Source organism: Coregonus lavaretus (assembly GCF_964263955.1).
Source record: "Coregonus lavaretus genome assembly, chromosome: 28".
In the NCBI taxonomy this organism is placed as follows: domain Eukaryota; kingdom Metazoa; phylum Chordata; class Actinopteri; order Salmoniformes; family Salmonidae; genus Coregonus; species Coregonus lavaretus.
In genome coordinates this window covers 21,672,364-21,798,250 of record NC_140015.1, presented here as the reverse complement: position 1 = coordinate 21,798,250, position 125,887 = coordinate 21,672,364, and the positions used below count along the sequence as shown (strand labels likewise).

At 43.6% G+C, this 125,887-nt stretch overlaps 1 protein-coding gene across 1 annotated transcript; it reads right to left on the bottom strand.

The window, feature by feature from the left end:
* Nucleotides 1-22,308: 22,308 nt before the first annotated feature.
* On the bottom strand, nt 22,309-114,483 carry LOC311104027 (alpha-1,6-mannosylglycoprotein 6-beta-N-acetylglucosaminyltransferase B-like; the record flags this gene model as incomplete). The annotated part of the gene is made up of 17 exons (XM_084145678.1): nt 22,309-22,535; nt 22,861-23,132; nt 32,701-32,775; nt 34,754-34,870; nt 35,067-35,213; nt 35,321-35,476; nt 41,466-41,596; nt 42,320-42,453; nt 52,228-52,359; nt 65,405-65,574; nt 71,776-71,973; nt 73,030-73,197; nt 73,526-73,599; nt 75,268-75,377; nt 77,868-78,015; nt 112,199-112,311; nt 114,416-114,483. The coding sequence occupies 17 exons, from the start codon at nt 114,481-114,483 to the stop codon at nt 22,337-22,339; spliced, it is 2,412 nt and encodes an 803-aa protein (XP_084001804.1). The 3' UTR covers nt 22,309-22,336.
* Nucleotides 114,484-125,887: the final 11,404 nt, after the last annotated feature.

Sequence of the window (125,887 nt, the reverse complement as noted above, 5' to 3'; positions counted from 1 at the left end):
CGCCCGGCGCCGGATCCGCCTCCGAGGCGGAATGCCCACCCGGCCCCTCCCCTGTTGGGTTTAGTTGGCGCGGTCGCAGTCCGCGCCTTTGGGGGGGGGGGGGGTACTGTCACGCCCTGGCTCTGGGGACTCTTTAATGTTGAGCCAGGGTGTGTAGTGTCTATGTTGTATTTTCTATGTTTCGTTCTAGTTCGTGTTTTCTATGTTGGCCAGGGTGGTTCCCAATCAGAGGCAGCTGATTCTCGTTGTCTCTGATTGGGAACCATACTTAGGCAGCCGGTTGGCACTAGTTAATGGTGGGATCTTGTTCCGTAAGGTTTGTTTTGGTGTATAACCTAGGACTTCACGTATCGTTTGGTTTGTTGTTTTGTTCGTGTGTGTTAAGTACGTTAATTAATAAAGATGTACGCTTACCACGCTGCGCCTTGGTCCGCATCTATCGACGACCGTGACACATTTATCATGCATAGGCACAAATCTGTGTATAAACATGTACATTTTAGTCATTTAGCAGACGCTCTTATCCAGAGCGACTTACAGTTTTAGTGAGTGCATACATTTTCATACTGGCCCCCCGTGGGAATCGAACCCACAACTCTGCCGTTGCAAATGCCATGCTATACCAACTGAGCTACACGGGCCATGCGTGGGATCATTTCAACGCAAAGTGTAAGATTGATCAATATGAATGTTTGCTGGAGAGTGTGCGTATATTTACGCACAGCCATGACCATGCGTACACACAGTGCCAATTGGTGGAATAAGGAACTACTTGTCAAGCGTAGAATGGGTCAAATATATGCTGAAAATGTGTGAAATTGTGAGAATAAATAAATAATTAAATTATTTTTCAATATCATTGTATTCCCATTGTGAATTCATGCAACATATCTTGACATGCTACAGTATATCATTTGACCACATCAGTGCATTTGTAACGATAAATCCATATAAAGTACAGTAATTTGTTAAATGACAAGTATGTGTGAAAGTGAAACCATTGTTGAAATACTATAAAAGACCGAGATAATGGAAAATGGAATGAGTTGAGGGCTCAAGGGAGGCCTGCTTGATGGAGAAGATGGCAGACAAGGAAAAAAGGAAGAAAGTGGAACATATTATGAATAAATATGGAGTGGGGGATTGCACAAGCCTTCTGAAATATCTGGTAAAGGAAAGTGAGTGAGGGTGAATTAATTGTAGTAGCAGGTGCAGTGATGACCGCCGAGAAGGAGCTGAGGTGGTGAGGAAGGTTGGCGTCAAGTGCATAAAGAGGGATACGTGCTCTAGTAGCTCAGAGATGGAACCTGACGAGAGTATGGAGGTAGTATACAGTGGGGGAAAAAAGTATTTAGTCAGCCACCAATTGTGCAAGTTCTCCCACTTAAAAAGATGAGAGAGGCCTGTAATTTTCATCATAGGTACACGTCAACTATGACAGACAAATTGAGAAAAAAATATCCAGAAAATCACATTGTAGGATTTTTAATGAATTTATTTGCAAATTATGGTGGAAAATAAGTATTTGGTCACCTACAAACAAGCAAGATTTCTGGCTCTCACAGACCTGTAACTTCTTCTTTAAGAGGCTCCTCTGTCCTCCACTCGTTACCTGTATTAATGGCACCTGTTTGAACTTGTTATCAGTATAAAAGACACCTGTCCACAACCTCAAACAGTCACACTCCAAACTCCACTATGGCCAAGACCAAAGAGCTGTCAAAGGACACCAGAAACACAATTGTAGACCTGCACCAGGCTGGGAAGACTGAATCTACAATAGGTAAGCAGCTTGGTTTGAAGAAATCAACTGTGGGAGCAATTATTAGGAAATGGAAGACATACAAGACCATTGATAATCTCCCTCGATCTGGGGCTCCACGCAAGATCTCACCCCGTGGGGTCAAAATGATCACAAGAACCACACGGGGGGACCTAGTGCATGACCTGCAGAGAGCTGGGACCAAAGTAACAAAGCCTACCATCAGTAACACACTACGCCGCCAGGGACTCAAATCCTGCAGTGCAAGACGTGTCCCCCTGCTTAAGCCAGTACATGTCCAGGCCCGTCTGAAGTTTGCTAGAGTGCATTTGGATGATCCAGAAGAGGATTGGGAGAATGTCATATGGTCAGATGAAACCAAAATAGAACACCATACCTACTGTGAAGCATGGGGGTGGAAACCTCATGCTTTGGGGCTGTTTTTCTGCAAAGGGACCAGGACGACTGATCCGTGTAAAGGAAAGAATGAATGGGACCATGTATCGTGAGATTTTGAGTGAAATCCTCCTTCCATCAGCAAGGGCATTGAAGATGAAACGTGGCTGGGTCTTTCAGCATGACAATGATCCCAAACACACCGCCCGGGCAACGAAGGAGTGGCTTCGTAAGAAGCATTTCAAGGTCCTGGAGTGGCCTAGCCAGTCTCCAGATCTCAACCCCATAGAAAATCTTTGGAGGGAGTTGAAAGTCCGTGTTGCCCAGCGACAGCCCCAAAACATCACTGCTCTAGAGGAGATCTGCATGGAGGAATGGGCCAAAATACCAGCAACAGTGTGTGAAAACCTTGTGAAGACTTACAGAAAACGTTTGACCTGTGCCATTGCCAACAAAGGGTATAACAAAGTATTGAGAAACTTTTGTTATTGACCAAATACATATTTTCCACCATAATTTGCAAATAAATTCATAAAAAATCCTACAACGTGATTTTCTGGATTTTTTTTTCTCATTTTGTCTGACATAGTTGACGTGTACCTATGATGAAAATTACAGGCCTCTCTCATCTTTTTAAGTGGGAGAACTTGCACAATTGGTGGCTGACTAAATACTTTTTTCCCCACTGTATGTGGTGAGGCCCGAGGATGAAAAGGAGGATTCTGGCCCAGTGGGAGTGAAATTTGTGGAAAGAATGTGTCCTTGCATTTTGGCAGATCCATATTGGGTGGAGAAGAGTTTGGGGACTGTTGAGTGGTGAGTGTAACTCGGGAGTGGACTAGTGATGATTTATTGTGTTTCTTCAGTCCAGAGGGAGCGGGCGGTCCGGATCACGCAATTAGGGACAAGAAATGTGTCTTACTTTGCTCTCAGGAGCCGGGCGCCATTGAAATGAGTAATATTGGGGTGGCATTAAGTGTTGAGGAGGATCAGTTGACATTGAAGATCCCCAGTGTCTGTGACACCCGCCTCTTGGTGCGATGTAGATCCGGTGGAGAGCGTGGGGAAACGGAGAAGACATTGTCTGTCCTGCTTAGTTTTGTTGTAGAGTCTTTGCCTGACAAGGTCAAGTTGGCAAGTGTAAGTTATCCCATGAGAGCTTTGTTCCAAAAATACTACAGTGTTTTAGGTGTCAAGTGTATGGGCATGTTGCAGCAGTATGTAGGAGGGAGATTCCTAGATATGAGAAGTGTGCAGGAGGGCATGAGACAGTATCGGTGGAGAAAGTTGTGTGTGTTAGCTGTGGAGGAGCCCACGGAGCTGGAGATTGGAGGTGCTTGGTGAGAGAAAGGCAGGTTGAGGTTGCCAGGGTTAGAGTAGTACAGAAAGTGTCATATGCCGAAGCAGTGAAGAGAGTGGTAGAGGAAGACGGGTACAGGGTGAGGGATACTTAGAGGATTCCTGTGAGTAGGCAGAGACCAAGCCAGAGTGATGGGAAGAATATGTGCTTCAGTAAGGTGGGCTTTTTAGCATTCATAGCCATGGTTGTCAATTGTACTGCAGAAATGTATCGGAAGTCACAGAAAATAGAGGTTGTAGTGGCAGTGGCAGAGAAGTACTTGGGATTGCGAGGATTTAATGCAGCACAGCTGCAGGGGGTGTTGAGTGGTAGTGTTCTGTCCTCTCAGACTGTTGGTCTGGAGTAGGATTAGATAGGGTTAAATAGTGGAATGGGGTGGTGTTTTTCTATGGAGGGCAAATTTTCCATTTCCCCAATTTTGTATTACCATATCAAGAATTCAATGTAGGTAGGCCGTGAATGGCCTCACACAGCAGTACAGTAGGTGGCGGTGTATGCACCTAAAAGTTGGATGCGATCTGCCAACCAAATCCTAAAGAAGGAATTGAATGAGAGACGGCTGATCTTGCTCTGTTTGAAGATTTGACACACGCTACATTTAGCAGAGAGCGCGTTTTTAGAGACAGGTGGGACTTTTTCTGCAGAAAGTACAGATTGGCTCAGCAAATATTGTTTCCAAAAAACAGTTATAGGATTTTTGCGAAGATTTAAGACCTACTTTAAAAAGGCAATCAATCATGCCATTCCGGTGCACATCCAAGTGCTATCCACCCTCGGGTTTTTGGCAATGGCACTTTTCAGTGGGAACTTGCCAATAGGCATCTCACAGCCCTTGATGAGCCAATGTTTTGGTTGAATCATCAGCAAAAGGAACAGTAACACATACAACTTCCATACACCGTCACACAACAGGTTGAAGTCAAGAGGGGTTTCTTTGCCATGATGCCATCAACGGGTTCCCAAATTCGAACAGAGCAATAGACGGCACCCACACCAAAAAAATGTATACCATCCCAAAACGATTTCAACTATGTGAACAGAAAAGGATTCCACTCTTTATGTGCAGGTGATAGGTTATGTGATGCGTAAAATACGCTGCTGAATGTGGTTGCAAGGTGGCCTGACTCGTTCTGCAGAACAGCAATGTAGGCCTATACGCCTACAGGAGAGAGCTGTTGAGGATGGATGGTTTATTGGTGAGTGTTGCCTTCTCATTTAAAGTATATTTGCCATAGCTAAAGCAACTCGAATTGTCCAAATGGCCCTCTTCGTAGCCATGTTTTTATTTTTACTGGTCAAGCCATAACTGCAGGGAGCCAATTAAAACATTTTGGTTGTACTCAATCTCTGACACTAGCACCTCCATTTCAGTCTTGGAAAAGTACAAAACAATTATAAGCTTTTTTTGGTTGCTCCATTGTATTTCATGGTACGGCGTTGTATATTCCGCACAGGCTTTAAAGGGATGGGTTTGACCATACGTTTAATTAGGGGCCTTTCGAAATGCAAACAGCCAAGGTCATGTACGACCACTGAGGCTGAGAACAATTGGTATTTATCAATAGTTATCGCCTACCAGTGTGCGTATGACGCATGTAGGATTGTTTCATAAATAACTTTATATGCGTACGATCATTCTAAATTCCATTCCTAAGTAGTATTTTAGAATAGTTTCTAGCAATATTGATACATGAGGCCCCTGGCCTGTTTGAATTTCATTGATGGCCTCAGAATATATTAATAGCAAATCCATAATTTTCTAATACAGAGATGGATTGGAATTCGTTAAACCCAAAAATAAAAAAATGGAAAATGGCACTTCCCTCTATCTCTTCTGGATCAATCATGATGATGATGAATGCGACAAGTCCTTCCACATTCAAATGAGAAAGATGGAACCTTCACAGGGCTGCCATACCATAGTACAGGAAGTCTGCCAAAAGACAAGAGAGAGAGATGAGCTCACTCCATGTCTGTCAGCTGGGCTTTCTCATATCACCAAGACATTAATACACTGGGCACCTGAGAGGAGTCAGAGAAGAATGGACCACTCTAATCTGCTCACCTACGTATCTACAGTAATGGAGAGCCTAGAGGATTTAGCCAAACTCACCATATTATTCCATTCAATATTTTAGTCTGCATAGTAACCCAGTGTCGTTGTAACACGCCGGACCACAGGTAGTCACAAAGAAACAGGCATTGACCATAAGTAGACAGGCTTTCAGATATAAGTGTTTATCAACGTATGAGAATGCTCCATGTTGGCAGGGTTAACGATGCGTCATGCCTCTGTGCTGGCTCTAATTGACAGGCCCTGACAAGCTGGGTGACAGCTGTTTCCGCTGCAGCTGAGGCAGCTAAGGCAGCCTTAACCAGCGCAAATGAGATCAATTAGGCCCGATCAAAGCAGGAGATTACAGCTGTTTGTGAGACGGGCCTGAGTCATGCCATCCTGATTAATTATTCAGCCTGCCTCTGCTCTGCCACCCAGGCACTAGCACAGACAGCCATCAGTCAGGCCCCCTACGTCAGCACAGACAGGGAATGGTTGAAGCATAACTATCAGAATTCAGGAGAATTCAAGACCCAGATGCAGACAGTTCGAATCACAAATGTTTATTAACAGAACAGGGGGCAGGCAGACGACAGGTCAAGGGCAGGCAGAGGTCGGTAATCCAGGTCAGTGTCAGACAGGTACAGAACGGCAGGCAGGCTCAGGGCAGACAGATTGGTCAAAACCGGAAAAACAGGGGCTAGGGAGAAACAGGAGTACTGGGAAAAACACGATGGTATGCTTGACAAGATGAACTGGCAACAGACAAACAGAAAACACAGGTATAAATGCACAGGGGATAATGGGGGAAAATGGGCGACACCTAGAGCGGGGTGGAGATAAGCACAAGACAGGTGAAACAGATCAGGGTGTGACAATAACATGAACTGTTTTGTTTGTTTTTCAAGTTATCTCACACTTATTGTACAGAGGCCCTTTGGGAATAGTTTTTTTTAAGCCGTTTTCAAAGTGGTGCAGGCCAAGGCTAGACTCTTATTAGAGAATAAAGTATCCTTATTTACAGACTTGCTGGTGTGGTTTTATAGATTGTAATGGTTGGTTATTTCTGGGACTTTGCTCGGCTTGCTTAACTGACAAAAGCAGATCAAAAACCATCCACTGGGAATAATTGTGTGATAACAAGCGGCAAAATTAAGTTTATTTTGGCAAAAAGGTGAATTGAATAGAGAGGAAGACAGAGAGAGAGAGAGAAAGAGGGGGGTTACAATGAGGAGAGAGACAATCCATAATCACAAGGTTCCTTAGTGAGATTGCTGCAGTCACTTCTAAAGCTTGGTCATCTCATTTGGAGAGATCAAAGGGGATCAGACACTATCAGAGGCTGGTGGAAGTGTCTCCATAATCAGAGCAGACGAATGGTGACTACTGATCATCTTTGCTGCGGCTTCACAGTCTACAGGAACACTCATTCTACTGAAGTTCTATCGAGTTCTGGATCAATCCACTACATGCTGAAACTCAAGGATAAATATATCCCGCGCATTTAATTAATAATTTATTAAGGTAAGAGAAGTGAGAAACCTTCCCCCACTCCTAGCTAGCTTCCTTTAACTGTCATAGTTCAGGGGCAGCAGGGAGACCGAAGAGGCCTTTTATGTGCTGAAACAGCATGTTTCACTCGCTCTCCTCTCTCTCTCTCTACCCTTTCTCTGAATTGGACCCACAGCAGTGCCCTGTTCCCTGTGGCTGCAGCATGTAAAGTGGGAGAGACTAGAGTTCTGTTCTGCTGCGTTGCTGTGTCTGAGGATGGCTCTGGGGATATGCCTACCAGCGTGTAGTGCAGCATATCCCTTCTCTCTCTCTCACTCCATCAATCCACAGCATGCTAAATAACTTATGAGAACAAGTGGGCTGGAAACAATCTGGCTCTGGAACTCACACAGGCTTTGATCTCCACCAAAACATTTACATCAAGGATCTAATTGCATTCTGTGAATCCCGTTTGAGGCTTCTATCCTTCATATCTTCTGGATTTGGATCATAAAAGATCACTCACCCTGTGCTGTTTTCCTTTGAATATGAACGTTTTATATTGCTTGAAATGGTTTCATGTGATCATTGTTGGGTATTTCTGACCGGTCAGTTCAAGAAAAAACCAGGTGTACTGCCAATGGATCAGTGGTGTTGAGACTGTGAATAAGTCCAGAGCAATAGCAAATACCCACTGGGCACAGATGTCAATTCAACGTCTATTCCACGTTGGTTCAACGTAATGTGATTGAAATTACGTGGAAACAACATTGATTCAACCAGTGTGTGCCCAGTGGGTAGGATTGTCTTCAGTTTACCTCTCTCCTGTTCTCTCCCTCACTTATTCACTCTACCTCTCTTCTTCCACTATTCTATTTTCCCCATCTAAGTGGTTATTTTTCTCTCCCTGTCTTTGAATCCCTCATTCTTGATTTCTGTCCCCAGTTATATGCTATTCTTTTCATTCAGCCTCACATGTCCCTCTTACTGTCTCTCTCCTGCGTTCCCTCATTCTTTCTCTGCTCATTTTCCCTTAGCTCTCTCCTTCTCATCTCCTTTCTCCGTCACTACAAGTGGGCTCAGACAGCTTGGCAGGCCACTCAGACACCAGGGTCATGTGAAGGGAATGTCTGGGGGATTAGAAACCTCTTCTCTATCTACATGTCTTCTCGCTCTCCCTTTCTCTCACTCTCTCCTCATCCCCTGCTCCACCTCTCCAGACAGCCAGCAGTCACCCTGCCTCTCACCTTTCCTAAAAGCCAGACCACAGATGCTCTTCAGTCCTTCAGCAGCACCTGATTTACCACTGAGAGTGGCTATACCGTCTGTGTGTCATGCTGCTAGATCCCAGTCTTTAAACTCTGTAATTGAGTGACCTTTGCAGCGACAGAGTGTCTGCCAGAACAGTGACAGGTGCAGCATGAATAGGCTGGTCCTGGATCTGCCAGTTGGCCTGAGCTGCACAGACTCACCTGCTGATGGGAATGTCCTCTGCCCTCAGCTCCTCTCCACTGTCGGTTAGGACACACCTTTACAGCTTGAGCCCTAGCTATTATTCCACACTACTTTGGATGGGTAGCATGTGTGCAGGATGGCATGCACCACTGAGCTTGCACGAGTGGATAGCATGTACCATAGTATGTGTCAGTGACCAGGCTAAGTGACATCAACCATAGATAACAACAGAAGAGAAGTGAAAGTGCATTTTGAGTGAGTGGGCTGGTATTTGAGGGCATTTTCCTGGAGAGCCCATTCCCTCAGCTCTGTGGAAGACTTAGCTGCCTCTCTGACTTTGGAAAATATTAATGTGTCAATATAATACATAGATCCCAGAGACAGGATATGACCCTGAGCAGGGAAGCAATTAAGTCAGCCAGGATGGAGACTGCATTAGCCAATGTGATTACCACCTTACATATGAAAATAACCCCCAGCCATAGAGGTGGACTGCCCGAGCGGCCGGCGGGGTGACTGACAGATTGCTAATGAGGTGATGACTCAGAGAGCCAGAGACACGGTCGGGTCCAAACCCAACCTTCCTCCCTTCGGACGCCTCTGGGCAGACTCAGCACCAGTGGCCCAGACCTGGATGATACTACCCAGCTAGCACATTTGGTTCCTTGGAAGTTGTGGGAAAGTACATTTTTGGTTTCATATTGGTTCTGGGAACAAAGCCATACGTTTCTGACCAGTAAAACTGAGAACGGAAGTGATCATTTCGGCTGTTCTGGGAAAGTTTATTTTCAGGTTGCTGGGAGGTCCTGATAACGGTTTACTCTGGTTTCTTTAAGTTTTATTAACGCTCTGAGAACGGAAATGATAGGTTATTTGGAGGTTTTTGAATAACTTTCTTAACTTTCAATAACACTTCTAGCTTATTTCGTTACGACACATGGACATTTATTTCCTTAGGCATTAATAATGCAAACATTTATTTTTTGTGACACGGCATCAGTGAAATTCAAACCTATAATCTTCTGTCCTCTATCCATGGAATTAGTCCACTGCACCACCAGGATGGAGCTAGAATGCCATAATTTTTTTTTTCATACAAAGCTGTTCATTTTAGTCTATTAAAACAGACTCTGTTTCAAAGGGAAACAAGCACTCATTAAGATCAGGTGTGTCCATTTAGAGGATGAGGCCAACCAACCTGAACACACTTAACAAGATAGAGGATAAAGAGAGTTTTGTTGATGCTGAGAATGGAATGTATATGTTTTTAAATAACATTCTTAGAACGTTCTCTGAACGTTACTAAAGTTTTCTTGTGGTTTTTATGGAAGGTTTTCTTAACATTCTCGGAACAATTTGAGAACATTACTTTAAGTAGAACCATGAGGAAACCGGTAGGAAACGTTATAATGTAGTACTGAAATTCCGTTGTTTCTTAACATTCTCTGAACTATTTGAAAACATTCCCAATGTCAAACCAGTTGGAGAATGTTTCTAGAACATTACCAAAATTGAAATTAAATGTAACCATGTTTGATCCAGGCTCTGTCGTAGCCGGCCGCGACCGGGAGACCCATGGGGCGGCGCACAATTGGCCCAGCGTCGTCCAGGGTAGGGGAGGGAATGGCTGGCAGGGAGGTAGCTCAGTTGGTAGAGCATGGCGTTTGCAACGCCAGGGTTGTGGGTTCGATTCCCACGGGGGGCCAGTATATATATTTTTTTATATAATAATAAAAAAAAAACATTATAATGTATGCACTCACTAACTGTAAGTCGCTCTGGATAAGAGCATCTGCTAAATTACTAAAATGTAAATGTAAATGAACCTTTAGGAAACTTTCTGTTAAAGTAATGAAATACCAAGAAAATAACATATTTTTGTCAAGTTCCTTAAATTTGCTGAGAATGTTCCAAAGCCAAGCAACTATCCTGCATCATTCCCAGAAAGTTGTGGGAAGGTTGTTTGCAAAATAACCATAGGACCACCAAGCTTTCACCAAGCTCTAAGAAACATATGGTTCTCAGAACGTTATATGCTAGCTGGGTATAGTCTAGAGCTGGTTCCCTCCTGTTTAGACTGCTCTCTCTCTACCTACCTGCCTGCCATGTGTCTTGCCTCTGGCCCAATTCAAATTGGACTAGCTTCCCTCAGAAAGAAAGGGCAGGCTTATCATGCATGCACAGCACTGTCTGTGTGTCTAAGGGAGGTGCAGGATGGTTTGAGTCAGGAAGTACAGACTTAGACAGGGAATTGTGTCTGCATGCCCTGGGTCCTGCACTTTTATACATGCTATAATTTTTTTTGGTGAGAATCACATTACTGTATACATTATGTACATTGTGTATACTAGAGGGTGGGTATGCATGAATATGCAATATCCTCATTTGCATATTTGGGTATTTTTCTACATACTGGCTCTTTTTTTTAAGGAGCTCTGCCCCCCAAAAATACCAAATTTTGTTTGTCAAGACTGGACCAAATCTGAATTAATCATATATTTCACAAGTTTGGACATCAAAGTACAGCACAGTAGAGCTTAGTAGAGTACAGCACAGCACAAAACAGGGTAGAGTTTAGTACAGTACAGTTCAGTACAGTAAAGTACATTATAGTGTACTCAACTCTAGTGTTCTCTACTGTGTGCTGTACTGAACTCTACTCTATTCTACTCTACTGAATTCTACTCTACTTTTCTTTACTGTGCTGAACTCTACTGTACTGAACTATACTCTACTTTACTGTACTGTCCAAGTTTGTGAACCCAACTGTGGTTTGTGACTACTATGATTTCCCATTGTAGCCAATTTAATTGCAGAAATTGTGTTACCGATTTGGTAACGGAATTTCGAGTTTGAAGTGGTTAATAGTTGATGAACAAAATTGATATCAGTACAAACACTATAACTAATTGATAGGTCTACCTTTACTTGTTACTTCTGTGAACTTTCATTATCCCCCCTCACGAGGGAGAGAAATTAGAAAAAATCTTAAAGATGTGGGTTTTTGGTAAAGGAATTTCAAGGGACTAGGCAATGTTACTTAAACATACAGAAGGCAGAAACATTTCTCCAATACTAAATATACGTGTTGTTATATTAGTTGGCAGGGGTATTTACGCAAACATTATTGTGTTTTGATGTATTTCTAATACCGTTTAAGACTTTTTCATGTAGACTCTTTTTCCATCTGTTTGACCAAAAATCAAAGCCTTTGCTTAGGATGGAAAACCACGTGAATCCAGCCTTCATGGTCGAATTGCTGCAAAGAAACCACTACTAAAGGACACCAATAAGAAGAAGAGACTTGCTTGGGCCAAGAAACACGAGCAATGGACATTAGACTTGTGGAAATCTGTCCTTTGGTCTGAAGAGTCCAAATTAGAGATTTTTGGTTCCAACCGCCGTGTCTTTGTAGACATACAGAGTAGGTGAACGGATGATCTCCGCATGTGTGGTTCCCACCGTGAAGCATGGAGGAGGAGGTGTGATGGTGTGGGGGTGCTTTGCCGGTGACACTGTCTGTGGTTTATTTAGAATTCAAGGCACACTTAACCAGCATGGCTACCACAGCATTCTGCAGCGATACGCCATCCCATCTGGTTTGCGCTTAGTGGGACTATCATTTGTTTTTCAACAGGACAATGACCCAACACACCTTCAGGCTGTGTAAGGGCTATTTGACCAAGAAGGAGAGTGATGGCGTGCTGCATCAGATGACCTGGCCTCCACTATCACCCGACCACAACCCAATTGAGATGGTTGGGATGAGTTGGACCGCAGAGTGAAGGAAAAGCAGCTAACAAGTGCTCAGCATATGTGGGAACTCCTTCAAGACTGTTGGAAAAGCATTCCAGGTGAAGCTGGTTGAGAGAATGCCAAGAGTGTGCAAAAGCTGTCCTCAAGGCAAAGGGTGGCTACTTTGAAGAATCTCAAATATGAAATATAGTTTTATTTGTTTAACAGTTTTTTTGGTTACTACATGATTCTATATGTGTTATTTCATAGTTTTGATGTCTTCACTATTATTCTATAATGTAGAAAATAGTACAAATAAAGAAAAACCCTTGAATGAGTAGGTGTGTCCAAACTTTTGATTGGTACTATAAATATATATATATATATATATATATATATATATATATATATATATATATATATATATATATATAATACATATAATATGCCATTTAGCAGACGCTTTTATCCAAAGCGACTTACAGTCATGCGTGCATACATTTTTTGTGTATGGGTGGTCCCGGGGATCGAACCCACTACCTTGGCGTTACAAGCGCCGTGCTCTACCAGCTGAGCTACAGAGGACCACATATATATATATATATATATAACGTCCCTTTTTCAGGACCTTGTCTTTCAAAGATAATTCGTAAAAATCAAAATAACTTCACAGATCTTCATTGTAAAGGGTTTAAACACTGTTTCCCATGCTTGTTCAATGAACCATAAAGAATTAATGAACATGCACCTGTGGAACGGTCGTTAAGACACTAACAGCTTACAGACGGTAGGCAATTAAGGTCACAGTTATGAAAACTTAGGACACTAAAGAGGCCTTTCTACTGACTCTGAAAAACACCAAAAGAAAGATGCCCAGGGTCCCTGCTCATCTGCGTGAACGTGCCTTAGGCATGCTGCAAGGAGGCATGAGGACTGCAGATGTGGTCAGGGCAATAAATTGCAATGTCCGCACTGTGAGACGCCTAAGACAGCGCTACAGGGAGACAGGACGGACAGCTGATCGTCCTCGCAGTGGCAGACCACGTGTTACAGGACCTGCACAGGATCGGTACATCCGAACATCACACCTGCGGGACAGGTACAGGATGGCGACAACAACTGCCCGAGTTACACCAGGAATGCACAATCCCTCCATCAGTGCTCAGACTGTCCGCAATAGGCTGAGAGAGGCTGGACTGAGGGCTTGTAGGCCTGTTGTAAGGCAGGTCCTCACCAGACATCACCGGCAACAACGTAGCCTATGGGCACACACCCACCGTCACTGGACCAGACAGGACTGGCAAAAAGTGCTCTTCACTGACGAGTCGCGGTTTTGTCTCACCAGGTGTGATGGTCGGATTCTTGTTTATCGTCGAAGGAATAAGCGTTGCACCGAGGCCTGTACTCTGGAGCGGGATCGATTTGGAGGTGGAGGGTCCGTCATGGTCTGGGGCGGTGTGTCACAGCATCATCGGACTGAGCTTGCTGTCATTGCAGGCAATCTCAATGCTGTGCATTACAGGAAAGACATCCTCCTCCCTCATGTGGTACCCTTCTTGCAGGCTCATCTTGACATGACCCTCCAGCATGACAATGCCACCAGCCATACTGCTCATTCTGTGCGTGATTTCCTGCAAGACAGGAATGTCAGTGTTCTGCCATGGCCAGCGAAGAGCCTGGATCTCAATCCCATTGAGCACGTCAAGGACCTGTTGGATCGGAGGGTGAGGGCTAGGGCCATTCCCCCCAGAAATGTCTGGGAACTTGCAGGTGCCTTGGTGGAAGAGTGGGGTAACATTTCACAGCAAGAACTGGCAAATCTGGTGCAGTCCATGAGGAGGAGATGCACTGCAGTATTTAATGCAGCTGGTGGCCACACCAGATACTGACTGTTACTTTTGATTTTGACCCCCCCCCCACCAACCTTTTTTCAGGGACACATTATTCCATTTCTGTTAGTCACATGTCTGTGGAACTTGTTCAGTTTATGTCTCAGTTGTTGAATCTTGTTATGTTCATACAAATATTTACACATGTTAAGTTTGCTGAAAATAAACACAGTTGACAGTGAGAGGACGTTTCTTTTTTTGCTGAGTTTATATATATATATATATATTTTACCAGTTAAGTTGACTGAGAAGACATTCTCATTTACAGCCACGACCTGCGGAATAGTTACAGGGGAGAGGAGGGGGGGTGAATGAGCCAATTGGAAGCTGGGGATGATTAGGTGGCCATGATGGTATGAGGGCCAGATTGGGAATTTAGCCAGGACACAGGGTTTAAGACCCCTATGAGAGAACACACACAGACACACATGCACGTGAGTCAGATTCATTTGAGAGAGCAATTGAGGAAGCCATTAAGGGTGTGTGTTGCGTTAATCAAAAGGGAAGGCTGCTGGTAGGGGACATGAGCAAGCAGCTTTAATCCCACTCTGTCACAGAAAGAAAAGCACCATAGAAACCAGAGAGAGGAGAGGAGGAAGACGAGAAATTAAGAGACTGGGAGGCCTGGCCAGCAGTTTAGATAGAGAAATGTGATTAATCCTAGCCTTTGTGACCTCTCTGTGGGGAAGGTGGCCTCCCTCGCTATGAATCATGCTGTTTCATGGCCACTGTATGGGCTAATTCATTGATGGAGAAAACACATTCACCTGGTTGACCGGTGGCTGTCCACTCTACTTTATAATGAGCTTACATGCTGTTCCCTACCTACAGTGCAGCCAGTACACTATGTTCTGTATCTCTTTTCATGTCTGTGTCTGTACTCTTTGTCACGACTTCCTCCGAGGCTGCCTCCTCTCGTTGTTCGGGCAGGCTTCGGCATTCGTCGTCACCGGCCTTCTAGCCACTGCCGCTCCTCATCTCATCATTCCATTTGTTTTGTCTTGTTTATTAAACACACCTGGTTTCTATCCCCTCATCAGTACCTGTATAACTGTTCCCTCTGTCCCCTTGTCTTTGTGTGTGATTGTTTATTGTGGAGGTTCGATTAGCTCAGTGGAGCTCTTTGTTATTTTGTATCGCCAGGTTATTTTCAACCGTGTGCTTTGTTGTTTCCAGTGCGCCTGTTTTTCCGCACTGAAGTGTTTGACGCATTGCTGCGTACTACTGTGTTCAGAATAAACCTTTTATTATGTGATTTGCTAAAGGCTAGAACTATTGTTTTTCAAGGACGGGACACGGACGCATACAAGAAGTCCCGCTACAACCTCTGTCAAGCCATCAAACTTCTGAGCTTCTGAGTTGACCTTTTTACAGTGGCTTGCGAAAGTATTCAGCCCCCTTGGCATTTTTCCTATTTTGTTGCCTTACAACCTGGAATTAAAATGGATTTTTGGGGGGTTTGTATTATTTGATTTACACAACATGCATACCAGTTTGAAGATGCAAAATATTTTTTATTGTGAAACAAACAAGAAATAAGACAAAAAAACTGAGAACTTGAGTGTGCATAACTATTCTTGGTCTTCATGGTGCCGCTTGCTTGGTGGTGCCCCTTTCTTAGTGGTGTTGCAGACTCTGGGGTCTTTCAGAACAGTTGTATATATACTGAGATCATGTGACACTTAGATTGCACACAGGTGGGCTTTATTTAACTAATTATGTGACTTCTGAAGGTAATTGGTTGCACCAGATCTTATTTAGGGGCTTCATAGCAAAGGGGGTGAATACATATGCACGCACCACAATGTTCCACTTTTCCGTTATTTATTTTTTAGCATTTAAAAAAAAAAGTTATTTTTTTCATTTCACTTCACCAATTTGGACTATTTTGTGTATGTTCATTACATGAAATCCAAATAAAAATCTATTTAAATTACAGGTTGTAATGCAACAAAATAGGAAAAATGCCAAGGGGGATGAATACTATTGCAAGGCACTGTATTTTATTCTATGCACACTCACATTCCAACAAACATACAAACACTCACTCTGGGTGTCACACATCATTTGCTCACACACACATAATATGCACATACATTTATACTGACTTTACACACGCCCACTCACATACAGTCATCATATATGCTGCTGCTACTCTGTTTTATCCTATATTCTGATGCCTAGTCACCTAGTGGAGCTGCCCTGGTCAACTGTAAGATCACAGAACGGGACCGTCAAGTGCTGAAGCGAGTAGCGCGTAAAAATCGCTTGTCCTTGGTTGCAACAATCACTACCGAGTTCCAAACTGCCTCTGGATTCAACGACAGCAAAATAACTGTTAGTCGGGAGCTTCATCCAATGGGTTTCCATGGCCGAGCAGCCGCACACAAGCCTAATATCACCATGCGCAATGCCAAGTGATGGATGGAGTGGTGTAAAGCTTGCCGCCATTGGACTCTGGAGCAGTGGAAACGTGTTCTCTGGAGTGATGAATCACGCTTCACCATCTGGCAGTCCGACGGACTAATCTGGGTTTGTGGATGCCAGGAGAATGCTACCTGCCCCAATGCATAGTGCCAACTGTAACGTTTGGTAGAGGACGAATAATGTTCTGGGGCTGTTTTTCATGATTCGGGCAAGGTCCCTTAGTTCCAGTGAACGGAAATCTTAACAATACAGCATACAATGACATTCTAGACGATTCAGTGCTTCCAACTTTGTGGCAACAGTTTGGGGAAAGCCCTTTCCTGTTTCAGTATGAAAATGTCCCCGTGCACAAAGCAAGGTCCATACAGAAATACTTTGTTGAGATTGGTGTGTGGAAGAACTTGACAGGCCTGCACAGAGCCCTGACCTCAACCCCATCAAACACCTTTGGGATGAATTGGAACGCCGACTGCGAGCCAGGCCTAATCGCCCAACATCAGTGCCCAACCTCACTAATGCTCTTTTGGCTGAATGGAAGCAAGTCCCCGCAGCAATGTTCCAACATCTAGTGGTAAGCCTTCCCAGCGGAGTGGAGGCTGTTATAACAGCAAAGGTTGGACCAACTCCATATTAATGCCCATTATTTTGAAATGAAATATTCAACGAGCAGGTGCCCACATTTTGGTCATGTAGTGTATCTACCTCTATCACTCCAGTATCCCTGCACATTGTAAATATGGTACTGGAACTGACACCGTATGTAGTATGCTTACTTACTTTTTGTGTTTTTCTTATTTATTTGTGTATCTTGTGTGTTTTTGTTCTACCTTGTTATTTTTTGTATTACATTGTTATTGATTACTGCATTGTTGGAGTTAGAGCTTGCAAGAAAGGCATTTCACTATACTTGTGCATGTGACATTAAAACTTGAAACACACAGCAAAAGGACAATACAGGAACAAAATAGAATCCTACTACTCGTCAGATGTGGCAAGGTTTGCAGACTATTACAGATTACAAAGGAAGACCCAGCCGTGAGTTGCCCAATGATGCCTCCCTCCCAGATGAGCTAAATGCCTTCTATGCTCGCTTTGAGGTAAACAACACGGGCCATGCATGAGGGCTCCCACTGTTCCGGGCAACTATGTGATCTAGCGCTCTATGGCTGTCACGCCCTGACTCTAGGGACTTGTATTTGTTGAGTCAGGGTGTGTATTTTCTGTGTTGGGTTTGTCTATGTATAGATTCTATGATGTGTAGATCTATGTTGGCTGGGGTGGTTCCCAATCAGAGGCAGCTGTAGTTCGTTGTCTCTGATTGGGGACCATACTTAGGCAGCCTTTTGGCACGAGTTAGTTGTGGGATCTTGTTCCGTGTGAGGTATGTTATTTGTCTACCTTGGACTTCACGTTTCATTTGTTGTTTTGTCGTGTGTTCAGTACGTAAATAAATATGGATGCATATCACGCTGCGCCTTGGTCCTTCTCGTTCATGAACGATCGTGACAATGGCTCAGTTGAGTAAGACTTTTTAAAGGGTTAACACTCGCAAGGCCACGGGACCAGACGCAATACCAGGGCATGTGCTCAGAGCATCCACGACCCCATCCACATTTATGAGGCTGTAGTGGAAGTTCCTTGGTGTTCACATATCTTAGGACTTAACATGGTCCACACACACCCGCACAGTCGTGAAGAGGGCACAACAGCGCCTCATCTCCCTCAGGAGGCTGAAAAGATTTGGCATGGGCCCTCAGATGCCCAAGAGGATTTACAGCTACACCTTCGAGAGCATCTTGACTGGCTGCATAACCACTTGGTATGTCAAATGCACACCTACCTCAACTACCACATATCCCTGCACATTGACATGTTATTGGTACTCCTTGTATATAGCGTCATTCTGTGTTTTATTTCTCATGTGTTTTTATTTTCTGCATCGTTGATGAAGAGCTTGTAAGCATTTCACTGTAAAGTCTACACCTGTTGTATTCAGCGCATGTGACAAATAAAATGTGATTTGATAAGACCTTTACAGTAAGCTGAAGGAGGGAGTTAGGTCAGTCAGAACTATTGTATGGCATTTAAATGACCCTTTCTACGTTTGGTTCTTGACCATGACAGTTGGACACTCTCCAGAAAACAACACACTTATAAAACCAAAGACCACCTCTTGAGAGTCAAAAGATGCTCCAACCTGTCTTGTTGGCTTTCTACAGTGTAATCCTCCAATCTCCTGACCAGCAGAGATGCACTGTAGCTTATGAGGTAATAATACAATATAGACCTCTCTGCTGCTTCAGTCCACTTTTTCACCTCACAAAGTCACAGTTAGACCGCTGCGCAACGCATGGTGGAGTCACTCCAGCTGGGGAATGTGTACTGGCTATTACCTGCAGGATTAGAGAAACATCTATGGTCTGCAATAGAGTTATGTCATTGGCAAAGGTAGTGTGAGGGGATGGGGTTTTTCTTTCAGTAAATGCCATGAGAGGACCTCAGATTAACATCTCAATCAAAAGGACAGTTGGGTGAAGGGAGAGCCTTCCCACTGGGCACAGATGTCAGTCCGTTCAACGTCTATTTTTTATTTACATTTGGTTGAGTTGTCAACTAACGTGAATTCAACGTGAAATCAACAAGAAATATCACCATGTCGTTGAATTTATGTAAAAAGTTGGGTAGAACAGGAAAAGCTCATTGCCTCCCTCGCTCCCTCACCCCGTTTCCATCTCTCTCCTCTCCTCCTCACCATCCGTCAGTTCTCACTCCTGTGCCTGTGCTTTTTGAAGCTCAAGCTAATGTTCAAGTTGAGTTCACAGACAGGAAAATGATGATTAGAATGGGCTTAAATGTGTCTCTCCATAAAACTCAGGTGACAATGGAGTATAAGCACCTTCATTAAGCTGGCAAATTCCAATCCTCTTCTTTCAACATATCTCATTAAAACTTCTCTTATCTTGGCTAAGAATGTTCAGTGTTTCTGGAGCAGCTTTGATGAGAATGTCTTTCACGTCACGTCAGCCATGTCATAGGCTAGTAAGGCTGAAAAAGTTAGCGGGCTAATTCTGACGCTATAAAATTCTGTCGTCATTAAATCCCATTTCACCTCACCTAAATCATATAACAGAAATATAATGTACAGTATGCCGCACCAATACTCGACAAAAGTTCAAATCCTATCTCTAAATTTAGCACTGTACTGTAGTTGTGATTCAAGGTAGTAGTAGATATATCTTCTCAACAAAACATCAAATGAAGAAAGAAAGACCTCATTCAAAAAAGTTTCTCATTGCAGATGGAAATGCACCCAGAATGCACATATCTCCCCATTCCATTAAGACAATTTACACTGTTGGACAGAATTATTCATTTTCATTTTTTGCTATCTGGAAGGACAGCCACCAACAACTTTGGTAGACATGACGTTGGCACAGTCCGTAAAAAGTTTGACATTCCTCTCAGGACTATGAATGGCCTGTCTCCCATAGGAACCCTGCATGGCAGACGTCTGTTTGAAGTTAGAGCTTGCAGGTTTGTCTGTAGACATCCTCTCTCTCTTTCTCTCTCTCTCTCTCTCTCTCTATTCAGGCCTGGAGGTAGGTTCATCTTTCTCATTTCTACCAACTCTATTTTCCCCCTGCAGAGTTTGCGAGGCTCTTTGTTACCTGCTGAGAGGAGTGGTACACAACCTGGCAATGGCATCTTAATCAGGACAACCACAGGAGGGAGAAGACCGTGGGAGGAGAAACAGGAGTTTGGAGCTAAAGCGTATTTAGTCATCAGCACAGATTGTCTGATGATGTGGCGGTTAATGTCATTCTCTGAAATGATAGAATCAGTCATGTGTTTCAGAGTGTCTTCCATGTGTTTTATGAAAAAAGAGAGATCTACTTGTCTATCCCAGTGGAAAAAACGTACAATTCACATCAGATGTAGAAATGTCTCCGGCACCGCAGTTTCCTTCACTAAATCCATATTGGTGCCTCTATATCAAAATCAATGTAAATGCATACGAGTACATTATTGGCAGCCTCAACAAGTGAATGATGACGTACATTTTACATCCAGGTCAGTGAATGAGAAATGCTGATGAGGGCAATCAGCCCTGTTGATTGAAAAGGGATAATTTAACTACAGTATATGGGCTTTCTCAACATCTACCTCCAGCACAATCTCCCTCAGAGACAGACTGGGGCATGGACTGGCTCCCCTCCAATCTCACTTTACTGGGTCTCATCATGGTATTGGGGTATGGCAGCTGTGGAGTATAAGTTTGTGTTTGACGGTTACTTCAGTAAACTGTGCCACTAGAGATCCTGGTTCGAATCCAGGCTCTGTCGCAGCCGGCCGCGACCGGGAGACTCATGGGCGGCGCACAATTGGCCCAGCGTCGTCCAGGGTAGGGGAGGGAATGGCCGGCAGGGATATAGCTCAGTTGATAGAGCATGGCTGTGGGTTGTGGGTTCGATTCCCACGGGGGGCCAGTATAAAAAAAAAAAAAAAAAATGTATTCACTAACTGTAAGTCGCTCTGGATAAGAGCGTCTGCTAAATGACGTAAAATGTAAAAAAATGTAAATCATGTCTACAAGACTGAACATCCTGAAGTCGGACAGACCAAGATAGCAAAGAACTGCAGAGCTGCTGGTTGTGGTGAGACAAGTGAGAGGTGGGATATATTGCACCTAGAGCCATGGATGAGCCAACACTACCCTCTGTCCCAACAGAACTCACTCCGAGATCTGCATCATCTAAATGCAGCCTTCCACCCACTCTGGCAACCTACTCACGAATTGTCTGTGGGTATTTAGGCACCACTCCATGAACTAAATGAGTTCAAGCCAACAGTGCCTGCAGAGAAATCACCAACTCTGAAAGAAGTAATTAGAATATTCTCTTCCATTTGGCTTTGTGAAATTGACCAAAAAAGATGGATGACAGCTTTAAACTCAATTGACTTTCTAAATCTACAGAATCATTCATGTCTCAAGAAGTAACCTGACTCGTAAACTTGTTTTAGAGTTGAAGAGTTGTACCAGAATGTTTTAATTGTATTTTTATTAATCAACACTTGTATGTACAAATATACTAATGTATGAGACATGGAAAATATTACATCTAGTAGTGCATCTACAGTACAAATATCCCAACTGCACTATGATCAAAGTATTTTACAGAACATTACATTCCATACAGTATCTGCATGTCACTTGAAGCAATGCAAATACTAGCAACTATAGCACTGCAATAAAATTATCAGGGATATCATTTTGAATCCCCTAATTTCTTTGTTCCTCATAACTCCATCCCCCTAACATTCCTGTTGTTGGACCCAATGTAGTCCATAAACACTATTGTAAACCTTTCACCCTATAGCAGCTACATCACTTTAGCAGGGTACAGTACAATCATGCATTTCCCTGAGATGCATTATCATGTCAGCCACATGTCTTGTTTGGTCAGAGCAGCAGGTAGGGAGTCTAATTTTTCTCACTTTAACATTATCCAGCTGTCCAGTTCCATTAAGAATTCCCACCTGTGCTTTAATGATACCAGCAGTGATCTATTGTACAGCTGCTCCTCTACCCCAATGCGACCGACCCTGCTGGTTCCTCTGTGTCGCTGCTTCCCAGCCCACAGTGACCTCCAGCAGGACCATCCTCCTCAGTGTCCCTCCCACCAATAGAAAGGGCCCCTGGGATGGCCAAGGCTGAGGGAGGAGTGGCGGATGGCAGGTCATCTTCCCCCAGGTCCTGGTCATAGTCATAAGCAGTCCCTGCACAGCGCCACCTGGCCCTTACGGTAGTCCCTGCAGGGACAGAGGCGGTGGTACTTGGCGTTGGCCCCGGCACAACTGAACAGCAGAGCGTCTTTCTGGAGGCCACACTCACTGCGCTCCACTGAGAAGGCTGGGAAGATGTGGTTCATCTCAGCCTCCACCCCCTCACACTGCACCTCCAGCCTGGGAGGAGACACCAGAGAGAAGTTCCTTTATATATCATTTTTCATATTAAGTTATGTGATTTACATTATAATCAATGTTTAACAAAGGCTTTATAAATGGTTATCAATGTCATTACCACCAAAACACATGGGGTAGTGCATTAGAATGAGAGAGGATCTTCAGAAGAATTGAAGATGCTCATATTCACTGTTTGTTTCCTTAGTGATCGTGCTGTATAACAGAATCTGCTAAATGGCTAAATGTTAAATTACAAGATGTAATGTTGTGTAACACAGATGGTGATGTGATCACATGGTGGTGGAGGGAGGCAGCAGCAGCTCACCCGCTGAAGGCCTCTTTGATGTTGATGAAGCGGTAGAAGGCGGGCTCACAGATCAGGCCTGCGCTCTGGCATGCCTCCACACATGACTGGCCCTCCAGGGAGGCCAGCAGCCGCAGGGCGCTGAGCGGAGGCCAGGAGGGGGGAGTGCTGATGTTGGAGGCCCAGGCCAGGACACTGGAGTTGGGCAGCAGGACGAAGGGGCTGGGGGGGCTGCCTGGCCAACTGTTGGAGGCATTCGCTGAGGGAAATTGAGCTTTGGGTGCACAGAATTCCTGCAGGTGTATAATACAATAGCATAACTACACAATCTGGCTATTCAGCATTACATTCATCAATCAATTCTACTGTAGCCTACATTCAGCACTGAAGCGGAAGGTAGCCTAGAGGTTAGAGCATTGAACCAGTAACCAAAAGGTTGCTGGTTCGAATACCCGAGCCAACAAGGTGAAAAATCTGTAGATGTGCCCTTGAGCAAGGCTTAACGCTAATTTGCTCCAGGGGCGTTGTACTAATATGGCTGACCCTGTAAAACAACACTTTTCACTGCACCTATCCGGTGTGTGACAATATATATATTTTTTAATTAATTCAGCTGTGAGCTATACATTCCTTTATTAGCTATACATTCAGATGGGTTCTGATTTAGACAGAATAACAAAAGCGGCATCACATTAGAGCTTATGACAGACACATTGCCTTCCAGTCTCCTGGAATAATATTAATATATATACACTACCAGTCAAAAGTTTGGACACACCTACGCATTCAAGGGTTTTACGTTATTTTTCCTATTTTCTACATTGTAGAATAATAGTGAAGACATCAAAACTATGATATAACACATATGGAATCATGTAGTAACCAAAAAAGTGTTAAACAAATCAAAATATATTTTATATTTGAGATTCTTCAAAGTAGCCACCCTTTGCCTTGATGACAACTTTGCACACTCTTGGCATTCTCTCAACCAACTTCACCTGGAATGCTTTTCCAACAGTCTTGAAGGAGTTCCCACATATGCTGAACACTTGTTGGCTGCTTTTCCTTCACTCTGCGGTCCAACTCATCCCAAACCATCTCAATTGGGTTGAGGTTGGGTGATTGTGGAGGCCAGGTCATCTGATGCAGCACTCCATCACTCTCCTTCTTTGTCAAATAGCCCTTACACAGCCTGGAGGTGTGTTGGGTCATTGTCCTGTTGAAAACAAATGATAGTCCCACTAAGCCCAAACCAGATGGGATGGCGTATAGCTACAGAATGATGTGGTAGCCATGCTGTTTAAGTGTGCCTTGAATTCTAAATAAATCACTGCCAGTGTCACCAGCAAAGCACCCCCACTCCTCCTCCATGCTTCACGGTGGGAACCACCCATGCGGAGATCATCCGTTCACCTACTCTGCGTCTCACAAAGACACGGCAGTTGGAACCAAAAATCTCAAATTTGGACTCATCAGACCAAAGGACAGATTTCCACCGGTCTAATGTCCATTGCTCGTGTTTCTTGGCCCAAGCAAGTCTCTTCTTCTTATTGGTGTCCTTTAGTAGTGGTTTCTTTGCTGCAATTCATCCATGAAGGCCTGATTCACGCACTCTCCTTTGAACAGTTGATGTTGAGATGTGTCTGTTACTTGAACTCTGTGAAGCATCAATCTGAGGTGCAGTTAACTCTAATGAACTTATCCTCTGCAGCAGAGGTAACTCTGGGTCTTCCTTTCCTGTGGCGTCCTCATGGGAGCCAGTTTCATCATAGCGCTTGATGGTTTTTGCAACTGCACTTGAAGAAACTTTCAAAGTTCTTGAAATGTTCCGGATTGACTGACCTTCATGTCGACCATGTCTTAAAGTAATGATGACTGTCGTTTCTCTTTGCTTATTTGAGCTGTTCTTGCCATAATATGGACTTGGTCTTTTACCAAATAGGGCTATCTTCTGTATACCACCCCTACCTTGTCACAACACAACTGATTGGCTCAAATGCATTAAGAAGGAATGAAATTCCGCAAATTAACTTTTAACAAGGCACACCTGTTAATTGAAATGGATTCCAGGTGACTACCTCATGAAGCTGGTTGAGAGAATGCCAATAGTGTGCAAAGCTGTCATCAAGGCAAAGGGTGGCTACTTTGAAGAATCTCGAATATAAAATATATTTTGATTTGTTTAACACTTTTTTGGTTACTACATGTTTCCAAATGTGTTATTTCATAGTTTTGATGTCTTCACTATTATTCTACAATGTAGAAAATAGTAAAAATAAAGAACAACCCTTGAATGCGTAGGTGTGTCCAAACGTTTGACTGGTACTGTATATACACATACAACATACCGGTATACATCATTTTAATTTTAATAGCAGGACACTGTAAAGTCCATTATCCTTCTGAAGAGTATGAATTAGGCTTGAAAAGGTTTGAATCTTAAGCAACCTGCCTACACATAGTTTGAAGTACAACATAGCTACTGTAGTAGGTCAAAGCTGTGTGCTGGAAAACCTTGGTAGAGCATGTGTGAAATAGGCATTGTGGTGCTCATATTTTTTCAGCTTCAGACTAATGCCTATTCTCAATTAAAACCTTGTTTTTTGTTTAAAAATTCCTAGGTTTTTACACGGAAGGTGATTTATGCAACATTATTATACAACATTATAATTAAGCAATAATGCCAGAGGGGGTGTGGTATATGGCCAATATACCATGGCTAAGGGCTGTTCAACATCCCGACCACTATTTGTATCAGTTTGAATCACTTTCAATGGGGGACTTTTATTCAGAAGGTGAACCGCAAATTCCACTCTTGTGGCTAATCTGTATTGTGGCTAGCTTCACACAGGTGTGCAGGGCAGAGTTAAAGAATATCCAACACATGGCAGAGTTGTTAGTTTGGCACTGTGAAGGAGTGTACTGGAATGTATTATGGATATTAAACTGATGAGTTTTTCTGATGCTAGCAAGCATGCATTTGCACCGCTTACATACTCTGTCAGAAATGCTACAAAAAGGTAGCACATCATTGGTTCTTAACGAACAGAAATGAGCATGTGAGAGCGATAAATTATACATTTAATAAAAACTGTTACACCTACAAATCTAGTCAATCCGGCATTTTAAAAATCCCATGGTCGCTTTATCGACGCTATAGTCTCGTTTTAATCCGACGTCTAGAATTTTAGCAAGGTAGGCGCAAGAAATACTCTTAAAAATCAATTGCTAACAACCTGTTAGAAAATCTGCTATGCGGTTTTCGGTAACGGCCGGACGGCTCATGACGAGAGGCGGAGAATGTGTTGTGTACCTCCAATCAAGTTGATTTGCGAATTTACATTGAGATTGGTGTCATATTGGCTTAGATATGATGGTAGGGAGATTTGAATTTAACACTGAACTATTCCTACTGACGAGCGATGGGGTGAGGTTGTGTTCCTCTAAGCTGGGAGGTAAGCTTGGCTTCTTCTTTATATGTGTTGAGTAAAGCTTAAACCATGCATTTAGATTGTAGGTAGGTATTGTAGTTAGGTATTGTTGGTAGTTTATCCAGGTAGTTATTGTAGGTAGTTATTGAAGGTAAGTATTGTAGTGTATTCGGCTGAGCCCGGTGAAGCACGAGGCTAGCTAGCTAACCCACTACCTGGACCATTAAAGCTAGCTAGCTAGCGGGTAGCAACACTGCAGCCACTGCTAGCTGGCCAACTATACTAGCTAGCAGTACTGTAACAACTAAATACATTTCAACGGAACGATTTGATTAGTGTAAAGTTAGCTAGCTACATAGTTGTCTTGGTATCAATGAAAAAGGTGTAGTATAGAGAAACTATCGAGGTTAGCTAGCCAGCTACATTTTCAAACAGTCAACACCGCAGCCACTGCTAGCTAGCCAACATTACCAGCTAGCAGTACTGTATCATTTTAGTCAATGAGAATTTTGTAACGTAAGCTTCACTTTCTGAACATTCGAGATGTGTAGTCCACTTGTGTAGCTAGCATGACTGACTTTGTGCTAGCTAGCCAACGTTTAATTACTTCTGCGTTATGAAAGGAACTAGACACGGACATGAATGATCCATTGGTAGTTTGTTGTAACCAAGTATTGGTGCTAAACTGTGTGTTATTGGATGCTAGCATGCTAGTTAGCTATGGCGTCATAGGATACGGTGCCCTGGGCGGTTTTCACAGAAGAATACTGTACCAAGTTAGCTAGCTGAATAAACTAAGTTAGTCTATTCCTGGAAACATTTAAACACTGTAGATTACAGCAATTATAATTTCTAAAGTGGAAGTTGGAAGAGTTGTATTTGAGTGTTTCAGTGAAAGGTTAGTGAGGGAGGCCTCGTTTCCCCAGATGTTTAGTTAATTTCATTCTGATCTCCTTTGCATTAGTGTAGCCTTTTCTGTAGCCTGTCAACTATGTGTCTGTCTATCCCTGTTCTCTCCTCTCCGTACAGGCCATACAAACGCCTCACACCGCGTGGCTGCTGCCTCTCTAACCTGGTGGTCCCTGCACGCACGACCCACGTGGAGTTCCAGGTCTCCGGCAGCCTCTGGAACTGCCGTTCTGCGGCCAACAAGGCAGAGTTAATCTCAGCCTATGCTACCCTCCAGTCCCTCGACTTCTTGGCGCTGACGGAAACATGGATTACCACAGAAAACACTGCTACTCCTACTGCTCTCTCCTCGTCTGACCGTGTGTTCTCGCATACCCCGAGAGCATCTGGTCAGCGGGGCGTTGGCACAGGAATCCTCATCTCTCCCAAGTGGACATTCTCTCTTTCTCCCCTGACCCATCTGTCTATCTCCTCATTTTAATTCCATGCTCACAGTCACTAGCCCATTCAAGCTTAACATCCTTATCATTTATCGCCCTCCAGGTTCCCTTGGAGAGTTCATCAATGAGCTTGACGCCTTGATAAGTTCCTTTCCTGAGGATGGCTCACCCCTCACAGTTCTGGGTGACTTTAACCTCCCTACGTCTACCTTTGACTCATTTCTCTCTGCCTCCTCCTTTCCACTCCTCTCCTCTTTTGACCTCACCCTCTCACCGTCTCCCCCTACACACAAGGCAGGCAATACGCTTGACCTCATCTTTACTAGATGCTGTTCTTCTACTAATCTCACTGCAACTCCCCTCCAAGTCTCCGACCACTACTTTGTATCCTTTTCTCTCTCGCTCTCCTCCAACACTACTCACTCTGCCCCTACTCAGATGGTAATGTGCCGTCGCGACCTTCGCTCTCTCTCTCCCGCTACTCTCTCCTCTTCCATCCTATCATCTCTTCCCTCTGCTCAATCCTTCTCCCTCCAATCTCCTGATTCTGCCTCCTCAACCCTCCTCTCCTCCCTTTCTGCATCTTTTGACTCTCTATGTCCCCTATCCTCCCGGCCGGCTCGGTCCTCCACTCCTGCTCCGTGGCTTGACGACTCATTGCGAGCTCACAGAACAGGGCTCCGGGCAGCCAAGCGGAAATGGAGGAAAACTAGACTCCCTGCCGACCTGTCATCTTTTCACTCCCTCCTCTCTACATTTTCTTCCTCTGTTTCTGCTGCTAAAGCCACTTTCTACCACTCTAAATTTCAAGCCTCTGCCTCTAACCCTAGGAAGCTCTTTGCCACCTTCTCCTCCCTGCTGAATCCTCCTCCTCCTCCCCCTCCCTCCTCCCTCTCTGTGGATGACTTCGTCAACCATTTTGAAAAGAAGGTTGACGACATCCGATCCTCATTTATTAAGTCAAATGACACCGCTGGTCCTGCTCACACTGCCCTACCCTATGCCTTGACTTATTTCTCCCCTCTCTCTCCAGATGAAATCTTGCGACTTGTGACGGCCGGCCGGCCGCCCAACAACCTGCCCGCTTGACCCTATCCCCTCCTCTCTTCTCCAGACCATTTCCGGAGACCTTCTCCCTTACCTCACCTCGCTCATCAACTCATCCTTGACCACTGGCTATGTCCCTTCCGTCTTCAAGAGAGCGAGAGTTGCACCCCTTCTCAAAAAACCTACACTCGATCCCTCCGATGTCAACAACTACAGACCAGTATCCCTTCTTTCTTTTCTATCCAAAACTCTTGAGCGTGCCGTCTTTAGCCAACTCTCTTGTTATCTCTCTCAGAATGTTCTTGATCCAAACCAGTCAGGTTTCAAGACTGGTCATTCAACTGAGACTGCTCTTCTCTGTGTCACGGAGGCTCTCCGCACTGCTAAAGCTAACTCTCTCTCCTCTGCTCATGTCTGGCAGACATATCAGTGTGGATGACGGATCACCACCTCAAGCTGAACCTCGGCAAGACGGAGCTGCTCTTCCTCCCGGGGAAGGACTGCCCGCTCCATGATCTCGCCATCACGGTTGACAGCTCCGTTGTGTCCTCCTCCCAGAGTGCAAAGAACCTTGGCGTGACCCTGGACAACACCCTGTCGTTCTCCGCTAACATCAAAGCGGTGACCCGATCCTGTAGGTTCATGCTCTATAACATTCGCAGAGTACGACCCTACCTTACACAAGAAGCGGCACAGTTCCTAATCCAGGCACTTGTCATCTCCCGTCTGGATTACTGCAACTCGCTGTAGGCTGGGCTCTCTGCCTGTGCCATTAAACCCCTACAACTCATCCAGAATGCTGCAGCCCGTCTGGTGTTCAACCTTCCCAAGTTCTCTCACGTCACCCCGCTCCTCCGCACACTCCACTGGCTTCCAGTTGAAGCCTGCATCTGCTACAAGACCATGATGCTAGCCTACGGAGCTGTGAGGGGAATGGCACCTCCGTACCTTCAGGCTCTGATCAGTCCCTACACCCAAACGAGGGCATTGCGTTCATCCACCTCTGGCCTGCTGGCCCCCCTACCTCTGCGGAAGCACAGTTCCCGCTCAGCCCAGTCAAAACTGTTCGCTGCTCTGGCACCCCAATGGTGGAACAAGCTCCCTCACGACGCCAGGACAGCGGAGTCACTGACCACCTTCCGGAGACACTTGAAACCCCACCTCTTTAAGGAATACCTGGGATAAGATAAAAGTAATCATTCTACCCTCCCCCACCCAAAAAAATTATATATTGTAAAGTGGTTGTCCCACTGGCTATAAGGTGAATGCACCAATTTGTAAGTCGCTCTGGATAAGAGCGTCTGCTAAATGACAAAAATGTAAATGTAAATGTAGTTATGCCACCAATATTCAAATGAGGTTTAGGCAGGAATCAAGCCTGGGAGAGCACCTCCCCCAGCCGGGCCTATTCATAAGGAACAGGTAATAATATTTCTGTGACATCTCACTCTGGCCCCCAGCCCTGTTTATTAAACAGGCTCCCAGCGCCGGCTGCAATAACCAGGCCTCCTCCACTCCCCTCCACCACACCACGGCCCCCCAGCCGTAAATAAATAATAATAAATAAATAAAAAACAGTGAGGCAGGGATCATGGGGGTCAGAGTGGGTTAGCGCTGCCTGTGGAGGAGGATAGAAGGGTTGTCTCTAATTGTAAGTCTGGGCTCGTACATGCCAGGCGGGCAGCCTCAGTGTCTGTCAGTCACAGCCCACTGAGCACACTACTCTGTGTGGACAGATGGGGGGGAATCAGGGCTTGGCATAGGCCACCCTATTTCCCCTCTTCTCCCACTGCCATGGCCTTAACCAGACTGGCAGACAGGCCCCTCTGTGCACCGCACAAATAATCTCAGCATGATGAATGTACTGGAGCATGACAATGTGTGTAATTGTGCAAAGAAATATTAAAAAACATTTAGTGTGTGTGTGGTTGTGTGCGTGTGCATGGACGTGTTTAACTATACCTGTGGGGACCAGAAGTCCCCACAATAGTAGTAAACAAACAAAAATTTGACCAACTGGGGACATTTTGTTAGTCCCCATGAGGTCAAATGCTATTTCTAGGGGGTTTAGGGTTAAGGTTATAATTAGTGTTAGGGTTAGAATTAGGTTTAGGGTTAGGAGCTATGGTTAGTTTTAGGGTTAAGGTTAGGGTAAGGGTTAGGGGTTAGGGAAAATAGGATTTTGAATGGACTGAATTGTGTGTCCCCACAAGGTTAGTTATACAAGAATGTGTGTGTGTGTGTGTGTGTGTGCATACCTGTATGTGTATTTATGCTTGTTTGTGTGTGTGTGTGTTTGTGTAAGTTAGCTCTTTTATACAGTGGGGGAAAAAAGTATTTAGTCAGCCACCAATTGTGCAAGTTCTCCCACTTAAAAAGATGAGAGAGGCCTGTAATTTTCATCATAGGTACACGTCAACTATGACAGACAAATTGAGAAAAAAATATCCAGAAAATCACATTGTAGGATTTTTAATGAATTTATTTGCAAATTATGGTGGAAAATAAGTATTTGGTCACCTACAAACAAGCAAGATTTCTGGCTCTCACAGACCTGTAACTTCTTCTTTAAGAGGCTCCTCTGTCCTCCACTCGTTACCTGTATTAATGGCACCTGTTTGAACTTGATATCAGTATAAAAGACACCTGTCCACAACCTCAAACAGTCACACTCCAAACTCCACTATGGCCAAGACCAAAGAGCTGTCAAAGGACACCAGAAACAAAATTGTAGACCTGCACCAGGCTGGGAAGACTGAATCTGCAATAGGTAAGCAGCTTGGTTTGAAGAAATCAACTGTGGGAGCAATTATTAGGAAATGGAAGACATACAAGACCACTGATAATCTCCCTCGATCTGGGGCTCCACGCAAGATCTCACCCCGTGGGGTCAAAATGATCACAAGAACGGTGAGCAAAAATCCCAGAACCACACGGGGGGACCTAGTGAATGACCTGCAGAGAGCTGGGACCAAAGTAACAAAGCCTACCATCAGTAACACACTACGCCGCCAGGGACTCAAATCCTGCAGTGCCAGACGTGTCCCCCTGCTTAAGCCAGTACATGTCCAGGCCCGTCTGAAGTTTGCTAGAGTGCATTTGGATGATCCAGAAGAGGATTGGGAGAATGTCATATGGTCAGATGAAACCAAAATATAACTTTTTGGTAAAAACTCAACTCGTCGTGTTTGGAGGACAAAGAATGCTGAGTTGCATCCAAAGAACACCATACCTACTGTGAAGCATGGGGGTGGAAACATCATGCTTTGGGGCTGTTTTTCTGCAAAGGGACCAGGACGACTGATCCGTGTAAAGGAAAGAATGAATGGGGCCATGTATCGTGAGATTTTGAGTGAAAACCTCCTTCCATCAGCAAGGGCATTGAAGATGAAACGTGGCTGGGTCTTTCAGCATGACAATGATCCCAAACACACCGCCCGGGCAACGAAGGAGTGGCTTCGTAAGAAGCATTTCAAGGTCCTGGAGTGGCCTAGCCAGTCTCCAGATCTCAACCCCATAGAAAATCTTTGGAGGGAGTTGAAAGTCTGTGTTGCCCAGCGACAGCCCCAAAACATCACTGCTCTAGAGGAGATCTGCATGGAGGAATGGGCCAAAATACCAGCAACAGTGTGTGAAAACCTTGTGAAGACTTACAGAAAACGTTTGACCTGTGTCATTGCCAACAAAGGGTATATAACAAAGTATTGAGAAACTTTTGTTATTGACCAAATACTTATTTTCCACCATCATTTGCAAATAAATTCATTAAAAATCCTACAATGTGATTTTCTGGATTTTTTTTTCTCATTTTGTCTGTCATAGTTGACGTGTACCTATGATGAAAATTACAGGCCTCTCTCATCTTTTTAAGTGGGAGAACTTGCACAATTGGTGGCTGACTAAATACTTTTTTCCCCCACTGTATGTACACAGTACAGTGTGACTTCATCTTGCCTGTGCATAAATAAATGTGGATGAGGTTGGCTGCACCATCTCCAGGGTAATGGAGGCCGGTGTATGCAACACAAACCCACCTGGTTCTGGATGTAAGCATGCAATCTCTCCAGCATCCCCTCACAGGTGTACTCATAGGGCAGATATGGCTCCACCTGCAGAAAGAATATCATACACTGTCACACACCATCGGCTTTAGACCTCCATCAACACCGCAGCTATAATAGAACTGCATCGTTTTAACGTTAATCAAAGCTGACATATTCATTAAGGTAATTGTGAATGGCTTCACCAGGCCCTGCTTCACATTACATTCAATGACCTCATACATCACAGGTTACAGCCTTTGACTTGATTTCATTATTCTGTTAACATCGACTACATCAATATGACAAACAGTGAATTAAGCTGACAATCGACCACAGGTTATGTACGAGCTGTTAAACCGAATGTCTGAATCTATTTAACAACTCACTGGAGGATGTGATGAGCATCCCACTTTTGACCTTCACCAGATCATGTGAAAACTTTCTCCAGAGCTGGCATATTTCATTGTGTTACAGGTTAGAACGTATGTTACATACACAACAGATGCTGTGACACTGCAGTGAAAACAGCACTGAGAAGGCACTTATTTTCACTGCAGCAGTAAACACACGTTAGTCATCAGTGTGATAGGATGAAGTCTGCAGGTCAATGCTTTCTATTTTGCTGTTATCCAAAGCCTTTTTGGGTTAGATTACATAAATAATTATGATATATGTTGGAGTGGGAAATGTTCAATCAGCGTGATGGTAGTCCCATTCCACATCGCCTAACCTAAGATGTCTGTGCCATTTGAAAGAGATCTCATTGTTTACCATCAGGCCTCTCCGAGGCACTTGGGCTTTTAAACTGATAAATGGTTCCTTTTAGCGTTCACTTCCTTTTAGCGCTCACTTATTCGTTTATTTCATCTGTTTAATGAAATGTATCTGGCACCTCATCAGCTACTCCAGAATGCAATTTGCCTTTTGGGCATCTTTATATAATGGAATGAAAAGGGAGAGGAAAAGAACTGCTCTCCATGGAGTCTGAATTGAATTCAGCTGTAGAATACATTTACATCTCTAAACCAACCGCATTTCCTGCATACTTACTCATCATATCTGACCAGTATACCTGACTACCTGATCACAATATCAGAGGGATTATTAGTGTTGTTCAACCACATTGGCTCAAAGAGGGGACATGTTTTTCTTCACCTTCAGTGTATACTGTTTAGTGTATCAACATAATGAAAAGTGCTTGTGTCCTGTGTTAATTAGTTGTTTTGTTTCCCTTTGGCCCCTCTCCTCCACTCCTAACCCACTGCATGCACATGTTCTACCGCAGCATTACAACCAATGGATACTCCATTTTGGTTCCCTCAGCAGCCAGTCTGGGCTATATTTAACCTGCCGGGTATGCTCTCACATTATTCAGAGCGTGGTGGGTGATCGATTGGCTGTACCTTTCATGTTGGCCTAGCGACAGATTGAGCACAGCATGATTGATTAATATCATCTTCAGTAGACAATGGGTAGTGCCTGGAGAAGGCAGTATGGGCCCTCTGGTAGACTGCTATACTAACCCAGGTGTCTGCTGCAGAGTGTACCTACTGAGCCACTCCATCTCTGAGGCAATTAGGACTAAAGGCCTTGGAAGGAGCCAGCTAAGCAGTTTGCAGTTACACTGGATCCTGTGATTAACAGCTCAATTAGCAATGTGAGCTACAGTACAGAGAAGTGGGTCACAACTGGAAATACAGTCTGTGGGAGAGGAGATTATATACCTCCACGGCACCATTAATCTCATCCGTAGGTAATGTTAATACTCAAGACTTTCTTTAAAATGAGATGCAGTGACGATAATACATCTGAAAGGTCATTTGTCTCTCTGAACAGCCATGCTTATCATCTCTGTGAAATCATGTGGTCCTCTGTAGCTCAGTTGGTAGAGCATGGCGCTTGTTACGCCAGGATAGTGGGTTTGATTCCCGGGACCACCCATACTTCAAATGTATGCACGCATGGCTGTAAGTCGCTTTGGATAAAAGTGTCTGCTTAATGGCATATATTATATTATCATCTCAAGTGAAATTAGCATACTAACCTTGGTCCTCATGATGTCACGTATGGCAGACTCAAACTCTTGGGAGTTGTTGAAATCCACCGTGATGACGTGTGGCCTGCCTATATACTGCTCAGCATAGGGATGCTGTGAGGAGACCTGATGGAGGAATTAACACAATACTGTATCAGTCAATACAGTCTCCATCCAGACAATACATGGACACAGCCACAGTCACAAGCAGAGAAACACACGAGTCAGGTTGAGGCGTGCCTTGCACTAATTCACTGACTAACATTCATTTCCTCCACAGTATGGAGACAGTCCACTGACACCACAGAGACAGCCCACTCACCTGTCTGGAAGTGGGCTTCCCTCTGAAGAACTCATGGTTGAGGGAACTGTGGGACGGCTTAAACTTGGGCTGCAGGAAGATGCAGCCGTTGGCTATGGCCTCTAAAGGGGCTGGCCCTTCGTATGGGAAGCCAAACCCAATGAAGAGCTTGTTTGAGAGAGGAAAAGAAAGAGAAAGATGAACCAAACTGCTGCTGTTTACTGGCAACTTGTATTTGAAGTATAGTATATCAAAGGTATTGAAACCCTCCATACCTTGGCCTTTCTGAGCAGCTGTTGCAGCTCTTGTTGGGGCAGCAGGCCGTGGTTTTTGACAAAAGCAGGCACCTCTGGAGGGCGCTGTGTCTCATAATAGACAGTCCCATGGATCTCCATGTAGCGGTGCAAAATGGCCAGGAACTTTTCCTTACCCTACGGGGCAATGGAACAAATGGTTAGGACAGACTGGGAACACAGTATAATCAATCTATCCACCCCAAATATGCAGTAACTAGTTTTTTAACCAATTCTGTATGAGTTGAAAGTCCTTCTAAAAAATAAAGCTATGTTCAGTGTGTTGGTTACAGGCATAACCAAGGTTACAGGCATAACCAAGACAGGGGCAAACATGTTATTCATAAGAGATTCCTCCATATGATCTGCGTCACCCTCCTGGGACTGAAGAGCAAGGAAGAATGTGCTCAACCTGTGAAGACTACAGTAGCATGGAGGTAATCTCTCAGAAGACACAACAATGGAACCATATAGCCAACTATATCTATCCAACACAACAATGGAACTCTTCCTAGTCAAGGTAAGCTTTTGGTTTGACTCATTTATTGCCACCGGGGCCGCCGGTGTAACTGCTTACTGACTGTACACTGTAACATTACTGCATGATTGTAGCGGGTTTACTAACATGTTAGTTCTATTAGCTATGCTGACTATGACGTTACTTTAGCAAATATGGTGACAACGATGTAGGCTGTGTGTAGCGGTTTGGCTTGGAAATGTTTTTTCGTCTGGTCACATACAGCTGATGTGTTGTGCATTGAAGTCCACAAGTGAGTGGAAGAGGTGAAAGGAGGAGAGCGCATATGCGAGAAGGAATACAACGTGGCTGCTATGAAAGTGAACTGTCAGTCCATGTGTCACTGTCTGTCACCTAAAATTTGTCTCTCGACCTGTGTGAACCTACGGCCATGACCGCCACTGGTGCATACAGACTGGCATAGCCAATTAGAGGGGTGATCTGATTTCCTTCACCAAGCAACAGCAGCACTAAATGACATGAGACTGTCTTATATGGGCAGAAAGGACTGAGAGTGTGAAGAGTAAGCATGGGTTTCACCTTGGCTACAGCAGCACACTGGTCACTGATCATAGAGATGTAATGGGTAAGCAGATGAGCTGACCTGCACTCATTATTACTAAACAATACAATCAGGCCACAGCAATCAGGCCACACTGAGAATGTACCTCTGGAATTTATACACAAATAAGGGATAAATAAATAAAAACATGTCTTTTTGAATTGCCCTAGAGGAGATGATTAGTCAACTTTGGTAATTATCCCATGAAAACCATAAGATTATTCATTCACATTGTTGCACCTCATTTTTTCATATTGGACCAGTTTGATTTTTCAGAAGAACAAACATAAGACGAAAGTAATATACCTTTTCTTGTTCTCTAGTTACAGTTGAAGTCGGAAGTTTACATACACTTAGGTTGGAGTCATTAAAACTCGTTTTTCAACCACTACACACATTTCTTGTTAAGAAACTATAGCTTTGGCAAGTCGGTTAGGACATCTACTTTGTGCATGACACAAGTAATTTTTCCAACAATTGTTTACAGACAGATTATTTCACTTATAATTCACTGTATCACAATTCCAGTGGGTCAGAAGTTTACATACACTAAGTTGACTGTGCCTTTAAACAGCTTGGAAAATTCCAGAAAATTATGTCATGGCTTTAGAAGCTTCTGATATGCTAATTGACATCATTTGAGTCAATTGGAGGTGTACCTGTGGATGTATTTCAAGGCCTGCCTTCAAACTCAGTGCCTCTTTGCTTGACATCATGGGAAAATCAAAATAAATCAGCCAAGACCTCAGAAAACAAATTGTAGACCTCCACAAGTCTGGTTCATCCTTGGGAGCAATTTCCAAACGCCTGAAGGTACCACGTTCATCTGTACAAACAACGGTACCCAAGTATAAACACCATGGGACCACGCAGCCGTCATACCACTCAGGAAGGAGATGCGTTCTGTGATATAGGACAGTGAAACGAGTCCTATATCGACATAACCTGAAAGGCCGCTCAGCAAGGAAGAAGCCACTGCTCCAAAACCGCCATAAAAAGCCAGACTACGGTTTGCAACTGCACATGGGGACAAAGATCATACTTTTTGGAGAAATGTCCTCTGGTCCGATGAAACAAAAATAGAACTGTTTGGCCATATTGACCATTGTTATGTTTGGAGGAAAAAGGGGAACACTTGCAAGCTGAAGAACACCATCCCAACCGTGAAGCACGGGGGTGGCAGCATCATGCTGTGGGGGTGCTTTGCTGCAGGAGGGACTGGTGCATTTCACAAAATAGATTGCATCATGAGGAAGGAAAATTATGTGGATATATTGAAGCAACATCTCAAGATATCAGTCAGGAAGTTAAAGCTTGGTCGCAAATGGGTCTTCCAAATGGGCAACGACCCCAAGCATACTTCCAAAGTTGTGGCAAAATGGCTTAAGGACAACAAAGTCAAGGTATTGGAGTGGCCATCACAAAGCCCTGACCTCAATCCTATAGAAGATTTGTGGGCAGAACTGAAAAAGCGTGTGTGAGCAAGGAAGCCTACAAACCTGACTCAGTTACACCAGCTCTGTCAGGAGGAATGGGCCAAAATTCACCCAACTTATTGTGGGAAGTTTGTGGAAGGCTACCTGAAACGTTTGACCCAAGTTAAACAATTTAAAGGCAATGCTACCAAATACTAATTGGGTGTATGTAAACTTCTGACCCACTGGGAAAGTGATTAAATAAATAAAAGCTGAAATAAATAATTCGCTCTACTATTATTCTGACATTTCACATTCTTAAAATAAAGTGGTGATCCTAACTGACCTAAGACAGGGAATTTTTAAGAGGATTAAATGTCATGAATTGTGAAAAACTGAGTTTAAATGTATTTGGCTAAGGTGTATGTAAACTTCCGACTATTTAAACAGCTCACAAAAACCTTTCCTGTTGAGAAATGAATTGTAATAACGTCATTAAAACTGTATGCGTTCCTCTCAAAGTTGTAATTTACATATACAGTGGGGAAAAAAAGTATTTAGTCAGCCACCAATTGTGCAAGTTCTCCCACTTAAAAAGATGAGAGAGGCCTGTAATTTTCATCATAGGTACACGTCAACTATGACAGACAAATTGAGAAAAAAATATCCAGAAAATCACATTGTAGTATTTTTAATGAATTTATTTGCAAATTATGGTGGAAAATAAGTATTTGGTCACCTACAAACAAGCAAGATTTCTGGCTCTCACAGACCTGTAACTTCTTCTTTAAGAGGCTCCTCTGTCCTCCACTCGTTACCTGTATTAATGACACCTGTTTGAACTTGTTATCAGTATAAAAGACACCTGTCCACAACCTCAAACAGTCACACTCCAAACTCCACTATGGCCAAGACCAAAGAGCTGTCAAAGGACACCAGAAACAAAATTGTAGACCTGCACCAGGCTGGGAAGACTGAATCTGCAATAGGTAAGCAGCTTGGTTTGAAGAAATCAACTGTGGGAGCAATTATTAGGAAATGGAAGACATACAAGACCACTGATAATCTCCCTCGATCTGGGGCTCCACGCAAGATCTCACCCCGTGGGGTCAAAATGATCACAAGAACGGTGAGCAAAAATCCCAGAACCACACAGGGGGACCTAGTGAATGACCTGCAGAGAGCTGGGACCAAAGTAACAAAGCCTACCATCAGTAACACACTACGCCGCCAGGGACTCAAATCCTGCAGTGCCAGACGTGTCCCCCTGCTTAAGCCAGTACATGTCCAGGCCCGTCTGAAGTTTGCTAGAGTGCATTTGGATGATCCAGAAGAGGATTGGGAGAATGTCATATGGTCAGATGAAACCAAAATATAACTTTTTGGTAAAAACTCAACTCGTCGTGTTTGGAGGACAAAGAATGCTGAGTTGCATCCAAAGAACACCATACCTACTGTGAAGCATGGGGGTGGAAACATCATGCTTTGGGGCTGTTTTTCTGCAAAGGGACCAGGACGACTGATCCGTGTAAAGGAAAGAATGAATGGGGCCATGTATCGTGAGATTTTGAGTGAAAACCTCCTTCCATCAGCAAGGGCATTGAAGATGAAACGTGGCTGGGTCTTTCAGCATGACAATGATCCCAAACACACCGCCCGGGCAACGAAGGAGTGGCTTCGTAAGAAGCATTTCAAGGTCCTGGAGTGGCCTAGCCAGTCTCCAGATCTCAACCCCATAGAAAATCTTTGGAGGGAGTTGAAAGTCCGTGTTGCCCAACGACAGCCCCAAAACCTCACTGCTCTAGAGGAGATCTGCATGGAGGAATGGGCCAAAATACCAGCAACAGTGTGTGAAAACCTTGTGAAGACTTACAGAAAACGTTTGACCTGTGTCATTGCCAACAAAGGGTATATAACAAAGTATTGAGAAACTTTTGTTATTGACCAAATACTTATTTTCCACCATAATTTGCAAATATATTCATAAAAAATCCTACAATGTGATTTTCTGGAATTTCTTTTCTCATTTTGTCTGTCATAGTTGACGTGTACCTATGATGAAAATTACAGGCCTCTCTCATCTTTTTAAGCGGGAGAACTTGCACAATTGGTGGCTGACTAAATACTTTTTTTCCCCACTGTAGAGTGGTGAGAATGTTGTGTTGTTTCAAATCTTCAGTGGCATACTAAGCCTAACATAGAACATTTGTACTGAACACAATATAAATAAACATGTATGAGCTTTCCCTCTGTAGACTAAGAACCCTTCCACCAACAGTTGTAAATAGAGCCACTGATGTCATTGCAGATACTCAATATAAAAGAGCAAACAAAGTAAAACTATAATTAGTAGAGAGCTGACATTCTGAGTACTGATTAAAGCTCCACCTTTTCCTAAACCTGTCATAGGGCAGCAGTTTATTGATCTGACAGGGAGATGACAGAAGATGTGCAGACAGACCAGGCTGAACGCATAACAATCCTCAGGCCTTTTTATGAAAACTCTTTATCTTTGTGGTAGATAAAGATGATTCACCTGATACATCTTTCTTTCCTCTGAAAAGCTAAAGCTGTTGACTCATTCTAAAATGATTTTAGTTAACTGTCTGGCACATTTAATGGAACATTAATGCATACATTGCGTATGAACAGTATCAATCTCTATAAAAGGAATCTACAGAGAAATCAAAAACCAGGGACAGTCCGTACCATGGCTCAAAGTAAAACAAAGTTTCAGATGGTGTTCAAAATGTCAATCATTGACCGGAAGTGCAGGTATACTTACTTGGAGCTGGAGGGGATCCATCAACATTTCATGAGATCAGAACAAGAGGAAACCATGTGGGAAGGAGAAAAGACAAGAGAGAGACAGTGAGTGGGAGAGATAAAATGATAGTCATTTTGTCTCCTTGTACACATCCAGCTGCAGTACAACACATAGCTGACAGGCACATGAACCTGAGAGCTGAGGATGATGCCAGAAGCAGTGAGGGGTAGTCCCAGTGTCGAGGGAGGCGCAGACACAGATGGCATTCACATGGCAATCTCTCACACTCATAAATGTTATACCTCGCATGCCGTACCTCAAACTGTTCAGAGTGAGGGGGAATTCAATAAGCGTAGAGAGTGAGAGAACAAATGCAGCCGATTCATGTGCACCTAACCACGGGGAGGCAGCCAGACACATCAATATGTGATGCCTTTTTCCTGTAGCTTGGAGGGAGAATTTACGCTAAACAAAAACAACTGCCACTTCAACAACCCTCACACGTCTCTGGGTGTACATACATATACCTAGTGGATTGAAGTGTCATGCTTGGCAGATGGGCGAGAATAACTTAGTTTCAGCTTGTCTCTGGGAGTCGGGTGCACTTCATTTATCACATCATGACAGAATACACTGCAGCATATAACACACTGCTGACTGTTGTGTAAATATGTTGAGACGTCATCTCAACTGGACTACACAGCTTAGTAGGGGAAAAGTCGTTTGTTTGTTGATATCATGTAGACAGGAGCAGGTGATATGCCCATTGGGGTGTCAGTCAAAGGCACTCTCAGCAATATAGTTTTCTTTGATTGAGTTGTGACATTAGTGCTGTAGAAATTGAACATTGATATCCATATGATCACCTTCCACATGCTGGCCTCTTTGCCGTACACCACTGCCATGCTGTCCACCTTGTTCCTCTGGATGCTCAGCCTCTCTGTGTCATTCAGCTCCTCAGCCACAAAACCCATGAAAGAGTTGTCTGGAGTGTGTGCTGTGAGGGACAAACATAGCAAAGTGTCAGGCTCAATAAGTCAAAGTCAAACACTAAACTAAATCTTGACATTCAGTTTCAAATGCAACTCAGAAGCATGTTTTGTAAGATGTAGGAATAAAGAGACATAGTGGTTAAAGGAATAGTTTTGACTAGCTGGGACCACATCACCTAAGAGAAGGACAGTGGTCACTCCATAAACCAGGAATCAAAACAAGGCCTGAGTATTTCCAGTACACATGAAAAATAAAAAAGCCATGGCTTGCGATTACAATGTGTATTTCCAAAACAGCAGGACTTCCACAGAAGCTATGCTCACTGAGTTAATTGGAAGAGCACACACACAGCTGAAGTCTCCTCTCCTTCCACTGATCCCAGCTGGATGTCTGAGCTCTGCGTGCGTGCTTGTGAGCGAGCGAGAGCGAATGGTGCTAAGTTCTAGTGTGTAGCTCTACGCATCTGTTTGGCCACAGCTGCTGCTACCCTCCCAGGGTCCTCCTCGTCTCTCTGGCCTGAGCTTCCACTGTGAGAGGCCAGAGGCCTACACGAGCGCCCCACAACATCTGTGCCCACACACACACTCCAAAAGCCAAACCTCCACCAAAAGCCCTATTACCATGTCCCACTTTCTTTCTTTCTGAGGTTGTTACCTGATAAACAAGTGCAACCCCATTCCCCTCACATCCAGTGTCAGAAGAGAGAATATGCTCAGAGTTCACTCACGGAACATGGTCATGTACTGCCTGCAGTTGAGGTTCCAGTAACCCCAGTTGGTCCTGTAGCCATGCAGGGTGGCGTAGTCCTCATGGTTGTAGGCCGGCTCTGTGCCAAATGTATCAATCACACGGATGTGGCACCTGAGAGACAGAGGAAAGAGATGGGAGAATGAATGGGTTCTGTATGTCAAAATACCGGAACATAGATAGACATTGCCTCCTGTTGTTGCGATGATAGAATATTTATCTGGTAAAAGCCCATGTCTAACAAGCAGTACTATGGGAACGAAGCCCACGAGACTTGGCCCGTAAAGCAGTCAGGGGTGATGGATGTCACCGTGCCTCTCCTCTCCCTCAGTGTGCTGGGCTCAGCCTGCCCTCCAGGTGAGGGGAAATGGACTTTAAATCACACGCTGCTTTAGACCACTGCTAGGCCACTTCACACCACAGGGGAGATAAATGGAGAGCACAGAGACTGGCTGGGCTAAGCTCTTACTCACAGCAATGTAACCACATCAAGACACCGCAAGGATACCTCCCTTCTTTGGTGGGTCTCTGATATGGCTGGGGCATAATGTGTGAGAGGCTGCATCCTAATAGTCTGAAGAGGTTTCCTTTCATTGTGTATGACCACTTACTGTACCTGACAGGATTGAATAGGAGAGAGCAATTTTGACAGGAGCACCACTAACATATATTACTTTGATTGTATCCTTTTAGTAGCAACGGTCATCGAAATTGTTAAAAGGTTTCAAAACAATTCTAATAAATGCAACAGCTGGACATTTACAGTGGGGGCTGCTGAGGGGAGGACGGCTCATAATAATGGCTGGAACGGAGCAAATGGAATGGCATCAAACACATGTGTTTGGTGTTGTTGATACCTTTCCACTAATTCCGCTCCAGCCATTACCACGTGCCCGTCCTCCCCAATTAAGGTGCCACCAACCTCCTGTGTTGGACAATGGATGAAGATACTCCAAACTTTTAACATTTTTATAATCCATCAGATATTGACTGGATTATAGCACATAAAACATTTTATGGACAAATAATGAATCGAGTTCAGGGATTTTGGTGGGAATTCAGGTATTCCATTTATTGTAAAATGTCACTTCTATATTTTCTTAGAATGCACTAAAATGTTGTGTTAAATAAAGAAACATCTACAGTACCAGTCAAAAGTTTGGACACACCTACTCATTCAAGGGTTTTCTTTATTTTTACTATTTTCTACATTGTAGAATAATAGTGAAGGCATCAAAACTATGAAATAACACATATGGAATCATGTAGTAACCATAAAAGTGACCCAACCTCAACCCAATTGAGATGGTTTGGGATGAGTTGGACCGCAGAGTGAAGGAAAAGCAGCCAACAAGTGCTCAGCATATGTGGGAACTCTTTCAAGACTGTGCCGAATGTGCCGAATTGGTCAATTGATACATTTTCATAACTATAGAGAACATACAAAACTGATATGGTAATACACAATGTAAGTTTACACACTCCCAGGAATGTCATACATGATGGATCATTAGCTTATATACTAACTTTTACACATCTAGATGGCCGGGCGGGGTGGGTGTGGAGCAAGAGACAGCAGGGGTTCAAACTGTAGAACCCAGTTCCTACATTTGAATATAAAAATTTATTTTATCAAACAAAACTATGCTACATTTTATCTCTGGGACCCTTAGGATGACAAATCAGAGCAAGATTACTGAATGTCAGTACATTATTTACCTTCAGAAGTGAATGTATCAAACCAGTTGCCGTGATAAATTTTTTGTTGTTGTGCACTCTCCTCAAACAATAGCATGGTATTTTGTCACTGTAATAGCTACTGTAAATTGGACAGTGCAGAAGATTAACAAGAATTTAAGCTTTCTGCCCATATAAGACATGTCTATTTCCTGGAAAGTTTGCTGTTACTTACAACAGTCATGCTAATCACATTAGCGCACGTTAGCTCAACCGTCCTATATACGGGATACCAATCCCGTAGAGGTTAAAAAAAGGTAGGGGCATGGATCAGAAAACCACCATTTGCCTTATGCAGCGTGACACATCTCCTTCGCATAGAGTTGATCAGGCAGTTGATTGTGGCCTGTGGAATGTTGTCCCACTCCTCTTCAACAGCTGGGGGAAGTTGCTGGATATTGGCGGGACCTGGAACACGCTGTCGTACACGTCGATCCAGAGCATCCCAAACATGCTCAATGGGTGACATGTTTGGTGAGTATGCAGGCCATGGAAGAACTGGGACATTTTCAGCTTCCAGGAAATGTGTACAGATCCTTGCGACATGAGGCTGTGAATGATCATGCTGAAACATGAGGTGATGGCGGCGGATGAATGGCACGACAATGGGCCTCAGGATCTCGTCACGGTATCTCTGTGCATTCAAATTGCCATCGATAAAATGCAATTGTGTTCATTGTCCATAGCTTATGCCTGCCCATAACATAACCCCACCGCCACCATGGGGCACTCTGTTCACAACGTTCACATCCGCAAACCGCTCGACCACACGACGCCATACACGTAGTCTACGGTTGTGAGGCCGGTTGGACGTACTGCTAAATTCTCTAAAATGACGTTGGAGGCGGCTTACAGTAGAGAAATTAACATGCTAAATATCTGGCAACAGCTCTGGTGGACATTCCTGCAGTCAGCATGCCTATTGCACGGTCCCTCAAAACTTGATATTTCATCAGCTTCTTGATATGCCATACCTGTCAGGTGGATGGATTATCTTTGTAAAGGATAATTGCCCTCTAACTGGGATTTAAACAAATTTGTGCAAAACATTTCAGAGAAATAAGTATGGGACCTTTTATTTCAGCTCATGAAACATGGGACCAACTCTTTACATGTCGTGTTTATATTTTTGTTCAGTGTATGAATACATTAACATAAAGGTGAGAAACAAGGTTGCAACCACCACCTCCATCTCCTCTAACTGAAGCTAATTGTAGAGATTTTTTTTCTATTGATAATGTCAAATTTACAGCCACACAGAAAGACTCATGTGAAGGTGAAATTACAGAGGAGGAACTTCTGGATGCAATTAAAGACTTTAAGTCTGGGAAAACTCCAGGGTTGGATGGCATACCAGTTGAGGTATACCAAACCTTTTTTGATATACTAAGAGGACCGTTATTAGCATGTTTTAACCATTATCTGACACTCAAGAAGAAGGTCTGATCTCGTTATTACTGAAACAGGATACAAGTGGAAAATATAAAGATCCAGTCCATTTACAAAATTGGAGGCCCCTTACACTTCAGTGTTGTGATGCAAAAATCCTAGCAAAATGTATAGCGCATAGAATTAAAAAGGTATTGTCGGATATTATTCATTCTAATCAGACAGGTTTTTTACATGGAAGATACATTGGAGATAATATAAGGCAAGTATTGGAAACAATAGAACACTATGGAAAATATGGGAAACCAGGCCTGCTATTCATAGCAGACTTCGAAAAGGCATTTGATAAAGTTCGCCTGGGGTTTATATATAAAAACCTTTATTTTTTGACAGAATGTTTAAAAAAGGTATAATCTTCGTAAATGATATCATCGGTAGGACTGGTGGAGTTATGTCACACATGCAGCTAACAAAAACATATGGAAATGTCTGCTCTACCCAAAATTACAACCAAATAATTGCAGCCTTACCGCAAAAGTGGAAGAGGAAAGTGGAAGGGGGAGAAAGTAAGGAACTTGTCTGTCGGCCTTGCATTAAAGAACATAATTGGTTAAGGAAAACTGTGATAAATAAAAAAGTATATCAGTTTCACTTAAGGACCAAAGGATTGACAGCCGTCCCATATAGATTGCAAAATAGTTGGGAAGAGATTTTTGACGTACCGATCCCATGGCATAGTGTTTATGAACTGACACGCAAAACGACACCGGATTCAAAAATTTGAATCTTTCAATTTAAATTATTATATAAAATTCTTGCTACCAATAGAATGTTATTTATATGGGGGATACAATCTTCCCAGCTCTGCTGATTTTGCTGTGAAGAGACAGAATCATTAGATCATTTGTTTTGGTTCTGTCCATTTGTAGCTTGTTTTTGGACACAGGTCCAGGAATGGCTAAAGGATTGCAATATTTACCTGGAGCTAACCTTGCAGATAGCATTACTGGGTTATCTGAAAAGTCATAGTCAATCGATCAATAATATAATAATACTTTTAGCAAAAATGTTTATTTTTAATTCACAATCTGTAGAAGCAATGAGAATAGAAAGGTTCAGAACTTTTGTAAAACATCACAGTACGGTTGAAATATATATGGCAAATAGAAATCCTATATGGATGGTGTTAAGAGATAGATGGGAGGTATTGAATAGAGTTGAAGGATGGGACTAATAACAAATAACAACAAATAATAACAAAGATAGCTAATAATGTAAGCATACTGTGTCCATTATAAGTATATAGGTTGTATGTTGGGAGCTTTTGGGAAAGAGCACAGTTAGAAAGATATGGCATATAGAAGCAAACCGGATGGACATCATGAAAATGATCGGAGAGGTTGAGAGTAGAAGAAGTTCAGGAGCAAAATAAAATAAAATATATATATATAATAGAATTATTGTAAAATTAACTGTGTCCATAAGGTGTAGATAGTGAGTATAGACCGGAAGTAGAGGCCTGGGCATTGTTGTTCACTAATTTACTCCAAGTAGGGAAAGGATGGCGGGGTTGAAAAGTAATAAAGGGGAGTATATATATAAAAAACATGGGGGATTGGAAGTGATGCAGACAATTACATTGATAGAAGATACAATCTATCTGCAATATTAAGCTGATCCACCCCCCCCCCCCCCCCCCCCCCAAAAAAAAAGAAAAAAAAAAAGGTTGCAACCACCAAACACTTGCTCTGTCTACCCTACCTGCACTCACCTGGGCTGTCTAGACTGCCTCATTAATTACTGTTGTTGTCACGTTCTCTTGCATAATTGTGTCAATAGCAGGATACCCTCGGATAAAAGGGTATCAACATGATTACACCTATCTAAACATACTTTACATTGTTTGCGAGATCAGACATAATATCACTATAATCCGAGTGTTCATTTTCGGAAATTGCTTTCATTTCAGCGCATCTAATTTGTAAACATTTCAACTGTATTAAATGATTACTTGTTTCAATTCCACCAAAAAAATGTACACCCATCCAGTGGCGGCTCCTGAAAAAATTCTCAGGAGGGGCAATTTTTCTGATGATTTAGGTGACCTACACACGTGCACGAGTCCGTGCACGCGATTCCAGATATCTTTACCTCTGAATAAACTGCCTTTATTATACCATATCCACCCTGTCCAAAGTCTCTACTTGGTCTCAGTTCTCCAGTAAACTTGTGATTATCAACAGTACACAACGGTAACAAACAATTGGGGGAACTCACGGGGCAGATAGTAACCACTTAAAAGGAAGCGATTCCCAAACCTTCCATAACAAAGCCATCACCTACAGAGAGATGAACTTGGAGAAGAGTCCCCTAAGTAAGCTTGTCCTGGGCCTCTGTTCACAAACACAAACAGACCCCACACAGCCCCAGGACAACAACAACAACAACAACACAATTAGACCCAACCAAATCATGAGAAAACAAAAAGAGAATTACTTGACACATTGGAAAGAACAAACAAAAAAACAGAGCAAACTAGAATGCTATTTGGCCCTAAACAGAGAGTACACAGTGGCAGAATACCTGACCACTGTGACTGACCCAAACTTAATGAAAGCTTTGACTATGTACAGACTCAGTGACCATAGCCTTGCTATTGAGAAAGGCCGCCGTAGGCAGACCTGGCTCTCAAGAGAAGACAGGCTATGTGCACACTGCCCACAAAATGAGGTGGAAACTGAGCTGCACTTCCTAACCTCCTGCCAAATGTATGACCATATTAGAGACACATATTTCCCTCAGATTACAGCGATCCACAAAGAATTCGAAAACAAACCCAATTTTGATAAACTCCCTTATCTACTGGGTGAAAAACCACAGTGTGCCATCACAGCTGCAAGATTTGTGACCTGTTGCCACAAGAAAAGGGCAACCAGTGAAGAACAAACACCATTGTAAATACAACCCATATTTATGTTTATTTATTTTCCCATTTGTACTTTAACTATTTGCACATTGTAACAACACTGTATATATACATAATATGACATTTGAAATGTCTTTATTCTTTTGAAACTTCTGAGTGTAATGTTTACTGTTAATATTTATTGTTTATTTCACTTTTGTTTACTATCTACTTCCCTTGCTTTGGCAATGTTAACACACGTTTCCCATGCCAATAAAGCCCTTAAATTGAATTGAATTGATAGTAAGGTCGCAATGACACAGAAAGCAGTTCAATGTCGGGGTACAGAGTCGCTCTCTTACCAGGATCGCGGTCCGCTCTGACCAGGGTGAAGGTGGCCGGCTCCACTTCTCTGTCCGGGACTCATCCAGCCAAGTCTCCCAGCTGTATTGGGATTCAGCTGCCAGCAGCGTTTTCATTATTTAGTCCGTTCGTAGCGGGTATGTACACGATCAACAAGATCAGTCCAAAACCAACCACTGGAAATCCATGGTTGGCAGAATGTTTGTAAACTAAGTCTACAAATTAAAAACATAAAATAACGCCGCACTGCAGGTCGCAACAGAGACGCTTCTAGCCGCCATTGTCTTAGTTACGTTCAACGTTACGTCACGTATGACGAAAGCGCGTAAGTGCAAGCCCACAGACACCCATAGAGAATGTATTGAAAGCTTTGAAATGTGAAAAAAATAGATTTTACATGACAGGCTATGAGAGACTTCTGGGCGATTTTCAACTTGACTGAAATCGCCCCAAAAACGGGCGGGGCCATTTGAAGCACGACTTTAGCCTGATTTGACATTTAGTGGCTGGCAGATCAGACGTGAACACTGATAACTGCTGTTGCCGTGATATAATTGATTAGAAAAAAAATCCCTTCCTTTTCCCGTTTGGCAGTGCGTCGCCCATATCGCCCTATTGAACAAGCCGTCCCTGCACCCATCAAAATAAAGTAATCTTTCTTCTCTTTCTTGGGATGTAAGTGTCAAGACGGTGCGTTCAATCCCAGACGAAGCTTTAGTGTTCTTATCGATTCAACTAAAAGCCAATGTATCCCATTGAGCCCATTTCAGCCATTACCGGGGTGTGTTTGACAGGTCTTTACAAACATTTCCGTTGTCGTAACGTTAACGGGAAGAAAAAAAAACAGGCACAAGCAAGAGTATGAAAGAGTCACAGAAAGCAATCAATCCAGCGAGATTTAAGTGACAAGTGGATTTTGCTCAAACACAGGAATTAGATGGCTGAAAAATACAGATCCTCAGGTGGGTGGGGCTACTTTTAGATTAGAAGAAAGGGAAGAAAAGAGGAAGGATGGGGAAAGGAAGCCATATGAGAATAGTGAGAGGGTGAGTCGAGCACGGAGCATTGTTTTATCTCCCCGCTTCATCAGCTCTGCATATCCAGACTGAAGGAATCGAGGGCTCTTATCAGATCTGGTTGATTTATCAATGTTCTGTATCTCTAAGCAGTCTGGGGGCCTGCAGAGGAAATTTAAGTATTAGCCTGCCAGACTGGGACAGTTGATATGCATCGGCTAATCAAGTGACCTTGTATTGACACTGATGGGAATCATTGGTGAATTATTTCAAAGGATGTACTGTCTGGGCCAGGACTGGGACAGAGGGTCTCATAAAATAGTCTTATAGGACCTCAAAGTAATCCCACAGTCAGATCTTTCCTGTGTCATCTATTCAAACATAATTCCATTGCTGCACGGATATCTGCCTGTAATGCAAATGATCCATGAGGCAAACACAATCATATTGGCATCTGGTCAGTCATCTTTATTAGGAGCTTCATTGTGTGATCGCAAACAATAGTGTGTGCACTACAAATATTGTGCTGTGTTTGCATGTCTATCACAGGAGGCTGCTGAGGGGAGAACGGCTCATAATAATGGCCGGAATAGAGCAAATGGAATGGCATCACACACCTGCAAACCATGTGTGATGTATTTGATACCATTCCACTAATTCCGCTCCAGTCATTACCACGAGCCCGTTCTCCCCAATTAAGGTGCCACCAACCTCCTGTGGTCTCTATAATAATATGAGTGTGTGCGCACGCGCGCGTTAAGGTTGGGCGGTATCCAGATTTGCATACCTTCATACTGTTCCTGTACCATACTGGGGTATACGGTATTACAGACAGTGCACACAAGGGCCGCTATTTCTTTCCAAACATACATTTGATCCAGGAGGGAATTGATTGTCTCTGCTGTAACCAAGAAGTTTGATCTTGCAGGCTAGCCACCTAGCTAGCAAGTTAGCAAACCAAATGCATAGCTGAAGCCCTGAGCTGGAGAAAATGTATTTGGCTCATCTTAGATAGTTAAAGGTAGACTGAATGAAATGATGTTGCCATGAGCAGCATCGCGGATATTGCGATGAGCGAGATGCACAACTTCGCTTTCACACAGTCACACACAGCGTCTGTGCATGTGCACAGGTTCGCTTCACACTTTTGTAACATGGTAGCCACGGGACAAAAACAGCAGAGAAGTTGAGACTCAAGCTTCAAAGCTCTTAGTTGTTGCGGAAATTGACCAGTATGCTGTTTACTTTCTGCATCTACGACATATCGCTGTCTATCTTTAACTTAGTAATAAGCAGTGGGGTAGCACGCCCGCCCCCCCCCCCCCCCCCCCCCGCCCGCCCCGAACTTTAGGGTGCCCCAAAACCCACACAAAATATATACGGTATACCACCCAAGTCTATTGCATGCACATGCACGTGTGCAGATATTTGAGTGCATGCATGTGTATAATGAGCTAAATGGAGGTTGTGGAACAGGAAATTGAATATGCAGCTAGGGACAAAACAGACTGGAACACGACTCCACAATATAATGTAATATAAAATAACAGATTTATCACACCCCAGACATATTATTTTCTCTCCAACTGAGAAATGGAAACATTATCATTTTCACTTTTACAATCCTATCACTTAAAATTGGCCTGCAATAACTAAGACCAATAATTATACTTTTTACTTGCTTAGTCGACACTTTGCGGGGCCTCGGGCAACTTCCTGTACATTGCAAAGTTCCAAATATATACAGAGAATTCAGGGGCTATAAGCGGTGCCATTTCTCCACTGTGCTACTTAGCATTTCTATCAGTCAATCTGGGACTCATTATTTACCCATTTGATCGCTGTGTGAGCTGCTCTCATGCAGATTCCCCCTGGAAGCGCTTTGGTGACTCACAGGGGACCAACCAGCTGACCAAATACCAGCCAATAAGGGCAGCAGGCCAATAAGCCAATGATTAACCAGCAATGCCAGTAACAAAGAAACACACAGACAGTTTAACTTACACATCATGGACAAGTTTGTTCCTCCTCCAGAAGGTAAGAGATAAAAGTCATATTTGGCCCTGATATGGTGCATAGTACATTCCATGCCTACATACACACAGTAAGCACATACCCACAAACACACGTACAGTTGCGGTCAAATATTTTGGCACCCTTGCACAATTCACAATTTCTTCTAAAATAAGTTGAAATTTTAAAATAAAAAAAACTGAAATTGCGATTTTTCTCTTCCCCCCCAAAAAATGGCCTGGACTAAATTATTAAAAATGTAAATTAATTTTGTTGGAGGCGAGTGATTCTCGTTTTTGTGTAATCTATCTCACCTGTGGTAAGTTGCAGGTGCCTACAGCATTCAGCCAGTTTTGAAAAGAGAAATCAGAACATTATGCTCCATTGCACTCCATTCTAAAGTGCAATGGTGCCAATATATTTAACCGCAACTGTATATAAACACACATATAAAACCCCACTGACTTGTGCTTCCTCAGAGAGAGACCCATGTGCTGCCTCATCTGCTGCAGGCCGTGGTAGTCTGTGTAGATGAGGTCAAAGGGCAGAGGTCCTGTCAGGGGGCAGCTTCCTCTTCCAGGGGGTACCCCAAGAAACCTGCACACACACGGCACACACAGAAGCACGGCTTAGATACAGCAAACACATCACAACACAACTTCATCACTGTACATACTGTATATCCACTGTCAATATGAGAGGAATGTATATTAATAATCGACACTGAGAATACCAACAGACTTCGAAAATAAATACTACACATTGTCCAGTTCCCTATAATGTAAGTAAGACTGTATATCCACACAATGAAGGGAACAAGACACATTCTAGAAATTACAGTAAAAAGCAGCTGAAATACTCTTGCTGTAAAAAGCAGCTGAAATACTATGTTGCTGTAAAAAGCAGCTGAAATACTATGTTGCTGTAAAAATCTGTCATGCCTAAAGTAAATCAATGGCCTCTTAAGGGGGGTAATTCTAATGCTCTGAAATGGCCTGGAAGTTTCCATAAATGTTGTGTGCCATCTCCCAAGTGGTGTGCGTGTGTGAGAGAGATGAGGAGCCCCAGCCATCAGAGCTCCCAGCTCTAGTCTATTCTCATCAACTAGATTTGTCTGGTGTAAGGGGAGTGATACCAGAAGTCTGATAGGTGGAGGTGCAGAAATGGGTCAGAGAATGTTCCTAATTCAGCCATTGCTTTGCCACTCGCTCTATGTGCAATTAGGGAAATGAAATAAAAGGTGTGTGTGTTGCCATGAGCAATAAAACAAGCAATGCATCTCAGCTCACCTCAAGAGGCCTAAGCTTTTTAGACTTTCCATGTTAAAAACTGTATTGTCCTGGAAGCAATCATTTGCTTGCCAAAATGCAAACATAAACACATTTGAGTCTATTTCCCTTTGTAAAACCTTCTCTACACCTGCCACCTTGCTCTGAAAACCACCTGCAGTCTTTGTAAAATGGCTAAAAAAAATTCTAAACAGAGGGTGGACCCTGCCTGTTATTCACATATTCTGATGTCTGTCATCACAATATTACCTGACTATCTCATATGAGTGACTCACTCTCAATAACCATTGATGTTGTTGATTATTAAGCCATATCAGTGACCCACTATCACCTCAGAGAGATAACAGATAGGCAGGCGGTATGTACAGGGATATCTAAACACTTGATTTACCATATCATTGCTGTCCGTAATGCATGGCTGAGTAGGGAGAGGCTTCAAAATGACACCCTGTGGAAGAGGTAGTGAGGCATTGGAATGAGAATGACAGCTATCTGCCTCCTATCCAGGCTTTTATCTCGCTGGCTGTCAGAAATGCACCCAGTTCTGCAGCGAACACTTACGCTAATGACCGTAACAACAAGAATTGTAGTCCAGGAAATTGGCCACTCGTTACAATCCTTTCCAGAAATAGCTGGGGAAAAACAATAATGACAGAGTCTTCGTGTTCTCTGACTGACTGTGAAACAGTCTAAGTTTTGCTATTCAGCTAAGGAGCTTCAAATCAAGCCCCACACTTACTGACATTAGTGCAGGATACAAGTTAAACATGTAAAGTGAGGTCTTGATTAATTCCTCCGGATTCCACTTTACAGAGTGGCTAGGTTTCTAATGTTGGAGTGTTCTTCATATGCAGTGAGATTGCGCTAGTCAGCAGCCAAAGTAATTGCTTCCCTTTGCTAGAGCCGAAGTTTCAGGAGGCTGTCAGAGACACAAAATGGCCCCTGCAATCAAACAGTTTTCAGCTGAATTATGTCTGCCTCTAAATTATAGGATTTTCTGTGATTGCGCAGCAGACAGGAATATTGTCAACACTTTGCATTTTTAAAGGGAGATGGACAGCCTCTGTGAGAGAGGAAATGTAATTGCAGGGGGAGACAGGGAGAGCAGAGGTAAAAACAAGGGTAGCTAAAAGATGAGATGTTATCCACTTCAAAATTCAATGTAACTTATTTTTATACTATCAAACTAGTTGAGTTTGTTGAATAGTTGAATTTGACCTAGATCTGGTCCATGCATCACAACATTTTTGTCAATAATGTTCAGTCTGTACACAAAATCTGTGGTTGATTTAGATACTTTTGTGTGTGGTCTTCTGGATGTGTTCGTGCTCAGAGCTGTTCTAGCGGGGCTTTGCTATTAACAGCAGAAAGGCTTAGACAGCTACTGTATAAACAGTGTGAATAAACAGACACAAACAGTCGACACACACAGACATACATTTACATTTTTTACATTTTTGTCATTTAGCAGACGCTCTTATCCAGAGCGACTTACAGTTAGTGAGTGCATACATTTTCATACTGGCCCCCCGTGGGAAACGAACCCACAACCCTGGCGTTGCAAGCGCCATGCTCTACCAACTGAGCTACAGGGGACACACACCTGCAAATAAAAGCTATCGATCTTGCTTTTGTTCGCTCAACTGATTTAGTCAGAATTACAAACTGGTGGAAACAGGCGCGGTAGAATGTTCCCCTGCAGTAGATTTGATAATGAGCAGAGAGTCTGTCAGCCATCACTGCTTTAGACTAGAGCTTCATCAGTCAATTGTATAAAGGCTTACAAAAACAAAAAGGGCTCTTCTCTCAAGAGTGGTTTCAATTCTCTTTGCCTGCACCTCACTCTCAATAATAGATAGCACTGGTCAAGACACTTTTTTATTTTTTTTATTTCACCTTTATTTAACCAGGTAAGCCAGTTGAGAACAAGTTCTCATTTACAACTGCGACCTGGCCAAGATAAAGCAAAGCAGTGCGATAAAAACAACAACAACACAGAGTTACATATGGAATAAACAAAACATACAGTCAATAACACAATAGAACATCTATATACAGTGTGTGCAAATGTAGTAAGTTATGGAGGTAAGGCAATAAATAGGCCATAGTGCAAAATAATTACAATTTAGTATTAACACTGGAGTGATAGATGTGCAGAAGATGTTGTGCAAATAGAGATACTGCGGTGCAAATGAGCAAAATAAATAACAATATGGGGATGTGGTAGTTGGGTGGGCTAATTACAGATGGGCTGTGTACAGGTGCAGTGATCAGTAAGCTGCTCTGACAACTGATGCTTAAAGTTAGTGAGGGAGATAAGAGTCTCCAGCTTCAGAGATTTTTGCAGTTCATTCCAGTCATTGGCAGCAGAGAACTGGAAGGAATGGCGGCCAAAGGAGGTGTTGGCTTTGGGGATGACCATTGTATGGATGTATGCCTGTGTGTGCATCCAAACAGCAACGAAACACAAGCCCTGTATACTTCACCTGACTGAAATTAATCTGATTTCAGTGTGGGCCTGCATAGTAACCCACAGACCTACAGTATAATCATACCCTGTGTCTGCCATTCAAATAACTCAACTTTGCCAGTTTACATTTTTGTCTGGTAGTGTCATGTTTTACTATTGGAAATGAACACGTCAGGCTTAATTTCAAGCATGACTGCTCCTAAATGGGGCGATTTGCCCCCACTGTGGTCTACTGTGGCAAACGTTCACTCCCAAAATGTCATTGGCATGCCTCAACCTTCTGTGAGTGTGTGCGTGTAGAGGAATTTGCTCTGTATTTTATTAAGGACAGATATACTGTAGGAACGTCAGCATGGTCAATCTAATACACTTCCACAAGGGAAGTGAAGGAGCTGCGAGACATTCTCTGACCTTGAAAAGTTAGAGAAGTAATTGAACCTCACCATGGCTCGAGCAGTGGCATACCTACCTTCCCTGGGGGCAGCAATAGATTGAACAATATACAGCTTTCTATTATGACATGTAGTGTTTCTGACAGCAACCCACCGTACTTCATACTGTGGCTTCACCTGTGTACAGTGCCTTGTGTCATGTAAAAATCTTCCCAGCGTGAAAAAGTTCCCAATCGTTCTGATTGTGTTCTGATTGTGACGTCATGTTGTAAAATTTCGTACAGCGTGAAAATGTTCCCAGTTTAAGAATTACATGCGCGTCTCTTTATGTGGATGGCTGAGCTTGTTCGGATGTCTCTCTCACACACCCATGACACCTTACAGCAGTTCAGATAGGTGGTTCAGATACAGTGGGGGAAAAAAGTATTTAGTCAGCCACCAATTGTGCAAGTTCTCCCACTTAAAAAGATGAGGGAGGCCTGTAATGTTCATCATAGGTACACGTCAACTATGACAGACAAATTGAGAATTTGTTTCTCCAGAAAATCACATTGTAGGATTTTTTATGAATTTATTTGCAAATTATGGTGGAAAATAAGTATTTGGTCACCTACAAACAAGCAAGATTTCTGGCTCTCACAGACCTGTAACTTCTTCTTTAAGAGGCTCCTCTGTCCTCCACTCGTTACCTGTATTAATGGCACCTGTTTGAACTTGTTATCAGTATAAAAGACACCTGTCCACAACCTCAAACAGTCACACTCCAAACTCCACTATGGCCAAGACCAAAGAGCTGTCAAAGGACACCAGAAACAAAATTGTAGACCTGCACCAGGCTGGGAAGACTGAATCTGCAATAGGTAAGAAGCTTGGTTTGAAGAAATCAACTGTGGGAGCAATTATTAGGAAATGGAAGACATACAAGACCACTGATAATCTCCTTCGATCTGGGGCTCCACGCAAGATCTCACCCCGTGGGGTCAAAATGATCACAAGAACGGTGAGCAAAAATCCCAGAACCACACGGGGGGACCTAGTGAATGACCTGCAGAGAGCTGGGACCAAAGTAACCAAGCCTACCATCAGTAACACACTACGCCGCCAGGGACTCAAATCCTGCAGTGCCAGACGTGTCCCCCTGCTTAAGCCAGTACATGTCCAGGCCCGTCTGAAGTTTGCTAGAGTGCATTTGGATGATCCAGAAGAGGATTGGGAGAATGTCATATGGTCAGATGAAACCAAAATATAACTTTTTGGTAAAAACTCAACTCGTTGTGTTTGGAGGACAAAGAATGCTGAGTTGCATCCAAAGAACACCATACCTACTGTGAAGCATGGGGGTGGAAACATCATGCTTTGGGGCTGTTTTTCTGCAAAGGGACCAGGACGACTGATCCGTGTAAAGGAAAGAATGAATGGGGCCATGTATCGTGAGATTTTGAGTGAAAACCTCCTTCCATCAGCAAGGGCATTGAAGATGAAATGTGGCTGGGTCTTTCAGCATGACAATGATCCCAAACACACCGCCCGGGCAACGAAGGAGTGGCTTCGAAAGAAGCATTTCAAGGTCCTGGAGTGGCCTAGCCAGTCTCCAGATCTCAACCCCATAGAAAATCTTTGGAGGGAGTTGAAAGTCTGTGTTGCCCAGCGACAGCCCCAAAACATCACTGCTCTAGAGGAGATCTGCATGGAGGAATGGGCCAAAATACCAGCAACAGTGTGTGAAAACCTTGTGAAGACTTACAGAAAACGTTTGACCTGTGTCATTGCCAACAAAGGGTATATAACAAAGTATGGAGAAACTTTAGTTATTGACCAAATACTTATTTTCCACCATAATTTGCAAATAATTCATAAAAAATCCTACACTGTGGTTTTCTGGATATTTTTTTCTCATTTTGTCTGTCATAGTTGACGTGTACCTATGATGAAAATTACAGGCCTCTCTCATCTTTTTAAGTGGGAGAACTTGCACAATTGGTGGCTGACTAAATACTTTTTTTCCCCACTGTAGGTGGTTTGAACTCATCTAATCCACTGAAAAGTGGCACATTTAATTGTATTAGTCACATGCTTCGTAAACAACAGGTGTAGACTAACAGTAAAATGCTTACTTATGGGCCCTTCCCAACAATGCAGAGAGAAAGAAAATAGATAAATAATAGAAAAGTAAAACACGTCATAATAAAAGTAATAATAAATTGAAAATAAAAAAACAATGAGTAACTGAGTCGATGTGCAGGGGTACGAGGTAATTGAGGTAGATATGTACATATAACTAGGAATAAGAGATAGCTAATAAACAGTAGCATCAGCATATGTGATGAGTCAAAAAAGTTCAATGCAGATAGTCCGGGTAGCAATTTGGTTAACTATTTAACTAACTATTTAGCGGTCTTATGGCTTGGGGGTAGAAGCTGATCAGGGTCCTGTTGGTTCCAGACTGCATCGGTACCGCTTGCAGTGCGGTAGCAGAGAGAACAGTCTATGACTTGGGTGGCTCGAGTCTTAGACAATTTTTAGGGCTTTCCACTGACACCGCCTGGTATAGAGGTCCTGGATGGCAGCTACCTTGGCCCCAGTGATGTACTGGCCTGTAAGCACTACCCTCTGTAGCGCCTTGTAGTTTGGGTGCCAAGAAGTTGCCATACCAAGCGGTGGTGCAGCCAGTCAAGATGCTCTCAATGGTGCAGCTGTATAACTTTTTGAGGATCTGAGGGCCCATGCCAAATCTTTTCAGCCTCCTGAGGGGGACGAGGCATTGCCGTGCCCTCGTCAAGACTGTGTTGGTGTGTGTGGACCATGATAGATCTTTAGCTACGTGGACACCGAGGAACTTGAAGCTCTCGACCTGCTCCACTACAAGCCCCGTTGATGTGAATGGGGGCGTACTCGGCCCTCCGTTTCCTATAGTCCACGACCAGCTCCTTTGTCTTGTTGACATTGAGGGAGACGTTGTTGTCATGGCACCACACTGCTAAGTCTCTGACCTCCTCCCTATAGGCTGTCTCATCGTCGTCGGTGATCAGGTCTAACACCGCTGTGTCGTCAAAAAACGTAATGATGGTGTTGGAGTTGTGCGCGGCCACGCAGTCGTGGGTGAACAGGGAGTACAGGAGGGGACTAAGCACGCATCCCTGAGTGGCCCCCGTGTTGAGGGTCAGCGTGGCGGATGTGTTATTGCCTACCCTCACCACCTGGGGAGGCCTGTCAGGAAGTCCAGGATCCAGTTGCAGAGGGAGGTGTTCAATCCCAGGGTCCTTAGTGATGAGCTTGGAGGGCACTATGGTGTTGAACGCTGAGCTGTAGTCAATTAACAGCCTTCTCACATTGGTGTTCCTCTTGTCCAGGTGGGAAAGGGCAGTGTGGAGTGCAATACAGATTGCGTCATCTGTGGAACTTTTGCGGCGGTATGCAAATTGGAGTAGGTCCAGGGTGTCTGGGATTATGGTGTTGATATGAGCCATGACCAGCCTTTCAAAGCATTTCATGGCTACAGATGTGAGTGCTACAGGGTCATGGTCATTTAGGTTACCTTGGCGTTCTTAGGCACAGGTATTGTGGTCTGCTTGAAACATGTAGGTATTACAGACTGGTTCAGGGAGTGGTTGAAAATGTCAGTGAAGACACTTGCTAGCTGGTCAGTGCATGCTCCGAGTACGCGTCCTGGTAATCCGTCTGTGAATGTTAACGGCCTTGTGAATGTTAACCTGTTTAAAGGTCTTACTCACATCGGCTACGCAGAGTGTGATCAAATCAAATTGTATTTGCCACATGCGCCGAATACAACAGGTGTAGACCTTACAGTGAAATGCTTACTTACAAGCCCTTAACCAACAATGCAGTTTTAAGAAAAATAAGTGTTAAGTAAAAAATTGATAAGTAAAAAATTAAAAATTAAATGATTTTAAGCAGGAATCAGGAGGATTGAGTTATGGTCAGATTAGCCAAATGGAGGGCGAGGGAGAGCTTTGTATGCGTTTCTGTGTGTGGAGTAAAGGTGATCTAGAGTTTTTATGCCTCTATTTGCACAGGTGACGTGCTGGTAGAAATTAGGTAAGAAGAATATCAGTTTTCCTGCGTTAAAATCACTGGCCACTAGGAGCGCCGCTTCTGGATGAGCATTTTCTTGTTTGCTTATAGCTCTATACAGCTCGTTAAGTGCGATATTAATGCCAGCATTGGTTTGTTGTGGTAAATAGACAGCTAAAAATATAGATAAACTATCTTGGTAAATAGTATGGTCTACAGCTTATCATGAGGTCTTCTTACTCAGGCGAGCAGAACCTTGAGACTTCCTTAATATTACAGATCGCGCACCAGCTGTTGTTAACAAAGAGACATGCACCTCCCCCTTGAGCTTACCCGACACTGCCGTTCTGTCCTGCCGATGCATAGAAAAACCAGCTAGATGTATATTATCCATGTCCTAGTTCAGCCACAACTCAGAGAAAGACAGTATATTACAGTTCTTCAGGTTCCGTTGATAGTATAGTCTCGAACGGAGCTCGTCCAGTTTGTTCTTCAGTGATTGTAGGATCACCAATAGAATGGAGGTACTGTATGTTTTAGAACGTATAAAACAATTATTTAAGGGATAGATCAGATAAAAGGTGCGGTGTGATAATGTGAGAACAAATGTATAATAATGACAAAGTGCAGTATGTGACTCCATGAGGCAGTATTGCACACAAATGCACTAAATCTGCTGTTCAGGGCTTTAATTGGATATATGCAAATCCCTGCAAACTTGGAGAGGAGAACAGGGTGATTACATTTGCAGTTATGGAGCTGAAAATGAGCAGCAGTTGAATAAAAAGCAACACATGCAGGCACGTGCACACGAGTCTGACGCACACACTAGAGGAAAGATATCTGGGGCTGACAGTCCTGCTGGGAGTTCGGCAGGAGAGGGAGAGAGTAGGTGAAGAAGGTGGAGAGGGAGGGAGCGAGAAGGAGCGGAAGAAGAGAGGAGGGGAGGATGAACTGGCACCCCATGAGAAAAGCACCAGCCACATGCACCAGGCCATCTTGGTGTATCCCACTGAGTGGACTGGCCACCTGCACCGTGCTGCCAGAGAACCTTAGACTTCTGCTCAGCAACAGTATATCTAACAGAGAGGCGGGAGTCAGACGTTAAGGAGAATTGGCCGTGGCAGATGCCGTGCCAAATTCACAGGAAGGAGGCCGGGGTGGGGACATGGGGTGCAAAGGGCTCAGTGTGGAAGAAAATAAACGGGCAGAGAGAGGGTAGTGCCAGCGTGGAGACCTGCTTGCCAGAGCGGAGCCTGGCATACTAATGAGCCAGTTGAGAGAGTGGGGTATAAGAGACTCAGATGGTGCCTTTGTCAATAACAAAAGCACAGCTTCCTCTTAAGGTGGAAAACCCACTTGTTATGCTATTTCCGCACTTTTATTCACTGATTGCTTATTGTTAGTGTTGAATATCGACCGCCCACTTTTTGGCTCTGTGCAGTCAGTCCTGTGAGTCAAAACCTCAATCTGGAGAAGATTGAGTGGAGCTAGCAGATTCCACTGCAGCTCTGTGGATGTGTAGGCTACTGGATCAATGAACTGTGTTTGGGCTCTCCTGCTCCATGTCTACTGCAGTATATATACAGTATATAATATAACGGGTGTTCATATTTGGTCCTATTTTTCAAAATATAGGGTGTGTCCAATTAAATGTCACAATGTTTAAGTGAAACAAATCACAGAGCAATTTTACAATGTACAATACAGCATATGGTAGAGGAATCTGGCAGCGATTGCAATATCTTGCATCCATATGTTGTTTACTGTAGCGATACAAACTGACTGAAAACTGACATGCAACACTGTCAGAAACGCGCCATATAGTTCTTTGGTCTCAATCTCATTTAGGCATCACGCTACAACTCTTGGATGAAGTTGAATCCCTCTCACTGCAGCTAAATCATGTCACATGATTCTATCATATTATCTTGCCGTGACCCAAATGCTTTGATCACTGCAAGCGATAAAAATCTGCTCTCAACTCTGATTCTGCTGCGCACTGCAACATATTGTAAACACACAGCAGTCTATTTTTAACAACGCTGCTTTAGTTTGGCTTCTCAAAGCAGAGAAACAAAAGCACATCATTGGAAAGGCTGGAGGGTGAGAGAGTGCTGTAGCACTTGCAGGCACACACACAGCAGCCCCCATTCTGGAAGCCTAATAAGCCTCAAAGGGTGATTTGATAGGGGTAAAACGAAAGGGAGAGTTATGTTTCTTAGTGCCTCCTTCCCATACACATAGTAGCTATGCTCTTATTGATGCTAGGAGAGGGGATGTTGTGGCCACAATCTCTGATTCCAGATCAGTTTGAACCCACTCGTCATTTATTGCACGGCTCTATCATGCTTCTGATTGGACTAGTGCTAAGGGTTCAAATTATGTATGTTCCTCATATTGTGGAATCACCCCCTCCCTCCCCCTCTCTCTGGTCTCGGAGGGTGGAGGACAGTCTGTGTGGGTGGAGACTGACAGACAGGGCTGCTGTAGCAGGGGGGTTCTCGGTATTCTCCTGGCCCTATCGTCACTACAGAGCCAGCCAGCCAGCTCTGTCAGGCTGTTATCACCTCCCTCTCTCCTCTCCACTCTCCCTCTCTCCTCCTCAGGTGTTGATAAGCCATGCTCTGGTGCTGGCTAATTACTCACGTCGCACTGGGAGGAACAGGGGGGAGATCCCCTAGAGGAAGTGACAGCTGTCTGCACTGCTCGGCTAACCGCCGCCGGGCACCTTTTAGCACATAACATGTGATGCTGTTCCAGACAAATATGATGTCACAACCACTGAGGCTCCCCCTTCAATTAACCTCACCCCCCTTGACAGAGAATGTAGCCTTATCACTTCCTCCCATCCCCACTCTCAGCCTAGTGACTCATCTGCCTGTCACGGCAACACAGCAGAGGAAGAGGGTAACCAATAATGGGATGTTTACATTTTTTACATTTTAGTCATTTAGCAGACGCTCTTATCCAGAGTTCATACATTTTCATACTTTTTTTTCGTACTGCAAAATAGAAAAACACACTGCACCATCCCCCACTACTACCACAACTTGACCAACCGAACAGAAAAGCGGGCTACCATTAATCATGAAAGTTTACAGATGAAACAGTCCTTGGAGACTGGGTGAATATTAGTCTTTTAAAGCTTTTTTTCTGTGCGAAGGAGGACTTAATGAATCTGGCTGCATGCAGAGGAGCTTCCTCCTCTCTGTCCAGAAATATCACTGAAAATATAAGAAAGCAGCTTAGTTAAGCATCTGCAGGCGATGGGAGCCAGAAGCTTATACCGAGAAAAAAGACTCCGGCTAAAGTAGCGAGTGGAACGGAGATGTCTGAATAAAAAAAAGAGAGCCAGAGGACTAGTCCATAGAGCTGGCAGGGGGAACAGAAGTGACAAATTAGAAACAATTACAACGACAAGCCAACTGCTTGGTTTCATCCAAACCACCAGGTACTGTCACTACTACTAATCTACATCTATCTTAGATTAGTAGTAGCTACAGTCCCTGGTGGTTTGGATGAAACCAAGCAACCCATGGTCTGCAAAACAACAATATCAACCATCGTCCTCTCATAACAGACCATGGGATATTAGGATGACACGTTTCCCAGGCTGAGTGGGGGAGATAGGAGGATGAAATCTAAATAGATACAACCCTGGGGGAATCTGTGGGAGCGCAACCCACATAACGATTTGTCAACTTAATAGTGAGTCGGAGTGGGAGTGTGAGAGAGGGAGGTAGAGATGGAGAGAAATGTCCTATTTTCCTATTCATTAATGGTCCTGGAAAGGGATTTATTGGACATTCAGCATCTCTTTTACTGGCCAATTTGAGAAGATAGGATCATAAGATAATAGTGGGAAATGTACTGTGTCTCTTTAATGTACTGCGTCTCTTTTCTCTCTGTGAGAAAAAGGGGAAAATGGTCTGTCTGATAAATCCAATAGGCTCCAATTTCAACCTTCCATTATATTTGCTCTAAGGCTGCACATTCCATTTCCTGACAAATAGAGAGCTGCATGGGCCTTATAGTAGGCCATCACATTCACATATCCCAAATATACCAATAAACAAACAAACGCACTAGAACACATGCACACTCAAACACGCACACACACTAGAACAAAGAGCATTTGAACCTTTGGAAACAGAGCCAACCTTGGCTTTAGCACAGCACCAATTCATTCCTGATTGACAATTACTGTCAGAGTCTCATGCGGTTTCATCAACATTCACAAGACACATTCCCTGTGGTGACTGAATGCAGTAATTCAATACTCCATGACACCAGTTAGTGAGGTAAATAATAGCGTGGGCAGTAGAGGCAGAATCCCATCCGCTCTCACTGATCTCTAGTCTACTCTTATCAAATACGCTTTTCTTCACAAGCTGCAATTTGAGATCACAGGGTAGCTCTAAGTCATGAGTGCAGCTCTAACTCTGATGCTCCCCCACAGTGAGGAATATGTGTTCAATAACAGAAGCAACATCATATGCTGCTGCCTGTCCAATTTCTCTCAGCCTCATGTCTGCACTGGCAGGAATCGACAATATCCGATATCACCAGTCGACTTAAACACTGCAATTTTGACCAGGCCACGTGAAGCTGGGAAAGGTAGGAGAGAGAATGGTAGAGGCAGGGACTGAGTCCTCCAAGACCTTTATGGCATTTACTCCCAGATTGATCCATCTGCTCTCTTAACTCCAGCAGTCACACCTGGCCGGTTTGAAAATCAATAGCGTTATCTTTTCAGATGGATAAATAAAGCCTTGGTTAGACCGGATGCTGCTCTGTGGCCCAGCCAGACACTGCTATCAGTATGGGGTCAGTGAGCTGGAAGAGGAACACATAACTGTTGTTTGTCTGTCTGGGGTCCGTGAGCTGGTAGAGGAACACATAAACACTGTCTGTCTGTCTGTCTGTCTGTCTGTCTGTCTGTCTGTCTGTCTGTCTGTCTGTCTGTCTGTCTGTCTGGAACTCCAGTCCATAGGGAGGCTCCAAATGTGACCAAACACACTGTGTGGGAATGAACCCTGAGATGGGCTGCTTTATACATAGCTACACATCACCTAAGAAAGGTAAGACCGTTTAAATAGAGAGGTTTGAGTGTTTATAAGGTATGTATGATAAGAGTGCCAGAGAAATAAGCTTATTTGTTCAGTTGTCAAATGTGTGTGCAAAAACAGCTTTGACTCTCAATGAATATATGTCACAGGTCTAGAGCATGCATGGTGATGAGGGGATTAAGAATTGACATAACAGTTAGAATGGCCACAGCACGGTTCTCCCTGGAGCTGTCCATGGTGCTGAAAAAGCCCTCTCTCATGCATGACTTTATATACTCTGAGCCAGAGGAAGAAGTTCCGAACCACTAGGCTCAGTCTGACCACTGTGATAGGTCCCATCCTTACATAAAGATATAGACATAGATAGAATATGACATCGTGACTCACCCCTGCAGCTCCTTGAGCGAGACAGAGATCTTGAGGTTGTGTCCCAGGACGTGCAGGGCTGTGAGGATGTCGGCCCACTGGACCATCTCCCCCAGGGGACCTCCCTTCAGGACCTTGGGGCTGAACACGTCCCCTGCCTCCTCTGTCAGGAAGCCCACGTGCACCAGGATCTGAGAGAAAACCAGAGGGTTGAGGGGTTAGAACCATAGGATTGAATAGTTTCCAGTCTCATCCTGATGAGCTCCCAACTAATATGACTGATCCATGGTTCTTCTCCATAGCTATCTCTATTAGCTTCATTCATGTCTGTACATCTCATATCATCCCAAACCATTGGTATCCCAAACCATTGGTATCCCAAACCATTGGTATCCCAAACCATTGGTATCCCAAACCATTGGAATCGAGATGAATGGAGATAATAGAGAGGAATTGCAACAAACTGAATATTTATGCTAAAAGGCAGGAAGAATAGTAATGCCATGACACATTCGTCCTCAAGCAAATCTCTGAATCTGGAATCTGAATAGTGATTGACCTACAGAAGATAATTAATATGCCTAATGGTACAAGACTGTTTTAATTGCTGATGGAAGAGGATGGGACTTCCAGCCTGTTAACTGTGTAATGAAATCAGACTGTGTGATTTCTCAACAGATGGCAGCCATTAATTCCTCCCCAATTACTTTTGCCTCACAGAACTTTCTTGTCTCACTTCTAAAGAGTAAAGTAGCTAACCACTCTGGGGTTCGTGCTCCAAACTAATTTTACCATTCTCACTAAAGGCGGAAGAAAAATAAGGACACAGTGAATGCAGCCAACACAGACCCATTGAATATTGCCGAATGCAGGGAAATTGCTAGAGGACAAGATGACTGCACAGTGCACACTCAATACAAAGAGGGAAATCGATGACAATCAATTGTGATTTATTGTTCTGCTTTTGTGAAGAGTGGATGCAACATACAGTGAGGGAAAAAAGTATTTGATCCCCTGCTGATTTTGTACGTTTTCCCACTGACAAAGATATGATCAGTCTATAATTTTAATGGTAGGTTTATTTGAACAGTGAGAGACAGAATAACAACAACAAAATCCAGAAAAAACGCATGTCAAAAATGTTATAAATTGATTTACATTTTAATGAGGGAAATAAGTATTTGACCACCTCTAAAAAACATGACTTAGTACTTGGAGGCAAAACCCTTCACAGAGATCAGACTTTTCTTGTAGTTGGCCACCAGGTTTGCACACATCTCAGGAGGGATTTTGTCCCACTCCTCTTTGCAGATCTTCTCCAAGTCATTAAGGTTTCGAGCCTGACGTTTGGCAACTCGAAACTTCAGCTCCCTCCACAGATTTTCTATGGGATTAACGTCTGGAGACTGGCTAGGCCACTCCACGACCTTAATGTGCTTCTTCTTGAGCCACTCCTTTGTTGCCTTGGCTGTGTGTTTTGGATCATTGTCATGCTGGAATACCCATCCATGACCCATTTTCAATGCCCTGGCTAAGGGAAGGAGGTTCTCACCCAAGATTTGACGGTACATGGCGCCATCCATCGTCCCTTTGATGCGGTGAAGTTGTCCTGTCCCCTTAGCAGAAAAACACCCCCAAAGCATAATGTTTCCACCTCCATGTTTGACAGTGGGGATGGTGTTCTTGGGGTCATAGGCAGCATTTCTCCTCCTCCAAACACGGCGAGTTGAGTTGATGCCAAAGAGCTCAATTTTGGTCTCATCTGACCACAACACTTTCACCCAGTTCTCCTCTGAATCATTCAGATGTTCATTGGCAAACTTCAGACGGGCATGTATATGTGCTTTCTTGAGCAGGGGGACCTTGCGGGCGCTGCAGAATTTCAGTCCTTCAGGGCGTAGTGTGTTACCAATTGTTTTCTTGGAGACTATGGTCCCAACTGCCTTGAGATCATTGACAAGATCCTCCGTGTAGTTCTGGGCTGATTCCTCACCGTTCTCATGATCATTGCAACTCCACGAGGTGAGATCTTGCATGGAGCCCCAGGCCGAGGGATTTGACAGTTATTTTGTGTTTCTTCCATTTGCGAATAATCGCACCAACTGTTGTCACCTTCTCACCAAGCTGCTTGGCGATGGTCTTGTAGCCCATTCCAGCCTTGTGTAGGTCTACAATCTTGTCCCTGACATCCTTGGAGAACTCTTTGGTCTTGGCCATGGTGGAGAGTTTGGAATCTGATTGATTGATTGCTTCTGTGGACAGGTGTCTTTTATACAGGTAACATACTGAGATTAGGAGCACTCCCTTTAAAAGTGTGCTCCTAATCTCAGCTCGTTACCTGTATAAAAGACACCTGGGAGCCAGAAATCTTTCTGATTGAGAGGGGGTCAAATACTTATTTCCCTCATTAAAATGCAAATCAATTTATACAAAAATGTACATGTGTTTTTCTGGATCTTTTTGTTGTTATTCTGTCTCTCACTGTTCAAATAAACCTACCATTAAAATTATAGACTGATCATTTCTTTGTCAGTGGGCAAACGTACAAAATCAGCAGGGGATCAAATACTTTTTTCCCTCACTGTATGTCATCACAAATGCCTTGCCATGACCAGGCAAAGTACCTCAATAGGCCCCCTACATCTATGACGCCAGTGAATCCTCATGTCACTGCAGTGGCAGGGTACTCATGCCAACCACACAATACTTGTCATATCACCATAACTACATGAAATAACAGACACTGCAGTACTTCCTTTTCAAATGACTACAAAAGGAATTGGATGTTTTAAAAGTTTTGTGTCTACAGCAATTTTTCCTTTATGAAAGTACAGTTCAGTGCAGTGTAGAGAGAAAAATCAAGGTTGCAGACAGAGAGGGGAGGAGAGAGACAGGTGGGGTAGACGGCTGCTGTCTAGTTCCACTCCTCCATGAAGTCTCCCTTCAATCAGTCTATTTCCATCAGCTGATTATCGCTCTCTCATCTGCGTTTTCACAGCAGCACAGCCATTCCTCCCCGTCTGTTTTCTAAACACTGTTCTGTTCTGTCTGACAGCCGCTGCAGCCAAGCCCAGAGGGGCCAGTTAATGGACAGTAACCATTACTGTCAAACACACCATTAAAAAGAACAAAGAGACTCTGCTTTTTGGAGGCTGATCAGCGAACAGGCTTGGGAAGGATGCTGTGTGTTGACAACGCTGGTGCTGGCTTATCCAAGCCAATTGTTCTCTAAAGAGAGACTGATGAAAAGAAGAATCCTATTTATATACATTCTGAAAGCATCTCTTGGCCAAAGACCAAACTCTGTTGGCCTGCTTTCCGAAAGCAAGGCAATACAAAACAAACACCTATCAACCACTGCGTCTCATGTTCACTCAGGCGTTTGAAGTTATGAGCCTCTTTTTAACTAGAGAAGGATTAAAGGAGTGGGGTTCGCACAAAGAGAATGCTCGGAGTGGTAAACTCAAAGAATACTGCAGTCAATCTATACCTTTTCCAGCCTTGGTTTTGTGAATAATTCAAGTTTTTAACATTGCGAGCACAAGTACAGTGAAATGCCTTTCTTGCAAGCTCCAAATCCAACAGTGCAGTAATCAATATCAATGTAGCACTAAAATAACATAAGTTAGAACAGAAACCCATGAGAAATAAAAATAAGAAGAACATGAGAAAGTATGAAGCTATATACAAGGTCAGTTCCATATTTACAATGTGCATGGATACTGGGGTGATACAGGTAGATATGTATAGGGATAAGGTGACTAGGCATCAGGATATATGATAGACAGAGTAGCAGCAGCGTAAATTATGAATGTATGTGAGTGTGTGTGCATGTTGTGTGTGTGTGTTGGAGTGTGCGTGAGTGTGTAGAGTCCTGTGAGTGTGCATATGTGTCAGTCTTGATGTACCGCAATGGTGCAGCTGTATAACTTTTTGAGGACTAGAGGGCCCATGCCAAACCTTTTCAACCTCCTCCCTTCTCTCAGCACATATCCAAGCTGCAGGCTAAGGTTAAATCTAGACTTTGTTTCCTCTATCGTAATCGCTCCTGTTTCACTCCAGCTGTCAAACTAACCCTGATTCAGATGACCATGCTACCCATGATAGATTACGGAGATGTAATTTATAGATCGGCAGATAAGAGTAGTCTTGAGCGGCAAGATGTTCTTTACCATTCGGCCATCAGATTTGCCACCAATGCTCCTTATAGGACACATCACTGCACTCTATACTCCTCTGTAAACTGGCCATCTCTGTATACCCGGCACAAGACCCCACTGGTTGATGCTTATTTATAAAACCCTCTTAGGCCTCACTCCCCCCTATCTGAGATACCTACTGCAACCCTCATCCTCCACATACAAAACCCGTTCTGCCAGTCACATTCTGTTAAAGGTCCCCAAAGCACACACATCCCTTCAGTTTGCTGCAGCTAGCGACTGGAACGAGCTGCAAAAAACAATCAAACGGGACAGTTTTATCTCCATCTCTACATTCAAAGACTCAATCATGGACACTCTTACTGACACTTGTGGCTGCTTCACGTGATGTATTGTTGTCTCTACCTTTTTGCCCTTTGTGCTGTTGTCTTTGCCTAACAATGTTTGTACCATGTTTGTGCTGCTACTATGTTGTGCTGCTGCAATGTTGTGTTGCTACGATGCTGTGTTGTCATGTTGTTGTCATGTTGTGTTGTCATGTTGTGTTGTTACCATGTTGTGTTGCTACCATGTTGTGTTGTCATGTGTTGCTGCCATGTTGTGTTGTTGTCTTAGGTCTCTCTTTATGTAATGTTGTGGTGTGTCTCTTGTCGTGATGTATGTTTTGTCCCTGCAGGAGGCCTTTTGGCTCTTGGTAGTTCATCATTGTAAATAAGACTTTGTTCTTAATTGACTTGCCTGGTTAAATAAAGATTAAATAAAAATATATAAATAAAAGGGGGAAGAGGCAATGTCGTGCCTTCTTCACGACTGTGTGTGTGAATGGACCATTTTAAGTCCTTAGTGATTTGGACACCGAGGAACTTGAAGCTCTCGACCCGCTCCACTGCAGACCCGTCGATGTGTTGATCAGCTCCTTGGTCTTACTGTCGTTGAGGGAGAGATTGTTGCCCCGGCACCACACTGCCAAGTCCAGGATCCAGTTGCAGAGGGAGGTGTTCAGTCACAGGATCCTAAGCTTGGTGACGAGCTTGGAGTGGACAATGGTGTTGAGCGCTGAGCTGTAGTCAATGAACAGCATTCTCACATAGGTATTCCTCTTATCTAGGTGGGTGAGGGCAGTGTGGAGTGCAATTGAGATTGAGTCGTCTTTGGATCTGTTGGGGCGGTATACAAATTGGGGTGGGTCTACAGCCTTTCAAAGCACTTCATGATTACAGATGTGAGTGCTACAGGGCGGTAGTAATTATGGCTTGAAGCCTTAGAGTTATTGGGAACAGGAGTGATGGTAGTGAATATGCCTGCCAGCTGATCTGCGCATGCTCTGAGAACGTGCCCTGGAATACCGTCTGGCCCCGCGGCCTTGAGAGTATTGACCTGATTAAAGACCTTACTCACATTGGCTTCAGAGAGCAAGATCACCAAGTCCTCTGGGTTGGTGGGGGCCCTCACGCACGAAACAGCGTTGTTATGGTCGAAGCGTGCATAAAATGCATTGATTTCATCTGGAAGAGAGGCATCGTTGGGCAGATCACGTCTTCCTTTGTAATCCGTAATGGACTGTAGCCCTGGGTGTCGGAGCCTGTGTTGTATTATTCCACCTTATTCCTATATTGTCCTTTTGATGTCTCTGCGGAGGTCATGGCAGGACTTCTTGTACTTCCTGTCCTCAGCCTTAGCCTCAGGGTTGTCTGCGATAGCTCTGTGTGCGGTAGCCCTGTCCTTTATCTTAGCGCTAACCTCAGTGTTAATCCAGGGCTTTTGATTGGGGAAGCAGCGACCCTTCACTGTGGGGACAACGTCGCCGATGCATTTCCTTATGAAGCCGGTGACGGAGGGGGTTAGCTCGTCAATGTTATGTTATTCACTTCACTGTGAAAGGAAAATCTGCTCTCCTGATAATGGCTGGTCTGTCTCCTCTTTACAAATCTACTTATCTCTGTCATTCACAGTAACACCACTCACAGCAAATGGGTCCGTAATTGCTAGTCGAGAAAAACGTCACCACCGTAATGTTCATGAAGGCTCTCTCTTTTGTCAGCCTTCCATCTTTTTGTCAGTTGGATCTCTGCCTATTTTTCGGAATCAAAATTAACAAACCAAAATGGGCACCTACCTGTACAGCATATGACTGGCCTGCACTGTCATGGGAAGCGATATGAGTGAACTGTCAGCCTTTTGATACATGGCAGAGACACAGAAACTCTCTCTCCACAGTCACCTCACACTCACCCTCTTCTGCTCCTTCCATTGACTCCGCAGACTGTCATCCAGCCTGCGTGCAGCCGAGGCCCACTGTGCAGCCAGCCTGCGTGCAGCCGAGGCCCACTGTGCAGCCAGCCTGCGCATCCTTCTCTTCATGAAGCTCCGAGACTCCTTCCCCGTACCCACCTGCTCCAGGAGGGCCCCGATGTCTGACCGGAACGCCAACTGGAGGAAAGGAAAAGGAACTTAGAAAAAAAAAATCTCCCCTTACTATGTTAATCACTTTGAGCACCTAGAAAAGCAATATATATAAATCCAATCCACTAAACACTTCAGAACCTCCCCAAGCCTGTACAAAACAGCCATGTTGAAACCACCAATATCCAGCAGCCCCACTTGGGAGTTGAGGGGAGATGGGTGTTATACGAGTACAGCTCTCCCTGTCATACCCATTCCCCCTGGAGGCAGGGCTCTCAGATAGTGTTGCCTGAGGGACTCCTGCCTCATGCTCATAAACAGGCTGCCTTCATTTCACTTCGCATGTTTCCCAGACCTTTTTAATCGCTGGATCACAGTGCAATCCGAGCAGCCAAGTGCTAATCAATGTTGTAAGTGAATAAGGGAGCACAGAGGACTTATAAATGGCACACATAGACACTGACACAAATCTCTCTCTCGCTCTCTCTCTCTCTCATTCACAAAGTGGGGACACACAATCCCTCTTTCCTTCTATACCCACTCTTTATATCGCTTATACACACATACAAAATCAATATGAGATGCATTACTTTCGCACTACAAGTTAATTATTGTTTGGAAAGCAACTTGTAGGTGCCTCTGTGAATGCAGAGGAACACCTAAGGGAAGTCACAGGATTAGTCAAGCTGGATCCAGGCAGGTAATTAGAATCCATGATTAAGCTGCACAGATCATTCAAATGAGCAGCCGACCCATTGGTGTGTAGTGTACAGCGCTCCGGGGAGCAGCGAGGGGGCTGTAACTAGAACACCTGGCCCTGGTGGACCCATAAATAACTGGAATGCTGCTCTCACAAGAAAAACAGCAACAGCCATGATTCAAGGCAGAGGGAGAATAGACTGTCTGTGAGTGACTGTATATCCACACTCCACTCCCAGGAGACTGTGTGGCAGTCGGATAGAGCTAGAGATTCTGTTGGGAATTTAGATGAAATACAAAGACTAGTATCATAGACACAAACTCTGTACACACACACACACACACTGTAACAGCCCTGTAAACAGCCCAACCCAGCTATCCCACCTGTCTCTTGGGGAAAGGTTTGTGCGTGGGTGTGGTGGTCTGGTTCCTCCAGGTCAGAGGGGGGCAGAACCACTCCACCTCACTCAGATAGATGAGGAAGGAGCAGTCGGAGCCATCCACCCCATAGAAGGCATAGCAGGGGTCTGAGGTCCAGCGGGCACGCATCCACTGAGGGGAAAGGTCAAGGCAGACTCAAGTAATAATAAATATATACAGTATCTCTATGGATCAAAGGAGGTCAAATGAGGTCAAATGTCAGTGTAGAAATGAATGTATTATAGCTAAGGAACCCATGAAATCTGACTTGGATTTGGTCAAGGTCCTTTCATTGATCCGAACACAGCACTAGACATGGATCCTTGTGAAACAAGGCAGGGTTGATTGAAGCTGATCATAAAGCTTGAGTTGCAGGGTAATAAACAGTCCAAGAGCAAAAGGACATAGGGACTGTGGGATCAGGAAAACAACTGTGAAATTGCATGACATGTAGACTTACATCCATCTTGCTGGGGCAGTCTGGGTAGCGAGGGTCTTTGGGCACCTCACACTGTACTGTCGCTCCATCCTTAACTGCAGGACAAAAACAAATGTATTAACAACAAACACCTCCCTATGGGCAGAATCCTTACTTAAGATACATGCTCATAACTCAATGGGAGATTTGCTATTCAGTCCTATGAGTATAGTATGGAGCAGTTGAGGCAGAAACCAGCCAAGCTTTTCAACCTAAAAGGGAGCACTGTCAAGGTTAAAACTGGGCAGATATCTTGGCTTTAGCACTAGTCTCTGAGGTTTCCAGTCCCTTTGTATTAGAGCAGAACTGTCCTGGCCATTGGGATAGAACAGAGCATTAGACAGCCTGCCGGGTTAGTTAACTCTCCTGGCCATGGGGATAGAACAGAGCATTAGACAGCCTGCCGGGTTAGTTAACTCTCCTGGCCATGGGGATAGAACAGAGCATTAGACAGCCTGCCGGGTTAGTTAACTCTCCTGGCCATGGGGATAGAACAGAGCATTAGACAACCTGCCGGGTTAGTTAACTCTCCTGGCCATTGGGATAGAACAGAGCATTAGACAGCCTGCCGGGTTAGTTAACTCTCCTGGCCATGGGGATAGAACAGAGCATTAGACAGCCTGCCGGGTTAGTTAACTCTCCTGGCCATTGGGATAGAACAGAGCATTAGACAGCCTGCCGGGTTAGTTAACTCTCCTGGCCATGGGGATAGAACAGAGCATTAGACAGCCTGCCGGGTTAGTTAACTCTCCTGGCCATGGGGATAGAACAGAACATTGGACACCCTGCCGGGTTAGTTAACAGCCACTTCTGAAAGCTTGGTTTCCCTTGCTGATCTCTGATGCATACTGAGAACAGTGGATAGACAAAACTGCGTGGGCTTGATTAATAAAATCCCCTCTCTCCCCCATGTTCCCTCTCTCCTCAGTCTCACTCCTTCGTTCCCTCTCTCCCCGGCCTCCCTCCCTCCTTCTCGTCAGCAGCCAGCTCCAATTAGCCTTATTAAAGAGAGCGGATGCTGTTCGTCTACCAGCGTGCCGCTAAGCCTGAGTGAGCACAATCACAGACAAAGGATTAGCAGCCATTCTGTTTGATTACCATTATAACTACAGCAGTCACAGTGTGGAGCGCTAACGCTAGCGGTGTCACATAATTAGCCAGGGGATTAGGTTCTGGTAGAAAATACAGTCTCTACAGAATAGGACATGTCTGCTTTACTCAATGACAAGGCAAATAATGACAATAGTCTATAAGTGGCATTCTAATGTGTCGGCTAGTAAAGTGAGTCTCGCTATGCATGTAAGTAGCCTACTGTATCTCTTGCTCAAACAGAACAGGAACACAATGAACTGAGCAGAATGTATTCTGTTTCATATCCGCGGCAAATAAAGTAATGGAGAGGGCAGCTAATACAACAAAGCTGACAGGCTCAGATCTTCTTAACTAGAGGGGAATTCATCAGCATGCATTGAACATCATGTAGCATTATTTATAATTATGCTGAGACAGGGAGATAGAGCCCTCGTGCAGCTTAGCTCTCACAAAGACATTAATGTAGACTCATAATTTGAACTACTGTCATAAATGCTGCCTGTCATGTTCAATAGCGTCTTAAAGTGTAACAAGTTCATGGCAGACATATACAATTACCTTTCAAATGTGAAGAGTGGTCAGATGTGTGTGTGTGAAAGGGGTGTGTATGCATGTGTGTGTGTCTCTTGTACCTCTGTTGGTGGCCAAGCTGCGCTGTAGGATCTGCTCCACCCTCACGGCCATGTCAGACATGTTCTGGGCGATGGCCTGGATCCTCTCCACCAGACCCACCGGCTGGATCCTGCCAACACGCACGCACGCGCGCACACACACGCACACACACACACACACACACACACACACACACACACGGGAATGACCATCAATAGGGCACATGTGAATGAAGTGTTAGGCATGTCTTCTATTTCTTCCTGATCATTTCTGCTATTTCTTTCCCCTGTGACAACCCACCGGGCACACACTGGTTGAATGAACGTTGTTTCCACGTCATTTCAATTAAAAGACGTGGGACCAACGTGGAATAGACGTTGAATTGATGTCTGTGCCCAGTAGGAATGCACATGCAATCTTTATCCTTTATCTCAATCCTTTAACTCCCCAGAAATATATACACAAAGAAACATAGAACGCTACTTCTTTCATCTAATTCCACCCTCCTACAGTATTTGCTTACTTTTCCCTCCCGACAGAGAAGAGCTTCAACAAGCAGAGGAAATGCCAATTGTATGGAACTTGGTTGGAGCGTGAAATAGAAAAGCTTTTAAACACTGACACAATTTATTTGTTGAGATGAAAATGTGACTCAGCACATTAAAGTAGGTCCCTGGGAGACTGAGAACAGAGCGCAATTAGGTTGTTAGTAAATGCCTTTTATGGCAGCTGACTGCCATGGCTTGTTGTTGCCATGTTAGTGGTGGCAAAACAATCAGAAAGAAAGAGAAAGTGAGAAAGAAAGAGGAAGATAGCTGTGAGTTCAGGGCTATCTCAAGCCCTAGCAGTGAAAACTGGAAGGTACCCAGGGAACTCCAAGCTGAAGCATTATGGCAGTGTGAACATTTTGAACTTGCCTTGGCTCCCTTCGAATAAAGACAGAAATCTCAGCCCTAGCTGATGGTACAACAAGGTCCAAAGAGGCACTGAGAGATTCCCAGCTGTCTTTATGGAGCCATGATGATTGTGTATAAAAGAACAGTGCTCCTGTGTGTGCTGTAGAGAACTGAGGACCAAATGTTCTCACAGTCATAGCCATGGGTAAGCAAGGCCTCAGAGACAGAGTTATCATCAGTCCTTTCAGCCTCTACTGGGTCTACAGCCCTGTAGTCTATTCCCAAGGCTGCTGTGACCTGGTCAGGAGAAGCTGAGGACCCTCCAATGGGATTGATGCTGGTCTTAAGGAGTACTACTGCACTATAGATGGACTCTGCAGAGCTGAAGACACTGTTTATCAGGGAGTATTAACCAGAGCCAGATCAATACCTGTGGTCTAACAGCCCTGTCATATCAATGAGACACCTACTGTACACAGTGTTCAACACTGAGCTTTTGCTTTTGTTCAAACTGTACAGCTTTATCTAACATATGCATTTAAATGAATGGTTGAGAGGGTTTTTTAAAGAAGAAATGGTCTAGACCAGTGCTTTTGGTATAAGTGTATGAGCATGTGTGTGGTATGTGTGTCTAAAATGCTGCATAACTTTGCATAAAATCCCCCTCCAATCTCACTTGATCATGTATTGCCCTGCGGGCAAGTGTTAGCCATCACTTCCTATTCCTTCCTATGAAGCAGCATGTCAGAACAGATGAGAGCCAGACAGAGACAGAGCTGTCTTCTAGACAGCCCCAGACTGCAGCACAGACAGATCAGAATAGGAAACATTCCTCTGGCCAGACAGATAATCCTGTCCTCCCTCTATAGAACACCACTACTACATTTACAATGGGTGTCTGGCCCTGGAGAACCATATACAGCATTAAAGAGAGAGAGATGGCTGATTACTTTTTAAAGTAAACAGAGGACTCTGAATGGCTCTGGGTTCTTTATTTCTATCTGTTAAACTGCACCTTGGCTGAATTCTGAGCAGGTCACCAAGCAGACCATTTTATTACCAGAGGTAAACTGCTGAAGCCTGGAGATGCTCCCCCTTTTTATCATCGCTTACAGTTAGGCTGACTTAAACAGCAATGAATGGCCTCTCTCCGGCAACATTTAGGAAGAAAATCTTGAACATTTCTACAGTACCTCCCAAAGAGGCCAATTAGATGCCTGTACATTACAGAATGTGAATAGTGAGAGTTATTTATGTTCTAACAATACTGTCTACTCTTGTGTTTAGAATCCATATCAAACATCCAAAACTCTGCATCCTGGCAGTTAGCTCAACTCTCAGGCATAGGTTGGGCCGGGATTACTTTCCTGGTGTGAGACAGTGAGTGTAGGAGCAGGGATGTTCAGAAGGGCCAGAGTGTCAGACACAGGCAAACCTCGGCAGGAGGGAGCCTCCCAACCCCCTGTGTTGCCATGGAGATGGAAGAGAAAACTCCGGGTTGTTAGCCTCTGCATGTCTGGCAGAGCAGCATCCCTGTCTGACTGTCCATGTCCACCCAATAACAGGGCAAATAGATATGAAAATGTTGAGACTAATGAGACAACTTCTAGTTTAAATATCCTCCAATTATTTGTTTATATGCACACAAATACATGCACATGCTGTACATGCATACACCATACATTATGTATTGGCAGGCCTGCTACCAAACCCCAGAACCATACTTGTCCAGTGCTGAGCTGAGCTCATCCAGCCTGTGGGAGTCTGTGGTGGTGTTGCTCAGTTTGGACAAAGTGTCCATCCTCTTCATGATGACCTCCAGCATATCACTGATCTTCCTCAGCACCCCGCGAGACTCTGGACCTCCCAGCACTGCCAACACACAGACACATACAGTAGGTCAGATTATAAGAGCACCAGGGCTAGGGTCAATTCAAATTGAAGGCTGTCAATTCAGGAAGTAAACTTAAATAACAGTTCAAAATGTGGAAAAACTGCATCTATTTTCAATGATTTCTCAAACTGAGGAGTATACACTACTTATTTCAAAAGTGTTTCAATTTTATTTTATTTTTTAACTTCCTGAATTGACTGCCTTCAATTCGAATTGACCCCAGCCCTGAAGAGCAAAATACAGTTCAATCGAGGACAGGCTTAACTGAATGACAACAGAGACAGAATACAATATGGAATTTGATTGAATAGTTTGGGGTAGGCCTCGTCTCTGAGGAATGCTCCTCAGAGCCAGATGCTGATGACAGGTTGCTCTATGCTGGGCAGCTGGCACCAAACCCCCCCACCCACTGGGAGAACAGGGATCAGATGAAGGGCCTTCAGTTGGTGGTGGTGGGGAAGTCATTGGAAGACTGTTGCTGCAAAACAGCAAGTGGGAGACGCAAGGTTTGAGTTGACATATAAATATTTCCCTAGATTCATGCCCATAGACCCTTTTCCGGTACACGACACACTGACTTCACGCACAGATGCGCGCGACTCTTGGCTGCAGTAAGAGAGCCATCACCATCTGCGCCTATTCAACATAGCCTAGATTTGTTTTTATTATAACTTTTGGGGGTTCTCATAACCTTACAATGATGTTTTGATTCTTGCTTGAACAGTCGCTAAGAATATATTTAACTATTTTGGATGCAGCAGTTGTTAGCAAGAATGCTAACGCTCGTTGACATTGGCTAGCTTTTGCTACAGCCTAAGAGCCATTTTACTGGTTAAAGTTGAAGTGTTTTCTAAGTATAATGCAGTTGACTTGTGATGACACAAACATTATATTAAATCAGGACATTCATACAAGCCTTAAAATCCAATTATAATCCAAAAGTAGTGTGAAATGCACTAATAAGCAACATGTAAATAGAGGCTATTTTTGCTGGAGTTCTATAAGAACCCCCGTGTTCTGCAACCAACTTGCACTCATCGCCCTCGTGCGGCAATGTTCGAAAGGGGTGTCACGCCCTGGCTCTGGGGACTCTTAAATGTTGAGCCAGGGTGTGTAGTGTCTATGTTTTGTTTTCTATGTGTTTCTTTCTAGATCGTTTATTTCTATGTTGACCGGGGTGGTTCCCAATCAGAGGCAGCTGTGGCTTGTTGTCTCTGATTGGGAACCATACTTAGGCAGCCTGTTTTACACTTGTTATTTGTGGGATCTTGTTCCGTGTAGGTTTGTGTTTATGACCGAGGACTTCACGTTTCGTTTTGTTGTTTTGTTATTGTTAATAGTACTCAATAAAAGATGTACACATTTCACGCTGCGCCTTGGTCCACTCATTACGACGATCGTGACAGAAGATCCCACCAATTAAGGACCAAGCAGCGTGTCCAGGAGCAAACGCCGGAGGTAACGCTAGTGGATGTCCTCCTCGGTTGGGGGAAGATCACCGAGGAGGAGGCCGTCCGCTACCGGAGGGCGATGAGGGAGGATGTCCAGGCAGGAGAGGAGAAGCGGCGCCAACCGGGCCGTCGTCGGACAGGCGAGAGGCAACCCCAATACATTTTTTGGGGGGGGCACACGGCATGGACGACGGGGCTGCTGGAGGCAGCTACAGGGCGAGTTTGTGGATTAGGAGGCCACCTGGTTTGGGGGGCTGGGGGCCAACTCCCCGTACTCAGGCTAGGCAGCGTGAGACTGGGCAGGTTCCGAGGTATGCGGAGCTGCGCACTGTGCCGCGAGTGGTCCGGCACAGTCCTGTACGTCCTGTGCTAGCACCACGCACGTGTCGTGCTAAGGTGGGATGCAGCCAGGACGGAGTGTGCCGGCTCAACGCTCGTGGCCTCCAGTACCCCTCCTCGGTCCCGGATATCCTGTGCCAGTGCCACGTGCTGTAGTGCCAGTACGAGTGCACAGCCCTGTACGTCCTGTGCTGATGCCTCACACAGAGTGTATAAAAATAGGCATTCAGCCAGGACGGGTTGTGTCAGCTCTTCACTCCAGACCTCCAGTCCGTCTCCACAGCCCGGTCCGGCCTGTTCCTGCTCCCCGCACCAAGCCTGTGGTGCGCGTCGCCAGCCCGGTCCGGCCCGTTCCTGCTCCCCGCACCAAGCCAGTGGTGCGCGTTGCCAGCCCGGTCCGGCCTGTTCCTGCTCCCCGCACCAAGCCAGTGGTGCGCGTCGCCAGCCCGGTCCGGCCTGTTCCTGCTCCCCGCACCAAGCCAGTGGTGCGTGTCGCCAGCCCGGTCCGGCCTGTTCCTGCTCCCCGCACCAAGCCAGTGGTGCACGTCGTCAGCCCGGTCCGGCCCGTTCCTGCTCCCCGCACCAAGCCTGTGGTGCGCGTCGCCAGCCCGGTCCGGCCTGTTCCTGCTCCCCGCACCAAGCCAATGGTGCGCGTCGCCAGTCCGGTCCGGCCCGTTCCTGCTCCCCGCACCAAGCCAGTGGTGCGCGTCGTCAGCCCGGTCCGGCCCGTTCCTTCTCCCCGCACCAAGCCAGTGGTGCGCGTCGCCAGCCCGGTCCGGCCTGTTCCTGCTCCCCGCACCAAGCCTGTGGTGCGCGTTGCCAGCCCGACCCGGCCTGTTCCTGCTCCCCGCACCAAGCCAGTGGTGCGCGTCGTCAGTCCGGCACAGCCCGTGCCTGTTCCACTGGTGCCTGGTCAGGTACCGGTCAGCTGCTCCACACCGGAGCCTAAGCAATCCGCTCCACCGATGTCCAGTCCAGCTCCAGCCAGCGGGACCAGACCAGGGGCGCTACGGGGGGGTAGCTAGAGAGTGGTGGTCACGCCCGGAGCCGGATCCGCCTCCGAGGCGGAATGCCCACCCGGCCCCTCCCCTGTTGGGTTTAGTTGGCGCGGTCGCAGTCCGCGCCTTTGGGGGGGGGGGTACTGTCACGCCCTGGCTCTGGGGACTCTTAAATGTTGAGCCAGGGTGTGTAGTGTCTATGTTTTGTTTTCTATGTGTTTCTTTCTAGATAGTTTATTTCTATGTTGGCCGGGGTGGTTCCCAATCAGAGGCAGCTGTGGCTTGTTGTCTCTGATTGGGAACCATACTTAGGCAGCCTGTTTTGCACTTGTTATTTGTGGGATCTTGTTCCGTGTAGGTTTGTGTTTATGACCGAGGACTTCACGTTTCGTTTTGTTGTTGTTAATAGTACTCAATAAAAGATGTACGCATTTCACGCTGCGCCTTGGTCCACTCATTACGACGATCGTGACAAGGGGTCTATTGGTTGAAAGAAAGTAAAGTAATTATTGCACGAGTGAGCCCATAGGTTAATTAGCAACTGTGGTGGAAATGCCTTAGTGTGCCATGCTCATGGGCTGAAGTTAATAGGTGAATGACATTCCGCACGCTTGCTAATAGTAAAGGCGGAGGAGAGACGTGACGCTATGCTGATGAGGTAACAGTATGACATTACCCTATAAATACCTGCTATGCTGACGAGGTAACATTGTAGAGACTACCATAGATACCTGCTATGCTGATGCAATAACATTATGGCACTACCTATAAATACCGGCTATACTGATGAGGTAATGTTATAGGCACTACCCTATAAATACCGGCTATGCTGAGGAGGAATCATTATAACCACTACCATATAAATACCTGCTATAATGATGAGTGAGATAGTGATGTGAATTATATGAGTGTACTAGATGAATGAAAAGTGACGATCCATTCAGACCAGCCTTACTGATTGAATGTTGGTAAACTACATTACTTTACACACACACACACACACACACACACACACACACACACACACACACAGAGAGAGAGAGACAGAGACCCAGAGAGAGACAGAGAAAGAGACAGAGCGAGAGAGAGAGAGATAAGTGATAGATAGTGATTGAGATCTGTTTTGTGGTTAACTGCTATTTTGACAAAGAGAACTGCCAGTTAAATCAGACATGTTGGAAGTACAAGCACCATTGCCTCTTTGATCCACACTGTCAGCATATCAGCACCATCCAGAATGAGTTACTCTAACTAAACAATCAATCCCTGGGCTAAGTACAACACAGAACCTGAGGGACAATCCTCCTGCTCCCCCCTCCCACGGTTGCATTTGAAATGCAATGCATTGCAGACAGATGTCCCATTAATATCCCAGCCAGGCCCTGTGGTATTTTCGGTGCACCTGGACAAAACACCACAACATCCAGGAGTTTCTCTTTTATTTATTTAACCTTTCTTTAACTAGGCAAGTCAGTTAAGAATACATTCTTATTAATGATGATGGCCTACCTAAAGGTAAAAGGCCTCCTGCGGGGACGGGGGCTGGGATTAAAAATAAAAATGCATCTTCATTTGACCTTCATTACTGAGACAGAGAACACAGGGCCAAACAGGAAGGGAACAAATTAGGCTGACAGTTTTGTTTTTCCTTCTCTCTCAGCTCCAATTACCCATGACCCAGGGAGAGCAGGGGAACCAGAATGATGCTGTTAGCCCTCACCTGGTCAATGAAAGAGCCCGTAGATATTAGACCAGGGTCAACTCAGTTCTCCAACGCACCACACTCACGTCACGGCCATGCTCTCTCTTATGTTTACCTAATTACTCTGCTTTAACTCCGTAATGTAGGTATTATTAACAAAAGAGCACATCCAAGTCAAACAGAATGTTGAATCAATATAAACCATCTCTGCAGTGAAATAAATGAGAATAGTACAGCTTCTGGTTAACAAGCTGTTAAAAAAAGAGAAGAGTGTTCCTCTTAGGTCATTGTACAAAAAGTCTAGATACAAAACTAAATAATAGCCTTATCCTTAGCTATGTCTGACAGACTGAGTCCTGGAGAACACTGACACTGACCGACAACAGCCCCAAAATGTTGTGATTGTGGTGTGAATGAAATACAGCTTAACCTTTTATGTGCTCATTCATCAAGCGTATTAGGCTCTTAAAAATGCATTGTGTGCAGACTCACTTGCTTTCACTGTCAGACTTCATTTGTCACCGTCTATGAGAAAGTCACCTTTGTCAGTAAAAACGAAACTGACCATAGATTAAACCACACAACAAAACAAACTCAAGAGCAAGTGCTTAATCAGGGGGAAAAAACCCTGATTAGAATGGAATTGATCTTCCTGCACTGGAGGTCCACTGTGTGTGTGTGTGTGTGTGTGTGTGTGTGTGTGTGTGTGTGTGTGTACATATACATACACGCTTTTGTCTAAAATGTTTTCCTTTCATCCTATCATGGTTACATCTTCCATGCCTGTCTATAGTGAATAAATAAAGAGGCTAGATAGGCTTCTCTACATTCACTAAGGCTGACAGCAGGAGCTGTTCATACATACATAGAATGCACATCCATTTAAATGAAATCCCCAGACTGGACCAGTTTGGCAACAACATGACTCAAAGGAGAGGAAGGGAGATCTGTATTGTACAGAAACACATCTCTTATTTTCCTGGTAATAACTGTTATAGAATGCTGAAAGATAGCATACGCCCGCCCTACAGTAATGCTAGTGATTGAAATAATTCAACAATAGCAAAAATGTCTCTACGTAGAAGTCATTACTAATTTTCAATATCAAGAGTAATTCTATTGAGGCATTTGTTCCACAGGGAAGCATGAGGCTTACAGAGACGGTGTCTCAACCAGAGTAGAGGCTATAAAGCAGGTGCCAAGTTCCAGGGAGGCTTTGCCTGCCGCATTGAGTCTAAACACTGCCCCTGGGCTTTGAGTGTAGGTGGAACTGGAACGTAGCTTCACAATAATGACGTTTCTCACACGTTTCGCCCATAAATCATCATTATCGAAACTAAACACCCCTCCCACACAGTACATTTTTGAATTATTTTATATATGTTGGCAATCTATTGTTCATCAGCCATCTCTATTTATTGCTACAGCGACTAGCCTATCTCCTGGAGGTGAACGGGCTAATGTGTTTTCACAGAGTCCTGCGCTGTTAGTGGTGTTTCAGCAGCCGGTTTGCCAATCGTATCTGGGTGCTAATGTGGGCCATTTCCATGTCATTCCTCATCTACTGGTTAAATAAGGGCCCATTTAACAAGAACTAATCTCCTTTAATGACTCCATTTTGGAAGTGCCACAACACAATCGATTTTATAAACAAATTCTAATTAGATAGCCATAATGTAGCAAGCTGAGAGCAAAGCACTGGCCGGCTAGTCTCATTTCACAGCCACTGTGCCTCCACCACTGGTTTGAAATAGCTGGTCACATACAGTGGGGAGAACAAGTATTTGATACACTGCCGATTTTGCAGGTTTTCCTACTTACAAAGCATGTAGAGGTCTGTAATTTTTATCATAGGTACACTTCAACTGTGAGAGACGGAATCTAAAACAAAAATCCAGAAAATCACATTGTATGATTTTTAAGTAATTAATTTGCATTTTATTGCATGACATAAGTATTTGATACATCAGAAAAGCAGAACTTAATATTTGGTACAGAAACCTTTGTTTGCAATTACAGAGATCATACGTTTCCTGTAGGTCTTGACCAGGTTTGCACACACTGCAGCAGGGATTTTGGCCCACTCCTCCATGCAGACCTTCTCCAGATCCTTCAGGTTTCGGGGCTGTCGCTGGGCAATACGGACTTTCAGCTCCCTCCAAAGATTTTCTATTGGGTTCAGGTCTGGAGACTGGCTAGGCCACTCCAGGACCTTGAGATGCTTCTTACGGAGACACTCCTTAGTTGCCCTGGCAAGCTCTATTTTTGTCTCATCAGACCACATTACCTTCTCCCATTCCTCCTCTGGATCATCCAGATGGTCATTGGCAAACTTCAGACGGGCCTGGACATGCGCTGGCTTGAGCAGGGGGACCTTGCGTGCGCTGCAGGATTTTAATCCATGACGGCGTAGTGTGTTACTAATGGTTTTCTTTGAGACTGTGGTTCCAGCTCTCTTCAGGTCATTGACCAGGTCCTGCCGTGTAGTTCTGGGCTGATCCCTCACCTTCCTCATGATCATTGATGCCCCACGAGGTGAGATCTTGCATGGAGCCCCAGACCGAGGCTGATTGACCGTCATCTTGAACTTCTTCCATTTTCTAATAATTGCGCCAACAGTTGTTGCCTTCTCACCAAGCTGCTTGCCTATTGTCCTGTAGCCCATCCCAGCCTTGTGCAGGTCTACAATTTTATCCCTGATGTCCTTACACAGCTCTCTGGTCTTGGCCATTGTGGAGAGGTTGGAGTCTGTTTGATTGAGTGTGTGGACAGTTGTCTTTTATACAGGTAACGAGTTCAAACAGGTGCAATTAATACAGGTAATGAGTGGAGAACAGGAGGGCTTCTTAAAGAAAAACTAACAGGTCTGTGAGAGCCGGAATTCTTACTGGTTGGTAGGTGATCAAATACTTATGTCATGCAATAAAATGCAAATTAATTACTTAAAAATCATACAATGTGATTTTCTGGATTTTTGTTTTAGATTCCGTCTCTCACAGTTGAAGTGTACCTATGATAAAAATTACAGACCTCTACATGCTTTGTAAGTAGGAAAACCTGCAAAATCAGCAGTGTATCAAATACTTATTCTCCCCACTGTAGATGGACAGCAAACAGACTTTCACTTTGTTTGTTTGTATAGCTCGGCTGTACTATGGGTTGTTAGAAACAGAATACTTGTAACATTAAAAAAAAGAATTAGCTTACATTCACCACTTTTTTCATAACACTGTGTTATGTTTCTTTCCAGCTGTTCATAGGAAAACAAATTAGATCAGTGTAGCACTTTTCCGAACAGCTTTGCATGAACAGTTACTAATTGTCTGCTCTCTCATTGACTTTTAGTAGGGACACATAAATGATTAACATTATAGGTCCTGAGAGTCTGGCGTCTGAACTACAACGGATTCCTGCAGCCCGTCATCAGAGCCTCTGAGGTGAGGACAGATAATAAGTTCAGGAACCAGAGGGGCTCCCAGTGGGCTAATAAGGCATGTATGAATCAATGGTGTGACGTGAGTATTGCCCTGGTTGGCAATATAATGTCATAGTACTAATCAAATTCCAACTTGGTTTATTGATCACTCCGGTAAAGATTCATTTAGCTGAGAGCTCTTACTGCCTGGAGACGGTTTGTTCTGAATCTGAGCCGCATGTAATTTAGATTGAAGTACAAGTGTTCAGATAGATGAAAGCCTTGCCAAAGGGCACTCCCACATAAGTTATTATTTTGCGTTTCATCCAGACCTTTTCCGAAAAGAACAAGTCCCTCTCTGCGAAGCACCGTAAGAGCATGTGTACTTGTTCTCTTTCTGAAAAAAATATTAACCTTAAGAGTTTAAATGTATTCCATTTTGAGTTTGCGTCCCAATATTAAACTTTATATACACTACCAGTCAAAAGTTTGGACACACCTACTCATTCATGGGTTTTTCTTTATTTTTACTATTTTTTACATTGTAGAATAATAGTGAAGACATCAAAACTATGAAATAACACATATGGAATCATGTAGTAACCAAGAAAGTGTTAAAGAAATCAAAATATATGCACACTCTTGGCATTCTCTCAAACAGCGTCATGAGGTAGTCACCTGGAATGCATTTCAATTAACAGGTGTTTTTTTATTTTTTTATTTCACCTTTATTTAACCAGGTAAGCCAGTTGAGAACAAGTTCTCATTTATAACTGCGACCTGGCCAAGATAAAGCAAAGCAGTGCGATAAAAACAACAACACAGAGTTACATATGGAGTAAACAAAACATAAAGCCAAAAATACAACAGAAAATATATATACAGTGTGTGCGAATGTAGTAAGTTATGGAGGTAAGGCAATAAATAGGCCATAGTGCAAAATAGTTACAATTTCGTATTAACACTGGAATGATAGATGTGCAAAAGATGATGTGCAAATAGAGATACTGGGGTGCAAATTAGCAAAATAAATAACAATATGGGGATGAGGTAGTTGGGTGGGCTAATTTCAGAATGGCTGTGTACAGGTGCAGTGATCGGTAAGCTGCTCTGACAACTGATGCTTAAAGTTAGTGAGGGAGATAAGAGTCTCCAGCTTCAGAGATTTTTGCAGTTCGTTCCAGTCATTGGCAGCAGAGAACTGGAAGGAATGGCGGCCAAAGGAGGTGTTGGCTTTGGGGATGACCAGTGAGATATACCTGCTGGAGTGCAGACTACGGATGGGTGTTGCTATGGTGACCAGTGAGCTAAGATAAGACAGGGATTTGCCTAGCAGTGATTTATAGATGACCTGGAGCCAGTGGGTTTGGCAACGAATATGTAGTGAGGGCCAGCCAACAAGAGCGTACAGGTCACAATGGTGGGTAGTATATGGGGCTTTGGTGACAAAACGGATGGCACTGTGATAGACTACATCCAATTTGCTGAGTAGAGTGTTGGAGGCTATTTTGTAAATGACATCGCCGAAGTCAAGGATCGGTAGGATAGTCAGTTTTACGAGGGCATGTTTGGCAGCATGAGTGAAGGAGGCTTTGTTGCGAAATAGGAAGCCGATTCTAGATCTAACTTTTGATTGGAGATGCTTAATGTGAGTCTGGAAGGAGAGTTTACAGTCTAACCAGACACCTATGTATTTGTAGTTGTCCACATATTCTAGGTCAGACCCGCCGAGAGTAGTGATTCTAGTCGGTTGGGCGGGAGCAAGCAGCGTTCGGTTGAAGAGCATGCATTTAGTTTTACTAGTGTTTAAGAGCAGTTGGAGGCTACGGAAGGAGTGTTGTATGGCGTTGAAGCTCGTTTGGAGGTTCGTTAACACAGTGTCCAATGAAGGGCAAGATGTATACAAAATGGTGTCGTCCGCATAGAGGTGGATCCGAGCGTCACCAGCAGCAAGAGCGACATCATTGATATACACAGAGAATAGAGTCGGGGTCCAGACTTGGGTGCAGAGCTGGTGGCCGGGGTAGTGGTAGCCAGGTGGAAAGCATGGCCAGCCGTAGCAAAATGCTTGTTGAAATTCTCGATTATTGTAGATTTATCGTTGGTGACAGTGTTTTGAGCCTCAGTGCAGTGGGCAGTTGGGAGGAGGTGCTCTTATTCTCCATGGACTTTACAGTGTCCCAAAACGTTTTGGAGTTAGTGCAACAGGATGCAAATTTCTGTTTGAAAAAGCTAGCCTTTGCTTTCCTAACTGATTGTGTATATTGGTTCCTGACTTCCCTGAAAAGTTGCATATCGCGGGGGCTGTTCGATGCTTATGCAGTACGCCACAGGATGTTTTTGTGCTGGTCAAGGGCAGTCAAGTCTGAGGAGAACCAGGGGCTATATCTGTTCTTAGTTCTGAATTTTTTGAATGGGGCATGCTTATTTAATATCTAGAGGAAAGCACTTTTAAAGAACAACCAGGCATCCTCTACTGACGGAATGAGGTCAATATCCATCCAGGATACCCGGGCCAGGTCAATTAGAAAGGCCTGCTCGCTAAAGTGTTTTAGGAAGCGTTTGACAGTGATGAGGGGTGGTCGTTTGACCGCGGACCCATTACGGACGCAGGCAATAAGGCAGTGATCGCTGAGATCCTGGTTGAAGACAGCGGAGGTGTATTTAGAGGGTAAATTTGTCAGGATGATATCTATGAGGGTGCCCATGTTTACAGATTTAGGGTTGTACCTGGTAGGTTCGTTGATAATTTGTGTGAGATTGAGGGCATCTAGTTTAGATTGTAGGTTGGCCAGGGTGTTAAGCATATCCCAGTTTAGGTCACCAAGCAGTACGAACTCTGAGGGTAGATGGGGGGGAATCAGTTCACATATGGTGTCCAGGGCACAGCTCGGGGTGAGGGGGTCTGTAGCAAGCGGCAACAGTGAGAGACTTATTTCTGGAAAGGTGGATTTTTAGACGTAGAAGCTCAAACTGTTTGGGCACAGACCTGGATAGTATGATAGAGGTCTGCAGGCTCTCTCTACAGTAGATTGCAACCCCACCCCCTTTGGCAGTTCTATCGAGACGGAAAATGTTGTAGTTGGGGATGGACATTTCTGAATTTTTGGTGGCCTTCCTAAGCCAGGATTCAGACACTGCTAGAACATCAGGGTTGGCAGAGTGTGCTAACACAGTGAATAACTCAAACTTAGGGAGGAGGCTTCTGATGTTAATGTGCAAGAAACCAAGGCTTTTACGGTTACAGAAGTCAACAAATGATAACGCCTGGGGATTAGGAGTGATACTGGGGGCTACAGGGCCTGGGTTAACCTACATCACCAGAGGAACAGAGGAGGAGTAGAATAAGGATACGGCTAAAGGCTTTAAGAACTGGTCTTCTAGTGCGTTGGGTACAGAGAATAAAAGGGACAGATTTCCGGGCATTGTAGAATAGATTCAGGGCATTATGTACAGACAAGGATATGGAAGGATATGAGTACAGTGGAGGTAAACCTAAGCGTTGGATAACGATGAAAGAGATAGCATCACTGGAGGCACCGATTGAGTCGGCTAAGACAACAGCTGGTAATGGTGACAAAGTTTGGGCTGAGGCTAAACATAAACAGGATGCGGTACCGTATAAAGGAACAGTCCAGCAGGCATCAGCTGTATAGCTGAGTTATCATAAGGTCCAGTGAAGAGCAATAGGAGAGTTCGGAGGTAGTTCGGGGGCTGCTACAGCACTGGCGAGCAAGAGGCACGGCTTGCGTGTGCTAGCGGTCCGGGGCTAGTAGATGGATCATTGTGGTCGACGTCGTAACGGGAAGCCTGTTGAAACCACATCAGACAATTTCATCGGCAGACCAGTCGTGTTGGATCGGCGGGGCTCCGTGTCAACACTAGGAGGTCCCATCCGGTTGACAGAGAGGTAGATAGCCGGGAGATGGGCCTGGCTCGAGGCTAGCTCAAGGCTAACTGATGCTTGCTAAGGGGCAATGGTAATTAGCCAACGACAACAGCCATTCGGTTGCAGCTAGCTAGTTGCGATGATCCGGCGCTAGGGTCCAGTGATTCCGGCAGAAAATCCGATATGCTCTGGGTCGATAGCACGCTGTGCAGACTGGCCGACAAATTGTCCAGGCTAGAGCTAGAGCTGGAAGTGCAGGCCACGGACAATGGTGAAGACGCTAACGGTGGCTAATAGCAAGTAGCTAGCTAGCTGGCTACCACAGCCATTCGGTTGCAGCTAGACTAGTTTCAGCTTAAGGTTCTTGATAAAAGTTATAAAGAAATAATAGAATCCTTTCCACGTTGGGTGAGGCGGGTTGCAGGAAAGTATATTTAGTTAAAGAATGAAAAGTAAAAAAGTAAAATTGAGAAATATATACAAAATAGACAAAAAACTAAAGAAACTGGCTATTTACACAAGGACACTACAGAAAACACGAACTCACTGCTACGCCATCTTGGTGTGCCTTCTTAAAAGTTAATTTGTGGAATTTCTTTCCTTCTTAATGCGTTTGAGCCAATTACATTTACATTTACGTCATTTAGCAGACGCTCTTATCCAGAGCGACTTACAAATTGGTGCATTCACCTTATAGCCAGTGGGATAACCACTTTACTTTTTTTTTTTTTTTTTTGAGGGGGGTGGGGTGGGGTAAGGGGGGGGTAGAAGGATTACTTTATCCTATCCCAGGTGTTCCTTAAAGAGGTGGGGTTTCAAATGTCTCCGGAAGGTGGTGAGTGACTCCGCTGTCCTGGCGTCGTGAGGGAGCCTGTTCCACCATTGGGGTGCCAGAGCAGCGAACAGTTTTGACTGGGCTGAGCGGGAACTGTGCTTCAGCAGAGGTAGGGGAGCCAGCACGCCAGAGGTGGATGAACGCAATGCCCTCGTTTGGGTGTAGGGACTGATCAGAGCCTGAAGATACAGAGGTACCGTTCCCCTCACAGCTCCGTAGGCAAGCACCATGGTCTTGTAGCAGATGCGAGCTTCAACTGGAAGCCAGTGTAGTGTGCGGAGGAGTGGGGTGACGTGAGAGAACTTGGGAAGGTTGAACACCAGACGGGCTGCGGCATTCTGGATGAGTTGTAGGGGTTTAATGGCACAGGCAGGGAGCCCAGCCAACAGCGAGTTTCAGTAATCCAGACGGGAGATGACAAGTGCCTGGATTAGGACCTGTGCCGCTTCCTGTGTAAGGCAGGGTCATACTCTCCGAATGTTGTAGAGCATGAACCTACAGGATCGGGTCACCGCCTTGATGTTAGCAGAGAACGACAGGGTGTTGTCCAGGGTCACGCCAAGGCTCTTCGCACTCTGGGAGGAGGACACAACGGAGTTGTCAACCGTGATGGCGAGATCATGGAACGGGCAGTCCTTCCCCGGGAGGAAGAGCAGCTCCATCTTGCCAAGGTTCAGCTTGAGGTGGTGATCCGTCATCCATACTGATATGTCTGCCAGACATGCAGAGATGCGATTCGCCACCTGGTTATCAGAAGGGGGAAAGGAGAAGATTAGTTGTGTGTCGTCTGCGTAGCAATGATAGGAGAGGCCATGTGAGGATATGACAGAGCCAAGTGACTTGGTGTATAGCGAGAATAGGAGAGGGCCTAGAACTGAGCCCTGGGGGACACCAGTGGTGAGAGCACGTGGTGCGGAGACAGATTCTCGCCACGCCACTTGGTAGGAGCGACCGGTCAGGTAGGACGCAATCCAAGAGTGAGCCGCGCCGGAGATGCCCAGCTCAGAGAGGGTGGAGAGGAGGATCTGATGGTTCACAGTATCAAAGGCAGCAGACAGGTCTAGAAGGACAAGAGCAGAGGAGAGAGAGTTAGCTTTAGCAGTGCGGAGAGCCTCCGTGACACAGAGAAGAGCAGTCTCAGTTGAATGACCAGTCTTGAAACCTGACTGGTTTGGATCAAGAAGGTCATTCTGAGAGAGATAGCAAGAGAGTTGGCTAAAGACGGCACGCTCAATAGTTTTGGAGAGAAAAGAAAGAAGGTATACTGGTCTGTAGTTGTTGACATCAGAGGGATTCGAGTGTTGGTTTTTTGGGAAGAGAGGAGGGGATAGGGTCAAGCGGGCAGGTTGTTGGGCGGCCGGCCGTCACAAGTCGCAAGATTTTATCTGGAGAGAGAGGGTAGAAAGAAGTCAAAGCATAGGGTAGGGCAGTGTGAGCAGGACCAGCAGTGTCATTTGACTTAACAAACGAGGATCGGATGTCGTCAACCTTCTTTTCAAAATGGTTGACGAAGTCATCCACAGAGAGGGAGGAGGGGGGGAGGTAGGAGGGGTATACAGAAGATAGCCCTATTTGGTAAAAGACCAAGTCCATATTATGGCAAGAACAGCTCAAATACGCAAAGAGAAACGACAGTCCATCATTACTTTAAGACATGAAGGTCTGTCAATCCGGAACATTTCAAGAATTTTGAACGTTTCTTCAAGTGCAGTCGCAAAAACCATCAAGCGCTGTGATGAAACTGGCTCTCATGAGGACCGCCACAGGAATGGAAGACCCAGAGTTACCTCTGCTGCAAAGGATGTGTTCATTAGAGTTACCAGCTTCAGAAATTGCAGCCCAAATAAATGCTTCACAGAGTTTAAGTGACAGACACATCTCAACATCAACTGTTCAGAGGAGACTGTGTGAATCAGGTCTTCATGGTCAAATTGCTGCAAAGAAACCACTACTAAAGGACACCAATATGAAGAGGAGACTTGCTTGGGTCAAGAAACACGAGCAATGGACATTAGACCGGTGTAAATTTGTCCTTTGGTCTGGAGTCCAAATTTGAGATTTTAGGTTCCAACCCCAGTGTCTTTGTGAGACGCGGTGTGGGTGAACGGATGATCTCCGCATGTGTATTTCCCACCGTAAAGCATGGAGGAGGAGGTGTTATGGTGTGGGGGTTCTTTGCTGGTGACACTGTCTGTGATTTATTTAGAATTCAAGTCACACTTAACCAGCATGGCTACCACAGTGGGACTATCATTTGTTTTTCAACAGGACAATGACCAAACACACCTCCAGGCTGTGTAAGGGTTATATTACCAAGAAAGAGAGTGATGGAATGCTGCATCAGATGACCTGGCCTCCACAATCACCCGAGCTCAACCCAATTGAGATGGTTTGGGATGAGTTGGACCACAGAGTGAAGGAAAAGCAGCCAACAAGTGTTTAGCATATGTGGGAACTCCTTCAAGACTGTTGGAAAAGCATTCCAGGTGAAGTTGGTTGAGAGAATGCCAAGAGTGTGCAAAGTTGTCATCAAGGCAAAGGGTGGCTACTTTGAAGAATCTCAAATATAAAATATAGTTTGATTTGTTGAACACCTTTTTAGTTACTACATGATTCCACTTGTGTTATTTCATAGTTTTGATGTCTTCACTATTATTCTACAATGTAGAAAATAGTAAAGAAATAAAGAAAAACCCTTGAATTAGTAGGTGTCCAAACTTTTGACTGGTACAGTACATCACAAAAGACTGAAATTTATCAAAACCGTAAAAAACGAAACAAAATGTTAATTATGAAATTATGAAAAATATTAATAATATTCCTCTCATGAGGCCACTAGAGGGCGATTTGGTCATTTGACTGCAGGAAACTACAAGTGTATGAAACATGCCTTGCGTCATTGAGAGCTAACATAACAATCGTGAGCAGTCATCCTCCAAGTTTTGGGTAGTAATGCTCATCAAAATGTTTGTGGCATGGATCCTGAAATCTAGTAAATTTAAACAATCTATCATGGAAAATTGGCAAAAGACAGAAAAACATGGACACCATTTTGGAGTCGAAAACAGTAAAGCATCATCCATGCCTGTTTGTGCATCCAGTATGCTGTAATCCAGGAAGGCTTCAGTTCAGGCACACAAACATGATATAGCTTAATGCTTGTGTTTGCCAAGCCATGCACGTAGCCTAATGTCAACCTCTGTGTTGCCTTTGATACTGTGGCTGTCTGTTCGCATCATTTCCTCAGCCTCCTGTGCTGTGTGTGGATTTGGGCTGACACTCTCCGGCAGCATCACAGAGGGATGGCTTTGCATTGTGTCCCATCACACTGCGCTAATCCTGCAGACACACGGGCTCCAACATCTAGATGATGTAATGGAACGGAGTCCAACATGTAGTTTCCATATGTTTCATGTGTTTGATACCGTTCCAATAATGCCATTCCAGTCTTTACAATGAGCCCGTCCTCCTATAGCTCCTCCCACCATCTTCAGAAAATTAGTTTTGATCAGTCATGGAAATAAAAGTGCTGAAGACATGTTGGCTCACTATTTAAAAAGAAGATGGAGAACAAGCTATAGGATGAAAAATACAGGTTTTGGCACTGGTACAGCCGACTCCCACTACCTATTGCTACGTACATTAGCAAAAAAAAGAGTCAAATACTAATATAATATCATCCAAAAATAATATTGCAATATGTAACTGTATCGACCCCCCACATCACTACTATAAGTGTGCTGTAGCGTCTCTTTGCCACTCAAACAAATGTAGTCACTCACTATGAAAAAATATATTCAATGTCTTGGCTATAACATGCACAGAAGACCCACACACCTGACCCTGCACATACCATACTGTAGTGAATTATTGGTGGTTTCCGCATATAACATTACATGTATGCTTTCATATCCCTATAGACAATAGCCTTCAGTTTTTCATGGGGCTTTGTAGAAGATTCTGTACAAATGAGAAATGTTGAGCCATGATTTTGGTGGGAGAGACAATTAGTTACAGCTCATCTATAAAGTCACAGGGGCCTATTTAATTTATCCACCAAGTCATAAAACTATTGATTGTGAAAAGTGAAGATGTGCAGTGTTTCATAAAAGGTTTAATTAGGCTGGTACATATAACTCGAGAGTACTGTGTGTGTGCGTGTGTGTGTTGGTTTCCTGGTTGAGGACCCTTGGGGTGTCAGTCCCTCCCCCATCTCCTCTCTCACCTGCTAGATTGGTAGATTCACACTCCCCCTAGCCCTGCTGCTCTCACTCCTCATATGGATATTCATTAATATGAAGACTGATTGAGATTGAGTTGCTCTAGTGTGCCCGGCACCCATGGTGGAGCTGACAGAACCCAAACCTATTAGAGCCGACAACCTCTGTCACTTATCCTCTCTCTCCTCATTGCACCTGACAGCCCAGAAAGAGGAAACTATCTGCACTAATTTATCTGTCTATGCTTCTCCACGGCTTCAATTAAAACCTGCATCTGCCTCTCCTCCTATTGTTGTAGAAACATTTTACTAGATAATTAACTCAAAAATATCTCTCAAGACATCAGAGCCTGTGAATTTAAGAATTTAGACTTTATTTAAAAACAAAGCCGAGCCTTTCTCCAAAGAGACAAAGACTGTCCCTTTTTCGCCAAGAGCTCAATTTTATAGCCACATGTACAAACATTCCTAACTTTTTTTTAGTTCGTACCACCCTCTCATTCGATCATTCTATTGGCTGCGTGCCTAGGCCCCTTCTCAAAAGCCCCTTCTTAAAAAACTAATGTAAATGCAAACCAGATGTCTAGAACAACCCCATGGCCTCAGTTTAAAAAAAACCTGTAAAATAACACATCATATCCTTAATGTCTATATTCATTATTTAAACATATATCTGGATTATAAAATATCAAACATGTTCATTCTGTTTCACCATTATCATTTCATAATACATTATACAACATTTATCATTCATCATCCTCTCCAGCCCCTGAGATTATGTGCATGTGGCCATGTGTCAGGTCATAAGGTCATAAACATAAAGAAACGCAAACACTAGCTCCATTGTTACTTCTATCTCCACAGCCATCACGTCATTCACATTCCTAAACCAGCTGCAGAAGTTTTCATGAAAAACACATAATTATCTCTGCTCTGAATTCAACTGGCTCTCAATCCATAAACACTCCAAGGCATATAGATTTTCAATTTTACAACATATCCATGCTTATTACTAATATTATTATTTTACCTTTGACCTTTCCCTAAACTTGCCTTCATGATACATAAAATAACACCACATATCCCCCCTTTGGGACATTATAATATTGTCCCATCAATACAAAAATTAATCACTCATATCACAAGTATTATAACAATTAAAATAATCAATATCCATATCTTAATTAATTAATTGCCATGTCAACATCACTAAGCATTAATATTATAAGTTATTCAGATCAGTCAGTCCACTTATAATTTATAATCATAATCAAATGAATTACCCAAAACAACTTTAAAATGACAATTCTTAATTAGTCACCTTTGTTCCATCATTCAAAGTTAAAACTCTCACCTTGGCACATATCCATACTGGCTGAATGTATATTTATATTATAATAATTCTAGCATTAACTTCCTCATAACAAGAATTACATCAGATCAGTACCCTAATGCATTGTCCAAATTACTATAAATTTAGTAGTGTATAATACCTCCTTAATCAACATACTACCTCAACTAACACTCCTTCCTCTACCGGCACTCAATCTTCTGGCGTCTTCATTATTCTTCATTATGTTGTTCATAGTTCATCTTGAATTTCCAATAGCAATGTCCCAATTCCAATGTCACACCTGAACCACCACACCTCCACCATCATCCTGTTTTGTCCATGTGCAACCCAGTATATTGCTTTGATTTGATGCAGAAGTGGGTCGAACAGGAACATCTTCAACGCCTTTGTTGTTTCCTCTTCAGCCAAGTAGAGGATTTTTGGTTTTTATTGAGGTTTACACCGTTCTGAGCCAATTGATCTCTGCAATGCATTACGACACCATCCGTTGTAACCTCAGGAAAGGACAGATCATAACAGTTCAGTTGAGTTAATTTCCAATCCAAAACATCCCTAGTAACATCATCTACATGACAAATCATTATGTTTCACATTCTCCCTTGAATTCTTCCCAAATTATATAACCCAATTGTTTTATTGTAACATTCCTATATTTTTCTCATACTCTATTTGACATTAAGTTTCCCTTTCCTTGTTCCTATTCTAACACTTGCTTATACTTCTCTCTTCTAATAACACTTTCCCCTGGAAATCTAACACCAAATACTACATCAAATTGTTTATCTAAGTCTTGGACTGTTCTCCTTATGTCTATGATTCACCTGTCTCTTTCTTTCATTATCTTAAGGTCACACTACCCCATGTGACTTCCCCATACTCTTTGTGCTGGTTTCTCACACACCAATACTATTTAACCCTAGTATTTTAATAGTGATCCCTTCCTGTATTTTTAGTTATGGTTCCTGCCTGTGCAAGAATCTACATTCTACTCCTTTCTATATCCCTTCTATGTCTTGTTCTTCTGCTCTTTATTATTATTCTCAGTACTCCATTCCCCTTATTCTCAGGTAACTAGTCAAGTACATAGAAATCAATGATAAGGATATCTGGTGCGTCTTGGAGATCTGGAATCTCTCAATCATCAGTTCCCTCACTCTGGTACAATGGTTAAGATGATACCCAATACTCCCCTCTATCCGTACCATCGTTGGTATAACCTGGACAACAATATGTAGGTCACTTCTGTTGTTAACCTTCCCCCATCACTAGGATCTCCGGATCAGCCAAAGTCCCTCTCAATCTATCGACATCGGTCTGTGAAAAGTGTCCTTCTATCAGCCTTCTCATAAGGAAACTCAGAGTTACTGCTGCAAAAACACAAGCACAGACACACACAAAAAACTACAATACTACCCAATGGCTGAGGTTGGAACACTCCTATAGTGGAAAACATTAATCTTAGTATCTGTCTCCACCAGTTTTACCATCATTAAGGTAGCCAACAACACCTGGTACTATAGTCTTTTGCCATCACATAGTCTCCAGGGCACAGAAAATACTCAGATTATCCTACTCAGTTGGACATAGCTATCTTCACCCATGAAAAGAAAATCTTAAGAACATTGTTAGGTTAGGTGAGACACAGTATGCTACTCATGTCCTCTCATCCGTCAAGAGAAGCCTTGAGATTATGAAGCACACCTGCTTCCAGCTTGTTGTAGTCCATGTATCTCATAGACAGACCACCTCTACACCATGCCTCCTATCACAAAAACAAAAATTATTTAACCTAACCCATAACACATTATTACTACTTTCACATCCTTAATACACCTTGCATATTTCCCCACAAAACCATAATAAACCATTAAAACCTCTGTAATCCCAACTTCCCCCCTTGGACACATACATCACATCGTGATTTATGTGTACAAAAACAAAACAAAACAATATTGCCTATCAAACCTAAAATAATAACTAACCTTAAAATGACAACCCTTGAGCATATCTTTACTTAACTGTATTCCATAACACTATTCAATGAATACTTCTCATTCAGGACTAACTCTCTCACTACATCCTTGTCCTGTTTAGACTCATTTATATATAGGATTTTTCCAATTTGTAAACTTCTTCACAATTATCCTTATTTTATCCAACCCCTTAATTCAGCATGCCTCTAGAATTCATAGTGCGGGTGATCAGATCACACTATAAAGCCAGGACAGATTTCAGAGGTCATTGAAATCATTCAATGAATTGTTTCATCCTATAGTATACTACTCCTAACAACCATCAATAGTTTTCATAAATGTTGTAATTCCTTAGTACAGCTCTTTTCAAAATAAATCATACATATTTACTTATCCCTCAGTAAATAACCCCCTTACATGTGTATGCCCCTTTAAGATATTTCACTTCCATCCTGTCAAAAAACCCCAAATAGAAATAAAAATCCTATACAACTAACATTTCATACTAAGTAGTTTGTTTGTGGTTATTTGAACACCATATAGTAAAACAATAACCAAACAAAAATGGCCAGGCCTTATTTATTTTTGTAACTCCCTATGACAACCTAAAAATAAAACTACTTAATTTTACTAACTAGTTCCACCCTAGCCTACAGACTTTTCTAACCTCCCAATAAAGAAATCCCCATGTTCCTGGAAGAGAAAGTATACATGTCGTTAACATATAATCATCAATCCAAAGATAGTAATTACACACAAAACATCATAAACCTATAACCCCTTTTTAGTAATTTAAACGTCGCAAACTGTTGCATCGATGTTTTCTTTTTTTTTCCCCCAAATATAAACTTATTGTTTCATAATCCAAAACCCATAAAAAGATGTCTACTTAATCCATCAAGTCAACAGCAACAACTACCTCCCAAGGTTCAACGTACTATAAACAATTCATCGTTATCTGAAGTAATAAAACATCATCATAACTCACTGCTGTTTAAACAAACAATATAATGTCATAATAAAATGATCAATTATCAAATATCGTTCCTTATTTAACTACCGAGACATGTTCTTCATTAGTTAATCGTCTCCACAAAGCAATACTACCTAATAACATATTCTCATTCTCCTAAATATAAACCAATAAAACATCCAATTCACCAATATGCTATTTCAATTACTATGTTATCCTATTCGACATAGATTGGTAGGACATCTTCCCTATAATGTTATCAATGAAACCAGTAATCCACATCAATAACATCAATGTAAAAGATTTGCTTTCTGTCCCCTACTGGATTCGAACCAGGGACCCTCTGCACACATTGACAACTTTCACCATAAAAGTACCATTACCCGTCGCTCCACCAGTGCCACACAAAGCATCTACTTCCAGTTCATAGAGCAAATGACATCACCCAACGAAAACCCACACTAGCTTTCACCTCTAACTAGCTAGCAATCTCCTGCCAATAACATTCAACAACCTCCCACAAACCACGCGATCCCCGTACACCTAACATACCCATAACGTCCATTATAGCGCTCTCACATTTCAGCAAGTTTAACATCCACAGAGAAAAAATGGAAATTCTTCAATTTTTCCTAGCAGACGAAATAAAACCACTTTCAAACAGCGTTCTGCATTTACCTCTATCATAGGGTTTAAAACCCCACTTAACAACATTAACCATCCTAAATTGCCGTAGTAACGTCATGTTTGGTTCAATATATCTATTACCATATAAGACATTCACTTCTCCATGCGTAGTAAACTATATCCTATTTCTCCTGTGATCAACTAAAATCATAGCCACATAATTAAACCATCACTCCGCCATTACAGAATGAATTAACTATCCTTGCTATGTAAGCTACAAGTAACACCAAACACTTGCTATAGTTTACCTCATATATTGAAATCATCCATTTATCACAATCCAATTTATTTATAGACATATTCCACCATTGTCACTCGTTTAATTTAGCAAAACCTCATTCAATGACTAAAAATTACTACCACGTTGTCTCCTCTCCGTTAACATTTTAGCAGATGCTCTTTTTCCAAACAACACTCACTTCGTGAGCTCATACATTCCTTTACTTATACTAGCCCCCCTTGGGAATCGAACACCCAACCCTGGCGTTGTAAGCACCGTGCTCTACCAACTGAGCTACACAAGCCACAGATGAGCGTATAGCGCCCTTTTCTGATAATGTTATAATTGTAGCCTATTGCATTACTTTTGTTTAAAATATACGTTTGTTTAGTCAACAAATCTAGAACCCACTATAAATGGGTGATTATTCACTCAGCATAATAACCAAAGCTCTTTGCATCCCCTAGTTCACGTAATGAACATACATTATGATTCTACAATTCACCAAATATTCGCATACACCACTGGTGACGCAAACCATAGAATAAAATAATAACAATTAGAATTTTGTCAAATAGATGTTTTCCATCCAACTATTCAAAATTTCTTTAAATAACTATTTCAGCTCAATACAGTCAAACAAGTATGACTCTCTTTTTACCGGAAACTAATTCATGCTTTTAGTAAAATCTATTCACATCCCAACAATAACCAATAATATATGTCTATTAATATTATTAAAATACCTTACTTTCATTCCAGTCTACCTAAACAATTCAAATTATGGCCAAATCTCTTATCCAAATTGCCAGTCCGCTATTCAAATGTAACTGTCCTTTCTGATTTAGACTATAGACACTCCTCCTTTCCCGTTGAATAAGTGAGTCCTTCAGTCTGAAAAGACGCAGGCTACTAGATCTTCCAATCTTATCCTGACTGTTCCTTCAATCTAAACACCCCCCAACTATAGCTAAACTATACTTAGAAAACCTAGACTCTGTTCAGCGATGCAGAATCCATGCTTTATCGAAATGACAAGTTAATCCTCTTTTATTCCAATGATAATAGTCAGTAGTATTAGTATCTGGAACATACCACACTTTATCAGAAAATAGTTCTGAAGGACACAGTTCTCACACGCTCAACGTAATCAACTTAGCAGTCAACAAGTCAAACCCCACATTCATTGATTTGAAAACAGATCTAACAACCTAACCAAATTAATTATATATCTGCTTCTGAAATAATAGATAGTTTATTACAATGCTTAATTCTACCACATGTCCTATGTACTCTCTCCCATTTCCACATCCACCTACGTTTTTGAACAAGTCAACACCTATAATTTTATTATTTTACGTAGTCAATTTATCATAATACTGCATTACCTCTAACGTTTCTAAATATATCGTCCGAAACATACTCTAACAGATGTATCAAAATACATTGCATAGACGTCATATGACCACACCAATAAACGTGACCTGTTCCTCCAACAGGATTTATTCTACCCCTCCTGGTAACGTGAATTTTCTACACTCAGTTGGTCAATGAATATCCACGCACCATTTATTCTTCTCTTTCCTAAGTGATTGGGCACACCCTTTCTCCATCAGACAGAAGCTTCAACCAACCTCAAATAGATTTCCCTTCCTTACAGAAAGGCTATCTACTTGCAGGATTTAAGATTACATTCTCACTCACACAGATGAGCAGCCACTTGTGCCCAAATGAATCAGACAGTTGAATGACTCACAGCCGCACAAGCAACCGATTCACCATACGAGATGAGCAGACCTACTCTATATATAACACTTTATCAAAATTTGGAAGCCCTTGTAGCTATTTAACCCGTTCACCTACTCAGGATGACCTAACTTTTTTTCCTGATAGACCCTACATAATATTGACATCATCACAACACAGGATGATTCACTACTTACCCGTACAGACCTCTAACAAAGAATTTATCATCAGAGCGGTATCCGTAAGTAATCTTGTCTGTTCAGGCCAATGGAATGCTAATTATAGCCCTCCAAAGCGGTATCCACAAGATTTCTATTTATACTACGCTTTGCTAAGCGACCTGTCAATTCTGCCCTAATTTTTCTGTTACACTTCCTCAACACAGAAAAAGAAGCGGTATTACCCCAGGATTTCTGCCTACCTATGCAGTCCTCAAGACGATTAACGTCTAAAGCGGTATCTGCAGGACTTAACCTGTTATTGTCTGATCGCTCAACCAGCCGTACAACCACCCATGTCCAAATGACCCAGACAGAGCAATCAGCAAGATGAATCAACTGAATCAAATGAATCAAATCAATTGAACAGACGGTTCAGACAAACAACAGCAACATGTATTCTTAAATTCAAAAGCTCCTAGTGTCTAACTTTCTGGTTCTTAAATTTGGAGAGACCTACTTGGTATTTCTTTAGATGTTGCCGAGCCCCGGATCGGACCACACAAACTTTATACTATTTTAGTAAGAACTTCTTACCTTTTTAAAAGCGGCCGCTTTTGTTTGTATGGTCCGTCCAAGCCGTTTCACAACTGCAAATACATACCGTCACTGATCCCTATCAAGTCCCTTCGTGGTCGCCAATTATGTTGTAGAAACATTTTACTAGATAATTAACTCAAAAATATCTCTCAAGACATCAGAGCCTGTGAATTTAAGAATTTAGACTTTATTTAAAAACAAAGCCGAGCCTTTCTCCAAAGAGACAAAGACTGTCCCTTTTTCGCCAAGAGCTCAATTTTATAGCCACATGTACAAACATTCCTAACTTTTTTTTAGTTCGTACCACCCTCTCATTCGATCATTCTATTGGCTGCGTGCCTAGGCCCCTTCTCAAAAGCCCCTTCTTAAAAAACTAATGTAAATGCAAACCAGATGTCTAGAACAACCCCATGGCCTCAGTTTAAAAAAAACCTGTAAAATAACACATCATATCCTTAATGTCTATATTCATTATTTAAACATATATCTGGATTATAAAATATCAAACATGTTCATTCTGTTTCACCATTATCATTTCATAATACATTATACAACATTTATCATTCATCATCCTCTCCAGCCCCTGAGATTATGTGCATGTGGCCATGTGTCAGGTCATAAGGTCATAAACATAAAGAAACGCAAACACTAGCTCCATTGTTACTTCTATCTCCACAGCCATCACGTCATTCACATTCCTAAACCAGCTGCAGAAGTTTTCATGAAAAACACATAATTATCTCTGCTCTGAATTCAACTGGCTCTCAATCCATAAACACTCCAAGGCATATAGATTTTCAATTTTACAACATATCCATGCTTATTACTAATATTATTATTTTACCTTTGACCTTTCCCTAAACTTGCCTTCATGATACATAAAATAACACCACACTATTAACCCTACCTCCCCCTAAAGCTAATATACACAGACACAAACAAACCCAAAACACATTGTAGGAGAAGGACAAGCAAGTTGGAAGCCAGTCTTCTTCGTTGGTATGAATGGCAGTCATAAGGTATAACTAGATGGGGAGCTTTTTCTGTAGATACTAACAATGTTTACATTCAGCATTCAGTTCACATTTGACCTCCCACCACCAGCATTCTTATGTTCTGATAGAACGTGTGGCCCTGTATTTTCAGGGTAAATAGGAAATCAGACCCCACCAACAAGACAAAGAGAGGAACTGCTGAGTCAGGGACTCTGCACAAAGACCGCTGATAGGCTTCTGATTCAATGTAATGTACACACACATCAGGTTCACACACACACACTCATTCAAACAGTACAATACATACTGACTACTGAGTTCAGCATTAGGCATTCAATGATTTTGGAAACTGCGTGGAAAAGCCAGCAGAGTTGCAGTTCTTGACACACTCAAACCGGTGCGCCTGGCACCTACTACCATACCCCGTTCAAAGGCACTTAAATATTTTGTCTTGTCCATTTAAGCTCTGAATGGCACACATAAACAATCCATGTTTCAATTGTCTCAAGACTTAAAAATCCTTCTTTAACCTGTCTCCTACCCTTCATCTAGACTGATTGAAGTGGATTTAACAAGTTACATTAATAAGGGATCATAGCTTTCACCTGGATTCAACTGGTCAGTCTATGTCATGGAAAGAGCAGGTGTTCCTAATGTTTTTATACCCTCAGTGTATGTGTGCCATTCAGAGGGTGAATGGACAAAACAAAATATTTAAGTGCCTTTGAACGGGGTATAGTTGTAGGTGCCAGGCGCACCGGTTTGAGTGTGTCAAGAACTGCAACGCTGCTGGGTTTTTCACTCAACAGTTTCCGATGTGTATCAAGAATGGTCCACCACCCAAAGGACATCCAGCCAACTTCACACAACTGTGGGAAGCATTGGAGTCAACATGGGCCAGCATCCCTGTGGAATGATTGACACCTTGTAGAGTCCATGCCCTGATGAATTGAGGCTGTTCTGAGGGCAAAACGGGGTGCAACTCAATATTAGTAAAGGTGTTCATAATGATTTGTACACTCAGTGTATACCTGAACACTCCTGAGAACTAATTCATTACATTTACATTTGACATTTTAGTCATTTAGCAGGCGCTCTTATCCAGAGTGACTTCCAGTTAGTTATAAAACTTGAAAAGGTTTCCACTGTAATATTACATATTTGTTTGTCTTCTTCTAGAAATAATGTTTGTGAGAACGCAAGGAAAATTACTTAATGACTGTGACAGTGTTTTCACTGGATGAAGATTTGATCAATCAACACAGAATCAAGATGACTGTAAATATTTTCAGCTGCTCAGGATGAGGAATCTCTGAGGTTTCTCCCCTCTCCTCTCTCCCCTCTTCTCTGCAGAACCCCATGCCTTCCTTACCCTGTGTCACGCCCTGACCTATGGAACTCTTGTTTGTTGAGTCAGGGTGTGAATGTCTATTTGAGATCTATGTTAGTCTATTTCTATGTTGCAGATCTAGGTTGATCTTTCTATGTTTGGCCGGGTGTGATTCCCAATCAGAGGCAGCTGTCGCTCGTTGTCTCTGATTGGGGATCATACTTAACTAGCCTGGTTGCCTACCTTATCCCTGGCTGATCACTTGTGGGATCTTGTTCCGTTTAGGCTTGTATGTGTAGAGCCTGAGGACTTCACGTTACGTTGTTTCTTGTTTTGTTGTATGTTGAGTTAATAAACATGTACGCTTTCCACGTGGGCACCTTGGTCTGACCCGTCTCTCGTCTACCAATTCTTCTATTTTTTCATAACCACATCTGAGAGGACCACCCTCTGTTTCAAGGTTGCCATTTTTCTTTCACTGAGGCAATTTATGTGTTTTATAGACCTGTACAGTAAAAAGCAATTTCTTCACTTTCAGAATTCAGTGAACAGCTCTATTTCAGGTAGTGATGACTGCTGAGCTACAAAATACTAGTTCTATCATGTTCTATCTTGACATGAACACATCACTGAACATGGCTGCAGTGTACGTCTTTACACTATGATGGATTTAACTGCATTATTAGCATTTCAATGAACATGTGAACACATTGTGACAAGATAGCCAAGACATCGAATGGAGGTCAAATTAGACGGAATTTTCACTCTTGTACATCCTGCACATTAGTTATTCAGCGCTCTGTTTTATCCTCACTTTAGTGGCTGCTGCCCAACTACTATATTTTCTGACGCAATACGTGACCTACTATGGGGTTACAAGATGTAGGGGAAAACAACATATGCTGTGAGAGTTCATGAGTTATCACCCCTCACTTGGCCTCCGGGCCTAATACAGTGGGGGAAAAAAGTATTTAGTCAGCCACCAATTGTGCAAGTTCTCCCACTTAAAAAGATGAGAGAGGCCTGTAATTTTCATCATAGGTACACGTCAACTATGACAGACAAAATGAGAAAAAATTCCAGAAAATCACATTGTAGGATTTTTTATGAATTTATTTGCAAATTATGGTGGAAAATAAGTATTTGGTCAATAACAAAAGTTTCTCAATACTTTGTTATATACCCTTTGTTGGCAATGACACAGGTCAACCGTTTTCTGTAAGTCTTCACAAGGTTTTCACACACTGTTGCTGGTATTTTGGCCCATTCCTCCATGCAGATCTCCTCTAGAGCAGTGGTGTTTTGGGGCTGTTGCTGGGCAACACAGACTTTCAACTCCCTCCAAACATTTTCTATGGGGTTGAGATCTGGAGACTGGCTAGGCCACTCCAGGACCTTGAAATGCTTCTTACGAAGCCACTCCTTCGTTGCCCGGGCGGTGTGTTTGGGATCATTGTCATGCTGAAAGACCCAGCCACGTTTCATCTTCAATGCCCTTGCTGATGGAAGGAGGTTTTCACTCAAAATCTCACGATACATGGCCCCATTCATTCTTTCCTTTACACGGATCAGTCGTCCTGGTCCCTTTGCAGAAAAACAGCCCCAAAGCATGATGTTTCCACCCCCATGCTTCACAGTAGGTATGGTGTTCTTTGGATGCAACTCAGCATTCTTTGTCCTCCAAACACGACGAGTTGAGTTTTTACCAAAAAGTTATATTTTGATTTCATCTGACCATATGACATTCTCCCAATCCTCTTCTGGATCATCCAAATGCACTCTAGCAAACTTCAGACGGGCCTGGACATGTACTGGCTTAAGCAGGGGGACACGTCTGGCACTGCAGGATTTGAGTCCCTGGCGGCGTAGTGTGTTACTGATAGTAGGCTTTGTTACTTTGGTCCCAGCTCTCTGCAGGTCATTCACTAGGTCCCCCCGTGTGGTTCTGGGATTTTTGCTCACCGTTCTTGTGATCATTTTGACCCCACGGGGTGAGATCTTGCGTGGAGCCCCAGATCGAGGGAGATTATCAGTGGTCTTGTATGTCTTCCATTTCCTAATAATTGCTCCCACAGTTGATTTCTTCAAACCAAGCTGCTTACCTATTGCAGATTCAGTCTTCCCAGCCTGGTGCAGGTCTACAATTTTGTTTCTGGTGTCCTTTGACAGCTCTTTGGTCTTGGCCATAGTGGAGTTTGGAGTGTGACTGTTTGAGGTTGTGGACAGGTGTCTTTTATACTGATAACAAGTTCAAACAGGTGCCATTAATACAGGTAACGAGTGGAGGACAGAGGAGCCTCTTAAAGAAGAAGTTACAGGTCTGTGAGAGCCAGAAATCTTGCTTGTTTGTAGGTGACCAAATACTTATTTTCCACCATAATTTGCAAATAAATTCATTAAAAAATTTTAAGTGGGAGAACAATTGGTGGCTGACTAAATACTGTTTTTCCCCACTGTACGTGTGTGAGCCAGTCTACTTCCCTGGCCCCATATTACCGCCAGACTCCTCCTGTAAATTAGATGTGTACCAACATCCATCAGTGGCATTTGCTGAGAAAGCACCTTAGGCCCAGTACACAAACACACTGTGTGTGCACAGCTACAGTGCATTAACTGAGTGACTGAGTGAATAGACACACAGGAGCTTCATAATGGGAGGTTCCTTTAAAGGATGCTACAGTACTGTACTTAGCTCTGATTGAGTGTGTATAGCTAGTCTGATAGAATAGCTACTCCGATTGAGTGTAGAACAGCACAATGGAACTTCTACCTCTCATCTCTCAACAGTACAGGGGGGATAGACAAAATATGTTTACATCCAAACTATTGTATATCAACCATTTAAAACAGCCACATCCTGCCAAGGGCAAATCTTGGCGAACATGACCTTTACCATTTCTCCATCTCCCCAACAGCCAGGCAGGGCCACGTTAATAGCCCCCATTGAAAAGGGGTCTCCGTGGGGGAGGGCTTCAAAGACCCAATTAGAAGCCCCTGGAACACCTCTGCAGCCTTTAAGATAGAGAGGATCAAAAGTTTCAATCTTTCATGCATTCCTTCCTTTCCAGGAAATAGGCCCACACCACATCATTAGTTTCACCTTCCATGAAAGACCACCTGCATTTATTGGGATGACTCATGTACTGGAGGCAGCTCTGCAGAGTGGTCATTAGCTGGCACAGCCACAAAGTCATACAATCTGATTTGAAACCTAACCCCAACCTTAACCACACTGCTAGCCCTAATGCCTAACCCTAACCTTAAATTAAGACCAAAATGCACATTTCTGTTTTCATTCATTTTTACAATATAGCCAATTTTGGCTTTGCAGCTGGCACATCTAGCGGATATTGCTCAGTTCTGCATCACGGACAAGACTCATCCCGACAAATGTTAACCTGCACCAATAATGGGGTAAACGTTTGTACAGCCACATGCTTCAAACAAGCCCTTTGGATATTTCAGTGGCCTACTGGGTGTAGCCAGGTAAAGCAACGGGACAGGAAAGGCAAATTGTACAATATTGCTCTATCAATAAGCATTGAGCAACAGCAGTCACTGGGAATAGGCTACAATATATTGATTGGTATTGATGTTGATTCAGAGGTTAACACGTCTGAATTGATACATATCAATATGTGGTGGTAATTGAAATGCAAGATTCAAACACTGATTGTATGAAACCTTAGGAATCTATTCTATTTCATTGTTTGGTATCAATTCTGTATAACATTGTTTATATCCCCAGTGTGGTCACTAATCCGACCAGGGATGATCCTACAACAGAGCCTGTATGCCTGCTAATTCTCTCCCTGTCCACACAACAAGCCAATAAAGCCCTAGACAAACAGATCATCCAATGTAAATAGCATCAAAGCTTGCATAGCTGGATACTACACAGACAGGATCTGGGCAGAATCTACAAATGATTCAATGTATTGTAGTCCTCCCAGTAGCCTACAGCATAATCATTTATTGTACAGTATACTGTATCTGCTCAAATGTAATTTAGACTTCTCTGAAAGAACATTATGGGCAACAGGTTATGATAGGTTCAGGCTGCCTCTAATGACTGTATTGTCTATAACAAACAGAAAACGGTATACTGTCCTAACACAGTTTTGTTGAGGCTTTATCCTGTGGTTGAATTGTAAGTGAGTTCCATTATAAAAACAAACTGCTGAGGGAGAGGGAACTGTTCAGTGGGGAACGCCTTTGATCAAGCAACTTTCTCTTCCCTACATTAGAAACCAGTCTGTTGGTTTTCCTAATTGTTATACTTGCTCTCCCTTCCATATACATCTAAACTCATACTCTATCAACTACAGGTCCATTCATGCACTCCCACTAAAAGGCTTATTAACATCACAGTCAATCTGGGACATACAGTATTTCTATCCTCAGTTGGTCTAATGCGTAAAGAGATCCCCCATCATTTACTTGGCCCCTAGCCTTTTTCCTCCCTCTTGCAAAATACTAATTGTGTGTGTGTGCGTGCGTGCACTAAAAGATCCTCATCACTAAAGCAGATTACAATCAACAGGCTCTCTGTATCACTCCTGGGGCCAGAAGTAGCTGACTTGGTGTCTACTTTCCTGGTGCTGCCCCAATGAACACTGACCTCCATCCCTGCCCATTCATTACACACACACACACACACACAGAGAAGCTCAGAGTTTACTTAGCAAGGTTTTCCCTAGTTGGGTAGCAGGCAGTGTTTAATGAGCTGAGGGCCAAATGCCTTCCCTAGACTGCAGCCTGTGAGTGGTTAATTTATCAGGCAGCGTTCTAGCCTTCCTCTGCCTGCCTGCCTGCCCACGTCCCTCTGCCTTTCTTTCTCTCTCTGTCTTTCTCTCTCTCTCCTGGGGCTGGCGTGCAGCATGGCAGATTACATTACATGAAGATTATCCATCACTTATGGATTGTATCCACAGTTTGGAGGACAGAGAGGGATTCTGCTTTAGATCAGGCTTTCACACAGACAAACAAGCTGTCACTAGAGATTCCTACTGTACTGTATGTACTGTGTATTCTCACTGCACTGCAGCAGCATTTTAGTCTACAAGCATGCATCACTGCTGCACAAACCATAAAGCAAATAGTCTGTCACAAACAGTACAAGTAGAACAATAAAGCATAAGAATAATTTTGAGTTCTATTGACTTTCTATTGTTCTGTTGGGTGGTATACAAGTTTGATGGTGGTTATGTCACCTGATTATGCCCACATTGCCCTATGAGGATGAGACAGTGTCAACAGAGGCAACAGCGCCCAAGCTAACATTGACTCTTCTAAATGGCCTGTGCACTGTGATATACAGTGGGGGAAAAAAGTATTAAGTCAGCCACCAATTGTGCAAGTTCTCCCACTTAAAAAGATGAGAGAGGCCTGTAATTTTCATCATAGGTACACGTCAATTATGACAGACAAAATTAGGAAAAAAAATCCAGAAAATCACATTGTAGGATTTTTAATGAATTTATTTGCTAATTATGGTGGAAAATAAGTATTTGGTCAATAACAAAAGTTTCTCAATACTTTGTTATATACCCTTTGTTGGCAATGACACAGGTCAAACGTTTTCTGTAAGTCTTCACAAGGTTTTCACACACTGTTGCTGGTATTTTGGCCCATTCCTCCATGCAGATCTCCTCTAGAGCAGTGATGTTTTGGGGCTGTCGCTGGGCAACACAGACTTTCAACTCCCTCCAAAGATGTTCTATGGGGTTGAGATCTGGAGACTGGCTAGGCCACTCCAGGACCTTTAAATGCTTCTTACGAAGCCACTCCTTCGTTGCCCGGGTGGTGTGTTTGGGATCATTGTCATGCTGAAAGACCCAGCCACGTTTCATCTTCAATGCCCTTGCTGATGGAAGGAGGTTTTCACTCAAAATCTCACGATACATGGCCCCATTCATTCTTTCCTTTACACGGATCAGTCGTCCTGGTCCCTTTGCAGAAAAACAGCCCCAAAGCATGATGTTTCCACCCCCATGCTTCACAGTAGGTATGGTGTTCTTTGGATGCAACTCAGCATTCTTTGTCCTCCAAACACGACGAGTTGAGTTTTTACCCAAAAGTTATATTTTGGTTTCATCTGACCATATGACATTCTCCCAATCCTCTTCTGGATCATCCAAATGCACTCTAGCAAACTTCAGACGGGCCTGGACATGTACTGGCTTAAGCAGGGGGACACGTCTGGCACTGCAGGATTTGAGTCCCTGGCGGCGTAGTGTGTTACTGATGGTAGGCTTTGTTACTTTGGTCCCAGCTCTCTGCAGGTCATTCACTAGGTCCCCCCGTGTGGTTCTGGGATTTTGGGACTTGTGATAATTTTGACCCCACGGGGTGAGATCTTGCGTGGAGCCCCAGATCGAGGGAGATTATCAGTGGTATTGTATGTCTTCCATTTCCTAATAATTGCTCCCACAATTGATTTCTTCAAACCAAGCTGCTTACCTATTGCAGATTCAGTCTTCCCAGCCTGGTGCAGGTCTACAATTTTGTTTCTGGTGTCCTTTGACAGCTCTTTGGTCATGGCCATAGTGGAGTTTGGAGTGTGACTGTTTGAGGTTGTGGACAGGTGTCTTTTATACTGATAACAAGTTCAAACAGGTGCCATTAATACAGGTAACGAGTGGAGGACAGAGGAGCCTCTTAAAGAAGAAGTTACAGGTCTGTGAGAGCCAGAAATCTTGCTTGTTTGTAGGTGACCAAATACTTATTTTCCACCATAATTTGCAAATAAAATCATTAAAAATCCTACAATGTGATTTTCTGGATTTTTTTTTCTCATTTTGTCTGTCATATTTGACGTGTACCTATGATGAAAATTACAGGCCTCTCTCATCTTTTTAAGTGGGAGAACTTGCACAATTGGTGGCTGACTAAATACTTTTTTTCCCCACTGTATATGCAGGGGCACATAGCACAAACACAGATAACGTGCTCCGAAATTTAAGAGCATGCTTTCCCAGAGCACGGAACACTGACCAGGGTGAATACTAAAGACCTGGAGAGGGTGACATCTTAGCAAGACTATAGGAAGGTGAGGGGAGGATAACAAGATCCACATCACCATCTCCCCAGGCCCCCTAACCCCCACCTGATGAGCAGCAGACTGAGGGGGTCTGTCAGCCAGCTGCCTGCAATCAACGGCTTCTGCTGCACTGAGCATGTTCATCCCTGTTTATTGTGTGCAGAGAACGTATGTTATCAGAGGCTGCCAGGCAGCACCGAGAGAGACGCTGTACTGTCTGTATTCTGGAGCTTACCTTCGGCTCGCATGGTGAAGGAAGTGTCTCCGGGTCGCTTGGCCGAGAACTGACCCCCCAGGGAGGTCATTAGGAAGCACAGGCTGAAGAAGCCGATCCCCGCCACAAAGATCCTGCAGGGACAGGGACCAGGGCAGCCAGTAGACAGAGAGCAAGACTCAGGGTTAGAACTCAGGGGGAACAATAAGAGAGAAACAAGGGAGTTAAGGCAGGGGAGGCGAAGAGAAGGGGAGGGGGCGGGCGGGGAGTTAACTGTCAGAATGAAAGCAAAAGAGCTGTACAGTACAAAAGGAATGGGGCGCAAGAAGATGATGCAAAATAACAAAGAAACTTAAAGAGCTGAGATGACAAGTTTGAACTTGATGGCCGTTGGTCTAACGCGTTGCTATTCTTTTCATGGGGGTATGCTGAGGGCATCATGAAAACACATGCCTTTACTTTGGTTTTTTGAGTCCACTTAGGTTTATTTTTTTTACTTTTACCCCCCAATTGGTAGTTACAGTCTTGTCCCATCGCTGCAACTCCCCTACAGACTCAGGAGAGGCAAAGGTCGAGAACCCTGCTAAGCTGCAGTGCTTCTTGACACACTGCTCGCTTAACCCAGAAGCCAGCCGCACCAATGTGTCGGTTGGAAACACCGTCCAGCTGGCAGGCACCCGGCCCGCCACAAGGAGTCGCTAGAGCGCAATGGGACAAGGAAATCCCAGCCAGCCAAACCCTCCCCTAACCCCGGACAACGCTGGGCCAATTGTGCGCCGCCTCTTGGGTCTCCCGGTCATGGCCGGCTGTGACACAGCCTGGGATCAAACCTGGGCCTGTAGTGATGCGTCAAGCACTGTGATGCAGTGCCTTAGACCGCTGTGCCACTAGCTAGCCTTCACTTAGTGTTTTGATCCTATCACTGCATTTCTTTCCATATAACAGAGTGCGGAGTATCCACTAGAAATGGATGATGTATCAATCAATCATCATTCTTAACTCATCTACCTATGGCAATGCTGGGGATCTGGATGTGGACAAAGGTAAATGGCACATTACATACAGTAAATGGGTCTTGTGTATTACACAATGCAATAAAAGTAAACTGAAAAATTATAACATTAAGGATTACATTCATAGACAGTTGCATATTTGTGACTGCGACCACAATCCTTGTAGACATTTTCACATTTTCAGAATGGTGGGTGGAAATGAATGCTCATAAGATGCCTTTCAAAATGTAGATGACGTCATTGCGTGAGAAAAGTGTTCCACTGACAAATGCTCATTCAAATGTTGAAATGTTTGAAACAATTCTCATCCATTCCTCCAGAGGAGAGCTGCTGGACGGCCACAGCTCACATCACTTGCTGCTCATTTAACAGAGGTTATGATATTGCTTTCCTTCCTCTCATCCTATGCTGTAAGGGTAGCCCTTTAAAAGAGAGCTGAGTTTTACTTCATTCAGAGTAACAATTATACTCTAAGAAATTAGGAGAGTTACTGCCTAAGAGCACTGTCACACCCCATTACTGTCCAATATTTGGGCTAATGGTGAAGAGCTGATTTTTGTGCTCATGAAAGCTAAAACCTGTGTGAGCAGAAATACACACAAATAGTTTATATCACCTACTGTATGCTGATCTGTTCCTTTGTGTGTTTGCATGCCACTGAACACATTCTACACACCAATGAATGAATTCACAGTAGACACTAGGCAGAAGCCTAACCGCTTTTAGAGTGCTGGCAGAGTTCAGGTTTACCATAGTGATCAGAGTATGCCCAAGAGCTCTGAAACAATGCAGTGATCCCTATTGACTCAAGTGTCAAGTGCATAGGCCTACTGTATAGATACATGTATGTAATTCTATGTACAGGGGCTAATAAAGGCAAACTACTGTAGTAATATGTAGTTCATATTCAGCAGTCTTGTTGTGCACTATCTGCAATGCACCCTGATCCCTTATGCCATTAGCCTACTCCTTGCTTTTATGAGGTTGCCATAACATGTTTCTGACATAACAACTCCATTTTCACACCTCTATTCCATCCAAAGGTGTATAGTCCTGTCAAGGCACCCTGACCATTGTGAGCTTAGTTTTAGCCTACTCATGATATTCCCATTTTCATAAGGTTAACTATTTTTTTAAACTCAATTTGAGACTTAGGCAACACACAGAGAGAACACTGACCGTACATCGAGACAACGAGAGTAGTAGCCTACATGTAAATGCTTACCTGAATGGTTTGAACGTCAGAAGACATCTTCTCACCATAGTTGAATAGTCTGTGTTCACAGCACTCATTTTCCGGAGAAAGAGAAAACGCAAAGAGTCCCCAACATTGTGTATATTTCACAATGCGCAAACATCAACATAGTAATTATGAATGAATAGAGCTCTGAAAATATTGATACATCGACTTCGGAATCGGATAACCAATACCTCACGTGCTTGGTGTAGTAAAGTTCGGCGGGAATACACTCCGCTTGCCCAGCTGCATTCAACAATAGTTTGCCTCAGCTGAGTTGAAATTAGTCCGTCAACCCTGACTCCGGAGTCCTAGCCGTTCTGTTAGAAAAACACAAGTAATATTGTTCACTCCTCTCCTCGTTAACATGGTAAACGTATATGTGTTTCAAGTAGGGAAAAGGGTGGTAGAATTATCGAGAGTAAAAGTCCATAGCAAACGGTCAATTTGTTACTTCTTATGAAGACGACTGCTTCATTCAATGCTCACCAGTGAGAACACAGAGTGTGTGCTAGGCTCCATTCGCTTTCTGGCGGTGTATTTCCAGATTGTGCAAGTAGCCTACAATTGTCTTCAGTGCAGCGCCATCTAACGAGTGATAAATACAATCAAAAGTTTCAGTATATCAGGAAAAATGACTCCTGTTTTCATAAAAATTACCCATTCAGCCCTGCACTGAAGCCTAAATCAAAATCGCAGTGAATTAGTCTCTAGAATAGAAAGCCAACATCATAGATAGCCTAGTTCCTACAGTGTTCTACTTAAAGGCACACGAGCTATTCAATAAAAAAATACATGTTTAGTCTTTGGACAGTATACATTTACTTGAACCTTACATACGAGCTTTTTCACACCCGTTGACGCTTTGGGCTACTTTTCCACTTTCAGCACCATGGCCAGTTCCCTCTGCCGTAAGCAGCAGAGCAGACAGATCAACAGCGGCACTCAATAGTCTGAATGGAGGACACTCAAACCAAGTATCTTATCGACTGCTGCAGTGTGACTGGTAGGACTAGGACCTGACGCGCTTGCATCAGTTAAGAGTTTGCACCTGTTAGACTAGCCTGCTTTGGCCCATTCTAGGAATCTGATTGATAATAACCTACTCTACTATTCTAATATATAGCTAGGTAGGCAGAAGTTACTAACAAAACTGAACGATCTCACCTTTCCACAATGTATGAAAAAAATATCTATCCTCCCTCTGGCTTTTTGTTACCTAGTGAAAATGAAGCATATAAAATAAGATAATTAATGATATGAGACCTGCAAAGTGGAGGAGAGACAGATGAAACCGATTGTCACAATCCCTAGATTTCATTCAGACACCCATGAAAACCAGCATGGCTGTGACCAGCCTGACCACTTATGCTCCTGCACCTGCAGGACTAGTCAGAGAGGAGAGAGAGGAGAATGTCATTGGGTTAAGGCAATAAATCACAGAGAAGAGACAGAAAGACAGAGAGGAGGTGGCCATTCTTGAGGTCACCCAGGGCCACCCCTACTATGACAGAGAGCAATCTACATCCCTGCTGCTATGGCAACCATTTTCATGCAGCCCTATGAGCCCTGACTCAGACTGACACAACAGGGCTTTCTGGCAGGCACGGTATGGTCATGGTGTGGAGAATGGCTTTACACCCAAGCTCTGGCTTCAAAGGCATCGACAGTCAGCTCACGTTCATTTAAGATGACAAGTTCAGACCTTAACATTATTTTGTAGAAAAAAGAAGGAAGGGAAGCCCTGCTAAGGTACACAATAGTAGGTTTTGGTAGACAGAAGGATAACATTAATTTTTTGGACCTTGACATCTGTAAAAATGACAGAGGTTGTTTGCACACATCAATCTTTAGGAAGCCTACAGATGGGAATACCATTCTGAGGGCAGATAGCTTCCACCCCAAAAGGCTAAAAGAGAACATTCCATATGGCCAATTCCAAAGAGTCCAAAGAAATTTGTGATCAGGAAACAGACTACAGTTGTCACACCCTGATCTGTTTCACCTGTCTTGTGCTTGTCTCCACCCCCCACCAAGTGTCTCCTATTTTTCCCCATTATCCCCTGTGTATTTATACCTGAGTTTTCTGTTTGTCTGTTGCCAGTTCGTCTTGTTTTGTTAGGTCTTACCAGCATGTTTCCCGTTTCTCACGTGCTTGTTTTCTAGTCTTCCCGGTTCCAACCTTTCTGCCTGCTGTTCTGTCCCTTTTTGACTCTGCCTTGGATTACGAACCTCTGCCTGCCCTCGACCTGCCCTTTTGCCTGCCCCTTTGTTTTAATAGATATTCTGAGAACCGAACCATCCACCTCCTGTGTCTGCATCTGGGTCATATCCTGAGTTGTGATAACAGTGTCAAATCTGCTGAATTGGGGAATTGCTTCTTGAACCGGGGTTACAGCGCTCAGGTCCCGAAAGATGCAGGTATAACGGCCGGACAACTTGACAGAGAGAACTTGTTGCGAAGGGGAGCGCCTCGTGATGCACCAGAGAGAGTGTATTTCGTTACAAAATATAGCACTGAAGCAGAGAACATTAAAATAAACATTAAAAAGAATTGGGGAATCATCTAAAGTGATACGCTATTATGTGAAGTCTTCCCTGAGCCACCAGTAATAAGCTTTAAGAGATGTCCTACCCTAAATGACAAATTAGTCCACAAGTACGCCATACGGGTAGGCAATGAAGACTACCCCATGGCAAGGCACTACAAGTCCTTACACCATGGCGAACCTGCCTCCCTACAAGCTATCGGTATTGATCATGTTCCGGTCTCAATTAGAAAAGGGGACCGTCATCAACAGCTAAACCAAAGGGAAAGTCTTTGGATTTATAAACTACAGGCCACTAATTACCCTGGTTTAAATGAAGATATGGATTTCTCACCTTTCCTGTAGGGTCCTGAGAGGTCCCTTTGCTGTCATCTAGTGGACATATTGCTCTATTGTCCTCGGCTATGTTTAGACTGCTGTGATCTAGTGTCCTATAAAATAGATGCCTCTCCTATTCTTACCTCTTTGCCCAGTCATATTCAAGGTTAGAACTCCTTTTCTAGAGGTTCTAATGCTTCTAGCCTTGATTTGCATTTTAATAACATATCTACAGTATTTCCCTTTTTAATGTGTATAGTATTGCTTACTAGGTGTTGTCCCATGAATTCTGTAACCACTCCCTCTTCAAATCAGGGTTGATGGGAAAAAGCTGCATTCATACAGATTATCTGGCCTCCGTCCAGCATTTTCCCCCACTGCTCTTCTGCCAGACATCTGGGAGAAGAGGGGAGCGAGATTGGAGAGCTGCAGGGCATCCCGTCCTATAGGGAAACAAAAGCAGTGACTAACCACTGTGACACAAGAGGGCACCAAACCTCAACAGACTCAGCCTTATTATCAGTAGAATTTTATATTGAGAAAGGCTGGGTCTTTTTGCCAAGGTTTGTTGTTTCACTGTAGTGTAGTTAATTTCACCCCTCCACTGTGAATAATTCTCGGATAAAAGTCTGATATGGTATGAGACATCATGCAATATTCATTTTCTAAACACTTACAGACAGTTGAAGTCGGAAGTTTACGTACACTTAGGTTGGAGTCATTAAAACTCGTTTTTCAACCACTCCACTAATTTCTTGTTAACAAACTATAGTTTTGGCAAGTCGGTTAGGACATCTAATTTGTACATGACACAAGTAATTTTTCCAACAATTGTTTACAGACAGATTATTTCACTTATAATTCACTGTATCACAATTCCAGTGGGTCAGAAGTTTACATACACTAAGTTGACTGTGCCTTTAAACAGCTTAGAAAATTCCAGAAAATGATGTCATTGCTTTAGAAGCTTCTGATAGGCTAATTGACATAATATGGGTCAATTGGAGGTGTACCTGTGGATGTATTTCCAGTGCCTCTTTGCTTGACATCATGGTAAAATCAAAAGAAAACAGCCCAGACCAGCCAATTTCCAAACGCCTGAAGGTACCACATTCATCTGTACAAACAATAGTACGCAAGTATAAACACCATGGGATCACGCAGCCGTCATACCGCTCAGGAAGGAGACGCATTCTCTCTCCTAGAGATGAACGTACTTTGGTGCGAAAAGTGCAAATCAATCCCAGAACAACAGCAAAATACCTTTTGAAGATGCTGGAGGAAACAGGTACAAAAGTATCTATATCCACAGTAAAACGTCTCCTATATCGACATAACCTGAAAGGCCGCTCAGCAAGGAAGAAGCCACTGCTCCAAAACAACCATAAAAAAGCCAGACTACGGTTTGCAACTGCACATGGGGACAAAGATCGTACTTTTTGGAGAAATGTCCTCTGGTCTGATGAAACAAAAACAGAACTGTTTGGCCATAATGACCATCGTTATGTTTGGAGGAAAAATGGGGTGGCTTGCAAGCCGAAGAACACCATCCCAACCGTGAAGCACAGGGGTGGCAGCATCATGCTGTGGGGGTGCTTTGCTGCAGGAGGGACTGGTGCACTTCACAAAATAGATGGCATCATGAGGAAGGAAAATTATGTGGATATATTGAAGCAACATCTCAAGACATCAGTCAGGAAGTTAAAGCTTGGTCGCAAATGGGTCTTCCAAATGGACAGTGACCTCAAGCATACTTCCAGATTTGTGACAAAATGACTTAAGGACAACAAAGTCAAGGTATTGGAGTGGCCATCACAAAGCCCTGACCTCAATCCTATAGAAAATGTGTGGGCAGAACTGAAAAGGCGTGTGCGAGCAAGGAGACCTACAAACCTGTTTCGTTTACACCAGCTCTGTCAGGAGGAATGGGCCAAAATTCACCCAACTTATTGTGGGAAGCTTGTGGAAGGCTACCTGAAACGTTTGACCCAAGTTAAACAATTTGCTACCAAATACTAATTGAGTGTATGTAAACTTTTGACCCACTGGGAATGTGATGAAAGAAATAAAAGCTGAAATAAATAATTATCTCTACTATTATCCTGATCCAAATGGCGTAGCAGTGCGACCGTGTTCTCTGTTGTGTGTCCATGTAAATAGCCTGTTTTTTGTATTTTATGTATATATTTCCCTATCACACTTTTCATCCTTCTACTAAATATACTTTCCTGCAACCCGCCTCAGCCAATGTGGAACGGATTCTATTATTTACTCACCTTTATCTACAATCTCCAGTTGAAACTAGCTAGCCAGCTAACTAGCTACTTGCTATTAGCCACCGTTAGCGGTTTTCACCCAGAACATCTGATTTTCTGCCGGAATCACTAAATCACTGGATCTTTAACACCGGATCATCGCAACTAGCTAGATGCAACCAAATGGATGTTGTTGTTGGCTAATCAGCCTTGAGCTAGCCTCGAGTCAGGCACATCTCCCGGCTATCTACCTCTCTGTCAACCGGACGGGACCTCCTAGAGTCGACACGGAGCCCCGCCGATCCATCACGACTGGTCTGCCGACGTAATCGTCTATGGTTTCAACAGGCTTCCCGTTGCGACGACCACGAAGATCCATCTGCTAGCCCCGGCCTGCTAGCACACGCAAACAACAGCCATGCTTCCTGCTCGCTGTGCTGTAGCACCAATTCGAACTGCTCTCGGACTCACATATTGCTGTTCACTGGACCTTATGATCACTCAGCTGCACAGCTGATGCCTGCTGGACTGTTCCTTTACACCAGGGGTGTCAAACGTACGACCCGCGGGCCGGATCAGGCCCGCAAACGGGTTTAATCCGGCCCGCGAGATGATTTTGAAAAAAAATATATATATATTATTTTTATTTTTATTTTTTTTAAGTATAAAAATGCTCTGCAATTTTTCAATAAAATAAACTGCTGTTCCAATTGCGTCCACTGGATGGCGCAATAGCAATTGTGTTAAGCAAGCAAACTGTTTATACCGGGGCAGAGCAAGTAGGTCAAGCACATATTGGGGCAATGAGCTACTTTGTTTTGCCCGCGATATTTATTATGGCTTCTACTTTTAACATTATGTGCTTTGGCACCCTCATTGCCCCAATATGTCTCTGTCAAAAAAGAGAAAAGTGGACGCAGAGTGTTCCAAGAAAAATGGTCATCCTATTTAATCACGGAATTGAATGGGAAAGCTGTATGTTTGGTGTGTTCAGAGCATGTTGCAGTGCTGAAAGAATATAACCTTCGTCGCCACTATGTGAGTCTTCATGCCAACAAATATGACAACTTTCAAGGACAGCGGAGATGAGAGAAGGTGAATGAACTGTTGGCGGGTCTGAAGAAACAGCAGTCTGTGTTTACTCACAGCCGAGACATCAGTTACGCTGCAGTGAAAGCTAGCTACCTCATTGCTAATGAAATCGCAGTGGCTTCAAAACCATTTAGTGAGGGTGAATTTGTAAAAACATGCATGATGAAGGCAGCGGAGATTGTGTGCCCTGAAAAGCGGCAGGCTTTTGCAAATATCAGCCTGACAAGAAACACAGTTGCAGACAGGATTTCCGATCTTTCAGTGGATTTGGACAGCCAGTTGAAGCAAAAAGTAAAGTCATTTATTGCGTTTTCGGTTGCAATTGATGAAAGCACGGACATTACAGATGTTGCACAACTGGCCATTTTTTCATCCGCGGAGTTGATGACACATTGACCGTCACCGAGGAGTTCGTGGAGTTGGTGCCGATGACAGATACAACGACAGCAGCTGATATTTTTACCGCACTGGTCGGCGCGCTGGACAGGGTCGGAGTGGACTGGTCCCGCGCTGTCAGCCTGGCTACAGATGGTGCGCCCTCAATGATCGGGAAAAAAGCAGGCGTTGTGACAAAGTTCAGAGAGAAAGTGCAATCTGCAAATGGAGGACGTGATTTTTTGACTTTTCACTGTATTTTGCACCAGGAGGCATTGTGTTGCAAGTCATTAAAGATGGATAACGTCATGAAGGTTGTCATCCAAACTGTTAATTTCATCCGATCCAGAAGCCTGAATCACCGTCAGTTTGACAGCCTTCTCAGAGAGAAAGACCACATCTATGGCCTGCCATACCACACTGAGGTAAGATGGTTAAGCCGAGGTGCTGTGCTGAGGCGTTTCTTTGATTTACGAGAAGAAATTGAACAGTTAATGGAAGAAAATGGCAAACCAGTGTTAGAATTTCATTCCGCAGAATGGATGCCGGACCTTGCATTTATGGTGGATGTTACAGAGCACCTGAATAACTTGAACAAACAGCTGCAAGGGCGCAACAAAGTTGTCACGCAGTATTATGACAGCATACGTTCTTTCAAGTTGAAGCTGTCATTGTGGGAGACGCAACTTGCCGGTGGTGATGCAGCTCACTTCCCCTGTCTGAAAGAGTTCAATGTGTCAAATCGGAGGGCCTGTTGTCTGGACCTATGGCAGTCTCTATGGGGGTGCCACAGGGTTCAATTCTTGGGCCGACTCTTTTCTCCGTGCATATCAATGATGTCGCTCTTGCTGCTGGTGACTCTCAGATCCACCTCTACGCAGACGACACCATTTTGTATACATCTGGCCCTTCATTGGACACTGTGTTAACAAACCTCCAAACGAGCTTCAATGCCATACAACACTCCTTCCGTAGCCTCCAACTGCTCTTAAACACTAGTAAAACTAAATGCATGCTCTTCAATCGAACGCTGCTGGCAACCGCCCACCCGTCTAGAATCACTACTCTCGACGGGTCTGACCTAGAGTATGTGGACAACTACAAATTCCTAGGTGTCTGGTTAGACTGTAAACTCTCCTTCCAGACTCACATTAAGCATCTCCAATCAAAAGTTAGATCTAGAATCGGCTTCCTATTTTGCAACAAAGCCTCCTTCACTCATGCTGCCAAACATGCCCTCGTAAAACTGACTATCCTACCGATCCTTGACTTCGGCGATGTCATTTACAAAATAGCCTCCAACACTCTACTCAGCAAATTGGATGTAGTCTATCACAGTGCCATCCGTTTTGTCACCAAAGCCCCATATACTACCCACCACTGTGACCTGTACACTCTTGTTGGCTGGTCCTCACTACATATTCGTCGCCAAACCCACTGGCTCCAGGCCATCTATAAATCACTGCTAGGAAAATCCCTACCTTATCTTAGCTCATTGGTCACCATAGCAACACCCACCCGTAGTATGCGCTCCAGCAGGTATATCTCACTGGTCATCCCCAAAGCCAACACCTCCTTTGGCCGCCATTCCTTCCAGTTCTCTGCTGCCAATGACTGGAACGAACTGCAAAAATCTCTGAAGCTGGAGACTCTTATCTCCCTCACTAACTTTAAGCATCAGTTGTCAGAGCAGCTTACCGATCACTGCACCTGTACACAGCCATTCTGAAATTAGCCCACCCAACTACCTCATCCCCATATTGTTATTTATTTTGCTAATTTGCACCCCAGTATCTCTATTTGCACATCATCTTTTGCACATCTATCATTCCAGTGTTAATACGAAATTGTAACTATTTTGCACTATGGCCTATTTATTGCCTTACCTCCATAACTTGCTACATTTGCACACACTGTATATATATTTTCTGTTGTTTTTTTTTACTTTAAGTTTTGTTTTACCCCATATGTAACTCTGTGTTGTTGTTTTTATCGCACTGCTTTGCTTTATCTTGGCCAGGTCGCAGTTGTAAATGAGAACTTGTTCTCAACTGGCTTACCTGGTTAAATAAAGGTTAAATAAAAAATTCTGACATTTCACATTCTTAAAATAAAGTGGTGATCCTAACTGACCTAAGACATGGAATTTTTACTAGGATTAAATGTCAGGAATTGTGAAAAACTGAGTTTAACATCTATTTGGCTAAGGTGTATATAAACTTCTGACTTCAACTGTAGTTCTACTTGTCTCAAAAGCTATTCTAGTTAACTTTCTTTGTGACCTTCACTAAAACCAATTGACTGAAATGACAAAACTGCAAAAGCACTTCTGAAATGGGCCGGCAAATCATCTCTCTGGTTCTCAAGTGCCATCCTCAGGGTTTTTCCAATTTCCTGGTGATTCTACGCTTTTAAAGTCAAATTACACACCCTGACTTGATATCTCAGACAATTAAATTTCCTCAGTGGGAGAGTTGAGAGTAACAGAGCGTGACAAGGAACTATGATGTTCTAGGTGCAATGACAACAGAAGTGGCAGTCAGACATTTGCATATGGTATAAACACCCTGGAACAGGCTGAAGCTAATTAAACCGAAAGACAGATTGGAAGAAAAATACCTCTGATGTCCCAATGGCATCATAATGATGACTACCTAGCTCAGGGGTGTCAAACGTACGGCCCGCGGGCCGGATCAGGCCCGCAAACGGGTTTAATCCGGGCCGCGAGATGATTTTGAAAAAATATTTATTTATTTTTTTTATTTTTTTTTTAAGTATAAAAATGCTCTGCAATTTTTCAATAAAATAAACTGCTGTTCCAATTGCGTCCACTGGATGGCGCAATAGCAATTGTGTTAAGCAAGCAAACTGTTTATACCGGGGCAGAGCAAGTAGGTCAAGCACGTGCAGCCAATGAGCTACTTTGTTTTGCCCGCGATATTTATTACGGCTTCTACTTTTAACATTATGTGCTTTGGCACCCTCATTGCCCCAATATGTCTCTGTCAAAAAAGAGAAAAGTGGACGCAGAGTGTTCCAAGAAAAATGGTCATCCTATTTAATCACGGAATTGAATGGGAAAGCTGTATGTTTGGTGTGTTCAGAGCATGTTGCAGTGCTGAAAGAATATAACCTTCGTCGCCACTATGTGAGTCTTCATGCCGACAAATATGACAACTTTCAAGGACAGCGGAGATGAGAGAAGGTGAATGAACTGTTGGCGGGTCTGAAGAAACAGCAGTCTGTGTTTACTCACAGCCGAGACATCAGTGACGCTGCAGTGAAAGCTAGCTACCTCATTGCTAATGAAATCGCAGTGGCTTCAAAACCATTTAGTGAGGGTGAATTTGTAAAAACATGCATGATGAAGGCAGCGGAGATTGTGTGCCCTGAAAAGCGGCAGGCTTTTGCAAATATCAGCCTGACAAGAAACACAGTTGCAGACAGGATTTCCGATCTTTCAGTGGATTTGGACAGCCAGTTGAAGCAAAAAGTAAAGTCATTTATTGCGTTTTCGGTTGCAATTGATGAAAGCACGGACATTACAGATGTTGCACAACTGGCCATTTTTTCATCCGCGGAGTTGATGACACATTGACCGTCACCGAGGAGTTCGTGGAGTTGGTGCCGATGACAGATACAACGACAGCAGCTGATATTTTTACCGCACTGGTCGGCGCGCTGGACAGGGTCGGAGTGGACTGGTCCCGCGCTGTCAGCCTGGCTACAGATGGTGCGCCCTCAATGATCGGGAAAAAAGCAGGCGTTGTGACAAAGTTCAGAGAGAAAGTGCAATCTGCAAATGGAGGACGTGATTTTTTGACTTTTCACTGTATTTTGCACCAGGAGGCATTGTGTTGCAAGTCATTAAAGATGGATAACGTCATGAAGGTTGTCATCCAAACTGTTAATTTCATCCGATCCAGAAGCCTGAATCACCGTCAGTTTGACAGCCTTCTCAGAGAGAAAGACCACATCTATGGCCTGCCATACCACACTGAGGTAAGATGGTTAAGCCGAGGTGCTGTGCTGAGGCGTTTCTTTGATTTACGAGAAGAAATTGAACAGTTAATGGAAGAAAATGGCAAACCAGTGTTAGAATTTCATTCCGCAGAATGGATGCCGGACCTTGCATTTATGGTGGATGTTACAGAGCACCTGAATAACTTGAACAAACAGCTGCAAGGGCGCAACAAAGTTGTCACGCAGTATTATGACAGCATACGTTCTTTCAAGTTGAAGCTGTCATTGTGGGAGACGCAACTTGCCGGTGGTGATGCAGCTCACTTCCCCTGTCTGAAAAATGTGTGCGCGACCCAACATGTGGCAGACATGAAGCGGTTCAAAGATAAAATAACTGGACTGTTACGGGAGTTTGAGCAACGCTTTCAGATTTATGTTTATATGTTTTTATGTTGATGTGCTATTGTTTTTAATTGATTTTATTTTATTTGTATATTTAACCTATTCTTGACTCTGTGGTTCTTGCACTTGTTTGGGGAACAGGATTTCATTATTTTTATCTACATTTCTGCCTGAGAAATGACACCCTGATATAGTTCTGTGATCTTTGAAACAGTTCTGTTAATCACTGAGGCATTGTGTGTTTGTGTGTTCTTTTTCTTGAAAGATTTCAAATAAACTTGACGTGTTTTATGATTAATAGTGATGTTGTGCTTGTACTATTTTGGACACACTGTCCTCAGGCTCCAGCTTTATGTTGTATGTTGATCGTATTAAAACAAAGAAAACAATCTGAAGTTGTTGTTTTTAAGTTATATATACCATGATTTTTCCGGTCCGGCCCACTTGGGAATAGATTTTCCTCCATGTGGCCCCTGAGCTAAAATGAGTTTGACACCCCTGCTTTA